At 42.3% G+C, this 114129-nt stretch overlaps 3 protein-coding genes across 4 annotated transcripts; 2 read left to right on the top strand and 1 right to left on the bottom strand.

Moving 5' to 3' along the window:
- Positions 1-39226: 39226 nt before the first annotated feature.
- FAM91A1 (family with sequence similarity 91 member A1) lies at positions 39227-64577 on the bottom strand. The gene is made up of 24 exons (XM_036406497.1): positions 64415-64577; positions 62606-62690; positions 61766-61917; positions 60904-60961; positions 59287-59354; positions 57966-58079; positions 56834-56924; positions 56219-56281; positions 55011-55117; positions 54210-54248; positions 53990-54102; positions 52979-53097; positions 52478-52590; positions 52185-52271; positions 51644-51776; positions 50849-50997; positions 50298-50432; positions 48020-48133; positions 47047-47119; positions 45700-45849; positions 45122-45229; positions 44744-44867; positions 43645-43714; positions 39227-42323 (listed from the first exon to the last, which is right to left on the bottom strand). Exons 1-24 carry the CDS (start codon positions 64484-64486, stop codon positions 42147-42149), a joined length of 2514 nt encoding a protein of 837 aa, XP_036262390.1. The 5' UTR covers positions 64487-64577; the 3' UTR covers positions 39227-42146.
- A 6812-nt stretch (positions 64578-71389) lies between these two features.
- ANXA13 (annexin A13) lies at positions 71390-95771 on the top strand. The gene is made up of 12 exons (XM_036406847.1): positions 71390-71404; positions 73080-73154; positions 84399-84477; positions 86822-86916; positions 88578-88748; positions 89756-89789; positions 89871-89950; positions 91110-91178; positions 91396-91497; positions 93443-93518; positions 94355-94467; positions 95652-95771. Exons 1-12 carry the CDS (start codon positions 71390-71392, stop codon positions 95769-95771), a joined length of 1029 nt encoding a protein of 342 aa, XP_036262740.1.
- A 6095-nt stretch (positions 95772-101866) lies between these two features.
- On the top strand, positions 101867-113824 carry KLHL38 (kelch like family member 38). 2 transcript variants are annotated; one of them, XM_036379177.1, is made up of 4 exons: positions 101867-101991; positions 102590-104019; positions 105377-105482; positions 113751-113824. In XM_036379177.1, the coding sequence occupies exons 2-4, from the start codon at positions 102670-102672 to the stop codon at positions 113810-113812; spliced, it is 1518 nt and encodes a 505-aa protein (XP_036235070.1). In that variant the 5' UTR covers positions 101867-101991; positions 102590-102669; the 3' UTR covers positions 113813-113824. The 2 variants fall into 2 exon arrangements, with proteins under 2 accessions (XP_036235070.1, XP_036235069.1); XM_036379176.2 differs by lacking the exon at positions 113751-113824 and adding an exon at positions 106986-109424.
- The last annotated feature ends 305 nt before the right edge of the window (positions 113825-114129 follow it).

The raw sequence follows: 114129 nt of genomic DNA, 5'->3' as shown, positions 1-114129 counted from the left end.
TGGTAAACACTGAACAAGAACAAAGATTTATCTCAGTGCAAACATTAACTCCTCTTGCTCTGCAGAGATCTGCAGGAGCCAGTCTGTTGTGAAAGCCGTGTCCTACTCTTGAACAACAGCTCCAGCTAAGAGGCCAGCAGGAATACCACACCCACCAAGACAGTCTTAGCAGCCACTCTCTGAAAAACAGGCCTATCTAAAGTATTCTTGCATTTGCATTCTTCTTTTTTAATAAGGACACAATTTCTTTTTCTCAATTTTCTTTTTCCACCTATAGCTTGCCTAACTTCTCTCTATAGCAGCTCAATGTACAAGACTCTGGATTGTGGTTCCCCCTTCTACTCCTCTAACCTCCCCAGTTCAAAGACTTGGTATCTGTTATTCTTGGTTAATAAACCCTCATATTAGTCACAGCTCTTGTCTCCAGTCTTGTAAGTACATCTGATTCCTTGACATTTCCTCTTGGACATACTTCAGTCCTTGCTGAGAACAAATTACAGAGGCACAAGACCACTTTTGTTCTGCACTTCCCAAAGACAGTTTTCACATTGTTCTTAACCTTGTCTGATGGGAGCTGGCCTTTAAAGAGGACACTGCATTACTGTGAGCTGAACATCTCTTTAAGGACACCTTTGGAATGAAACATTTGAACCCCAGAAGAAGGATTCATTAATCCCAAAATACATCATTAAGTATGTGATGAAGTGGTGAAGTGCAGTGATGAAGCACCCATAGCACATGAGGTTTCAGTAATTTTGCTGATGTGAAAAATGCAAAGAAATTAAACTACAATAGGCAGGTTAACCCAAGTGATCAACCAGGATGAAAATTCTCTATCTTTTTGTTTTTTCTCAGTGGAATGTGGGGAGATGGCTGCCTCTGAAGGTCAGGCTTATTTGCTCTTCTTCTGTTCAAGAAGATTCCAGCCTAGCTGTCCAGAAGCTGCCCTGCCCTTCACCAGCATCCATCCCACTCTTGTTTGACTGAAGTGATTTCTCTACTCAAAGAGAAATGGTAATTAATTCAGATATCTCATATGCTCCTGTATCTTTAAAAAGCATATGCAAAATTCCCTTTTCTCCACTGGAGCAGAAAATTAATGCTTTTCTTTTTCATTTATCCTTCGGAATTTTGCAATTAGCCCTGAGTTCTTGTGCTGGCTTTTACTGGGAATACTCTTCAGTTTCTTTTCTTACTTTTTCTTATCTATCTTGTCTTTCCCAGTTTTGGGTAATGGTGTGCCTATGCCACAGGCAGACACTGTTGCTTTACCCATCTACTTCCTTTAAAAGGCTCAATAAGTTTCTCATTAGAAAGCATGAGCTCCACTAAGGAAGGAATTAGAACATGGATAATAGCAGGAACATGGGTAATAGCAGATGACAGCACACCCAGTGCAGGCAGGCTGGGCTGACAGCAGAATGCTGTGGTCCCCTGGACACCCCACACAGCACAGCCATTCCAAAGCACTTTCACCAAAGTGAGGTTTTAAAGCACCCTGTTCCTAGATGGAATCCTAAACACCAGGAGAGATCAGGGAGCCCTTTCAGTGGAGGAGTTGCTCACAGTCTGCTAAAATCAAAAAAATAAAGAAATTCTCTTTTGCAGGGCTGAACTGAGAAATGATTTGTGACCTGCATAGAATGGTTTCCCTACCCTGTCCTAGGTTCTGCAGCCAAGTATGCAGAACTGGCAGCTCTGCAGGAGAAAGCTGTCAGGGAGAGTCCTGGGCACCCAATACACTCAGTGGATGATCAGTTTTGTTCACCAACATCCTGTCAGGCAGCCAAAATCAGCTTACCTCTGCAGAGAGCTTCTCTGGCAGACTGCAAGCCCCCTACACCATCCAGGTCTCAAACAGCTTCTTTTCTGACTGGGCAAAGCTTCCCAAAATCCCTGAAACAATCCAATAGCATCCCCTTTGCTAAGCTGGACATGGTGGCTCTGCATTGAGGACTTAATTAGCATTTGAGTGGCAAAAGCTGAGGAGACCATTCAGCAGCTGCCCTGACCTAATTCTTTTCTTTTTCTTTTTTTTTCTTTTCTCACACTTTGTTGAAGGAGAAAGTAGAGAGTAAGAATGTCTTCACTGCTTCATTTTCCATAGGAAATGTTTTCAGGCCTATGAAGTTTAACAGTTAAGATTCAGTGTGTAAAGAGGTGTAAATCAGCCTTCAGGCCATATGGGATGCCTGCCTTGAGCTGCCAACAGGGCTTTTTTGAGTGGCTGTAAACATGTACACTGCTCCTCAGTCTGTGTGCCTCCAGACTGGCAAGGCTGGCAAGAACTCTCACAGATTGTTTTATAACTGAGCACTGTAACAGCAAGGAAAGGCTGGGAGGGTGGTACCTCCTGTTCTTGTTGCTGTAAGGACCATGTTCCAGGTGCAACTTCAGCCCATGTTTTCTGAAGTTTATGTTTCCAGAACTGCTGTGCAACAAGTTCAGGCAGAAGCAGGCTCCATGTGTGTATCTGTACCCACTCTGAAATCAAGCCATGTTTGCAGAGAACATGGTGCAATGGAGATTCTTCTTCCAGAAACTACCCTTTCCATTTATTACTACTCACTAGAAAAGCCATGGGTGCCATGTAGAAGCTGGACATTAAATTAGAGAAATCAGACCATGTGATCCTTCCTATCTGTATGAGCACAATACTGAAAATTCCATTCCACATCCTTTGCTAGTGAAACTAAAAACTCTTCAAGGCATCCTCAGAGACTTTCAGAGACTCTGTGAGACTCTATGAGAGTTTCTGTGACCATTCCTTGACCCCAACACAGTGGGGTGCTGGTCTTTACCTGCCATTGTATCACAGACAGTGAAACTTGTCACCATAATAATCCTGGTGGTTGCTGTGGCACACAGGAAGTGCTGGATGAAGGGCACTGTCCCTGTGTTTGGGAGAACAGGCTTCAGGGTGGTGGTAGCCAAAAGTGAAATGTCACCAGGGGGTTAACAGCATCCTATTAAAATTGGTGGAAGATAAAGGGGGCAGTTTCCAGCTGTGGTGTTCATACAGGAAAGCAGCAGCAAAGAGCCCCACAGGAGCCCTGCCTTCACCAGCTGCCCATCCCAGATCACAAAGCACATCAGAATTCACTGCCTGAGGGGGAGCACTTTCCTGACTCTTGCATCTTTTCTCCCCTCCTTAGTAAATCCAACCTCAGCAATACTTGTTAAAATGATATTTTCCCCACCATGCTCAAAGTCCAGCTTTGCATCTCCCACTCTCACCCAGCAGGAACAGCCCTGCACCAGCTGTGAGCCTCAACTCACCAGCCAGGCGCCACAGGACAGCAGTCCCTGTGCCTGATGGATTGCTCTGTGCCACAGGAACAGAAGGACAGAAAGTTCTGGCATGTTCATTTTATGAATCTGAGGCTGAACAGAAACTCCCTTGTATTTACAGAGTGGGTGTTTCTCTGAGCTGCCTGATAATTCAAGGTGGGGGCTGTGCCCAGCACCAAGTTCTAGGATACTTGGCAAGTCAGGAGTGTCAAGAAATAGAAAGCTTACATAAGGGGAGGTTTTCAATAAGTCAATATGTTAAAAAACTGACTCAGCCCCTCTCCTGTCATAAAAAAAAAAGTAGACCAGACCTGGGCTAAGTCCAGCCTCCAGTGGAAGGCCAGGGATGAGAAGAAAGTCAAGATACAAAGTCTATTTCCAGCCTCATTCCTGCCATATCAATAATGCTGTGTAGCTTTGAGTGGTCTCTTTAGCTGATGGATTTAAAAGATTTACCTGTCCCATGGGAAGGGTGTCCGCCTTCAGTGGTTTGAAAAGTGCTCTGATCAAACCATGGCATTTCTAGAGATGGGCTGCTGCATCTGAGGACAAAGTGGTTCCTCCCAACTACCCTGGGCACTTAGTGATCCACATGTTTACATGTTTTGTGTTTGGTTGCAGAATATTGCTCTCAATCACCTTTGAGACCCTGAGGGACCTGGTGCCACCCTTTGTTCCACTGAGACAGGAGGTAGAGGCCCCATCTCTACATTCTCAGGCTGGAGAGGTGCCTGAGCAACCAGATCTAGCTGAAGGTGTCCCTGCTATGGCAGGACATGGGAGCAGATGACCATTAAAGATCTCTTTCAACCCAAACCATTCTATGGCTCCAGATGGGACCAAACTGTGCGTGTTGCTGCCAAATGCAAGCAGCTATAAACAGGGACTGCATCTTGTGGCAAGTCAGAGAACAAGAAGCACAAATTGTCTGCTGACAGGGAGTCCTCAAAGCATTGGAGCAACCTCTTTCGGAGGAAGTGATACTTGGTTAGAAAAAGACATTAAATAGGCTGTCCACTCAGCAGGTATAAATTGCTGTGTTCTCTCAGTGACTGGGTAGCCCTATAAATGGGATTTCTCTAATTTTTCAGGGAAGAATTCATATGTCAAAAACAATACAGAATCATCTAACTAATAATCCAGCTGAAAAGAAATAAAGAGGTTTAATAGAGCCAAGTATAAAGAGTAGAATTTGGCTTTTGTAAGTGATGCTGCAAAGCTGGCCAAGGGCCAGGAGTGCAGATATGGAAGAGGCTGTACAGGGCCACAGCATTTCCCCAATGCTTCCTACAGCTTTGGGGAGCAGGTTGCAAGGTGGCCACACAGGGATGGAGAGTCAGAACCTGCCAACCTCTGCAAGACCTGGCTGGTGTGGGACAATGCTCAGTGAATGTATTTCTTCCTGAATATTGAACAGATGGATGCTTTGATGTAAAGGAAAACATTTCAAATTTGAGAAATATAATTTGTCCTTGTGGAAGTGAAGTATCACATTCAGTGCCCTGCCCAGGGGGAGCTCAGTGTTCTGATACCATCCTCAACTCAATCTTTTAGCACTTGCTTTACTAAAAAAATTTATTTCAGGGAGATAAAGGCATACAAAAGGGTGGAGGGAGTGCTACTCAAGAGCCCTGAATTGTAATTCCAGCTTCACTCAAGGCAAGTGAGCAGCTGCCTGCAGGTTTCTGTGCCCCTGCTTCCCCTTCCACCTCCCTGCTTGTACAGCAGGTGTTGCAGTGTGGCTCAGGCAGCACAAAGTGGCTCAGACCCTGCTAATGCCCTTGGTTCTGCTCCTGCAGCCATAAAAACTTCTGCATCTGCAGAAGTAATGAAGCATCAGTGACAGAGTCAGGGCTGTGCTGGTCTGCAAAAGAAACCTGTTCAGCAGCCAAGTCCCAGAGCAGTCTCAGTGCCAGCTCAGCCAGGAGGGGTCTGTGATCTGCCCATAGTCAGTGTTGATACCTGATTTAGAGCCCTGTGAGTGTTAAACAAGCCTGGGGCAGGAACTGCTCCTGAGCAAGCCTTGTTCTGTGAAGCCTGGCAGACAAGCATCCCTTGCTGAGCCATTTCTCACAGGCACTGGCTCAACCCTTCCCAGGCCAGGCCAGATCTCAGTATTCAGCCCAGGCTTTGCAGCTCAGCTCTGCAATCTACCTCTCTCCAGAGGGCTTGTTATTTTACAGTACTCACGATATACCAAGTCTTTGACTTTCCAAAGTCCATTAGCAAGATTTGTCAGCAAATTATTGTGGAGCTAGAAAAGGAGAGGAATCATAAATCCCACCTGGGTGCACTTGGCCCACAATATTATGTATGCTTTGGATGTGGTTGTCAATCCCAAGTCAGAGGTCAGTCTCTTGTCAAGGTATGAGTTAAATCACAGGGGTTTGACTCCTCTCCCTCCCTTGCATTCCTGGTTATAGAAGGCTGCCTAGGCCATGGATATGAAACACACTTAGGGCTGCCCTATTTTGTACCAAACCCTGTCAGTGCTAGCAGCAGCTCTGTGAACTCTCACATGCTCTGATGGGGAAACAAGGCTCTGCCCTGTGCTCAGTACAGCTATCAGGACTCATGACCAAAAATACAGCCCACCAATACAGCCCCAAGACTTCTGTCTGGGTCATCACTCTCCAGTAATGACACAAGATATACTGAGAATGTCAATTAGACAGTGACATCTGCAAAGATGCTTCTGCTTTATCAGTAGATTGTCTGCACTAGAACATAACCACTGACTAGTGGGTGGGGAAGTATTAATCCCAAATAAATCCTTTTTGACACAGGAACAAAACCAAACTGCTGAGGGAAGTGCTCAGCATCCCAGTGTATCCCCCAGACTCAGTGGGATTCTCTACTAAGCAGACATGAAGTTCAAACACTGCTCAGGAAGACAAGCAGCTTGATTTCCATAAACAAAAAGCTGTGAGCACAAAGCAGCTCTGAAGTCACTGCACCTGGCACAGAGCAGCTCCTTTATTGCAGCCTCAGAAAGGTTACCTCAGTAAGGTAGCTCACCTTACCAAGTCCAGACACCCAGTAGCAGGGGTCCTGGTGGGCAAATGTGGAGGGTAAGGAATGTACATTGCCCTCCCAGAGTTTTACCAAAAGCTACTGACAATTCTGCACTTAATACAGTTCTCTATTTACAAATGCCTATGTGTGAGATTAAAGTTAGGATTTTTGCACTGCCCACAGCCTGACAGCACTTTTTCATTTCCTATGTCCCTGTGATCCCACACTGCCAGCATTAGATCTCTTCTTTGTAGATCTCTTCCATTATAAATCTATTCTTATTGTTCCTACTTCAGTTCCAGTCCAAATAAGTGAAAAGACCATCAGTGACCAATGTAAAAGATGCTCCTAGATAAAGAGGCAAGCAGCTTGTTATTCTGACATTTCTTGAAACAGGATGAGTATCTCACTTATCTTAAAATGCAAAGGACTCTTATTTCTGGCTCAGTGGAGCTGTAAAATGCAAGAGTTTACCAGTCACATATTCCAGAATAACCTCCTGTTCTGCAAAACTTTCAAATTAATCTTCAGCATGATTTTAGAGGATTATCTTCACAACAGACATATCTTTTGAAAACCAGAAGAGTGAATGCTGCCTTCAGCATTTCTATAGATATCAAATTTAAAGGGAGTATTTTATGGAATAGCTGCTGCAGTAATTGTGCTGTGGTACAGATAGCAATCATTGCAAGGTGACTTGATTTGCACTATGGACAGCCTGTGCCCTGCCAGGCCAATTAAACTCCTTTATTCTCCAGCCCTGAACCAGTCATAAGACAGACAGAAAAACAATAACACCTTGAACAATTACTTACAGAGTGTGAGGATAATTGCCTGTGGAAATCCCAGGGAGCCTCCAAAGGCTCTGAGTGGGACACAGGGCTGCTGCCACCCAGCAGCAACCTCTGGCAGTGCTGATCAGTGCCACACTACACTGGGGTCTGGGTCACCCTGGCAGGCAGCTGAGCAACACACAGCCATTCACTCACTGCCCCTCAGTGGAGTGGGGAGAGAACAGGGGAAAAAAGGGAAAATTCTTTTGTTGAGATAAAGAAGTTAAATAGGACAAAAATGAAGGGGAAGAAATAATAATAATAATAATAATAATAATAATAATAATAATAATAATAATAATAATAATAATAATAATAATAATAATATATTACTATTACATACAGAATGCAGTTTGCTCACCACTCACTGACTGCTGCCCAGCCAGTCCCTGAGCATCAGGTCACCACCTGCAGTCAATTCCCCCAGGCATGATGCCATATGCTATGGAATATCCCTTGGATACATATGGTATATGGAATATCCCTTGCATCAGCTGGGGTCAGCTGTCCCAGTGTGTCCATTCACAAGTTTTTGTGCACCTCCAGACTCTTCACTGGCAGGGCAGTGTGAGAAGCTGAAAAGTCCTTGACAGAGTGTAAATACTTCTGAAGAGCAACTAAATCAGTGTGTTACCATCATTATTCTCAATCCTAAATCCTAATCTTGCAACACTGTCCCAGCTACTAACTGTATCCCAGCTGAAACCAGGACTATGTGCCTTGCAGTGATGCTGCAAAATGCCTTTAAACTGGACTAGAAATGTGTCTCCTCTGGTGCTGCAGCAACTCAGGTTCCATTTGCTACCAGAAAATCCAAACTTGTAAAAAGAAAGTGTGTGACCAGTCCAAATTTTCTACAGAATCACCCTTTAATTCAAAGACAGGATTTTTTAATTCAAAAATTTATCTTCCAAAAGAGAGGTCCTGAAAGTTCTGGACAAATATCTTCTCTCTCACCTTTTAGCACAGCCATCAATATAACATTGTTTATCGGTATTACTCCTTTGTTTCTCTGTTGCTAGAGGGAAGCTGCTCAAATAAAGGCTGTATAAAATGTCTAGAACACTGCTAATGCCTACAGTAACATCCTTATGTCAATATTCCCATCTCATCAATGTCCTTGAGAGCATCCTCCCTTCACAGGGTGGAACTCAAAGGAGTTTGCTGTTTGGGGTATGAGTCACACCTTATCAAAAATAAGCACATTGGGTTGAACCAAGTTCTTTTGGTTACTGCAATATTTCTCAAGATGTTTGGAAGCAGCCAGGTTACTGCAATTGTCACAAGCCTTTTAGTGTCAGAGATGGAAATGGCTGGTCAAAAATACCTGTCCATGCAGTCCAGCAAGGAGCCTCTCTCCACATAAAAATTGATCCTCCTGTGAGGAATCAGGTCTGCATCAAATTTCATTCATATTTTACCAGGACTATTTAATAAAGAAGAAAAGCAAACAAACATGAAAGAAGATACAGATTATTATATGAAGAAAGATTGCTGGAGGAATTATTAATATGCCTCTTTGTATATAAACATACAGAGGAATAATTAATCTTCTATTCACAGAATCACAGAAGAGTAGATTGGTTTGGGTTGAAAGGGAACTTTGAATATTGTTCAGCCCAACTCCTCCACCACAGACAGGGACATTTTTCTCCCAACCAGGTTTCTCCAAGCCCTATCCAACCTGGTCTTGAGCACTTCCCAGGCTGGAGTATCCACAGCTCCTCTGGACAACCTGCTCCAGTGTATCACTGCCCTCATCCAAAGAATTCTTCCTTATGTCCAACTTAAACCTACTGACTTCCAGTTTAAAACCATTGCCCCTTGTCCAGCCACTACAGGCCCTGGTAAAAAGTCTTTCTCTGTTTTTCTGTAAATGCTCTCTGTATAATGAGAGGCTGCAATAAGGTCTGCCTTGACCTTTCTCTTCTGCAGGCTGAATAACCTCAACTCTCTCAGCTTTTCCTCACAGGGGAGGTGCTCCAGCCGCCATCCCTGTCATGGCCTCCTCTGGGCCCTCTCCAAGAGCCTTTCTTATGTTGAAGATTCAGAGCTGGGCACAGTGGGGGCAGGAGCTCCAGGTGGGCTCTCATGAGAGCACAGCAGAGGAGGGAATCACCTGCTGGCCATGTTTCCTTCGATGCAGCCCAGGACATGCTTGGCTTTCTGGACATTGCCAGCTCATGTCTCATATTTCACCAACCAGGATCTCTAAGTCTTTCTCCTCAAGGCTGCTCTCAACCCACTCATTCTGCAATTCTGATATTGGGGATTGCCCCAACCCATGCACAGGACCTTGCACTTGGCTTTGCTGAACTTCATGAAGCTCACACAGACCCACTCCCCAAGCCTGCCCCTCTGGATGACATCCCTCCCCTCAGGTGACACAGCTGCAGCTCTGTCTTGGCTGCAAACTTTCTGAGGGTATTTGTGTGACTCAAAGAGGAAAGCAATATACCCCTGAAGTAATTTTCCATATCCACTATTTCAAAACCTTTTCACGCCTAGCACAACTGCTTTGCTTTTCCTTGTGCTGCAGTCCCTAACAGAGCTGCTGAGCTGTAGTGAACAGAAATAAAGCTCCAAACTTGAAATAAAGGCCCCCACTATGTTCACCCTTGCTGGGAATGAGGGAGGGAGCCAGGGTTTGGTCCCACTGCATATTAGCAGGCAGGATCCTTCTAGCAGACCAGTGGAGACAGACAAGCTTTTCCAGAGAGCATTTAGCCACAAGGGTTTCTGTGGGGTTATGTGAATTGTTTTAAGGAGGAATACTTCCCTCAAAGACATCAAGCAACCTGCATAAAAAATAATACCTAAAATTAATCCCAATAATGCCACCCAGCCTCCTCTTGCCTTTCTTCTGTGACAAGCCCTTTTGTTAACTTTAAAGCTATTCCACAGTAATGCAGAAGAAATATCTATGTGATAATAAATAGAAATTCTTTCTTCTCTGATGGAGATATCCCTTTTCTGCAGGATCAGTCCTACAGAATATTAAATGACTTGGACTCCAAAATCACATATATACATCTCAGCAGAACAAATACATTTCAGCAGAAGAAATTGAAAAATTGATATAAATCTTACCAGAGCTAATGCTAGTTTAGTTTTAGGTAGATATTCTTATACTGTTTCAACAAAGGAAGCAAACCATTAAAGCAAAACATGACTTTCTCTTTACACAAAAAAAAACCCTTGTGTAGTTGTCTTAGAATTTAAGGTGAGGCACAAATTAAAGTTTGTCACTGTGTTAAATTTATTTAATCATTACCATTTATTTGCTATTTATATAAACTATATAAAATTCTAAGGCAAATTCTCTAAGAATTTTGGCCAAGATTGGTCTCAGTTCCACATCTCTGACTCCATAGAAATGCTAAAAAATCCATGAAAAATTCTGGGTTTGTTCTCCTACAGCCAAGGCAAAATTTGTTTTCTAGATCCACATTCAGCTCTACTGCAAAAGAATGTAGAAACAAGAATATATGCTACAAGCAGGATATCCTATTTAAATAATCTTACTGTTAACAGAAATATAGAAACATATGAATGAACATGGTAGATGCATATATATATTTGCATATTCTCAAAGACACAAACACCCACATATTCCTCTGTTCTCTCTCAGCAAAAAGCCAGTAACCTTTCCTCACGAAAAAGAAGGACTTAAAAACTAGAGCTAATCCCCAGCTCATGAATTAGATCAATTTCACTAAAGTAAGATTATTTCCAGCTGCTGCACCTGAGTATTGAAAGATTTAGGTGTCATATTTTGCCTTTAGATGCATCCTATTGCAATGAAAAGCAATGAAAAGTTTATCTCAATGGATAAACTGATGCATACATGTATCTACCTATATATCCACCTATGAAACACAGCAATGCTGTTTCTGAGTACTTCTTCAGTGCAGAATCCCAAAACTACAGGGGGAGATGCCAGCTATGTTAAGCCAGCTGATGCAGACACAGACACCACTCTTACACATTCAAGCCCCACATCCCTGGACCAGAGTGCTCCAAGGGATTTCTGTTCTTTTGCACTGCTGGTCAATGCACACCAAGTGTCACCCAGAGTGATCCTGAGGACACTAAAATTCTAGAAAACTGTGGACAAGAAATAAAAGACCTAAAGACGCAAGAAATTATGCTTGCCAGAGACATTCATCTCCCATCTCTAGTTCAGTAGAATTCATGATCTTCCCTTGAAGACTTTCAAACCAAAGAAATAATAATAAAAAACTTGCTGACTGAAATGAAACCCCCATGCAAGCACCTTAATGTTGAAATTCTAGGTCTCTAGGTATTCCTAAATCTTATTTTTTCTAACTGCAGATGTCTGACATTTTCACTGCCAAGAAAAGACATTACCTGGGCTTTTTTCCTTCCATCTCCTACACCTTCCTGTTGTCTGCTGTCAAGCTGACCTTCAGCAACTCATCCCACACATGCTAGACACTCCAGCCTTCATCCTTTGGCTGCCATAGGGATTCTGCCTGTGTTTATGATTAACCCACCCAGAGATCCGCCAGGGCAGGGTGAGGCTGTTTACACACTGAATTATACTCAGGATGGTTATTGTAGATAAGCTTTCCCAAAGCACTGAAGTGTAAAAGTGCTCTTAGCTGCTTACTGAAGCCTAGCAAAAGTCTGTGCTTTTGGCTCATAGTGCTCCTTTACAGAGACATTTTTTCCTCCTCCTACCGTGCTGCTGCCGTTGGGTGGGATCAGCTCCCGGCTCAGCCAGTGTTCAGGCTCATAAAACAACTCCAGAGGCACAACAGCCTGATGTTCTGGGGTGCAACAATGCCAAAATGGGGTTTTTTTGGGGGGTTATGAGGTATATATCCTTTCACAGGGCTCATGTGGTCCAGGTATTTGCTGCACTAACACAACTTCTGCTCCTTCTCTGCATGCAGAGACCCTCTCTCCAGATTTACTAGCCCAGACTTTTCTCCCCAGTGTACAAATATTCCAACAAAACCAACAGAATCTTGGGAGTTTTAACTCTGGATATCAGAGACTGGTAGAGTGTATAGGTACAAGAAATATTTTGTTTAGTTTAGGTCTTCACAGGGTTCAGATTTATTGCCCCCTGTATGTCTCAGACATTAAAAAAAAAAAAAATTTAAAAAATCTCAATTATGAGGACAGCCCAGCATTAGAACAACCTGCTCAGAGAGTCTGTGTGATCTCTGTCCTGGCAGATTTTCAAAGCCTGGCTAGACCAAGCCCTGAGCAACCTGGTCTGCACTCATGGATCATTCTCCTCTGAGCAGGAGGTTGAACTGGAGCCCACCCAGAGGCCCTTGCTCAGTTCTCCTGTGATCCCATCCTGTGATCCTGTATTCTGGGGATGGTGTGTGCAGGCATATCAGGATTTACAGCATGGATTGAGGACAAAATCTACACCCTGTAGAGATATTGGTCATACACCTTCTCTGAATTACAGTTTATGTAGCTGCTGTATGGGAATCATTCTGGTTTCCTATTTCCCTGGGGCATTTGCAGACATACTGTAACATTTTAAAATTATTCATATGGCAAATGATGTTCTACAGTCTCACAGCACTGCAACCAATGCAATATTTCCATTAGTCCTTGAAGTGATACAAGTGTAGACTTTGGGACAAAGCACAGACATAGTTTAGGCAATGTATTGCTTAACCTAATTAAACAAACTGAACATCAACCTGCTGCCCAAATACACAGGGTGTTACCTAGCTCATCATTTCACATCTCATATAAAAACATATATATACACACTGTGCTCCATGGTTCTGCAAAAGTAAACATCTCCCATGGATTTAAAAATGCATGAAAGGAATAAAGATAAAGAAACTGCTGTAATAAATAAAATTAGCAGAAAAAGAGATGACCAGTCTCACTGAGCAGTCCATTGCATGTGTAGTCATTTTGCTACTCAGTGCAGTAGCTTGGCAATTCATGTCTAAGTGTTGCCAAAGAGTGCTATTAAGGTAGATGAGGAAGAGAAGAAAAGCCTGATCATCTGGCAAGAGGAATGTCTTACACCATGAAGGTTAATTCATGTCTCTCCAAACAGGACCTCTTCTCTATCTCTTAGTTAAAAACAGATTATGATAGAGGGAAGCACTAAGTGTTTCAACCTTTGTTAATATTTTCTTAATTGATTTTTTTAGGGCTTATGGCTGTTTTAGCACTTGGCTATTCACAAAGATGCTCTGAGTGCTAAGGAAAACTCACAGGGACACATTCATACCCCCTGGTGTGGACATTTATCATTGATGGGTTTTCATATGGCAGTCTGAGTCAATTTAACAGCTCTTTGCTACTGGGATGGATGAGGGCAGTATTCCCATTTACCAGTCCCCTTTTTGCTCTCAACCATCTTTCTGATGCATATGTTACACCAACCATAGCAACACTCCCCCACCCAAGACAGTTTATCCACCAGAAAGGAGAGAAAGGAGTGGACAATTTGGAACTGTCTTCCAGGAGGAACCAGAGAGTCTGGAGCCAGGAGGAAAGGAGGGAGAGCCACCGTGCAGTTGGAAACAGGAGAAAGGACAGCAGGGAAGACAGAGCTGTCAGGGTGGCTCAGAACCAGATGAAACCACAGCTCAAGCACTTTTTCTCCACTCACATGTTCCCTTGTGTGGCCTGTGAAGGTGTCAGGTGAGCAGTTTCTTCATTTCTTTACCCAATTATTTGTTTATCCTGACAAAGTAGCTCCAGCAGCTTTCTGAGGAAGGCCCCAGGTATGTTTAGGTGGATGCTCATCAGGACAGTAACTGGAAACAGGTTGAAATGAGGATACAAAGGAAGCAGAGCAGCTCAACAGGGGGCAACCAGTGCCACCTGTGGTGCTTCAGGACATCCTGTTTGGTCTCCCTTCCCAGCTCCAGAAACAGGTAGGTGTCATGGATCCTGTGTTACACTAAGCAGCCCTGGAGGGTGGCTGCCCTCCATGGCATCTCTAATGCCTGTGCTTATAGAGTTCCAGTTTGGTTGTGATTCAGCACTTCAGGAGGACTGAGTGTGACCCACTAGTTTTTAGTAGGCAATGAATACTGCAGGGCTCAGTTCTGAAAACTGAATGAAATAAATCAAAAGATGGATTTCAAAATTTTTTTGAAAGTCGTTCCAAGCTAGTCTGGGTAATCTCAACCAGTCCAGCTCCCACCTTCAAGAAAATTTGTCTTTCATGGTGCAGAGCTCTCTCAAGCTCTCTCACTTCATAATTATTTTGGGAATTTTTCTGGCTCGCAGTTAGTTCAGTGGACATTACAGCTGCCACTGATCATTACCTTACAGAATTGATGTTGTTTCCTTCACATTTAGGATACTGACCTATCTTTAGGTGGGAGAATCATCTCTCATGTTGACAGACACCCATCAGGTATCAGCTGTCCCCAGTTCAGCACTCCAGCAGGCTTTCTAGCAGAGCTGTGCCTCATTGCTCAGCATGAACTGGAGAGGGCCTTTTTGAGGTTAAATGACCTTAATCTCACTCTAGGTATTTTTGTTTCTCTAATTTCCTGAAAGATGCTAGTCTCTTGGCTCTGTGAGAGATACTGATGGCTCTACTGCACAGGGGGCACAGGGGGAGTTACTCTGAATTAATATTTAAAGTGGACAAATTCTACTGCATTCATCTCTGTGTAGAGACCATGTTCAGAACTACCATGACAGTAATTTGATCTTGTTGCTTTATGTTTGGAAATTAAATAAATGAAAATGAAGTGAGGCACACTTCAGTGCCCTGGAGGGGGTCACACAGGGGCCCAGCGAGGTCTGTGTGATCTGCTTGGACACCATGTGGGCAGAGGAGGCTGAAGAACACAACTGTGACCTGAAAAGCAGTGGCTGTACTGAAGGTCTGTTGTCTGCAGGAAGAAAGAGAAAAATTGTGACAAAACCAGGCTTTTAGTCTGCTGATATCTTAGGGATAATACACCCTCACAGAAATAACAGGGAATCTTGCATCACAGTCTTTGCAATGAGAAATAATGATTGACACCATTGGAAATCCACAGTGGGGCTCCTGCTGTCCTCAGACAGTGGGATTTGGGTTGGGGTTAATGGACACTAATAACTCAATAAGAACACATTAACTTTTTTTCCCCCAACATCTCCCCAATGGTTAAACATGGAAAACTTTGCTGTGTTTCAGTAGTGGGGGAAAGATGAAAGCTGAAAGGAAGTCTGTCTGGATCCATCTCCAGCAATGCACAGCTCTTTGGAGGGACCTCCCTGGCTGAGGGATTACATAAAGCTGGGCACCTTCCTGCTTCCCAGGCAGCTGTCCTCCAGAAACACTGTGACTCAGAAATGTTTACCCACCAATAGCCCAAACCTCTGAGAAGGCAATTGGGTTGAGAGTTTAGCTGAGAGCAGCCACAAGGTGTGGCTGGTTCTCATGACATGGTTATCATGCTTAGTTTGAACAGTGCCATTATACCTGCAAGGGAGGGTTTGGCTAATGCAATGTAGTGCACTAAAATGCTGAGGAGAATAAGCCTGGGTAGAGCACAGGACAGAAATGGGAAAACAGGCAATGAGGAAAAGGGCTCCACCCAGGCAGATGAAAAGCTGGCAGAGTTTCTTCAGAAAGAAAGGGGAAAGAAAGAAAGAAAAATTAAGAGGTTCATTGAAAATATTCACTCAGGGATTTAATGACAAGGAAATTTTATTCATGAAGTGGCCATGTCCGAGAGTTGTTTTTTTTTTTTTTGTGGATGAAGCATCCATCATTTCTTCATTTTGTGACAAAAAGGATTATGCCACTCCAAGCACCTAGTTTTACACTCTGAGTCTAACATTCTGTGCAGTTTTCCCAAAAGAAGACTATAGAAATTGTCAGGGGACAGAGGAAAGTGACTGAGATCCCCAAGGGCATGGGGTGCCTACCAAGTTACAGCTTGGACACTGATGCTTGAAAAAGGCAAATGAGGGGGATACAGCCTTGGCCTCTAAAATCCTTAGTGGAATGGCAAAGATGAGCAGGAAACACTTGCTCACAGTTTCTCACTGAAGGAGTGTTTTGCATAAGACACACAGCTACAGTGTGGAACAGATGCAGCCATTCAGCTGCTGCTACTTAGCACATGACCATGTAACATTGAGATTCCAGAAGAAATTAAGGGCAAAGCAACCTCATTCAGAGCACAGAGCACAAGGTTCTCAAATAGTTGTTTTTTAAAGAACAGAGTTTTTTAAATTCACAATTAATAGATCATCTTTGGCTTCTCCAGCAGTTCATGCCTCTTGGAAAAATTTGCTGAGTTTTCATGAATAAATTCAGTCCTGAAAAGATGGTTATTGATGTAGAAGAATTGGAATAGACATCATGCACAGCTACTATAAAAACATTTTCCATGCTCTGAAATGGAAGAAGAGTTCTCATTTAAAACAACTACACCCTGCCATAAAAGTTTGATAGCCCCTTTTTCTCTGCTTTCAGAACAGGAACCCCCTGAGGCACACAGATAAAATGTTATGCTGCCTAACCAAAGCTGGTGTGAAGTCTGGAGCATACCAGGGAGGCTGCAGCCCATCCCTGGCCAGCCACAGCCTGGGCGAAGCATCAGCCTGTGACATCCTCTCCTGAAACTGTTTGTGCTGGAAGTCACTCAGGCATGAGATCTCCTGGAGATCCAAGCCTTCCCTGCTTTTCTCTGAATTAGTTAGTAGAGACAGCAGCAAGAGGAGTATCTGCTGGGAAATGGAGGCAGGGCACACTTCTGGGAAACCCTGACGAGGGGGCCACACCTCCCCAGAGATGGATTTTCTTTGTAGCAGCTGAATTGGGAGGAGGCTCTCTTTCATTTTACTTCATTTATCAACTTACCCCATTTTAAACAATCCATTTCCCTCTTCCCCACTAACCTAATAAAAAAGCTGCAAAGCTAAGACAGTCAGGCACAAGACAACTCTAACATAAAAGGAGGAACTTGAACCTGCTGTCAGATTCCTTACTTTTCTTCTGCTGCTTCCTCTCCTCTTTCCTCTGAAAAGGGAGTTGTGCTGGAAGTCACAGTTTTCTAGGTCATAATCCACCTGCTGTGGATGACAGAGATGAGATTCATCTCTCCTAACTCCATGTGTCTGCAGACCAAATGCTGATGTGTGAAATAGTCACCGAGAACCTCTTGATCAGTGTAAGTAAAGAAACATTTTGAGACTTAGCTGACCTAACACATTCTAGGGAGCTCATGCAGGTGTGGACATGGATACATCCCTGGAGAGCAAGGGAGCCCCCTGAGTTCTCCTGTCAGGTTCAGATTTAACATTTGCAGCCTTGGCCCAGCATGGAGGGTGGAATAAAAGACCCAAAAGTCCTTCCCAGTCATGTGGTACTAAGATTACACTCAAAGGCATAGAAGACATAGCTAATAATTAACATGAAAGGTGTAGCTCCTGTTCAATACCCTCCTCAAGCTCAAAACATCAGGCCACCCTTGTCTGACTACCAACGAGGTCCCCACACCACATTAGCTGGTCCCCACACCACTTCCCATCACACAAATCCACACCAGACTGGCCTGTCCTGCAGTGTGACCACTGACACCTTATCCTGCTGCACAGGCAAAGCTTCAGCCATGTCCTTCACTTAGTCTTACATAGCAAAATCAAAAGCAGCTTAAAAAGGCTGGTACCTGGATTCCCCAATGCTTTAAATGAGCACTTCCTACTGAAGGTAACATACAAAGAGAAATCTCTGCTTCATTTGCATCCATTTCTCACTTTTACATATAGTATGAAAAGACTGGAATTTCTTTTGCCCATGTGAATCCAATAAAATTCTCCTCGTTTATACACTTACAGCTTCCCCTGCAGCCAAGTTATAGATGTTTTGGGTTCCCTCTGTGAAACAGTTCTGTATAAACCATTCAAACTCTTGTGTGTTCATAACTGTAATTAAAAACATGGTAAAGCTGGTTTGCTTCCTTCCTCAGATATATTGCACTAGAAAAGGGAAAGAAAAAATTTTAATATGTGCACTTCTCAGTATTTCATACAGATATGCTCTGTTGGTTTATTTAATCCACAACCAGCTTATTCATTTAAATTGAATCTGAAATCCTGTGGGTGACATTTTCATGCCCATATGTCAGCAGAAGTCTGTTTGGGGTTTGTTTTTTTTTCACTTCAACAGAAACAACTTTATCCAGAATTTTTTCAGCAGTGTCCATAACTCAAATCCCACCTCTAGGCAAGCTTCCAAGCCTCAGTGGCTTGGTCATAGGCATGAGGATGTGTTCTGTGCTTTAAAACCTCACACAGCACTACCCACAGTAATCTTCCATTCCCCTTTCCAAAATTTATCATGTTTCTCTCCTCTGTTGATCCTGAACCTAATTTTCTACAAGTTACTTTAAAGCTAACGTTGTCCAATGTAATTATCTGTATACTTTCTCCCCTTCTCAAGACAAGGTAATTACTGCATCTGTAACATCACATGCTTCTTTATTTGTTTAGCTTAATTCTATGGCACAGGCTTGATAAGGCAAAGACAGCCATACCTTTGAAATGCTTTTCACTTGGGTGTGATTCAGACCAAGCCTCTGATAAAATCCCATGATTTCTTTTTTTATTTCCCAATTTATGCATTAAACAGATTTAATTTCTTCTACAGGCATTTGTGAGACATTCACTTCTCCTTGTCAAGTTAGATTAACATTAATTCTGATTTTACCAACTTTGTATTTTTTTGCTCTTTGTGTATAGCTATGGAGAATAGTTATTGCTGATGCCTTGCACAGCTTCCCCATTACTCTTCCAGCCTCAGCTTTGTGAGCATTGCTTAGAGAATGCACTTTTATCAATTTATGGACACCTGCCCACATATTTCCATAATAGGCATGGGGTTTCTAAGCACATCCACTGCTAATGGATTTGGAATTGCTCCGTGTATTTTATCTGCATTGCTTTGCCTTCAAAATACTAGTGGTATAATTTGTAAAGCAGTTCTCATATTATGTCCTTATTAAATTTTCTTCTGTGATGTCTCAAGCCAGGATAAGACCAGAATAGGTGATGTCTTCATGTGGCTCTAATTCAAAGCTGCCTGCAGGTCCTAAACAAGAGTTCACAGCAGCAGTAGGTATCAGTTCTCTCCTCCTGAATCCTTGCAGACCAGCTCCAGAACCCAAAATACAGCAGAGGGCCAGCTGCAGAGAGGGACTGTCTGAAGAGCAGCCTCAAGTACAAACACTACAGTCCCTAATATGCCCAGTCACCCAAACACTGTCATTTAGAACCCCAAAAATATTTCCCAATACTGTTGAGAAAGACTTTTCCTGTGTGGCCACACTTACCACTGTGTGCCACTGTCCCCCTCATTTGATTTTCTAAGGAGGCAAAGACCCCACCATGAAGAGCTCTGCCCAGGTACTGACTGTCCTGGGCCAGGAAACACCAACTTTGCCTCGAGCATCTCTCCAAACAAGCTTTCCAAATGATTGTGTTGTCTTTGGGGCATGGCAAACACCTTCACAAATAGCCACACTGGCACTTCTGAATATCTCATAACCTGGCCCTGATTTAGGTATCCCAGGTGGTGTTCAGCCCTCATTTGGTCTTGCAAACCACTTGGTCAATACTAGCATAATTCAGTTAAAGAGAATTATGAACAAATGTCACAGTTTATGATATCAAAGTTGGAAGCATTTTTTTACCTAGTGGGTAGGGTGCAAGGTCATTACATGGACAGGATCAATACTACCATTTTTCACAAGTATTTCCATAACTGGGTTTATCTTAACTTTGTAATTATTTTCTCATTGTAGTCTCCTTTTACACTTTCTGTTGGGTTTGGGTTTGGATTTGGGGTCTTTTTTACATAGCCTGAGCAGTTGGAATAATATCACCCAAGAATCTCAGCCTTTTCTTAAATATTCCTCTCCACCTCTAGTACAATTTGGCTGCAAAGCAAAACCCATCCACATGTCTAAATCACCAAAATCACCTACAGGCAATAGTAGGTGGTTCAAAATCAAATAAATCAAGTAATAACTCCAAATCTTATCCATTGGGGGACTCCATTCGAGGTGATCTGCAGTTCTCACATGTCATGCAAATCAGTCCTAAGACTGATCAGAGACTATGACACAATTATCATAAAATTTTCAGGCATAGTATGTATAAAAAGGTAGACCAGGTAGAAATATAAATTTAGGCTATAACATGGAATTCTGCCAAGTTTGGTGTGTCAACACCCCTGTACACTGTGTGTTGTGACACAGGTGAGTCAATATTGAACAAGAAGCTAAATTTGAGGAAGTATCTTGTTATTTCAGTGACATTGTTATGAGAATTTTCCTTGTACTTTTGTCAAATGTATATTTACACAGCCAGGATTTCAGCTGCAAATTCAGAATTGAATATGCAAAACCAGGATGGGGGTTTCTCTGACTCTGAGAATCCACTTTCTTTATCAGGGCACAGAGGAGATGGCAAGGCTGGCAAACACCACCCAGCAGAGTTATCCTTGTGGATCTCACCAGCCTTGCCCCTGGTGTGTAACTCCTGGCTCCATGTTTGCGCTTCATACCCTTTTCCTTGGTCATACAAACCTCTTTCTCAGAAAGATGCTGCTGTTGGCCAAACACAAGCATTTTAAATCTCCCTGAAAGTCTCAGCAACTGCTAAGTGCTTGAGTGTCTGAGTTTTAGCAAGAGTGACAACTCCTTAAAGACCCCACTCAAAATTTGGATGCCAGCATCGTAACACCAATTCAGACCTAAAGAGAGGAATAGTTCCTGCCCCAAAAAATCAAAAACCTGAGCAAACAGGGCCTGCTTCAGTAAGTGCACTGCCATATACAGTGCCCTAAGGCATGGCCTTCTCTTCATTGACTTTGCTTTTCATATCACTCAAGTATGAAACTGATGGACAAAATGACAACCTGGGAAAGAAATGACCTCAATAGAACAGGAGGTGGGTATGGTCACACAGATTGAGCTCTGAGCACCCAACTCCCCCTTTAGAGAACAAATGAGGCAGCCCAGAGCTCCATAGTGAGGTGCTGAAGAGAGCAGAAGCATTAGAAATGCCAGAAGCACCAGTGTGCCCCCAGGCAGGAACCTCAGCAGGGCCCTGCTGAAGCCCTTGAGGTGCCAGCAAGGGCCAGAGAACCCAGGCTGTGATCCATGGACAGTGGGACCAAAGGGACAGAGACTGCCCCTCTGCTTGGCATCACCCAAAACCCGCCCCAAGGGACCCTGAGCCTCTACAGGGATAATTGCAATAACCAGGCTCTGTTCATTCACACCCTGCACGGTTTTGTTCTCTCAGCTGGTGATGGTGATCTTTAATTGCCCGAACAGAGCTGGCTGAAATGTGGGCCCAAGTTCTCTTTGTGGCAGCATCTTCTCCCTACCGAGAGTTCAAAGAATGGACAGGAGCATTTTGGTCTTAGGACCTTAATTAAGAGTTTTAAAGTCCCAGGGCTTTAATTAAGAGTTTTAAACCCAAACCAAGGGTTAGAAGGAGCTTGACTATGGATACACGTCCCTCACCAAACACCACATAGACAATCTCACTGCAGGATGAGTGATCTCACAGTGCAAGTTTGGCATCTTCATTAAGATGCCAAACTTGCATTCACTGCCACATACTATATTAAAAATACAGTAAAAATAAAAAGTAAAGGTAAAAGTAGATTATGCTTTTTATACAAACCACTTCTATGCTCATTTTATATCACTCTATGAGATGTTCAAGCCAACATTTCACTGAGCTCCATCTGACAGAGACAGGAAAATGTGACTGCTGCCTCAAATCACCCATGACCCAGCAAAGAAAAAATTATATGAGAGATGAGGTATCTCCCTAAGCTGCCTGTGATTTGACTCATTGTTTTTTGGGAGGGTTTGATTTGTAAATGGGAGGAAATATGTCTCCATTAAATTGTCTTCCCACACCAAACACATGCTGCAAAAATTATAGCCCCGGTTAAACAAGGAGGCACACAAAAAGCTGCATTGCTTCATGACAGTTATTCTGCAGAAAATTCAGTTAGGGATAATATTTGATGTTCTGAAGTGCCATAAGTCATAGCAGAAATGCCCAGTTCCTGAACACAGTAACACTGCCAGGATCAACACAAAACCAGCCCAACCTCCTCACAGCACCAGCTCTGGTGAGTAAGGCACAAAAGCCAAATACTTATCTTTCTCATTTGGAAAAACATTTGTTTGCCTGTAAAGGGATAGCTCTATTTTAAACAGGAAAAATCCACTACACTGGGGACCTGAAGGCCAGATAAAATAAGCATCTAGGAATATAAATAAGAAAAACCAGAGAGAGAGAAGAGATAAGCTCTTTTGTCATTCATCTCAATAAATGTGAATTAAATTTTTTTTTCAAGATATTTAATTCAGTTTTGTGAAGGGTACTGTGTAGGCTGATAAACCACACTTTCCAATACGAATTTAAATATTATTATAATTAAAAGATAACAGAAATTTCAGATGTAATAAAATTTAATTAGTATAAAACAAATCCAAGCAGCACTGTGAAACTGTGAAAATTGGAAATGCAACTCTGTCACCTGCAATATAAATTACACCAGATTTGAGCACATACAGACTTTACTTTTTTGCAAAATCTCTGTAAAATACAGAGATGTATTGTTCTCATGCAGGGTTCTATATCCAGGAGTAGTTTATCAAACCACTTATACCCAGGAAATTGGAATATTTAAGAAATTTATAGCTGTACACAAAAGCCTGCTCCTTCTCTGTGTGGTTCTTTTTAAAATAACTTGCTGATCCTTCATAAAAAGAACTGTGTACCTAAAAATGTTTACATATACACAGACACAAAAAATCCGCATTTTTTAAAGATGGAGAAAATTTAACAAAATGAACTTCAGATGGAACTGGTTTGGGTGAAAATTACTGCAGATGGAATAGAGGAAAATTCAGGATCTGTGAGATTTCTCTGAAAAGAGCCACTTGCAGGAATTTCTGAGTGCAAAAATGAACAACTGCATTTCGGAGTTTTAGACTTGCAGACCTTGGTATCTGTAGGAGTCTCTGCAAGAAAGTCTGCAGGGAAAACACTGGAGTTTATTTTAACTCCTTTGCTTTCTCCACAGCTAGCATGGTTTATGAAAGATTTAGCAAAGCTCATTTAACTGCCACTACATTTTCACCCAAAACAGAACAGAAGTGGAGGGAAGAAAGCTTGATTTTTTTTTTTTTTTGCAAAGGATAACCAAAATCCTTTGTCACTTAATTTCTCTCTTTCCTGGTAAAGAACCCTTGGCAAGCAGAGCCCAAAGGCCTCCTGCTCTGCCCCTTTCCCCTCAAAAGCTGCAGCAGCAGAACTCCCATCCCATTTCTTAGAGATCCATTTCCACCACAGCTACAGAAACTCAGCTGCAGCATCAGGGACACACAGAGCTCTGACCACAAACTGCAAATCATGTCATATCTATATCTGTTCATTTTATATAGAGAGAGAGTCAGGAGCCAAATATTCACTTCTCAGAGGCTGGAAAGCCAGTTACCAGTTATAGAATTGTTTGGGTTGGAAGGGAACTTAGAGGTCATCTAGTCTCAGCTCCCTTCCATTGAGAGTGGTACCTTCCACTAGAGGAGGTGGCTCAAAGCCCCATCCAGCCTGGCCCTGAACACTTCCAGGGGTGGGGCAGCCACAATCTTTTCCAGAGCTTCACAGTAAACACTAAATATGAGTTTTGATCTCTCCTGACCTTGTTCTTCTGCATTTTATCAAGAATCTCCTGTCCTGCTGTGGCACAGGGAGAGGCTCTGTGAGCCAGGGCACCCATGGTAGAACCTGCAGCTGCTCCCTGCCCTCGGCTGAGCTGAGTCTGGGTGGGGTCTCGGGGCCAGCAGACAAACACCTTCTCCAAATGGACCAAAATATAAAATAAACAGATCCTGGATCTCTGCCAAACCCTTCCCTCAGGTGCTGGGCTGCCACAGGATCACCCCAGGGCCCAGGGAGGCACAATGGCAGCAGAGCACACGATGGCAGCCAGGGGCTGAGGGCAGAGCAAATCAGAGACTTTGAGGGATGGTGTCAGTTTTCTATTTTAGTTTCAAGTCAGCTATCCTCAAAACCAGTTTGCCTGTAAGAATGATAAAACCATCTTTACTTTTCCTGATAGCAGCTCCCACATTGCTGGAGCTTTTCCACTGCACAGTTCAATTCCCCCTTTACCAGCACAGTTCTGAAGATGTATTTAACTACAGGCTGTTCCCATAGAGCAAACTCCTGGCTTGGAAAACCTTGAGCCACTGCCTGCCCAGTTCTCTTTCCAGATTTACTTCAGCCTCTGTTACCTGCTCTCTTGTGGTTTTAAAAGCTCCAACAGATTTATAAGACAAATTCATGCTTGAATCTTGGCAGCAGATGCCTGAGTAACTCAGGACTACAAAAGTCCCTATAAATACAGGTCAGAGGAGCTGAAGCCAGACCTTGTATTTCTATTATCTATCTGGTTATACTGCAATGACTGCAGCAGCAAATGAAACAATATTTGTGGGGGGGCTTACCCTAATTCAAGAATACAGAGGGAATAAAATTCCTATTTTGGCTGACAGTGGGATAAAACTACTTCAGCCAGCACTACAGACAGGCATGTGGATCTTGTAGTGTCCCTACCTGTGGCAGAGGTCTGGAACTGGGTGATCTTTAAGGTCCCTTCCAACCCAAACCTCTCTGCGATCTGACAATTTCAAACCTTCCCATCATTTTGTCCTCTGACTTGCAATGACAAATCCTTAATGTCAACAACAGCAGTACAGGGCACATTCCCAAAAACATCCAATTTAACCAAATATTTGCCAGAAAGGCAGGACATTATGCATTTTGTGAGTGTGTTTAGAAATACTCTCTGCCAAAGAGCCATTCCAAGGCACACTAAGCCAGCTGTGTTGAAACTACCCAATGCAGGAATTTGTGTGGCATTTTCAGAACTAATCTGGTCCATTGAAAGCCAAGACAATTTGGACACTTCACCTCTTTTACTGTCACAGGTCAGATTAGGTGGGTTGCTCCTGGTGAACTATTGTGGTAACCATACTGGCTTTGGAGGAATTAGGAAATAACCAAGTTTACACTTAGCAATTGAACACTTAGCAATTAGGAAATAAACAAATTTTTCACTTCACTCCATTTTAATGGTATAGATCTCTGATGTTTTCCTCTGAACAAAAGGAACTTTTGGCCACCACAATGTCATCCATAATATGATGTGATGGTGAAGCTGATGACTCAGTCCCTGAGAGGCTCGTGGGGACCACTGTAATTAGGACATCCCTTCACTTCTGTCCTATTTTTATCCAGCTCTTCACTTCTTCTTCTGAAGCACTATTGTTTCAGGCATCAGCCACACAGACACAGCACTGCTGCTCAGCAAGCCAAGAAAACTGAGGCATTAAACAGAGTTAAAACCTCCTTGCCCTCTACATCTGTCCAACAGATAAACCTATTGACTTAGTTAAGCCTCAGTGCAGCACTTTGCCATCCCCAGGGTACACAAAGCAGCCTCCAGCTGTCTCCTCTTGTGCTGTTGACCAAAAGGAGAGGAGCAGTTTGGTTCTGCTGGTGAAGTGGAGAATATTACCTTGGTTAATTTGGAATTGAATCAAACACCTGTTTTAGCATGGTTTTGCTGGTTTTGGGTTTTTTCCCCCAAAATTTAAACATAGGCAAAATATCTCACAGTGGCATCCATTTAATCTGCAGATAGTTCAGCAAATGAAGCCTGTTTCATTTGATTTTTTTCAACAGGGAAATTATTTGTCAAATAAAGTCATTTAAATAGAGAGTCTCAGCTCTAGTCTGTAGTTTTAACTGGCTTGTTTGCATCAGGAAAGAAATGGGGTGACCCTTCAGCCTGAAGTTTTTAAAACTATGATGATTCTTTCAGGGATGATCATAAACCATAACATCCCTCTGTAAATACATACTTTGATATTAATGTAAGCTTTTTTTTTTTTTCCCTTTCTTAGATAAAAATTTTTCATCATTTTTCTGTTTACTTTTGGTTTATACCTGATGCAGGAAAAGATCAAATCCATTTCTCTAGAAAACACCACTTATCTCTATTCTTTGAAGCGAGTGATAAAAACAAATTAGAGCTTGGTGCAGGCATGAATCTCTCTGCCATCCTATTCCTTGCACAGAACTGCAGATTGGTTTGCAAATTTTTTAATCAAGTGAGTGTGAAATCTCAAGATAAATTTGAACAGCAGAACACAGACAATTAATTTTTTGTCCTACTGTCTCTGTTCATCCCAGGGAAGAGCTGCCAAAAGCCAGGCCTGTGGAGGACACCAGGGAGAGGTATGCAGCCCAGCAGAAAATATGTAGGGCATGGCTGCTGGATCTCTTCCTCAATATCTGGCCAAGAAGCTGCAAAAACTATTCCAGTCTTCAGAGTTTGAGATGACAGGCTGCAGAAGTAGAATTCTACCTATTTCCGAATAAATAAAATATGATCAAAGGAAGACCTTCAAGTGATTTTTGTTTCCCAGGGCTCACAGCACACACATTCAAAAATGAAACTTCTGACACTCCTAAGCACAAACTGTCTACTGAATTTTTCCTAACATTTTTTTTTCAGCCATAAATCCCAAGGCAGGGAGCTTTGCAGGGAGGAATCACAGTTAAGACATAAACCAGACAATGCATGTATGTGATGCTGTCCCCTCCACTGCTCTTTCTCACCTGAGGATGCTAAAAAACCCCAATGGCATCAAAGACAACACTAGCAAGAGGCCACAAATGTCTTGGCTAATAAAATATTTCTGTGTTTTGCTCCAAAACCCACCAAAGAAGTTGTTTCCCCCTTGGCTTTGCCCAAGGCAGGCTCACTGCAGATTTGCTGCTGTTTGTGGCAGGTGAGGGCTGAACTGAGCTCAGAGCAAGAGCCAGAAAACAGCACATGGCATCCCCCCGAGGGGAATACCCCAAACTGGACATTTTAGCTCACAGAGGAGCAGTCTCAGTCCCTGCCTGCACAGGGGAAGGGAAAGAGCAGCCCCATCCCAGCAGGAAATCCTCCTGGCTGCCTCCTGTGCTCCCTGCCAGACACCCCCTGCCATCCCCTCCCTGCTGATGGCACCTGAGCCCTGGAGAGCTGCGTGCTTTCCTCTCTGGCCATGGCATGAGACCCCCTGAACCAGCCTGGCAGCCCAGGAGGGGATGTTTTAGCTGCACTTTCCCAGGGCTGAGCTCTCAGTGACAGCCCAGCACAGCCTCAGCTCAGCAGCTTTAGCAGAGCCATCGTGGTGAATTTCCTTCCAACATCACCACTCAAAACACCACCTGCACGTAGTTAAATACACAGAGAAAACCTGGAAATGGCCTTTCTCACCTCAGCACTCAGGAGCAGCAAATATAAAAGTATCACTATTGCCAATAGACCATCGACTGCAACTCAGGTTCACAAACATATTTCTGGGTTTTCAACACTGAGTATCTGCTTCAAACACATAACAAAGCATAAGATAAGTTTGCAATCACAAATCAATAAATTTCTAAAGATTGAAAAATCTGTGTCTAACTTAAAGATATTATTTGGATTTTTTATATTTTAAATTATCTTTGTTCAAAATACAAAAACTGCATTATTCTCTTAATATTCATCTCAGGTACCTTCCTTTTTGGAAAAAGTGAGTGTCATGCTCAAATGATCTGCAAAACTAAGAACAGCTCTTCCAGAGTTTAATTCAGTGCCTTTTCAACCTCTTCAGAACAGATAACTGAAATCCATTTACAGAAATCCCAGCACCCTCTACAAATCTTGAATACTTTGTTGAGAACTACAACACCAGCATCAGGGCAGCAGGAGTTAGGCAGGGATTAAGTGCCAGGGAAGACAGTCACTTAAATAAAACTCTTTTAGCAGGCAGAGACTGAACCCTCCAGTCCTTTCTGCAGTGCCTTCTCAGAGGTGCAACTCCATCCAGAGCTGCTAAAACAACTAATACCAGTTAATGTTCCTGTGCATAAAATAAACATACAAGCCATACAAAGTCCCTGTCTACAACAGTCTAATAGGTTTTAAATATATAAATTGTTATAATATGACTATGCTTCATACATATTTGGGTGAGTTTTATTTCCCATTATTCTCTCACCGGGATGGTCTGATAAAAATATCAAGTTGAGTGCAGGGCAGCTGGTTCACAAAATCACACTAGGAAGTTTAAAAAATTATGGTAAAAAAGTAAATATTAAATATGACAGCAAAATGCCATGAAGCTCAGCTGACATCTGCAGACACTGTGGTAAACTTTCAAAATACGATGACAAAATTCACTGTCATTGTAGCCTCAGCTCATCAATGCAGCCTCAGTCCATGTTCAGACAAGTGCTCCAGACCTGCTCTGTGCTTCGAGCATTCACACAGCTCTTCACCCTGGAGAGCCCCAGGTCAGTTTTGGTAATCTCCTTGCTCCCTTCCTGAGTGCTTCCAACCAAATCCATTCAAAAGCTCAAAGGGTTAACCTGCTATTTTAGGAATATCAAACAGACATATTTGCAAATTTTCACTTGTTTCTTCCAAGCATAATGGCACATTTCATGCCATTACAGTCCCACTTGGTCAAATGCCCACTTGTGTTTTGCTGCTGAACCATAATAAATTGTTATAATAATAATAATTTTAATTGACTGTGCTAAGTATTTAAAGAATTTGTGAGAGAAAGTTCTGAGGGATGTGGGGAAGAAAAGGTTACCTTCAAAACTCAGTTCTCCTTTTCTTAAAATAATTTGTATCTTTGAAGTTAAGAAAAGAAGGATCTGGACTGTGAATTGGTGTTTTATAGTCTTTGCCATTTGTAATACAATTACCTGGTTTTTATTGCTGAAAATTTTAGAAAGTTGTCTTGCAGCATAATTGGTGCCACAGATAAAAAGGACTTTGGTGTTTCCTCCTGGAAACCATGTAACTATGCTTGATTCTCATCTTCGTGTTTTAGAAAACCTACTTGCTGCCCATGGTGTGAGCATATACTGGGCTGATTTTACAGTCAAAGACAAAAATCCCTTAACATCAAGAGGTTTTTTAATATTTTAAACTTTTTCCAGGTTGGGGAGGTTCATCTGGCTGGATATACAAATGCTGCATGTCTGATAACATGTGGAACAATGACAACTTTGGACAATTTTAGTCACTTCATGAGAATCATCTGCCTTGAAATGAGGCAGAACCTAGAACAGAAAGTTGTGCTTTTTCCACAGTGTTACCAGATTTAGATTTTAATTAGCTTCAACCAAATTTTAATTAGCTCTATTCATTAACACCTCTTTTTTCTTTGCATTTCAGTGTAGGAGTTTTAATCAGCTTATCAAGTGGGACAAAGATGATTTTTTGCTGTGAATTTACATACTTGAGATCTCTCTCTTAACAGCACCAGACAGAAAGAGACAATGTGGGTCCCTTGGGAGGGTCTCTGGCAGGGTGAGGAGGTCAGAGGCTTTTCTGCATTTTCACACACAGACTCACCTGGGAGCATTTCCTCCTGAGGCACATGGCAGGGGGACACATCAGGGAAGGGAAGAAGGCACAGAAGACAGGAACACATGTGTGGCACTGTACACACAGTGCACAGATACACACACAGCTTCCCTACCAGCTTTCCAGAACTATCCACTGGGCTGCCAGGCTTCAGTAGCAGCAGGCATCATTACATGGGACCTCTTCACACCAAAGACAAGGCTGTGTCTGCCCTGCAGGATGCAGAATAACCTTCCAGCAGCTTTCTGGACAATTAAAGTTAAAAGTTCAGCCAAGTCTGCAAATCTACAACAAATTCATTCCTTTGAGGCTTGGTGCTTTTTAGACACAGCCCAGCAGAGAGGCAGGGCAAAGCCTGAACAGCTCCTGACTCATCTCCCTCCATTCACCCACAGCTGACCTCCTGCTGACCCCAGCCCTGGCAAGAGCTCTGGCAGCAGCCCAGGGAAGGGGTAAGTCAAGGGGAAAAGGTCTCCATCAGTTCTAGAACAGCAACACACTTCTGCAGGTACCATGCAAACATCACACTATCAGCTGGAAGATCTCTCTGACCTTGTTATAACTCCTTAAAAATTCTACCTTTGTGGACGAAACTTTTTTTTTAATTATTAATACGAAGGTATATGTTGCTTATAGCAAAGTCATTGGTGGCCTAACTATTTTTATTTAAAAATAAAAAGGCACAATGCAGTCACAGTCATTGTCTTCTGTTCCACTTAGAGCAAAGATAAGCCTGCAGCAAAATTACTTGATACACAGCATTGTTCTGTAACTTTTAGAGCTAGGAGCTCTATTTCTAAATATTAATAAGATATCCCAAACCACAGAAGACCTTCATCCGTTTTCATTTGGTTTAAGTATCCTTTCCTTCCCTCCAAACTGTAATCCCTGTGCTGAGCCTGCTCCCCACATCACAGATTTACCACTTATCACTGGCCTTATCACTCAGCCCCACTGAGCCCTGAGGCCCCAAGCCCAGGTGTGACACACCAGTACAATGAGTGACCAGGGGATGTCTGTGCTGTTGCAATAACATAGCCCAGAACTGCTAACATGACTAAATACAGTGAAATTAATTCTTCCCAAGCCTGACCTGTGCCTCAGCAACACAGAGGAACTGTTGGCAGACAGGGACAACCTTTTCCCACAGCTGTAATTAGCATGATGGCTTCATAATTACATGGGAATTTAGATGTGTTTGGAGAAGGAGATAAAAAGCCTGCTGGGATCCTGGTGACTGTACTCATTACCTGCAGAAATGTTAGCATCCAGATCAGGGCTGGGCACAGACAGCTACAGGCAGTGCTGTGAAATTCCAGAGCATGCTTCCTGCTCTGTACATGTGAGACTGGGGGCATCCCAGGGACAGACAGTAACAAACTTCTCCAATTTCTAAATATCCAAAGCCAACTATTTGCTTCTTTTCTTTCATGCCACTGTAGCTCACCATTAACATGATAGAGATGCAGAAAAATGAGGGTAATGAATGGTGGCTGGAGCACCAAGGCTTCTGCATGCCCTCCCACAATCATAACTGGGTGTGCAGGACACTGGCAGAGCCCTGCAGCTCAGGGTGGCACAATGAGGCAGCACCTGCAAAGGGCTGTGCTTGCTTGTGCCCCAGAGTGTTGGGATGGTTTATCAGGCAGGCAGCACAGGAGCAGCTCAACAACAGGATACAAGGTCACTGCAGTCACAGGCTGGCTGTCCCCAGGGGAATCACTGGGCTGGAAGAAACCTTCAAGGTCATTGAGTCCAGCCCATGTCCTAACACCTCAACTAAACCATGGCACCAAGTGCCACATCCAGTCTTTTTAAACACATCCAGGAACGGTGACTCCACCACCTCCCCAGGCAGGCCATTCCAGAACTTTATCACTCCTGCTGTAAAAAACATTTTCCTAATATCCAACCTATATTTCCCTTGGTACAGCTTAAGACTGTGTCCTCTGGCTCTCTCAGTGCTACCTGGAGAAAAATACCAAACCTCACCTGACTACATCCACATTTCAGGAAATTGTAGAGAGTGATACAGTCACCTCTGAGTCTCCTTTTCTCCAGGCTAATGTTTCCAAAGGCAGCACCACAACCTCCCCCTACCCACTGCATGAAAAAGTAAATCCACTCTGGGGACAACATTTTCATTTTTCTGCAGAGCAATAAGTCAGTAAAGAAATCTAATTCACCCCCAGTATAAAACACCAGTGCCAGTCATCCACATCAGGGCAGATTAAAATTGCATAACATTCCCCAAATGCACATTTTGACCATTTTGTGAAGGTAAAATATGCTAAGGCTATAATTGCTTTATAGTGCCAGATAATTTAAGCACTTTCTGGGACTGACTTTTGAAGCCAGGAGACCATCAGGTATCTGGTTACAGGATCATGGCAAGGAGATGATAGATATGTATCCTCACAGTGAACATTTTAAATATATACCACAACCATGCTCAGAATGGGGGTACACAAATTCCTCTGGGAGTTCAATGAAACCCCAAAGGAAACCTTTCCATCTCCCTGCTGTGAGCATGTGTTGGGTGTCAGAGAGGTGAAGACATCAAACTGGCTCACTGGAGCTGCTAGAAAAAGCCAAAACCCTCAGGAAATATTCCCAAGCGGGACATGATCTCCAGTATTACTTCAGTGTCATGCACCATTCACTCTCTCCTCTATTAAACAATTTTAGGAGAAAAGACTATAAAAACTGAAGGAACAGGAACACAAAGATGCTACATCTCAATCTTTGCACATCTCAACCCCAAAAGTCACCTGTGACCATGCTATCCATGAAGCCCTTTCCTCCAAACTCTGGATGGTTTCCATTTCAGGCTCTCCATTGCTTTCACTCACAACCAGGTGAGCCCAGAAGCTGAAGCCTCTTTAGGGGATGATGATTATGATCATTATGATTTAGGGGATCATAATGATCCCCTAAATCAGGCTGAGTTCAGCTGAGCTGGGCCAGTCTCTGCATAGAGAGGGGTCTCCATGGAGCAGCTTTGCACAGTGAGCAAACTGCAGGGTGTCCAACCTCTGCAGAGCTCCCTGGGGCAGACATTTACTGGGGAACACAGGATGGGAGACAGGAAGAGGTGGTTGTATCCCATGTGTCAATACATTTCAATATGTTTACCTGCCAAAGTCCAAACTAGTTTGGAGGTATGAGCCTGGTTCTGCAAAATCTTTTTTCCTTTTTTTCCTAAGCCAAGCCTCACCCTGCAGGATAGCTACAGTCTTTACCAGACACGTAGGAGATTAAAAACACCCTTGGTAGGTAAGCTCATCTGATGACTTCTTTGAAGCACTTGAACGTTTTCTGTCATTTTTCCCTTCATTTGCATGTAAAGTTGGATAGGCAGTTTGACAAAGCAAAATTTAAGCATTTGAGACCTGTAAGAAGACAAGAGGACAGAGGAAGGGGCAAGCAGTGCTCCAGTAGAGTGACCACTGTCTCAGGTATGGCAGTGTAACACCCCATGGGGACACCTAATCCCAGGTTAAAAATAACCCTATTTCAGAATGATGTCTCCTCTTTCAGGAATAATTACCCTTTTCCTGAGATGCCACCCAACTCCCTGCTCCAGAAAAATTAAAACTTTGTAGTGATTATGATTGGAAAGATTTATTTCAGAGACACAAATACAACAATTAAAAAGGGTCCACAGAATTAAAAATAAGCTTGCTGCATTTTTTCCATGCATATAACCCCCCTTCTAATGCTTTGCAAAGCTTCTGACAGCATCAATCTTTTAATTTTTTAGTTCACAGAGCACTCTTTTGAAATGTAATGGCTACATAAGCTCTGCAGCTCTGAAAGCCTCTGCTCTCAGTGCACACCTTTAGGAGACACCACTTCTTACAGAGACACTGCAATTCTGTGAGTCCTCTCTGCTGGCTGTTGAACACCCAGGGACCAGCTGTCCCTTCCAGCCCTGGCTCCTGCACAGACCTTTCTGAGGTGCTCAGGAGCAGGCTGGGACACATTTCATCTCCTTCTCCTCCTGTCAAGCATGGTGAAGGTCCTGTGAGTGGGACAGGGAGGGGAGAAGTGAAGCACAGGCAGGAGCCTCAGCTGACAGACACAGCACAGCTCTGCTGTGGGGAAAAGCCCTTCCCAAAGAGCTGTTATGTGCTGGAACACCAGCACAGAGCAAGGCATGGGTTTGACAGCAGGGACAGATGAAATGGAGTGGAAAGATCTGCAAAAGCAGTGCTGTCCTACAGTCCCAGCACAGAATGCAGCAGCAGCAGCAGCAGCAATACAGTTCCTGTGGGTCTCCTCAGTTGCATTGTACCATCTATTTCTATGCTTCCTTTCCTGCAACCCTGCTAAGAGCCCAGAGGTACCCCAGGGTTAGGCTCCTTTTCTTGAATCATCTCACCAGTGCTGCTAATTGATCTCAGTACAGAATAATTGATCTCAGAAGGGGAGATTTTTTCCATCATGGCAAAGCTGCAGCAGATCACATAGCATTTAATCAAACTAGACTTATTGTCACAGACATGTTTTATGAAAAATCCTTTCCTTAGGATTTTTTCTCCTGAGAAGCTGAGAGGCCTCATGAACAAAATGTAAGCAATGATTATCTGCTGCTGGGGAATGCAACAGGTGCATCTGGGATTGGTCTCATGTGCTTGTTTCTAACTAATGGCCAATCACAGCCCAGCTGTCTGGACTGTCTCAGTCAGTCACAAGCCTTTGTTATCATTATTTCTTTTTCTATTCTTAGCCAGCCTTCTGATGAAATCCTTTCTTCTATTCTTTTAGTATAGTTTTAATATAATATATATCATAAAATAAACCAAGCCTTCTGAAACATGGAGCCAACATTCTCATCTCTTCCCTCATCCTGGGACCCCTGTGAACATCACCACAACTTATCATCTAAATATTTTAAGAAATCCACCTGAGCTGTTCTCTACTCAAGTAAATGGAAATCTCTGAGGAGCATCAAAAATTCTTGGGTTTTTTTTCCTAATAAGATCCATGCACTAAGAATCATTCCTTCCCATCTCTCTCCTTCCCTTCTCCCACAAAATACTACCTGACTGTTAGCCCACAAGAAAGCAAAGCATAACCAAGGGACACCTGTCTGCAAATTACTTCAGGCAATCCCTGAGGCTGTGGCCCCAGCTTGGGTCTGTGAGCCAGCCAAGCCCCACCCCACTGCCACAGGCAGCAGGGAAGCCAGCCCTGGGAATCCTGTTGTGGGATGGTCCAAAGGGGTGGGACACTGCCTACATGGTCCAGGGGTCCCTTTTAGCACGCAGGCAGTGATGGTGTCCCCCCGTGGGGGCACAGGCACACGCAGCTGCTGGCAGCAGGACTCTGAACACCATGGCCTTGCCATTGCTGACAGAGGGCATTTGGCCAGGGGGGGACCCAGCTCAGGCTGCCAGGCACAGCCCCCAGCCCCTGCCAGGGTCCTGGGGGCAGTGAGGGACCTCTGCTGCAGGCACACACCCAGCAGGGGCCACCTCAGCCCTGGGACACTTGTAAAAGTGAAGGAAAAGCAAGATGAATCAAAGCCAAGCCAGGAGCTGCAGTCAGAAGTTTCAACTTCCACACCAAGCTCATCCACTCTCTGCAGATGGAGATTCAGTCATGAATAGAGAGATAGGAAAGTAGAAGTTGCGTTTAGAGGAAAAAAAATATTTTTCTAAAAATCAGGAGCTCTGGATAGCTGCTCTTGACTTTTACCCTAGGAGAATCAGACACAACAACACTTCTCTAAAAGATTAGTCTTATTTTTTAAATGCAAGGGTGCTCTCTGTAGGACTGGAGAAGTCCTTCCTGCTGTTTGCAACCTTTTAAAGCCCTATCAGGCAGCAATTGGTGCTCTTCCAGTATCAGCAGCACACTTGTCCCACTTGCTGGGAGTTAAAAATCAGTTTATGAAAAAAGTAAGTTTGTTCTGCATCCTAAGAAAGTAGTAGCTAGATTTTCCCCTTGATAAACAAAGCAGCTGTTTTGCCCAACTCAGAGCCAGGACTATAATCAACCTCCTATGTGGCATGCTGATTTGTTTAATAATTTCTAGCTTCAGAGTTTTATTCCATAATATGCAACTATTTATATGAATTATAATAGTTACAGCAAAGAAGATGATATCACTTAAGAGTAATGGCACACCTGATTCAGAGCAGGGACTAAGTCTGATCATCTGTGGATGATCATCAATCAAAAGGATCCATTGCACACATCCAGGCATCTCAGGCCCAAATAGTTCTTCCCTTTTAGCAAATCAGCATTTTCTGTGCTGCACTGCTTGTAAAAGTTGGCTTGGGCACTTCATGTATTTATGTAGCCCCATGGGTTTATTTTGTAGCCAAGACCAAGCTCTCCCTGCTGCTGGCTTTGCAAAGGGCTGGTTGCCTTTGCCCAATTCACCTCACTGAAAACAGGTTTAGTGACCTCCTCAGGAGCTGCTGGCTTCACCAACTCAATCTGCAGGCTTGACACAGATAAATTAATTATTTCAATGCATAAGCTCAAGTAAAAAGATAATCTCCAGACCATCTTGTCCAGAGGAACTGGCTCTATTTTATCTGGCTTCACTCACACCTCATGGCACCTTCACCTCCTGTACAGGCATCCTGGAGACAAGGGCACTGAATGCTTGAATTACAGATCCTGCCATCTGTTCAGTGATTGATCTCAGATGCATCTGTGCTGAAGATTAGAGATGAAAATGCAGGATAATTCCCCCTTCTGAAATATTATCACATGTGCTACCATGGATAAACCTTCAATTTTGTCACTGACATCCCCTCAGTTCTCTCAGAACATATTCTGCATAGTTGTGACATCAGCTCTCCAGGAAGAGGACAAGTGTTGGTCTCATGAAGAATATGAGCCAACAAAATCACACTCCTTAGCCAAAGAAACCAGTATTTAGAAACACCCATATGGAAATTCAGCTATTAATACTCTCTTGGACTGCCTTGGAAACAAGTGTCAGTAAAAAGAGCTCTTTAGTAATTCATGAGGTCAGAAATACAGAGACAACCTAGACAAATTGCTAACCAGGCTCAAGTAGAGCAAGCATGGAATGCTACAAAACTGAACTTCAGCAGTCTTCTGAACACAAATCCCAAATCTCTTTCTGAATCAAATGGCTGTGCTAATATCACACTTGCCAGGCTGCTGAGAGTTCCAAGTCCAAGAGAGAGGGTGCTCCATGCCTATTTTCTTCCTATGCATTAAAAAGATGGTTTAAATTAACTCTTCCATCCTCCCAACCAAATCTTCTGTGAACAGCACTGGGCTAAACCATGTTTCTCCTCCTGCTTCCAAGGTGTCTCAGACCCCAGTTCCCCATGGTGCTCAGACACTTGAGTCACACACACTCACTCACTGCTGAGTCACCCTTCAGAGCTGGGCTCCAGTGCCCCTGGAAGGCTGGGTTGGTGCAAGCCTGCCCTTGTTGGATTTACAGCAGATGAACAAACATGAATGTGAACCAGCTGCATGTAAGTCCTGTGTCTCATTCCATGTTCATGACTGCTTCAGAAGTCAGAACTCTGCCAACCTGGAGCTAATGCTTAACCTCAGAGATGCTGTCACATATGGCAGAGCACATTACAACTGGTGAGTGTCATTTGTTTCAATATTTACCAAAGGCTTAGTCCTATTATTTAGACAGTTTTATAAACTATATCATAAGCTATATGACATTTTGCAAGTAGCATTTTAACCAAGTCAATTTTCTGAAGCTTCTTTATCCAGTAAGGAGAGCTCTGCCTGTTAGTTCCTGTTAATTGTATAAAACGTTGCTTCAATAGCGTTCACTAGCAAAGAATATCCACTTGAATACTTTTAATTTAAAAAAACCAACCAAACAAAAAAAATCAATCCACTGTTTTTTCCTGCTACTTCTGTTGCTGCAAATCAGTAAAATAGCAAGAGAAGTGCTGACACCTACAGGACATTTGTGTGTCTAGAAACCCGTTCTGGTTGTCCTACATCACTCACACTGCGCTACAGCTAAACAAGCAGATGGCTTCAGAGTACCACAGCTACTCAATCAGAATTAATTTACAAATGACTGGAGTAACACTTGATACACTTTTTCAACACTTTTTTTTAATACATCTCGTGAACATCCAATCCAGGCCTATTAATGCTGATTATTTGAAGCTCAGAAAGCTGAAAAAATAAGCTATCAAGAGTACTTTCCAGTCCCATTTTTACTCCCTACTTTCCACTCTGCTCACAACCTTGGCACTTCTCATTTCTGCCTCTAGCTTCTTTCCCTTCTTTTATTAGGCAGGGAAGGGTCCCTGAACACTGGTAATTAAGAGATGCACTTCCACCTCATTCTGTTAAGAGCAAGCTCTAGGACATAAATCAGAAAGATGTTTCCCCCTTCTCCCAACACTTTTTCTAGACTATTATTCTTTCCCCCTTATCACCATTAGTTTCTTCTCATTTCCATTTTTTCCCAGTTGAATATAATAATATATTAAATTGTCACAAACCAATGCCACCATGTATCAGGGTGATTTTTTGATTCACTTCTGTGCAGCTCTGCAGGATCAAGGACAAGGGTGTGCCCAGGAGGAGGGATGTGCTGCCCCAAGCCCTAACACCTGTGCAGCTGAGGGCAGAGACTCGGGCACAGCCCAGGGCCATTGTGCCACCTCACTCACTCAGCTCTGTGCGTACCTGGAAGAACCCTGAGCTCAGCACCTCACTGCAGACCCTCAAGGACTTCATGTCTCCAGGCCATTCCCACACCCTGCCCAGCCCCAGCCTGCTCTCACCAGGAGGACCATTTCCAAAAGGCATTTTTTGTACCAAGTAGCTCCTAAGAAAGCAATTTTGTTTATCAAAGTCCCCCAAAGCCATTTCCAAGAAACATTAAGAAGCTTGGCTTTGTTCCAGGGAATTGAGGGAAGGATTAACATTAGCTTCAAGTGCTGCACAATAAAACCAGATGCATTTCTTTGTGGTCCAAAAGGAGCCTTGAGGTCTATCACAAAGACAAAGCTAGAGACACACATTGGGAGTGATCAAGTGGAACAAATGGTGAAGAGGAAAAACATATAAAAAGGTAGTTACATACACATTCTCAAGAAAATCCAGGCTAGAATAAAGGAAGGTTTAAACACAGGAGGAGATTATTTGATTTCTTTCATCATCTATGTCTCTATTTTTCACACTGACATCAGATTCATTGCAGTTATACTGCTAAAATTAATCCTTGGCCTGCATTACCTCACATAAACAATTTTTGTCTCATTTTTTTCAAGTTCCTAGTCAAAAATGTCTTTAGCCAATGCAAACAGGCAAGGCACCACATGCACAAGTGCCTTCAAATACCCAAAAATCCAAAACTACAGGTTTAGGTGTGGCTGAGGGCAGCATGCACAATGCTCTCAGCCTCTGAAGAGAAGGGGAAGGACAAGTACCTGGCTGGGAAAGATGACACCAGAACAGAGACTTTGCACTGGGGAAACTGCATCTCTGCAGAACTGCAGGTGTACTGGGGAAAAATGCTAAATGACATTTGGTGGGCTTGAGCACTGCAGTGACAGAGGGACATGACTCTGTGCCCAAGAATAAAACTGCTGCATGAGAAGGATTCTGCACATGGTTTGACCTACACCACAGTTTATTTGTAAACATTTGTTACATGTGTCAATAATTTAATTGAACACAGACTTTGTACAATTCAATGTATAATATTAACAATGTCACACTAGAAAAGCACAACTGTATTCAGTTACAGTTGTACTTAAAACTTCCAAAATACAAACCATTTGAAACACTGAACAAGAAAGTAAGGGAAAATCTGAAAACAATGAAGGAAAAAAGTGCAATAAACCATGATCAAAAAAACCTGAAAACAAACGTAACACACTTCTTAGCTGGCTCCTGAACATCTTCAGGTATATCCATCTAGCTTCAATACTACTTGGGTTGTGCCAGAGCACAAAGCCAAACTGTCTTCAAGCTAAAAATCTTGCTGAAACAGAAACTTAAAACAGCTTTACAATGTGTAATGCATGTGATTTTTTCCCCCAGTCAATAAAACTACCTGAAGAAAAGAAATTGATTTAATTTGTCTTTATTTGCAATACAATATAAAATAGATTCTTTTGGTATGAAGATCTTTGAGACCTGTTGGGTTTTTACACCGTATTTAAAACAAAAGTCACATAAGTTTGAAGCCTCTTGACCATCCCAATCACTGTTGCTGTAATAGAGTTTCAGGAATTTCAATAGACTTCTTTGGTTACAATTTATTCAGTAAATTTCAGATATGCAGATTTGAATATTTAAGCTCCTAAACTAGTGTTGAAGCCCCTAAGTAAGAGTGGCTTGAGTTCTAACAAACTGCAACACATCTGGAATTCTCACCATTAACTGTAAGATTTATGGGTATTAACCAACTCTGAGGAGCAGACTACTTTTATTGAGAAACTTTACTTTAGACAACCTAGTAACAAAGGATAATATCCTTCACTTAGCAACACTGAAGAATATGCAGTGAGAACAGTAAGTTTTCATCTATTTTCAAACTTTCATACAACTTGCACTATCTTCACTTTACATACATGGATAGTGCATGGCAAAATTTAATACAATACAGCAAACTAGCTCACCTACTGCAGCTCACAGTAGCACTTAAAGTAACACCTATAGCCCTGGAAGTGTAAGCCATCACTACTGCTGAATTCCTCTACAGTGCCAGGTCTTGGCTTCATCTCCATGTAACAGTTCTCACAGTAAAGGTTTTCTCAGCCATTTATAGCAGATTGACATCCAATTCCTCTTCAATTTACTTTGGAGGAAATAAGGCAACTTAAAAACCGCTATAGAGAGTATGTATGTCCAGTACAAAAAGTCACAGTAGTGTAAATTATCAACTTCATATGGGTGATGTAACTGTGATATATGCAGAATGCTAAGTTCAGCTATTGCTGGTAAAATTCCAGAACAAAACTGATGTAAGAAAGCAGCACTGAGCAAACTGAAGCACTACAGATTTCCAGTTTCTTAGAGCACAAGTCCTATGCTTACACTTCAGGAATGTACACAAAGCCAGTGAAAAAGAATGGGATCTTCACAGTTGTAAATTAAGTCACTGCATTATCCTATACATTTGTACTTTTGTCCTCTTCAAGCTTTTGACATGCTTTTTTAATGCAGGACAAGATACAAACCCAAATGTTGCCCTTTTCACCTTGCTGCTGTTCAGCACCATCTGTGCCACAGATCCTTGACCCACTGTGTATTGCAGGACAGTAATGGCAGGATGATTAAGTCTCATTTTTAGTTATGACTATTTAAAACAAGGCAGTTCTAGTAAAGAAGGGAGCTAGCAGAGAAGTCTTCACAAACTACATTGCTTGTCCTCCTTGTGTGCTTGATGGAACAGAATTTTTTAAGCTGGCAAAAAGTTGTTAATACCTAATATAAACAAAGTCATGCTACATAAAGTCATCCCCTACAAACAGAGCCAGAACATGATTTTAGATGAAAAAGCTTACTGTTATTTTTTTTTCATGATCAACAGCTAATAGTTCAAGGAACACAGATTCACTGGATTTTCTGTCTTCACATCCTCTGCTCTTATCTTCCTTTGCTAACAACTGATGTGAAAAATCAAGAGCTCTGTTCTTTCAAACATTAATCAACAGGACAGAACTAGTTATCTACTTTAAACTCACTTTATGACAACAGGAATTTCCCACAGGAATCATCACCAGCTTCAAATTACAGCCAAAGTCTCCCAGTGGGATCAAATTTCAGACACTCCTGGTTTCACACCAAGAGGAGGATGAATCCATTATCTTTAAGAACTCTGCAAACAGAGATAACCACCTCAGATCTTCCACAATTCCATACCTCCACCAAATACTGACAGAGATGGAAGTGCACCACTCATCTTCAAAGTGGCCTTAGGTCATCAGCAGGACACTGAGTCTGCACTAACTCAGCCTCTTCCTTCCACTGTATGATTTGTCAAGGCCCCACCATTAAGCTGAACTACAGAATTCAACAATCCTTAATGCCCCATATCATCATGATATTTTTATTTAATCAGTTGGTATCACTGAGCTCTCAGAGGAAGAGCTAAATCTCTTACCTTTATACAGAAAAAATTTCAGTAATACAGTACAAAACTAAACAGAATTTATGTCTGAGTAACGAACATAGAAAACTACTATTGCAATTTTGTGGTGACAGCATAGAAATTTAACAATCATCAGAAAGCCTAGAAAGGGCATGTTTAGTTATAAAAGAAAGATTGTCTCAAGATAAAAATAGTGCTGACAGCTAAAAAGCTCTCTGTTGCAGCAAGATATGCAGTAATGAGTAACAAGTTCTAGACAGTTTAAGTACTTCTCCAGTACTGCAACACAACACATTTTGTAACACTATTTTTACACGGGTTATGCTGCAGCAGCAGCATACACTTCTTAGTGGTTGGCACTAGGAATTAACCATAATAGAAGAAAGGCATTTAGTGATCAATACACAAGAACCTCTATTTGACCTGTTCCTTAGGTGTGGTTGAAAAGAACTGAGGAAGGGGCCCATCCATTCCATTCAGATAAAACACCTTCTTTGAACATGAGATTCTTGGCAGGAAGAGGAACACCCATGTCTGCAGAAATTGGCTGCAGAAGTGAACTTGAAGAACCAGCATCATGGAGCTGATCCAGCGTTGAGATTCCTTCCTAAAAGCAAAACAAAAAACTGTGTCTTACAAACAAAGAATATGACAGGTTAATCTAATCTGCAAATACACTCTGAGTTTCCAAAGTGTGTTACTATAATTCAGTGAATACCAAATAATTATCAAAGTAAAAACAGAATAAACAAAATAAAGTAAGTATACAGATGCCTCAGCTGCATCTTTCCATGTAAGATTTGGTTTTCAAGAAACCTTCAGAGAAGCTTGAGACTTAAAACTGAAGACCTAGAAAAATGAATGGAAAGCTCTAAAATCTTCAGGACATCTATCAGACTGCTATTTACCATGCTAAGATGGATACACATATTGGGAGGAAATTACTTGAGCTTATGCTGAGGGGTATCATTTCCCAGAAGTTTGGTTTTCTCATCCTAAAACTCACAGCAGCACCTTTTTTTTCCCTTTCTATGGACATCATCTAGAAAGTGTATCTCAGAGATAACATCTAACACATTAGGACAGGAGCCACTTGAGACTGACAGTTGGTTTCAGGGCTTCAAACCTACTGGGAATCTCTAACATTCTCATCAGGAAACAGTTTCAGGATGACACCATCCATAACACTAACTGGTTCAGTAACCTGCAAATTCATTATCTTATTGAAAACAGAGTTTTAGAGAAAAAGTATCATAATACAGAGCACCTAAGCAGATTCCATGTTACACATGGCTTGCTTCCATGCAGAATTAGAGCAGGCTGCAGACCTGACATTCCTCTTTGCTTACTACAGAAGATCCCTCTTTCCTACCTACACTCCTAAAAAATCCTTCCACAGTCTGTAGTTTTACATATTTACACTCATTGAACACTAAGGTCTAGAGGATCTTAGGACAAGTACAAAAGTAACTGGCACGAAATCCATGTTAATATATTTTGTTTTTTAATATGGAAACATTGATTTGAGAGGCAGATACATTTAGCATCTCCCTGCTTTTCAGTAAATCTCTCCAACATATCCAAGCAGCCACCACATAACCACCAGAGTAGGCTCTGTTACAACAGAGGAGTGAAGGACAACTTTGCTGAGCAAGTGCCATAAAAAACAATTAAAATAATTATGCAGTGGAAGCAGCCACAGAGTTGAGTCAAGTTTTAAATGAGGCTAAAAAAGGGATAGGGAAGTACTTCCTTTGTCTTTCAAATAGTTCTTGAGTGCTTAATACAGTCACCATTTAAAGAAAAGGCAAATAAAACAAACCATGTATGTTTTCATACACCCATGAAAGGCAAGTAAGAGGGCAGAAAGGATGATAGGTCATACAGAACAGTTAACATAATCTAACATCTGGATTATTGCTCCTTACCTGGAATGAATGAACAAAATTAAGGACCTGAAGAGACAGCTTTCTACTGGAATGTAGGAGTTTTTGAAGGCTGTAAAAAACAAAAGAAAATAAGCCATGGTCAAGGTACACAATTTTTTACCAGTGAAATACCCCTGTAATAACTTGCTCACAAATAACTCCAGCAGTTTCTAACATCATGTGACAAAAGCTTTCTCACATAAAGCTTGATAATATTGTCATCACTGAATAGGTGCTTGACTCATCTGCTTTGAGTCTAGTCAGGTAAAAGCTATTTTCCATACCATTTACACTGAATAAAATGAAACTACTGCAATTGAAAAATATTATTTTATGTAAAATAAGTAATATACTAGACTCATTCTTATCCAGGACAGTCTGCTAACATGACTTTTAAGAAGTTTATTAGTGACACCCTGCTAAAAACAGGTCAACTACTATAATAATATCCTTAAGCCTTCTTTTCAAGCAACCTTACTTTTGATTTCCAGAACTGTGCCTTAGGGGAAAAAAAAAAACCACAAAAAAAATCCACAAAAAGCCCCACCAACCCCCTCACAAAACAAACAAAGCCCAAAATCCCATTGTTGAAAGAATAATCTTTCATAAAGAAAAGCTGCAGTAAAAAGCATTAGATAGCTGGATCCTAAGCAATGACTAAGCCATGATACCAACTGTAAAGAAAATTTCCCTAAGAGCTAAATGCATTTTATATCAAAGCATTACCAGCAAGCTCTCCTCCCCCATTCTAGAACAGTTAGGAGGAGGAAAAAAAGCCTGTGCTAGGCTAGGAGAGGAATATGAGTAGGAAGGCACCCCAATTTACTCTTTTCCTGATCTGCCTACAGACAGTTTGCAACAAAGAATTAATTTTTGCTTTACAGAAACTATAAAAAAAAGCCTAATCTTAGTCTTACCACAAGTGAAGACTAGTTGTACACATGTATGAGCCAAAAAAACCTCCCTTACACATCAGAATTAGCTACTCTATAAACACAGCTCAGTTCTGGTTTATAGTCATTGAGTTGTAGGTATCTCTTTTTGCAGAAGCTCCAGACACATCATCTGTTAAACCTGCAACCAATAAATTACAGCTCACCTTTCTTTTCTACATAACCCGTGAGTGGCAATTTTTCTGCAGACTTTCTGATTCAACTCAGAACTGAAAAGTGGAATGCCAAAGCATAATTCCAGGGGAACCCATTCCAGTTCAGTTGTGGGTACTACAGAAAGAACAGGAGATAACCAAAGTGTAAGAAAAAGAAAGCAAGAAAGCTCATTCTGGGGTCAAAAATGTTAGATTTGGTTCCCTAGACAGCTCATGCTTTTTAAAGACAGCTCATTTACTGAACTGCTCAAATATTTAAGGGAATCTGAGGAGAAATTTCACATTGGACTTGTCCCAGAGAATAAACAATGAATTCACATCCTTAAAAACAAGGTAATATTTAGTACAAGCCATTTGTCATGTTTTTACCTTCAAGGCTTTGCCTGACTGCAGAATCCATTGAGGGTTCTTCTATTACCATCTCAAATGATTCTGTGCTCCCATTTACATCTGATCCTGATGCCAGTTCAGTCTCTCCTAAAGGCAAAGTAATTCTTACATAAACATGCACATGAATAGAAGCTTAGTTACCTTTACCCAAGGCCTATAAAGCTATAAAACTGGAAGAAGGGATAGGGAGAAACATAGGGATGGACTCATTTTGGGACTGAAGAGTTATTTAGGGATCCTCAGCACTTATGAAAGTTTAAGCTCTGGCATATAAAAATGTTACAATTTATTTTTTTATAATTAAAAGAGTATTTCTTCCCTTTATTGACTGTTATAGTTCAGTTATTTATCAATCTCTATTTGGTATTTCTGAGCCAGTCTTAAAGAAGAATTAGGAAGTAAGCCTACTGCCAATAGATTTACACTCAAAATTAGTTCCTATCTGTGTTGGATAGTATACTGTAAAGTTACAAATCAAAGAATTTAATCCTTTGCTCAAGTGACTGTATGTGAAATTAAGGGGACACAGATAAAAAAGACAATTACTGGTAACCAACCTCTTCCATCAGAAGCATCACTCAGCTTTCTGTTAGCATGTTGACTGGAAGGATTCAACATTGTGACATAGCCACAAAAATGCTGCAAGTCCACTTTGTTTCTCAGTATTTTTAAAGCTGTATGAATGCCCATGTTCACACGAGAGAAGTCTAAGGAGGAAACAAAACATATTCCAGTGTACTTTAAAAGAGGCCTCCCCACAACCATGTGGTTCTTCTCTAGGCCAGGGTAAGTTTTTTATTTGGATTTTTCCTGCTTGTTTTCCTGCTTTTTCCTGCTCCATCTTAGTGATCACATTATTAGATATGGGATAACACCAAGCATGAGGTGGTATTTTATAGTATAGTAAGAGAGACAAGGAGAAAGAAAAATACAAACAAAGATAATCTCTCTCCTACACAGACAGCAGAAATGGCAAGGTTCAGCTAGGAATCAGGGGTCCAGCTCTTTCAGTGTCAGAGTCTTTTATGGCAGATGCAATGCAAGATACATGCCTCACATAGCTGGAATTCTGAAGAATCAGAATACAGCATTAGAGCTTAACAAGAAATTTCAACACCGAGTTGTTCATGTCAAAACTTGAGAGATTCTAACTTCAGGGTTTCTTCCAACTTCATACTAGATGAAAAACCAGACATATCAGAGACAGGAAATATAATAGTAACAAATTTTGAACCTAGTAAAAACTAAATTAGGAAGCTAGTTTTAGTTCTACTTGGCCCAGACTTTTCTAAGTGGTGGCCTAAATAATTTTAGATTTTGTACCTGGAAATTCATATTTTATGACTACTCTCACTTGGAGAGGTTATAGCCTCAACCTCAAAAAGCTTCTCTCCTTTTCACCAAGGAGTAATAAGAACTTATTAATTCCTGCCTTTCAAAATCAGTTGAGCTAGGCAGACTTTGAAGGAATAGATTTTGCTAGCAAAACTTTTCCTGAGGAAAAAACCATGATAGTAGGTTTCTGGTGCTAATAATCAAGGTAAGTTTGTTCAGTTTTGGCCTCACCTGTCTTACAGTTAAGAAATGCTCAATATAATATTACTTATAAAAGATTTACTTATGCAGTTAATAAATATGCTAGTTAATAATTCTTTACATCTGTGTTAGGAAATAAGTGAGGCCAGAAAACACATTCTAATGAGGTCAGAGAAGATAGAAAGGGGAAGGTCATATGTCTAAGATCAGAACAGACTTGTCAACCATTTAAAACTTTCCATTTTCTCATATGACTCATAAGATCAACAAAAATGTTTGAAAAGGATTATTGCAACCTTATTGAAAGAAGGTGATGTGCAACAGATGTACAATGTAATGCAGAAATTACACAGAAGATGATCCATTACCTCCCTGTTGCTCAGCTTCATCAAAAGGGAAAGGTATGTGCATTGTTTCTCCCATTCCATGCATGCCATGACCCTGAACATCAAGAAATTAAATTAGGAACAGAAAAATTACTCATCAGCTTAGCTCAGTCCTAATTGTGCTCCCTTTTAAGGAGTAGCACCCAAGCTGATGAAACAAACTAACAGAGGTATTTTTGCATTAAACATCTTGCTCAGCTGAAATAATTGAAGTACCCCACCTTTGCTCTTAAAATGCATGTGGTAAACACAGTGAGGTTAAGTTTCATTGAAGAGGAATAATTTTTCTCTCCAATTACTGGCTATAAAAATATTTTTGAAAGGCTGAGCACTTCTGGAGCAAAGGGGACTTCCCACTCCTGCATACAGAACATTTTTCAGCAGTCACAGGCTGCTTACAAGCTGGCCTTTGAGAACGTGTAATTTTATGTTTGCTACAATATTAAACATCTATTTATTTAAATTATTAATTCTGAGAGTTCAACTGAACCAAAGAAATTGATAAGGAAACAATTTTAATTCTTCCAAACAGAAAAACCCAACTTATTCTGCTTGTGATAAACAGCATGTTTTGTTCATAATTTACTGTAAGAGCCAAATACCAAGCAGTCTGAAAAGCTGTATTTGTTAAATAACAGTTCATAATACCAGTCACTGCTCTCTAAAACCCTTGTGGACCCTTCACTTTCATCCCAGTTTACTATCTCCCCTACTTTAGCTACCAAAACTCATTATGCTTGTCCATAATACAATAACACATACATAGTGTGAATTCAGTTCAAAACCTGTGTCTTAACCACCACTGAATCACAGCAGCACTGCCTACAAAGTTAAATGTATTTTTTGGCTCTTGGCAAAAGTGTAGCTCTTCTACATTGTTAATATCCTCTACCACAGAACAGATTAACTCAAAAAATTATGCAGGTTTTCATCATTTATACAGAGCACTCTGTACCTGAATTAGAACAGCAGAATGAGTTAAAGCATCATTCAACATTGTGAGCACATTTGAAGTAGGAACTACTCCTGGGTCGTGACCCCAAGACGTTACTAGTAAGCGATCATAACCCTGGAAGAGAGAAATTAAGAGTGTGTGTAGTAGCAATGAATTATCCAAGCATATAAAGTGAAATATGAGAGCTAGGCATTAGCATATCATTACAACTAGGAGGTTGTTATAGGTAATTACAGCTCTACAGTGCTCTACTTGTAACCAATAATCACTCATGTTTGTATTCTTGGTAAAGACCTTTGAGATCTTGAGGTTTTCCAACCTCAAAGTTAAAATCCTCTTTTGGACAGGAAGTATCTGTCACCAAATCCTGTAAAAGTATGTGGCCATTGCAGCAGCCTTCTAGCAAAGAGGAGATGAATATAATCCCACATAAATTTAAAGCAAAATATAAGCTGGATAAACTAACACTATCAGCAAAGAACAAAGATAAATCAATCCCCAAAATATCTATCAAGGACAGGGTGGGGAACAGGAAGACAAAACCACAAATAACTTCCTAGTTTCTCAGTTTTCAGGATTGAGTTCCACTGCATCTCCATAAAATTTCCAGAAATATCTTGACAATTCCCTAAGAAAATGAGGTTACAGAACAGCAGCAGGAGAGAAGCACTCATATTCCCATAGAGGAAAAAAATATCCAGACTGGGAGATCATTTAGATGAAGAAAATCTGTCCTGTCAGCACACTGAAATTCATGCAGTATTTTGAAGTTTTCCAAGGCTACCATGCTGAATGCTTCTTTACTAACAAAAGTGCACAGTCCATACATGTACAAGTGGTTTAAACTAATGACAAACCAGGGTTTGAATCAAGGTCATCACCAATGGCCTTAGAAAATGCTTTCTGCTCTAGAAGACTCGATTCACTTAATCCTATGTGATCCTACAGTAAATCTTAGAAATACAGGTAATCTACAAAACTTTTGAAATCATAAAGGGAAGGGACACATGAAAGGTTGGAGAGCAATCTACAAATCCTAATGCTAGAGAGGACTGCTGATATAGGTACACCAAAGAATGCACTCCCTCTCTGAATGTCTCCACACCTTTCTAAAACATTTAGTTCCTCACGTATCTACAGGATGAAAAAAGTGAGATGAAAACTTTAGAGGCCTCTCTGCACTTATAAAATTAAACAATACTATTTTACAAATTCCACTGTGAACAGCAATACCCAAACACTGCTAAATGCCCCCAGCATTCCAAAGCAAAGTCAATAGATGCAAAGATTTTTTGGTTCAGGCAAGATTAGAAGCTGTCATGGCCACTTCCACCAACATTTGTCTAGTATAGAGAACACCCAGCAGTGCTCCTTTGTGCTACATTTGTCTTTACTAGTATCTCAGAATGAGAGAAGGCAGCATCTGAGATCTTTCAGGCAGAAGTTGATCACCTGTGCTGTTTTGTGGGACTCCTTGCCAAAGCACTCTATGGATGATAAAAAGTTAGGCAGATTCCAGGCTGGAAGGAATTGAGGAAATCAACACATCAGTGCAGAGCCAACAATTCCAGTCACAATCTCTGTGTACAGAGAATCACATGCAGCCAGGGAGATCAAGACCAGAACATGCAGGAGAGTGGAAATGTCTTAAAAGGAAGTATTACATAATGTGCTGCTTCTCCCTGCTGCCAGACACTGCTACAAGTCAGGCTATGGGGCTAGGAAGACCTTTTTTCCAACCTAATGCAACCTTTATTAAATTATTCTGTCATTTAAATTGTAGGAACAATTACACCCAATAACTCCAAAGTCTCCAGCACAGATTTGGACAAACTGAAAGTGATCATGTTAGCCATCTTCTAAACCAGGAAGAATTGTATGTAGAAGTGATGTTTCTTGCACAATGCTAGGAAAAAAGCACAATATGCTAGGTCTCCATCTTTCCACACAGCTCTTCTACATTTATCTAACACCCTCTATGGATGGGCTAACAAACCTCAATTATTAAGACAGCAGTGCCACATTTTACACTTAACTTGAAAGGGGTGGCATTAAATATACTGGAGTCACATTCTGACAAAGGGAGAGATAGAAGCAGCATTCCTTTATCAGAACTTCAAAAGAAAACAAATCAAGATGCTGCACAAAACTTGCTTCTAGAAAAGGAACATCTACAATGAACTGTACCTCTGACTTCACCTGTTTTCTCTAAATAGCATACAGGATATCTTTGAAACACTTGGAGAAGGAAGGGAGAGTAAATCCACACACAGACTACCTGAAAAACGTCTGGGAGTTTTCGAAGACGTGTTCCTTTAGAGAGCAACAGGGAGGGTGGTCCTTGTCCAGTTATATGGTATATATACAGCTTGAACCAAACTGAACTGACTTCTGGTATTGCAGGCCCAATATGCTGAAGAGAGATCATTCAAGAAATTATAAATAACTTCAGATTGCAACCATCACTCATACAGATTTAATTTAAGAAGAAACAGTTTAAAAGAAATACAAATCTAGCTTTTGAGCACTGAAATACAAATGTATTACTCTCCACTAACTATATTCTAGGTTCAGTCAGTCCAGTGACACAAGAGTATTCACAGAAAGCTGACAGTAACGTATTTTCTGTAATTCTAAATTCAAGAACAAAATATCTGTCACTGACTCTAACTTGAACAGAAAAACTCTTACTAAGTTAAACAGAGTTAATTTACTAAATATTCACATTTTTCCTCAACTCAATTTTTCTTTTATTAGATTAATTACAGTGATATACTACATATTAATGATTTTGTCACTTTAAAAGGGACATCTGACAGATTTTTTCACCTGGGGTGTACAGCTGCTAATAGGTCGAATTTCATTGGTGAGTGGTGCCATGGAAACCAGCAGAGTGTAATTTTTGTTGAGAACTCTGCTGCAGGTAGCTGGATCCAAACCAAGCAAACTCTCACATCGTAGCAGGTCCAAGGGGAACCCTATGTTCAAAACACAAGATTCTTAAATTATAATTTAAAATGGAACACACAAACAGAAACTATGATTTCAGATTTTCTATTCTCTGCTAAGCCATGAATACAGCATTTCCCACAATGAAGTTTTAAACAATTGGGCTAATTTTAATAAATCTGTACAAAATTTTAGCAATTCTAGGTATGAGGGCTGACACTGAACTAATTCCTCACCAACTAACTGAACACAGGAAATAAACACAGAGATACTGAGAAAATTAACGTAGTTTTAAAAGAAAAACCTAAAAAATTGTTCCCATTAGAAGAATACATTCCTTTTCATGGCTTGAAAAATGTTTATTTGACAGAACACCTGACTCTTCTATATGGCTTTCAGAAGCATGTGATTTGAAACAATCTCTCTTTCAAGTTCAGCTTGTCTTGCCTTTATTATGCTTTAATCTGTAGCTCTCGATCTTCAGTGCAAGCCCTGGCAATCAAATCTGTCATTCAACAAGCAAACCCAGTAACACAGGCTCAAAGGATGATGAAAAATATTCCAAAATACTTAAACAAGTAGGATACTGACTGCTACAAGAGCAGCAAGGGCAGAAAGCTGTGTCCATAGCAGGTAAGTAAACCAATTTAGGATTTGCAGATGTGCTGACAGTACCATTGTTTGGCTGATCAGGCTGCACAGCCTGCGCGCCCAGGTCTTTATTGTGCCGCAGGAACAGGATCGTGTTCCTCAGTGTAAGGGCGTGGTCAAAGTATCGCTGTGCTTCCCCCTCCCCTGTGCTCTGAACCTGAACAAGAAACAAAACAAATGCAGCTGGCAGGTTGTTCACAAAAGAACCAATCACACGGAAGGAAAGATGAACAAATTAGCATTCTAAATTTTCGTAACTGAGTAATAACCCTGCAGGTTTTATGCAAAGGTGATCTACAGCAAGTATTAAATGAAAAGCAGGGTCTTGGCCATGCTAGTGGAATAGTCAAAAAGTAGACAAAGACAGATCAGAACCATGACTCACTCTTTAGGTAAAGGACAGAAGTATCCAGTCATCCTGACTAGTATGAAATGATACAGCAATTAATAGCACTTCTACATGATTCTACAGTTGTCCTTCTAGAATTATCTTTAGAAGGTGAAGTTGGCCCCTTTAACACTTTAAGTGCTGAAAAAGCATTTTGTCAAACATGTAACAATTTACCTTTTCTAGCTCCACCAAGAAGCTGTCAAGACTCTCATCTGATAGTTTCCCAACTTCAAACATAGTGACTGCATGACTTTTCAAGTTCTGAAACAACAAAACAAAACTGTCTTCTTTGAGAACAGAATGGGCAAGTAGAAGTTGTGCTAAACAAAATCACCCCTTAACAAATAATACAGAAGATTTTTTTAGTATTTATTTTTTAAAATAAAGCAGTATTATATTGATGTCAAAGTAATTTAAAGCTTTGCATATTTATTCTTGGCATAATACATCAAATAATTTGGACATACTGGTGAGAGATTTCCCATCATTAAAAAGGCAGTGAGAGTAGAATCAAACAGGAAGGCAATGCGCTTTGTGTGTCCACTGGACAGGTTCAGGCTGCTCACACTGGCTGTTTCAGCTAATAGAAAACAAAAAGGAAGTAGATTATCACACTTGTTTTATTTAAAAATAGCACCATTAAGGAAAAAAAAAGGAAAAATATACAAAGTAAACGAAAATTCCCTTATTACTACTAAACTACTGATTAGCTTAATTCAGAAGTTGGTATCTTTGTGTCAAGTTTATATCCACAATACAGATCAGTCTCATCTTCAAAAAGAAGTTATTTAGCTGAAAACTCTTAAACCAAGAAGTAGACACCACCTCCCCCACTGAGCAGTCCATGTGACAAAAGGATCTACATAATCTGTGTTTCTCTTGTTTCTAGACCTGTTTACAGCCTACACCACTCTATAAACACAAAAATAATTGATCCTAATGTATTAAAATTTACTGTTAGTGCTAACCTGGATCATCTTGACTGTTGGTATCTGTATCTGTGGCTGATGACCCAGCTTCCTGTATAGGACTTCTGTTTTCCCCACTGTCCCATGAAAGCAGCATCTTTTGAGGATCCAAAGTACTCCTATTAATGTGAATTAAAATCCACATCTATCGGTCACTGCAGCACCAGAGAAGTATCTCTGCCTTCCAGTGCTAGTAGTCCATGCACAGGCATACCCAACACATGCCTTTCCATGTCCAAGCCCTAAATCAGTCAAGTTTAGTATCCCTCAAGGTCCTGCTTTAGCTTCAGCACAAAGGTTTATTTGGGGAGCTGGAAATATCAGACTGTGAAAAAATCTTAAAAATCAAACCACCATCATTGAAAAATCCAATGGAAAAAAATCTAATCCACTCAGTTCTCACAGTCTGAAAAAGCATTAAAAACGGGCATAGCAGTAATTTCAAATGGCTTAGCAGATATTGAACTAAAAGCACCTAACAATTCTTAATGAATGCAACTTGGCATTTCAACTTGGAGAACTCTGTTGACTAGTACTAACAGCACTTTCCTGGGAAGTGATATAGATGCACACTTAGGTGAGAGTGTCACTGACAGAATTGCAATGGGTCCCTGACAGCAAACAAGCAAACTCTATGCACATATTTACTGCCAGCAGTGCCAAGAGCCACAGCCTCTATAATAGCACACTGACAGCTGTTATTTCTGGTCCCAGGAGTCTAAAACAAATACATTCTCTGCTGGCATCTGAGTAGCTAGGTACCTAACGGTCAAAAAGCCAGCACTAAGTAACAGCACCAAATGGAGCACTCTGAACTTACAGGCTGAACTGCCATTCCTCATCCTCAGATTAACATGAGGATCATGTATTCTTGTCTTTATACACATTAGAAAGCCAAGTGAGACTTGTTATTCCAGAAGTCTTAGAAAGCAACAAACAGCTTTAAAAACAGATGTTCTAAGTTTTCCCTTCAATGAGAAAATAAGCCTAAGAAAAAGTAAAGACACTTACTTCAGTCTGTTTACAGAAGGAACATTCTTCCATGATGGATGAAGATTATCCAGGTTTATTACTTGGCCTTTTTTATGAGCAAAGCCTAACCGACAATACATGGACACAGCATTCTGCAGAACACACACACACACAGAATAAGGAGCTGCTCTAGGAAACCAAGGCTGCAAGACAGTGAACTTTCTGTATCCAGTTAAACAAATGCATTGTACATACATACCTTTACTAAAGATAAGTCAATCTCTAACACGTTTGCCAACTTAAAAATATAAAAAGACAAGAAGACCAGTCAGCAATACAGTATTGACAGGGCAGGAAATCACTATTTGTCAGATTTAGCATCTTTTTATTGGTCTTACTTCTAAACCCAGCCTATACTGGTAGAAACAATTTTGTCTGCATCAAAGATTATAAAAAAAGAGCATGAAGCCTCATAACTGTCCCACTTGAAAGCATGCAGAAGAAATATGAGGCTATCTTCCACTTAGTAATTTCTAGGCTAACCTTGTATATATCATTTTAGGTTAGTCACGTATGTCAGAAGACAGGCAATGAGGAAAACAAATCCTGGATATATTTAATGGGTATTTTTCAGGTATGTATTCAGCAAGTTTTGAGAAGATCTTATGAAAACATATTTCTCATACTCAAACTATGCTTATGCAAAAGCTACATTCCTATTTTAAGCCAACACCCTGTGTGCTTTCACTGCCAAAGAAAAAATTACTTGAACTTTTCTCACATTAGGAAAACAGACTTTGTTCCAGTTCTAACTTACATAAAAGCCTACTTTAGTCAACTCTGAATAAATTCATTCCAGCTAATGCAATTGTTTCTCTGAACTGAAGGTACTCCTTCAAGATCAAAGCACTATAGAAGCTACAGGTTGCATCTTAAGCCTGGCAGTATGTGTAAATGCAATCACTGTATATCAACCAGTATCTCTCAGTATTTTTAGCAGCGTGTTTTGGGCCATTGTCAAGTATTCCTATCTCCCAGACACAGGTCAAGTTTTACTTACCTCTGCCACATTAGTATGTTCATCTATTGAAACAAATATCTTGTACAGTAGTGTTTCAAAGTAATCACCTTGCACTCTGTTCATCACAAAACCTTCAAGTGGTGGCACTGAAATAAGATTTATCATCAAAATTACAAACTCGTAACTCAGTTTATTGAACTGAAACTGTACTAAAACAGAAAAATTAGTTTACACTTTAGTTTTCATGGCATTTGCAATTTTGAGAATTTCTCAGGCACAAAGAATAAAAATCTGAAGACAGCATTGACGTATTTAAAATTCCCCCACTCCTTAAGAAAGTAATGCTTGTCAACATGTTTTCTTACAGAAACTAAGGCCACACTACCTTCCATCATAGCCTTGCACTTTCCAGCTCATCAACTACAGATAATTTCCAGTGTCCAGCCCATAAAATTATTTTATAATGTGGATGGAGATTAAATCACAACTGTGATTGGAGTAGGACAAAAAGTATGGGTGGTGTGGGTTTTTTTCTGAAAAATCCCACACCACCCACATACTCCAGAACTGAGACTTCCAGAGCAATTATTTAAGCAGCGAGTCTCTTGTATTTAGAGGACTTTCAGTTAAATGATCTCTATACAGCAATGTCAGGTACTTGTGCATGACCAAGCTCCAAACAACTTATGCCTTTGCAGATTATAGTGAATTCAGAAACCCCTGAGACCTCTCACAGCACAACAAGCTGCTCAAAGGGCAGCCCACATGCTGTGATAGTCTGAACTCCTACACAGTCCCCAGGCACAGTCTGTGACTAATTGAGGTGACAATACCCATGAATAATAGAACTGGTATCTCTTAAACCTTACATCTGTCTGGAAAGAAGTCAAAAACCCATGCATGTTTGGTAAGGTAACTACCATTCTCTATGCTATTCTTCCTTTTCATCACAAACTTATAGGAGGATACTTATTAATTCATTCCATGACTCCCATAAAAGAATCTCATCTTGCCTAAATATGCATTCAAGACAACCTAAGAATTCAAGTTGAAATAAATCCTATATACAATAAAAACAATGTTTTAATAGAATTGAAAACATTTAGTCAGTGAAGAGCTTCATAGCTCAAATGTTTTGTTTGGGCACAAACATGTATACAGACAAGCAGTTTCCAAGACAGAGAATTACAGAATGATTGAAAGGAACTGAGAAAACATAGGTATAATAACATGAAATATTTACTTACCTGCAATACAGCTGTCATCAGATATTGGTACATCAAGGTAAATAAATCCTTTGTTATACAAACCTTTTTAAATAAAAGGACAACATTTTAGAAAAAAAGAAAAAAGCATTTTTCAAAATACTGAAGATATAATGCAGACTTCCCCACCAGCCAATTCCAATTTTAAAGTAATTTTTCCTATTAGCCTCCCCAGTAGAATATTTATTTGCAATGCACAGATCAATAAACCACACCTAATACCAACCAGGTGTCACCCTAAACCAGAGTTCCTCACTTGCAGCCTGATGCAGCACACTTGGAACTCTGCAAGTACTGCCAGGACAGCACAGCAAAATGACCAGAGATTAAAGAAGTTCAATTTAAAAAACATAAGCAAATCTCTGCCTAAATGTTAACTTAGTTTTCACCATCATCACTGTATTGTCAAGAAGTGGGGTTTTTACATTCAATTAGTTTTGCCAGCTGAAGATGCTGGCTTTGTTTGGCTACTCAGACCAGAAGTCACACACCTGGTAGCAAGGATACAAATTAAAACACATCAATTCTCCTGTTTTCCAGACACTACTAGAATTTACTAAGCAAGATCTAAAATCAGAAATGTTCATTAAAACTTACTGTGAACAACATTGAAGTCTAAGGAACCAGCAAGTTGAGGACCTGAATCAATTATCTTATCAATAGCAGACTTCTCTGATGTAGTACAAATCTAGGTTAAAAAACATCATATTAGTTTCTTGTAGGAATGAGTCTATGCAACTTAATGCCACTCAAAATACTCCCAAACACTAAAGGCTCAAACCAGTCATAAGTAATGTAAGAGTACAGGGAGTAACCCACATTCCTAGCCAAAATATTTGCACTGAAGAATTTACTGCAGTTCCTGTTCAAAGTCTCTACATTTTTTAGCTTGTTCCCACACAAAATTATGTATGCTCTAGGAAAGGAAATTAATTGCACAAGAATTTGGCAAGTAAACTCCACAGTATAAAAGATTTGCTCTTTAAAACTTCCAAACAGTGTTCAGCCACACAATTGGAATCATTCTAGAAAGAGGCCCATTACAATATCAAAGTAATTGGCTTCAAAAACTACCCTGGGCTGCTGGGATGTCTGAATATGAGTAGCCTAAGATATTTCAAAAAAGAGATTCCATCAATGCTTTAAATAAGTTCTAATCTAAACAAAAAACTTCTAGAGAAGAGAATAAATCCAGATGAAATGGCTGTAAAAAAAACCACCTGTGAGAAATGAAAGCAGAATGAGGATGAAACAGTAACTCATCTCACAAGCTTTTTACGGGCAAACAATGAAAAACTAAGCAGACACAAAGAACAGAAACAAAGAAAATATGTATCAAATCCACTGCCATTCTGATAGTTAATATAGTGAAGCTGAAGATTCAGTCAAAGCTGACCTGTCAGGGCTTCAACATGAAATCTAAGAAAACATACTTTGTTGCTTGTTCCCTACAAATCATATGATCATGCACATAAGTTACAACAGACTGGTTGATACAAAATCACCTCTACACTGTACATAGTGCAGAAAGTACAAAGGGGAGAGACAGCAGAACATGTCAAAGGAAACATAACAATTTCCATTAGTTACAATCTCAAAGATACTCATAAGAGAGTTGCTGCAAATTTGTAACACGATCATTGTGTATTTCACATGAAGGCAAGCCCCTGCTTTCAGGGGGACTATCAGTATTCACCCAGATTTAGAGATGCAATCCATCCTACACTACCTTGATGTCATCCTCAGTGATGTACCCCGCCTGCACGACCCACCACGCTTCTATAGCGATCTCCACCGGCTTCACAGGCAACAGATCGTGGGCAGTTTTCCTTCTGAAAAATTTCTGCAGTGGTACAGTCCATTTGAGAGAGTAATAAAGAGCACTTCACATGCACAGACATTTATTTACCTTTATAACAATTGATCTGTATAAACATCCATTTTTAAGTACAATATATTCACAGACTGGAGACACACATGCTATTAGCGCTGTCACTTAGTAAAAGTTTCTCTCTTCTCTCAGATCACATGGAAATAGAAAGGAAAAAAAAAATTCCATCTGATACTGTTAAATCTTCCCATAAGCTCATCCATACTGTAGGTATTGCTAATTAAAATCCACATTATTCCATCGTAGTAGGATCAAGTACAAATTTAAACTCTTTGTGACATTTCTAATTTGAACAGGTAAGAGAGCACAAGTATAAAAACAGGTTATTTCAAAGAAGTTCAGTGATTCCAAAAAACACATTTTAGGAATATATTTAATTTACTTTAAGGAACAAAGCACAACATTCTTAATAAGCACAGAACTAAAAAAAATACAGTGAATGGCAATCCATGAAAGAAAAAAACTGCAGGATAGAGTTTATTTATAGAGCTAAATAGCTTCTCTTTCATTGCACAGTCATTACTTTTTGGTTCACTATCAGCTGCATATTTTGGTAAGCTCACTTTCAGTTAAAGGACTATGGAGCTACTGCAAGAGCACTTCTGAGTTCCCTGAAGAAAGGAAGGAACTGTTGCAAACTAAAGGCCCTACTTCTATCAACCATCAGAGTGCTTTCCACCTGTGCTGTTCACATCCAAGGATGTCTGTGCACTCATTACATTGCCTTAGAGAAAAACACACTGTAAGAATTCACACCTAGATGGATCACTGTTCCAAAATAAACTGGGATCTCAATGACACACATAGAAACATGGAATAATTCTTTCAGAACCAGTAGCTGTCCCTGCTTATAGTGGCCTGGAGACATTAGTTATCTGGTACTATAAAGTACAGCTCCAAAACTGTAAGATTAACAAAAATTGAAAAGTTGTAATTAATACCTTTTCCTTTACTGCACTTTAATTTTAAACAAAAAAGCTCTTTATTAACTCAAGGAAACATAATAAAATTAACAATACACTACATCACATTCAATTAGCCACACTATTAAACTGACCAGGGCCAGAAAATTATTCCATTCTTCATTTCCTATGAAATAATATGGGGTAGAGGGACAGAAGGGTAAAGAAAAGGGAGGGAAAATTAAAGACAAACTTACTTTTGAAGATCTGCATTGGTTCATTAGATCAATATACTGGTTTCTTCCTATGCCAAGAAGTCTTAGACCTGAAAAATAAGTAAGGTTTTATCTATCTTAAGACAGGTTTAAGCTGAAGATATATTAAACATTCTTCAAAGAATCAGACCTTCTTCTTAAATTACTTTTTTTATTTACTCTATCCAAAATAAAAGGACACTTATAGGAGCTAAATTCATTCCATAGTCCATCTCCATTCTTTCACTGTGTACAGGTTAAGGGGGAAAAAAAAAAGAGATACCCTACCACTCAAGTCACAGGGTAGCAGGTAACAACCCAACTCCTTTCCTCCTATACTCCCACCAACAACTTCAGATTAATAGCGATAGTTTTTCTTTCCTTTAACAAAGCCCATGCCATGCACTGAATTAGAACTCTAAGAACTAGAGACACAAAAGGCCACTTAATCTTCTAAGGAATATGATTAAGATATAGTTGAGTTAAACTGAATCAAAATTTAATTCCATAATCTCTAGCCTTCGATCATTAAGGAACCATGAACAGATAGAAAAAATCTATTCATTAGTTTTAAGCCATATTCTGTCTCAGCTTTGACTCCAACTTCTAGTTCAACACTAGCATTTATGAAAAAATCTAATTAAGGAAGTTTAAGTCAATTACACTGCAGTCACTAATCTGCAGCTGTGCTAAGATAATAGAATTGTTGGGGGGCAGCAGAAATCAAACAAAAACAGGAAAACCTCCTCTTTCTTCAAACTCCTGACTAACACTAGATTCCCAACAAGCAAAATGGTGCTGAGGAAAGTTCTTCATCTGTTTCCCTGCTGTGAACATTACACAAAGGCTAACCAGCAGTTAACTGAGAATATCCTTCTAAAACTAAAACTGTTTCCAAAATCTGCAGGCTACTCCTCATCTGACTACCTACTATCCTTAAAAAAAACTTGATGAATACATACCAAAGGCAAGGAATTATGTGTTAACTATAGAAAACATTTCAGTGGCAGGTTAATAACGTCCCTGTGCCATCAGTTTACATTTTGCTCTGTAAGACTTCTGAGTATGCTATTGATCTTACGCTGTTCTCCTCCAGAGGTTGAAGGTTTTTGCTTTCCTAAGCTACTCATCCCATACCCAGATGTAATAGATAAAATATCTGGCACATCCAGAGTGTCATAAAACACCAGATCCTCTTGCCTCTCTTTTCTGGTACATCATCCCTCAATCCACACTGATGCCAATTCACAGGAGCGTCACCTCTCAGTGTCCTGCTAAAGCCTTCAGCCCAACACATGCCAAGAAAAGCACACTAGGAAAGGACCAGCAGCTCAGTTTACCGATATACATCAACAGGAAATGCAGGCAAGTAGGAATGGACAAGCAAGGACACAGGCAAGGTTTTGCACCATGCCTATCTGCATTCAAACCAGCCCAATTCCAGTCCTGCCTGTACTGACAGATTTTATATGAAGGGCACACTTAATATCATTATTTAAATGTTTTTACACCTTCATTCACATGCTCATATTTAAGCAAACAGATGCCTGCAAATCCATCTTCAGAAGCTCCTTATTTCTAACTCACTGAAAGCAGTAATTCATCTGGGTTAATACTTACAGTCAGCAGCAGTGAAGTTGGGTAAAGAATCATAGCTTTTTTCACTGTTCATTATATCCTTAAAAAGAAAATAAAACATCTAACTTGCAAGAAGAAAGTCATCATTTCAGAGAAGTAGGTCCAAAATTCTGCCTGTCATTTTTACTTTAAGAATGAAATAAAATTTAAACAGATCTATTAAAGTCAGCTACCTTATCAAACTTGACAATTACTCGATTAATCATTACACAGTAAGTTGAATACATTAAATGTGAGATTCCTGTTTAATGTAAGCTTTGCAAAGAAAAATGTTGGCTTGAAAGACTAACAAACAAAATCCTGTATCTCTTTACACAAAAACAAACCAGCACACAGAATTGCCAACAGTAATAACAGAATAAACAAACAACTAATCCATTACGTCTGCAATCACTATATACAAAATAAAATAAAAGCACTTCAACTATCCAACAAAAATAAATGGTTGCCAGAGTGCTGACAGAAAACAGAACCATCCTTGTTCTCATAAAAACAGATCTGCTTCAGGCTTCTCAAAAAGTTTCCAATATGGTCGAAATGAGGTATTTTATTTCCAGTTTTAAGTGAAGACTCACAAATCTCAGACATCAAAAGAGAAAGTCTGGTCTCAGAATGAGTCCCACACCAGCTCAATATGACAAAAGTCCAGCTCTTGAAAGGCTAATGGGGCAGAAGGGAAAACACTGCAGGTAAAAGCAGTTCCCTACAAACTTTCCTTACTGTTTCTTTACTTCTTGGCAGACATAAACAAAACCAAAAAAACTACCTGACACTGCCTCGTATGCATTAGTGGGCCATTATCAACACCTTCAGAAGGAGAACAACACCCTCCCACTGCACTCACCTCCATTATCCCTGTGTAATAGGAAAACGGTGTTACCCTCAGACCTTTCACCATGATGTCAGACAAATGATACGGATACAACATGAGATGATCTCGACTGTATTTTAACAGATCTTCATAATATTTACGTTCATCTTTCTTGACATGCTTAACTACAGGGGGAGAAAAAGTTACAATGTTCTATGATGTTCAACTTTTTAAAGAAGTGTCACAACAAAGGGTTAAAAATAGCATAATGGCAATGGACAGAAAACTACAAGTAAAATAAAGTAGTGGTGCAAGGAATTCAGCATTCAAGGATTTCTACACATGATACAAGTAGCCTCAGAGACTTTAAGGAGCAGATTTATTTAAAAGGTCACCAGGAAGTGGCCCATTGAGATAAAACTCATGCAGCTTGTCAAAAATTATCTTTTAATTATTGAAATTATTATCTGCTTTGGGAAGAAAAATTGATTCAGTCAATGTGAACTAAATTGAAAGTCTGTAAACAAGTCATAGCCAAAAGCTCCTGTGAGTCAGGATAACTGTCTGCATCTAACCTAGTGACAGGCTTAACTAGACAAACCTTCTCTTAATTTCTAGGAAAATAGCAGCAGAACTACAGCAGGAATTCAGTTCCACCTGCCAACTCCGTAACCTTCAAGAGTGCTTAGCTAGAGAAGTTGTCAAATGGACTCAAAAGTCAGGATTTTTCATGCTTTTATTATTTAGAAGCATTTGTTTTCAGGGAAGGAAGGACCTTTGAACTGGATTTGCTCTTGCAGTTTTACAGCAGAGACAAGCTTCCACACAGAAGAGTGGGGCAGGACTCAGAAGTTACTTGACTTCTTTACTCACCTAAGTTATTCCGGTAGCGCAGCTGATTGCGGATGCTGTAGAGCACAACTTGCCTCTCATATTCCCTCTGGGAGTTCCCAAGACCCTTGAAAACATAAAGGCCTTTTAACTGACTTGCACAACCCCCACCTTGCAGTTAAACCACTGCAAAGTGTCTTATGAGGAAACATATGCAGGCAGTTGCCATTGCTCAGGGAGCCCCCCCAGTTCAACACGACAGTATGTTTAGTCTCTCTATGAGTTCAAAAACACCTTTAAATAAGTCTCTACACAGGATGCATATTTAAGCAATCATTTTTTCCTAGTACCACTCTGATAAAAAGCGAGCATCTGATTTTCATATCAGACATGATGCATCAAACATTTACCAAGCAGTCAGTGTCATTCAGCCTTGAGAAATTACCCAGAATTAGTGTAGCACAAACAAGCATGGTGAATGATGTGAAGCTTTATTTACTGCACCTAAGAAACTTTTAACACCAAAAAAAACCACACCGTGAAACAGCTCAAGTTGCAGCTTTGCGGAAGTTAAACTATCAAGTGATCCTGGGTCACGAGATTAAGGAACAAGCACAGCACGTTACTTGACTATCATGAAAGAAGATAAAAAGAGAACTTTGGTTCATGCTTCAGATGCCTTATTTCAAGAACTATCCCCTCAATATTCCCCAAATTACTCTTCTACTCTGCATCTTCAACAAGTGATCTGGGTTGTTTGGTTTTTTTCTTGCCTCTCCTGATTCCTTCATTGATGCTTATATTAAAAGAGATCCTTTAACAAAAAGGTACTTTACTGCACATGTGGGATAAACAAGAAAGCTGCACACAAACTGCAGAATCAGGTATTAGAAAAGCAACACCTGATATCAGAGACAAGGTCTGGAATTGATTAAATATCCAAAGAGGGAGCCAAGTGTTTCCTCAAAGGACAAAAATATTAAGGACTATACTAACAATAAAGCAGACAAAACAGTATTCCAGAAGGTACATTAAAGTAAATAATGTGATAAATACTAGTATATTTTCTATCCTGAATCACAAAGCCAACAATATGGCACTCAGCTGGACAGGTAAAGAAAATCATCATTTATTCTCCTCTTACGGCTCCTGGAATCTCAAACTCAAGAAATTGCATTACTCGTGGCCTGCAGCAACTACTCATCCTCTCCACCCTTCCTCTGTGCAAGAGCAGGGATTGTTCAACAGCATCTGCTTTAAAGCAGTGTAAGACTTCGGAACGAGAGCCTCCTCTCAACTCGAAACAGTACCTCCTCTTTGCTATCAGAGGCCCATTAAATCCAGGCCATCAAAATTTCATGAGGTTTTCTTTTCCATGAGCCACTTGCAGCAAACAATTCTCTGCCTACTGAAACGCGGGGCTGCACAAGGCTCCGAGGGCGCCTGTCCTGGTCCGGCTGCCCAACACGGGGGTGACATAAGGGACACCTGACCCGGCTGTTTGACACCTGCACAAGCCAAGCGAGGATCCCACATCTCCCTCTGGGAGGCCACGGCACCCCGATGTCCCCCTCTCCTCACTGAGGCCACACACACACACACACACAGACACACACTCCCCGCCTCTCATACACAGCACACACCGTTGTCTCACCCCCTTTTCCCCACAGACATCTCGCACACACTCAGAGCCCCCTTTCCCCACAGAGGGGCCGTGCACAGCCCAAACCCCCTGGCCCCATAGAGAGCTCCACACGCCCCGCGGGCCCGCCCGCCCTGTCCCGGGGCAGGCAGGGCCGAGTGCCCCGTGTCCCCCCGCCGCTCCCCGGGCCGGCAGCCGGGCACCCGCACCTGCCTGACGCTGGCGGGCAGCCGGGCCCAGGGGTAGTTGTGGCGGATGTGGAACTCCACGTCGATGTTCATGGCGAGCAGGCCGGGCCGTGGGCCCCGCCGCCGGGAGGCGCTCCGACCCGGGAAGGAGCCGCTCCCGGCCCGGGAAGGAGCCGCTACGGCCGGGGCCGCCCTGCGCTGCCCTGCCCTGCCCTCCGCCCGCCGCCTCCCGCCCGGCGCCGCTGCCCCGAACCGCCCCGGAAGCGCCGCGCACGCAGTTCCGCGGGCGGGGCGGGCGCTCCCCGCGGCCGGGACGGGAGCCTGGGGAAGGCGATCGCTCACCTTCTTGCGACCCCCGACCGCGGGCTGGCACTAACGGGGAACAGAGCCAAGCCCGAAATGCCTCTGCCGCCTGCTTGGTTGGGTTTAACAACAGCGTCCGCCTAGTGCCGCTCGGGATGCGCCCGGGCAGACGCGAGGGGCCGCTCAGTGCGGGGCGGCTGCAGCGGCACAAGCGAGCATTCATTCCCCGGCGGGGAATGACAGGATCAGCTCTGTTGGAAAAGACCGCCAGGATCATCGAGTCCAACCTGTCCGAACGCCACGATGTCAAATAGATCATGGCACTGAGTACCACATCCAGTCTTTCTTTAAACGCCTCCAGGGACGGTGACTCCACCACCTCCCTTGGGCAGACTGTCCCAGTATGGGATGGGATGGGATGGGATGGAATGCAGTGGAATGGATGATGGAGATTTCTACGTTGAGCCATGGCCCTGGGCTCCCGCAGCTGTGCACAGCAGGGACTGCAGCGTGCAGCCCTGAGTGCCCAGAGCATCCCATCCTGTGTGTGCCCGGGATGTGTACACAGTGTGCCCCTGTGCGGGACCCCGAGCAGGTGGAGTGTCACCAAAGACACTGCTTCAAATAAAGCAGCAGCAGGTGCCCCTCCTGATCTTAGGATCTGGGTGCTTCTGAGTCATTCAGAATTTTACCTGTGTCAAAATCAGTGCCAAGCATTTTCTTACTGTTGGAGAATTACTGATGTGGGAAGGGGTCTCTATTTTTAACACTATGCAACAATTTAGTGAATAATTATGTGTATAAGAAGAAAAAAAAAAAAGGCATGTGAGGCCCTGATCCCTGGTGCTGTTTATTTTTCAAGGCTGTTAGCTGCATTCTCAGTAATGACCTTGGAGCAGTGGTGACAGCTGAAAAGGGACCAGTAGCAGCAGAAGGAAACTCAGTTCTCTGTTATGTTTGAGTAAATTATGTTATGAGTATATTAAGTTAAGTTTGAGTAAATCCATAGAGAACTACAGACCCAGATCTCCTTCTTCAGCATCACTGGCAGCTTCAGGATCCCACTGGCATGTAACTGCTGAGACAAAAGGCCTCAGCCCATGGACGTGCCCCACGGTGCCAGCACAGGGTTCCCTGCAGTGAGGAGCAGCTCACACGACCTCCAGAATCTACAATAAGGCCTCCCTGCTCATGTCACTGATGGGATTCAGTCCAGGAACAGCCACAGCCTGCAAATCTGACCTCATCCCTCAATTCTTTGTAACGCCAGTTGTTGGGTTTCTTAAGAGCCCTTCTCTGTCACACCCCACAATGGTTTATAAATAAGCTGTGAAAAGACATTAATAAAAAACATGGTTTACCTTGCCCATTGCCACATAAACCAGATGGTACGAGTCCTTGGCTGGTACTGTCTGTTTGCTTTTGATACCAGCAGTTAAGATACACCTCTAAGTAGGGCAGGGCAATTTTTTTCTTGGATGGTTCTCAGGTAAATTTTCTTGTTAGAGACACCAGCACCTGAATAATATTTTCAGTAAGACACAGATGTGAGAATCCACAAGCTAAAAATTCAGATGCTCAAAATAACAGTAATTTAGGAAGTATTCCTAGTCTATTAATAGAATTAATATTATATAATAATATTGCTATCATCTGCCTCAGACTTTTCAGTTACAGGACTGGCAAAAGAGAAGAAAAAGCAAGACAATTACAAAGAAATTATTGATACAGAGTAGATCTTCAAAAGGGCAGCATAACTGAGCAGACCTGTGATTAGAAGTGAACAGTGAAAGTACTTGACTTTTAACAGGATTTTAATTTAGTACCAGAAAGGGTACCATACAGCAAAATTGTTCTGTGTTTATTAACGAGTTTGAGAATTTGCTGACCATTGATTCAAATTCACTTTATAAATGAAGGTCATAGATAAAAGTCTGAACTCCTGCAACTTCAGTGGAGGTCATCATAGTTATAATCACATTGGTGTAAATCATGTATGTAAAATAAAGTGAGCATTGAGGATCACACTGCTGATCATTTTTTTCAAACCTTAGCCTATATTGCAACCACATGCACTCCCTTCCAGCTCTGCTTCTCAGAATGGAGATAGATAGATAGATAGATAGATAGATAGATAGATAGATAGATAGATAGATAGATAGATAGATAAGATGTTGTGTTAGATAGTGTAGGATGTTTTGCAGTTTACAGTTTCTCCAGCTGACTCTTCAGGCAGTTCTGCTCATTGCAACAATGAGCAGATTTATCCTGGAACATGGGCACTATGTGTAGCCTTCTCCAGTTGTTTATGACCTATGTTTCCTTGACCTGAATTAGTGCTCGTATGAAATCAACCCTGGTTCAGAGATTTCTGCACCTAGTTTGATCTTAATAGACCTCTGTCACTGACTGTATATAACAACTATTCTCTTTTTTGTTTTTTTTAATCCTAGTCAGATTGGTGCACACAACTGCTTACTTAAAGGCATTCATTTCTGGTAGGAATAATCTTATTGATAAGCATTTTTCATACTACTTCTCTTTTCTTCCTATAGAGAAAATTTGCTTTTTGAGATTTAATACATTTGCTTCCAGTTATTGTCAGCAGCCTTCATTCTCAAGATTACCATCTCAAAAGACATTACCTTTTTGTTCACTGACTTTTCTAAAGTCTGCTTTTTTCCTCATTGCAAGTCTTTCATTCTTTTTTCTTGCAACAAGATAACTCCATTTCCCTTTCTGGATTTTCAACCAGTTCTTCCTTGTTTAAAAACAGAAGTAACATTTTGGCATCCTCTAGTCACTTCCTGTTTTTCCTGAGACAGAAATTGATTTCCAGTGTGCTCAGCAAACTTGATGGGCTGGTGGGGACCTGCCAGTAAAATGAGGGAGCTGAGCTGCATCAGTGCAGCTCCCTCTGAACTGAGCAGCTGCTCTGAGATCTCCTGCTCACATTCCTTCTGGTCCTGGTTGGCCTGACCAGCTCATGGTCAACATGTGAACCTTCACCAACATGTGAAGAACATTTGCTGTCCAAGATGATTTCTGTCTCTTTCTCATGAGTGATTTGTGCAGTACCCCTGATCCACTTACTCAAATTGGCAACTGTTGATCAGATCTTAAGATTAAATAGTTCCCAGGGAATTTTCCCTTGGAAATGTCTATCTAGTGACTTCCTTTAAGGACACTGGAGACAATTTCATTGGAAATGTCTAGTTTTAGCCAAATTTGTTGATTTGTCTGAATTTTTTATTTAGGACTTCGACTGCAGTTTTCAAGCCCTTAAATACCTCTTCAGAGGGAACATATGAAAGCATCCGTTCTCCCAGCAGCTTTTCCTTTTTACTGAATGTCTTGGTAAGCATTTGAGAATCTCTTTGTCCCTAATAGTGCATGATCAGTCTCTAGTCAACCCTGTGCCCATTTTGACTTACCTGAATAAATCTCTAAATACTGTTCCGAATTCTTGTGCATGTCTTTCTTTCTGAAAATTCTCAGTCTCACACAGGTTCCCCAGAGTTCTGCAGAGTTGAACAGGAGTGCCAGGCACCAGTACCACTGGTGAAAAGCCATTTCACAGCTCATACCAACACTGTGGTCAAGGCTAGTGATGGTTTCCATTCTGTTGGTGTAGTCCACAAGCTGTGTTTCTCTGTCACACAGAAATCCAGGTACCTTCTCCAGGGAAATTTCTGCATCTTCTTGCAGACAAAGCACCCACTGCCATCCATGAGGGCACACTGCTACCACAAATCCTCTACAAAAAGCTCAGCTTCACTTAGTTCTTACCTGTTACCACTTCAGTGCTTCACTATTTCACTTGCTTCAGTAGACTGAAGATTTTCATTGCCTCTTCCATTTAGCCTCAGTTAAGACCCATCAGCTGTAAACAGTTCTGTAGTTACCTTTAGAGCAAAGACTAGCTTGGGGGTCACCAGCAATGATCTCCAGAGTAGCAGTGTTACCAGTCCAGTTCCACACTGCAATGTGGTGTTTCCTGCCTGGAATAATATTTCATCTCCTGTTCACCTTTCTGAATTCTCAGTGCCCCTGTGTCATAGCCTGGGGTGTGTCACCCACAGGAGTATGGTCCTCTGGTCTTCTGCAGGGAGTCAGTCCTGTTACTAACAAAGCTAAGAAGTATCATACAATCCTTAATTCTTTTTAACTGCACAAACTTTTAAACCCCCATAACATAAGCTAAATCAACCAAATTGATCAGTGAGAGTAACATAGTTTTGCTACTGATAACCTATTTACATGTTCAGATAGAGCATTTGCCTGCACAGCATGGCATAGTAGGGCTCAAGCAGCTGCCTGTTCTAAATCCTTCATTAGTTGCACCTTCTGCACTGCATTTTACTCACAATCAGTGAAAGCAGTAGGAATGCCAGTCTGTATTTGAGCTTATGAGTGCCCCCTGACCTCATGCTCAGTTTCCAGACAAACTCTGCAGCTGCTTTCCCTCTAACTATAGTATTTTCTTTCCTATCAGTTGGGATGCCTTTATTCCCATAAATATTCTGAAAGAAGTGGGTAGTTCCCAAATCATTAAAGGCCTTGATGATGCATTTGAGATGGTATGTTACCATAAATCATTGAATTCTGGATAAATTTTTTCATACTCACATTTGATTTTTGCATTACTTGTGTTTGAGCACCATGATCAAAGCTGATTTTTTTCAGTGTGTTTGAATGGTAGTACAGTCTTTGCACTTATCAATCTACTTAAAGTCTAGAATCATTACTGCATTTTCAGTAACAATGATTTTCTTATGCCTTTTACAGAATGACATAGATTTTTTTCCCCCTTGAACGGCTATAAATCCAAATATATTTGGTTTGGTTTCTTATTTTTCTCTGAGTATCTTGCCTAAGGTATAAAGGATGACCTTGGCTAGCTGTCAGAGGTTCACCAAGCTACCCTCCCACTCCCCATCTCAAAAGAACAAGGGGAAAGAATAGGGCAAAAAAAGCTCGTGGGCTGAGATGAAGACAGTGGCATATCCACCAATTACTGTCATGGGCAAAACAGGCTTAAATTTGGGAAATTAGTTTACTTTATTGCCAATCTAAAATGGAGTAGGATAGTGAGAAGCAAACACAAAACTAAAAACATCTTCTTGACCCCACCCTTCTTCTTAGGCTCAACCTCACTCCTTCACTCCCCGCTGGTGAACTCCTTTCCCTGAGTGGTGCAGGGAATGAGCAGTGGTGGTTTCAGTCAGTCCATAATCCTTTGTCTCTGCTGCTCCTTCCTCCTCAGGATCTCAGGTCCTGCAGGAAACCTGTGTCTGCATGGGCTCCACTCCACAGGCTGTCATTCCTGCCAGGAGCCTGCTCCAGCTCCCTAACTGCAGCTTCCTCCAGGGCACATCCACCTGCTCCCATGTGGGGTCCCCCACGGGCTGCAGGAGCATCTCTGCTCCTCCATGGACCTCCATGGGCTGCAGGAGCATCTCTGCTCCTCCATGACCTCCATGGGCTGCAGGAGCATCTCTGCTCCTCCATGACCTCCATGGGCTGCAGGAGCATCTCTGCTCCTCCATGACCTCCACAGGCTGCAGGAGCATCTCTGCTCCCCCGTGGACCTCCATGGGCTGCAGGAACATCTCTGCTCCTCCATGACCTCCATGGGCTGCAGGAGCATCTCTGCTCCCCCATGGACCTCCATGGGCTGCAGGAGCATCTCTGCTCCTCCATGACCTCCATGGGCTGCAGGAGCATTTCTGCTCCTCCATGGACCTCCATGGGCTGCAGGAGCATCTCTGCTCCCCCATGGACCTCCATGGGCTGCAGGAGCATCTCTGCTCCCCCATGGACCTCCACAGGCTGCAGGAGCATCTCTGCTCCTCCATGACCTCCATGGGCTGCAGGAGCATCTCTGCTCCTCCATGACCTCTGTGCTCTCAGGGGCACAGCTGCCTCACCATGGGCTGCACCACGGGCTGCAGGGGAATCTCTGCAAGAGCACCTGGAGCACCTCCTGCTCCTCCTTCTCCTCTCACCTGGGTGTCTGCAGGGCTGTTTCCTTCTCAGTTTTCTCATTCCACTCTCACAGCTTCTGCCCAGTAATTTTTGCCATTTGTTAAATATTATCACAGAGGCACCACCAGCATCATTGGTGGGGCTCAATGTTGGTCTGGGGAAGGTTCATTTTAGAGTCAGCTGGCCCTGGCTCTGTCCAGCATGGGGCAACCCCTGGTCTCTTTTCACAAAGGACACTCCTGAAATCCCCTGACTACCAAAACCTGATCACATAAACCAAATTAAAGCAGTGAGATTCTGTTCAAAATGTTTTGTAGGAGCTGAGGGTGCTCAGTGGCATATTGAATACTATTAAATTCCATAAGATCTGATATAAACCCTTCAAAGGAGGCATCTTTCTCTCTGTTTGGAAAGTTCATGTTGGGTGCTCAGTATGTATAATATTGAGGCTTTCATTGTGAAATCCTGATTTTCCTTAGAGAAAGCAGTCAGCTCCATGACACAACAGGATGTGATATTAGATAGGAGGGATAATAAAGCCACCATGTAATGATGAATACACCCCACCTTGCAATGACTAGAATTTAAATAATGTCTGAAGTTATTGATTAACCCAGGTTTAAGTAGTATTTATCTTTTCCAACTGCATGCTTGTTTTATTGAAGAGCAGAAGAGTTGCACCTTCCACACTCAGGCTAAGCAAAAATGGGCAGTTCACATGTAAGTAGTTACTTAATTTGGATTGTCAAGAATGCAATGATTTCCTGGTTTTATTTTTGTCAATTTTCACTTTATATGCCATTAATACAGCTGCAAGTGAAGATTCAAACTCAAAATCTACTTTGTGGGGGAAACTTGTATGCAGCTGGTAACATTGCTTCATAACAGTACATGAATAATGAAATTATTACTGCCACACACAAGTCCTGAGTGCTTTAAAGCTCCTTGTGTCTTAAAAAGGGCAGCACTTTCATTTGAGAAAAAGAAATGATGCACAGGATGTCATGGAAAAACTAATTTTAGTTAGTTTAGCAAATTTGTGTTGGAACATTCTGAACACTAAAATAATTCCCTAAAGAAATATGAAAAACTTCCTGTCTCAAAGGCCAATACTTTCAAAATTTGGATGTTTCTCACAGAACAATAGGGACAGGAGTAGTCTTAAAGTGTAGTATTTACAGAAGGTCCCTATTAAAATCCAGGTGTCAGGCATCAAATTACTGTATGAGGTTTGACTGGGACAATTTTTGGTAACATTTGTCTGCATGAAGATATTTACCATCAAAATGACCTGATTGTCCAAAACTTCTGTGTGACAGCTCTGAATAATTAGTTCCTCTGCAAGTTAAGTAGCTTGTGCTGAGGAAGATGGGAGTCTTAGCTCCAATTTTGAAACTAGTGGATAAAAGCAATAATTATTCAGCAATGCATTTTCTCCTTGAATGCAGAATTCATGCAGTTTTGCAGTAGGTATCAATAGAAGGCAGCCTGCTTGCTGATACAGGCTAAAGTGAGTTTCTGTAAGGTTTATATTATCCTGTAACTATTTTTTAAATCCAAATCCAGCAAGGCCTGGAGACATGCCAAGGTTCTGATCCTTTTGGACCAGCTCCCCAGGACGTTTTCTTTGGCAGAGTGAGCGAGACACCCCATACCACCCATACACCCCATTTGCATAAAGCTCCAGCTACAGATCCAAGGAGCTTTTTGTCTCCCTGTGAGTGGGATGATGGTCCCATCTCCACACATCTTTTTGCAGTCCAGCTGTTTGCTAAGGGGAGAGGAGTGAGCAGATCAGCAGCACTGCCTGTGTCCTGCAGTTCCACCTGTGCCCAGGAGACACAGGCAAGGAGGCTCCTGCTGCCCAGGACACACACATGTCATAGGGCTGTCAGCAGGCATCTCCTGAGGGTCCTGGAGGGCCTTTCAGTGGACAGCACATGGAATGCAGTGCAGAGCAAACATATTCCATTCACGTTTAAACTGTCCAGAGGGGGTGTATCCATGGCAGGGGTGATCACAGCACTGCAGCTCAGGCAGCTTCAGCAGGTGTGTGAGCTCCATGCTGGATTAGGTGGTTTGGATGTGGGTGCAGGACACCACAGTTGTGCTGCAGGCTACAGTGGGAACAGGGGTGATCCCATGCTGGAAGAGAATCCTGTCATTCAGTCCAGACTCATCTGGGAATTGCATCTCTTTGTTGCTCCCAGAAAGTTACAAGTAATCTTGGAGAAATGGCTGCATCTGTGTCAGAGAACTGCTTCTGGAAGAGCAGAAAATAAAATAGAAGTTCTTGCCAGAGCTTTCCAGCTGCAGTTTGCTGTTTCTCCTAATGTCATGTTTTGTAACCAGAGGCTCATGAGTGTCTCATACATTGTGTTTTCTAAACCTCCAGAGCCAGACTTACAAACTCGCAGAGGATAGACGGAAACCAGCCGTAGGGGCTGCCAGTTTGTCAGCAGATGAGCCAGTAAGAACTTCTTTTGTGGAGGATGGAAGGGGCACTGTGGTGCTGCAGCACCCGTTGCTGTGGTTTATGGTGGCTTTGGGAGGCTCTGCAATGCACAGAGGCAGCTTCTCTTTTGTGGTCAATACTGGTGCTAGAAAGCTGGGTAAAAATGGCTTTTTTTCATTCTGTTGAATAATACAACAACAGAATTTTATCCACTTTGAAATTTCAGAAGTTAAATTTTTATTTAATAGCTTCTGCTGGGAGAAATATAAAATGAATCATCTGTGTCAAATGAGGTATTTTATTTGGCGAAATGAGTTTAGGTTTTAAAACTTTTTTTAAACTATCATTTTTAAATGGAGTTCTCATTGAAAGCTAACCATTCTTCAGTGAAAAGCTTCCATTATGTAGATGTTAAAATTGAACTTTTCAGCTCTGTCAGAATGTCTCATTTTAAAATGGAGCTTTCATCAAAATTCATGTCTTCCTGAACATGTTACTTTGAACAAAAGTATCAAATGTTATTGAAAAAAATGCTTTCAGAAAAATTTTCCAACTAACCCCAAAGTGTACCTTTCTCTCAGAAACTGAGCTGCACCTGATGAACATTACAGCTCCAAATCTGCATATTTTCATCTGCTTTTTGCTCTCTGAATTCGATCCAGAACTTTTTTCCTCCAATCAATTTTTTTTGCTGCACATCCTTTGCAATTTAAAGTCTCTTAATTATTTTCTGTGTTTGCAGTCTTATATCAAGCTTATCTGTGCATCTGATGTCCTTAATATTAACAAATAGAGTCAATCCACCTGGAAATCTAGATAGCTGCTCTGCTATAAGGAAGATGCTTTGGGGACAATTTGGGAATAGCAACAATGCTTTTCATTCTATGATTTGAGAAGTTTGATTGATTTTTACTTATGTTAAATTGTGTAAATTTTTTTAAATCTTCTGTCTCTCAAAAATCCATGAAGACTGCATATGCACAATTCCATGGTGTTTGTGAGTTTAATTAACCTTGGGGTTGGGTGAGTTCTTTGGTTTTAATTCAAATTTGTTGAGATTCTCTGCAACACCCTTGGCTTTCATCTTGTCATTGCAAAGCAGATGAAACCTTCTTCCAGGGAGGACTCTATAGTATCAGGGGATGGCAGGTTGTTGTGGGCCATATGGTTTGGCAACTTGAAGGTCAAAAAAAGTAAGTATTACCTGGAGAACATATCTGCCCCAGGAGCCCTCTGGGACATAAGCTCACAAAACTCACAAGGACTTCTCTGTTGCCTATAAACATTACTGTCCTTGTAGAAATGTTTCCCTTGTACAAGTATTACCATAGCATGATTTTATTATCTCATCACAAAGCTCCACAATTGCTCTTTGTTGCTTCCCCTGGCAGAGCAGTGCTCAGGGACAGGCGATTCTTGTTCAGCCCCTGGCCATTAGCCCACAGTCAGCAGAAGACAGAAATAACTTCTTGTTTAGCTACCCCCCACTGGGGGAGATCTGTGGCAGATTCTTTTCATTTCCATGGTCTCTTATCATCCAGGATATTTGCTGTTCCTTTTACATCTGAGACTGTCCTGTGAGTGCTGCTGTAGTAGATGTTAACAAGTGGCTATCCATGAAAAAATTACTATGCATTTGTGGCAAAAAAAATAAAACCCATCTGAAATATCAGAGTTGCTACATTTATGTTTTACATTATGTAAATAGGTCAAGCAGTTATGTTTTACAAAAACATTTAAAAAATCCAAAGTATCTGGACTCTAATTTTAGAGTTTAGAGTTTTAGAGTTTAGCTCTCTAGTTTTTATATACCCTACTAAGTTCTGTTGTTACTATTAAAGAAGTTTTTTTCACTAGGCTGTCATCTCCATTAGGTGGGGTATTGGCACAAATCAGTTATGATATCTGGTAGCTCAAGCTTAGGTGCCTCAAAAGAGGGGCCCTGAACAAAGAAACCCCTTGGCAACTAAACCCTCTCAATCCAAACTCCCCATTCCTCATGCAACACTCCAGACCAAGGATAATATTAGGGGTCTTCTCCCTCAGTATTGGTTCACTGTTTTGTTACCAGATGGTTGCTATGTGGTCATCTTCACATGCCCTGAGGTCAGTTTGGGGGGGTTTTGGCCAGTTCTGTATCCCACTTTGGAGTATGGTTGTCACAGTTCATTACTACCATCAATGGGCTGTTCACTCTAGCCACTAATTTTTAAGTAATATTTAAGCTGCTAACTTTGTCTATTCTATGTCTATTCTATTACTAATGTTCTGGTTGTTCACATTTCACTACAATCTATCTGTACTGTTCTTAATTATGAGATTATTAGCTCTGGATTTCTCTGTAATCCATCTTTGACTTACACAACATAGCCATATGGCTCAGATAAAGTTCAATTTGTAGCCCCACAACTCTAACTACTTATGTCAAGCAAGAAATTTGCTACTTTCAAATAATATAAAATTTTCAACAGTTGCTATCCAGAAAATGACTCTTTCTTTATTGTTGACTATGACTAGTGGCTGAAGCAATGGACAGCCCATTGATTGTGGTGTATGAACTGCTGCTTTAGGTGACTCAGCTGATCTGGGAGTATCTTGAAACTTCCTCCACCTCCTTCCTGTGAGGTAGAAAGGTGTTAGACACACAGACCTCCAAGTTCTGTAGGCACAGTTGGTTTGTTGGACACTAAACATGCATGTCTCTACAGTAACAGCACTTCTGTGTGTCTGTGAATGTACAGATGGTGTTTAGATAGAGTGTCTTTCCAGAGATGTATTTTAGAAGCAATGAAGGGGCCAAAGGGTGAAGCATGTCCTCTTGGGGCTTCCCTGCTGGGGTGCAACATCCTTCAAGTTCTTTTCCCTTTAAATAACTGAGCTTTAAAATACATGCAAGGGTGAGCATGATGTTCCCAAGGATTCTGTCCATGGATTTCAGGCTTGTGTAGATGTTCTTAAGTCATGTTCACTTTCATGCTGTTATACACAAGAATTTACTTCAGTTCCATCAAGGTTAGCTCATCATAAGTCATCATAAATGAGGTGTCAAATTTTTAATAAGACATAAGAACACTTGAGTTAAAAATCTGGTATCTCAGCTAAAAAAAGACGCAAAATATATTGTTATCCAGTCAGTAAAATATGGTCAATAAAATAAAAGGAGTCTGCCCCCATCATAACAAAGAATTTTTGCCAACTTGAAAAACTTGATTTATCTGTGGTGAATGAAGCCATTTGTTTGCATTTTGTATGGCTTCTATTTGCAAGATAAGTAATCAAGGGAAGTGATGTGAGGCATGACTCATGTCTAACCACAGGCATGGTGTCTGAAGATTTCCTGCATCCTTTCCTGCCTTGGCTTCAGCAGCCCCACCAGGTGAGTCAGGTCCTTGTCAGCCCCATGCCCCCTCTGCCAGCCCCATGCAGGTGCTGGGGCTCTCACACATCTCACAGGTGTCTCTATTTAAGCATCTGGATTGAGCCTTCTAAAAATAAAAGCTGCAGTTTTGCAGCTTTGGCATTCCCACTGCATGCTGCCCTGGTAGTTAACAGATTTTAAAAGTACTCTGTTAGCGTGTTCCATCAGCCACAAAAAGTTTTGAAAACATTAAAACTGGACAATATCAAATTCAGCCATGAGAGAACCACCCCAAACTTACATTTTTCTCTTAATTGTGGGTTTCTCTGTCATGGTGATGAGCATGAATAAATTGGATAAAAAAGCAATCATAGATGATATATTAACAGCTACTAGAAACAGTAGGGATTTTGTAGGAGAATGAGGGTTTTAATTTTGCAGTTTAAATAACTGTCAGGGAAATTATCTTCACTATTGCCACTTGTTTGTAATAGGAGAAAGTAACTGTGACTGTTTCTATTAGGATCTTGTTGTCACTGCAGGTTTAGTCCCAGATATAGAAAATAAGGTTTGCACCTCTCAGTTTGGAAAGAGTAACAGAGTCATGGCCAAGGCTGTTGACTAATTCATAAAAGTTACACATATTTTATTATCCAGTATAGAATTCATATAGAAATTGTTTTGATCCTGATAGCACCAAACCATCAGGAAGAAGCAAGCTGACAGTGTGTGTGGCTGTCATGCAGCTGTTAGACACAGAACAGCCACAAGGATTTGGGAGAATGACAGCCTGGCTGGCAGATAGCAGATGGCATTTGGAGACACTGATACCATTCTCTGAGCAGGCAAGGAGGCAGTTGGCAATTTTTCAGCTGCATATTGTGGTTGACAGAGAAAAAAATGCTAAACAAACAAAAATGAGAGGTACGTTTTACAAAATAGGTGAAGAAGGAACCTTGCAGACAAAAGGACACTTCTTAAGGTTGAACTTTGCCAATTCATTTGTCAAAAATGTGTTTGTCAACCCCACCTCTTTATTACCACAGCACAAACCCCAGTGCTTGCTGATACAGCCCTGCTGCCAACACACCATAGCTGTTTGCCTTTAGATGTTAGTGCCTGTTTTAGCCTTTACATTTCAGAGAAGTTTCTATCTGAATGATTGAGCCCCAGAACTTGAACTTTACCGAAGAAGAGCTTGCAGAAGAATTCCTTACTTTGGTGGAAGGATGATAGGAGATAGTGAACACATCATCTGCTAATGATGAGATATCTGAGTGACCTTTCCCAGTTAGATGAGACTTGACCTTGCCTACCAGTAATTGCTCTTTGTTTCTTTTGCTTAGCTATTATATTAAAGAGCTGTAATATTTGGAAGTTTTTCTCATGGGAGTACTCACACACTGCAGTGAAATGGGCTTTATCTGCTTTTTTGCCCTTTCTAATTGGTGGTCTTGAGCTTTCTCAGCAGGTCAACCTTTTGTGACTGGGAATGTTTGTTTTAGTAAATCAGACTATGGAAGAAGTACAAATGTAGCATCATGTTTTCAGTCTGTGGAAGTAGATCAGGATCAAAATGCAGCAGCCTACTTCTATGTTTGTTCTTGTGTTTTATTTTTCTCCAAGGATGGAAATGCTTGAGATGAGTGATGAGGCTTGGGTTGTCTTAAAGACTCCTCTGGGTGGGAGTTCAGAGTTTCTTCTGATAACAGGATGTTATCCTGATAACATGTGATGCACTAGAAGGGTTTAACCACAAGATCTAAGAACACATATCCTTTTCTTTTTTCCCTAGTCATTATTGTTAGTCTAGTTAAACCTGGATTCCAGTTGCATTATAGCTCATTAAAGACTTCTGCCAAGATAAATAATTAATCTTAAGTATATGTGTGTTTATAAAAAATTAATCATGTAGGTGCTGATTTGCCAAAAGCTGTCTTCTGTGACCCAAGTGTATTAGATACAGTTTAACCAATGAGATGCACACCCTGGTGTTTGTTACACTAACAGGGTGACTACATGGTTTGGAATATTTCCTTGTACATAGAGAAAATAAATTTCCTTCTCCACACAAAAGATAAAGACAGGAATCACAGAACTGGAAGGCACCTTGAGATGTCAACTCACTTAACCATTGCCTAGAGCAATAATTAAATGTCTGTGAAGAATAAGAAGCTCTGCCCAGAGCAGTCCTAGCAGCTCTCACAGCACTGAGCTGGAGAGATGGTTCATTAGCTGGAGACTCCCCAGAGCTCTTTGAACTGGTGGCTCGGTGTTTGTGCATGGTGAGAACTGAGAAACCTCCACAGTTTCTGTAGCTTCCAATCTAGGCTGGGTTTCCAATTGTTTTGACTTGTTTTTCTGGTATTCCTGTCCTCACCTTTAGGACATTATGGCTTGTTTGGGACTTGGCTTGCCAAAGAAACAGGATGGAAGAGGATCCAAGATGCTGCAATATGGATATATCTGTTACCCTAGCTAAAAACGTTGGAACTCACCAGACAACCTTAGATTAATTTACTAGCAAGGTGCTAATCTCAAAATTAGTAGTGCCTGTTATGTGTCTTGTAAATCTTAAGAACAGAGCAACTGTATTAGAAATCCCCTGAACAAAAGACTGAGGCATGAACTCAACCCTTCTAAGACACCAGAGAATCCACACAGTGTTGGGCCATTGTGCTTGTACCCATCACAGGAATTGTTTCAGCTGCAGTGAGCAGCTGAACCAAAATCAGGCAAACAGGAGCTCTAAGTCTCTGGGAAATCAGGCAGAGAGGTTGAGGGTGCTCACGTGCTTGATAGAAAGGAAAGCTCAGGTTGATGCACATGGAACTAGTTTATGCCATTCTTTCTAAAACCTCATTTTTCTCCAATGCATTTTTTGAACATAATTAAATATATTTGAAGAAGAAAAAATGGGTGGAAAAACTCTGGCATGTTTGTGTAGCCCACCCCCAGTGCCCACCGGTGACGCTCTCAGGTATGTGAGAAAATTCACACCAGGTTGATGGGTGCAGACCCATAGGAGGCCACTGATGTCTGACAGGCAGCAGGCAGCTTACCCTGGGACATCTCAAAAGCACCAGAGACCTATGTTTAGACAACTAAATACTGCCCTAAATTTTATTCCTGATCCCACTCAAGTGTATGAGTTAATGCTCTAAAGACCATGGCTGGGTCAATCTGCCCTTTCTGTCTGCTGCCACTTTTAGATTTAATTTTTATTTCTTTTAAATAGCAGCCAAAGAGAAGCTTGAAGTTAGACATCTCCTAAATAAAGCACATAAATTGTACCTGGCAAAAATGAAGACTGGGGCAGGCACTCAGCATAACTGCATCAATCCAGCTCTTTTTAGAGCTTTGTCTACAGCTACTGGAGCTGATCTCATCTGCTCTGGTCAGCAGCCATGCTCCTCCTGGTTCTTCCCAGTGATCTTCTTTAAGGGTCTGTGCCTGCATTTATCCATGAACATCATCAGCATCAATATCTTAGAGCTGCAGCAGGTGACCAGCACCCCGAGCAGCTGCTCCTTTCATTGTTCTGACAGAACTCCTCCCTAAACCTGTTCCTGAGCAGCCTTGTGGCATCTGCATGAGATCATGGAAATGGAAAAATAGCTGTGATTGCTCAAGCTGTATTATCAACTGTTTTCAGAGAGCTGTTTTTGCTCTCTTTTGCAATACAGGAAACTACCTGACATGTTCATGGCAGCACTTCTGTTCTTGTCTACTGACAGATGAGCACTTTGTACCTACTGCAAGCTTAATTGTCTGTAACCTGAGGAAAGCTCTAGATTTTAGGAGTGTCTGCAATGTATTGCAGCAACCTACCAGTGCCTCTCCTGATGCCTTGAATCCATCAGAGCTCTTGTTCCTCCACCCCCACCATGTCCTTTTGGGTTTGCTGACCTTTGCTAAACTGTTTATTTGTGCTCCATAAGGGCTCCACATGTTGAAACATCAAAGAAAAATCTACAAAGCCTCTCTAAGCATTGCAGATCATCTTCAACTATAAACTCATCTTACAGCTCCCTAAAGTCAGATGTAAATTATAGTAGCAAAAACTACTTGTTGTGCTTTAAAACAAGTTAGAACAAAGCAAGTTAGTTTTAGATCTTTTATAAACTGTCCAGTTTAATATAAATAAATCTGTGGCAATTGTAGCCAAAGCTGCAGGGAAACAGGTTATTGTCTAAAACATGCTTGAGTGAGACATAAAACTATTCAGGATAGAGAAAACAAGTTGACACAGGCCATAAATACAGCTATGCTGGAAGTGAAAAGAATATTTTTTTACCATCAGAACTCTGGTTACATTAATTAATATAGAACTATAGGAGAGGAATGAGAAGAAAATTAAATAAATGAGTGGATGGAGCTGGACCAGTTTGTGAAAGCAAGTTCCCTTACACCCTAGCTTCAAAGTTGTTTGCAGTCTGTCCACTTGAAATATCAGACTCCACATCATGCTCCCACCAAATTTGCTAGAATACTTCTAAATCAGTGACTAATCTAATCTAATCTAATCTAGTGTTCTAACTCTAAAAAATAACTGTGTTAAAGTGGTTCTGCCCATATTTTTAGAAGAAAAATTACTACAGGTTACAAATGGTATTAAACATCAATTGATTTTGCCATGTATCCCTTACAGGAAAATCCACCTGTGAAAATCCACAGGGTTAGGAGTACAGCTCTGAAACAGCTCTCCCTCTCCTGCATTGGGAAGCTGTGTCAGTGGGAAGGTCAAGGATGGGACTCAGCCAGTAGTGAATTTTAGCCAGTGCTTCTCAGCTGACCTTTGACAGTCACCACAGTGTCAGATTTCCCTCTATAAAGATGATGCTGGTATTTCACACAGTACTAACAGAATGCTGTCCCCCAGGTGCATCATTTAATGATTTGCAGTGACTTTTTTAAAGACAGAGGCTTTAGCAGACTCAATAAATTCCTCTGGTGCTTTAAAACAAACATGTCCTGAACATTGAAACAGGTCTTCCTTCCTGCATGATTTTTGCCTTGAAAAGAAATGTTTCTGTGTTTATGTCTTTATGAATAATCATAAACCTACAATGTTATTTCAGTTTCTGGTGGTGCCATTTTCCTGCCTGCTGCACCTGTGCTCCACACAAACACAACACCTACAGTACCAGTTGTACCTAGGAGTGAGGGGCTCACTAAAGCTGAGGATAAATGACCAGCCATCAAGGCACGAGAGAGCCAACCACTCTCTCCCAGTCCTGCCATGAGCTGGCCATGACCAGCTGCACCTGCAGTGGGTTAGGGCAGTGGGAGCTGCAGAGGCAGCGCCAGCACGAGAAGGGCAATTCCCACAGCCCAGCACTTCTGGTGGGCAAGGCAAGGCAAGGCACAGGACAAACAGCTCCTGCCTGTGTGTGGTTGTGCAGGTGTTTCTGTGCAGGCTCAATGTCTGAGAAGTGGGAGACAATCCCAAATGAAGCCTTTTTCTTCTCACCACTGCACCTTCTGTCCCAGGTCACAAGGCAGTGAATGTGAAGCAATAGTTCTCAACTCCTATTGTTGCAGGGAATCTGAGAGTCTATAAATTAGAATAGCACTTGGATAACTACAAAGTAGTAAAATATCTACATTTGATATGTTAGCACTTTTCTCTGTATTTTGTGCTACAGAAATTTCCCCTTTTTTCTGCATTTTCAGCTGCTTCTTTAGTCCTTTTGGTTTGCTTTGCAAACAACTCTAGAGCAACTTCAGTACTGGCTGCCTAACACAGACAGCAAGATCTACCATAAGCACACTAACACTACAGAGCCAAAGGGTATTTCCCTGGAGCCTTCTCTTCTCCATGCTGAACAAGCCCAGCTCTCTCAGCCCATCAGTCATTTCCTTTGTGCATGATGCCATTGAAGAAGCACCTACACTCTGCCAGAATAGAAAACTGTGACTGGAATTCATTTTGAATAGTTATCAGTGCATCTGCTTTCTAACTTAGTGGTTTTCCCTTTCCATTTTGACCCAAACTCCTGGGAAATTTGAAGACCATTAAATAAAATCTCCACTAGAAAATATTAGTTATGCATATGCAACTATTTCCATCTTGTTTGAAAGGTTTAGGAAAATTTGTGTGAGCATACAGTAGGATACATCTTTAAAAGCCACATTTGTCATAATGATGGGACAATCAAAGTGTTACCTTGTGCTGTAGGGATGAAATTATTACATTGTTATTGTACCTCACTAGTTGTTATAGTTGTAAAAATAACTTTGTGTTTCAGCTACCATTAGCAGTAGGTCCTATCCTAGCTGCTAACTGCATTGGAAATGCCAGGTACCTAAATGGCTTCAGTCAATCACAAAGGCACATTGGTAAAGCAGTGTAGGGACTGGATTTGAGCTTTCCTCCTTGAGAGCTGACTCTTTGCCTTTTGATAGAGGACCCCTTTAAGCCAGAGTGGTAGCTCTTTCACCAGAACTAGTAGATGACAGCCTGAAACTTTTGAAGCATACTAACAAACAGACTTCCAGACTGTATCTATACTTGTAAATAAAACTTGTTGTTCTCTGGCTTGATGGGCATGTGGCAGAGCATGGCCCACAGCCATGTGCCTAAATTATCTTTATTCCACAAGCAGAATGATGTTGTGCCAAATGTCTTTCAGGAATGGCCTCTGCCCTGTGCTATCCCCAGAGACAAGGAGGTTAATCAGCCATTTAACCTCTTCTGCTCCACAGCAGGCTGGTGGCATTTTCAGAAGGGCTTAAAAGCAGACTGCCATGCCCTGCAGTATCACAACTCTTAATTAACAGTGGTGTGCCAGTGGCTGGCAGCCCTGCAAAGCAAGCAGCCAGATCCACATGTTGCTCTTTAAATGGAAATGCCAAAGCACTGCCAGTGCCCACCTAGACCCTGAGTCTGTGGTGTGCATACTGGCTTGTGCTGCTTGACTTAGGGGCCCAGAACCTCTGTTCTACTACTGTTTCAGTTTGGGCATTTAAAATATTTGAGTAATCGTGTTAGAGGAGCTGAAATTGTTGTTGTCATTATAGTCTCAGATAATTCTACTCTTTACTGAGAAACAGCAGAGCTGAGGGTGTACCAGCATTGCAGCCCCTGTGACTCACAGCTTGGGAGATTAACAGCTAACTCAGATCACAAGGAGCAGGCATGGTTTTCTGTTTACATTGATATGTCAGGCTGTAAACTGCTGCAATGGCTGTGGACTTTGAGTTATTATCTGTCCCTGTAAATTTAGCTTGAGGTAGCCACATGTATTATTTTTCCAAAATAAAAAAAAAATAAACAAAAATCACTTTCTCAGCAACAACAAAAAACCCCAGCTTTATCACAGTATGTATCTCCAATTATCTTGTTGGCATGAATATATCAATACAAGAAAGGTTTTCGGGAGCAGTTTTTATCCAGATGGTTGGGAGTGTTCACAGTACTTAAAAATGTACTACAGAGATAGGTCCTGATTCTGCTATGGTGTTTGTATTGGCCTGCTGTTAAAGTGGTACAAACCAATAATATTTGATCTGGTATAAAGATGCTAGTATGAAGTTATTATCCTTAAATTCTTTGAATAAGACATAACTGGCAGAACAAAGTTCTATAGGTCATATGTGTCATATGGTGACATGTTATGTAGGGTACATACATATATATATATATATATATATATACTTATATTTATATATATTTATATTTATATGGTGACAAAGTTATATAGACCACTGTGGTTTTTATGTGGTGACAGCAATTTGTGGATCCATTCCAGGAACCTTAGGGATAGATACAGTATTTCAGCAAAGCCCAGCCTGAACTTCAAGGTTTTGATGGTATGAACAAAGATCAAGCAAGGACCTGGCCCCATGTTTTTCCCATGTGTTTCCCATGTTTCTGCTGTGTCTCTGTCTCTTCCCAGTCAGCCCACAAGCACCACCATCACAGCTCTGATGCAGAGAAAGATGCCAAGAAAATTCACAGTGCCTGCAAAGGAGCAGGTAAGAAAGACTTTTGTAGATTTTTGGACTTTGTGCCAAGGGCAGATCAATATTATAGAAAGCATATACATGAACTTAGGCAAACCAACTGTTCCAACCAGTTTTAGGTAATCTTTATGCTCTCTGTCAAATACTGACTCAAAGAGCATTCACACCCATGAAGATAAATGGGAAGGGAAGCCAGCCTGTTTCTCAAAGACTGGTAAGATCTAGCTTGATAATTGCATGTCTTCAGAGCATTAGGGTAAACATGGTATTTGTTCCCTGTGGCAGGAACATCAAGCTGCCAAGATTAATTTGATAGTCACAGGGTCCAGCTAGTCAGGTTAGATTAAGGTCATGGTTAGATATCCTTTCTCAGGCCTCCAGGGACCAGTAAAGGACATCATCACCTCCATATTTCATCAGAGCCCACTGCAGCTCCATCAGCTGAAAGGAATTTACAGTGATTTCAACCTTCACCAGTGATTTTTAACTGAAAATAACTGTCCCTCACAATCTTCTGAGGCAGTTTGAAGTAAGCCTGACTGCACTGATGTGAATGAGGAATGCATAGTGTTTCACAGGATCCTAAGGTCCATGGAGGTGACAATGTTCAGTAAAGGAAGAACATCCAGGCAGCACACAAGATCAATAAGTTATTAATTCACTCCAGTTATTTGCACAGTTAATATGTATTTAAGCATTTCTTCCTGGTATAGCACTGACATGCAGAATCAGCTAGTGAAGTGTTGAGTTTTAGGAACTGTTCCTGTCTTACAACTGAGCCCTCTCATGACAATTGCCAGAGGACTCTCCTGAGAGTTTAACCCAATGTTATCAAATAGGAATACAATTCCTTCTAAAATTGGACCATGCCTTCTGCCTTGGATCTAAGCAGGAAGAACTGGGCAAGATGCCCTAAAGTTGTCCTCCATGTACCTGGTGGTAATAGAGGCATGAAAACCTATCAGCTGTTGCTGAATACCAGTATAATTTGTGTCTTTATCCCTTGTGCTGGTTGCTACTCAGAAACCCTTGTTGGTTCCTGCTCCTAAGAGCCTGAGATGAGGCACAGCACAAAGCCCAGAGATGGCCACACAAAGGCATCAGATGGCAGAGCTCAAGGAGAGTGTGGGGCAGTGACCACCGGCAGGATGTGTGGGCATCAGCAGACCTGGCAAATGTCTTGATGCCTTTGGTCTGCCATCCTGTGGGCATCTGGGCAGTTCCCATCACAAGCTGGGTCATGTGTCTGTCCTGGCTCACATTCTCAATTTCTTGTCATGAAGAAATAAAGCCCAAGTCCATCTGCTGGTCCTCAGATGGAAGTGCAAAGGATCCCTGTGCTAGTGCCACAGCTGCCCTGTTGTGTCCTTTGTACATCCAGGTAACACCAGGATCCCTGTGCTAGTGCCACAGCTGCCCTGTTGTGTCCTTTGTACATCCAGGTAACACCAGGAGCCCTGTGCTAGTGCCACAGCTGCCCTGTTGTGTCCTTTGTACATCCAGGTATCATCACTGTGGTCCTGTCTCTTTTTAGCTGTAACAAATGCCTTCCAGCAGCTCTGTTTAGTGCAAACTTCTGTTTATATGGCAAGGGCAGCAGAAGTGCAAGAGCAAGGTTACTGCCTTTAGGAAGCTTTTTCAATCCATTGCATAAGTCAGAGCTCAAAGCTGAGTGAGGGCTTTTCCCCTGGAGGGTGGCTGCATGTCAGCTCCCCTCTGTGATGGGCAGCACAGCAGCTGCATCTCTTTGGGCATCCCACACTCCCACTTCACTCTGATTTTTGCCAAGCAAAACAGCATTGGCAGAGACTGAGACCATTCAGGCTGGTTTCAGGTCCTTTTTCCTGACTCCATTCAGCAAAATTAAAACCAATTTTTTACAGGCTGTACATCCAGGCTTCAGGTTAATGAGCTGATTCAAACACATCCTTGCCTGCCTGGCCTCTTGCCCCACTGCCCTCACTCTGTTGTGCCAGCACAGCATTCATGCCATAACAAACTGGATCTGTGGCTGATCCCTTGGGACTGCTCAAACAAGCATTGTCACCAAAAACGTGCATATCAGCCTGTGGGCACTGACATAACCCTGATTGTAGGAGCAGTGTCTGCCCTTCTCAAACAGAAGACTCAATTTCTTTGCTATTAACTACATGAGATGGTGAAATTTTATTTTATTGAACATCATAGCTGACTACAGTTTAAATTATCCTCAAAAGAATCTTAAATGCTACAAATCCTAAAGGTGGAACCACTGGGGATACATGTAGAGGATTTTTTTTCTCTTTAGAGGCCACATTTTCTTTCCTCTGTATTAGATTCCTGATTATAAAATCCCTATGCACAACTTCTTTTTCAGGAACCAATGAAAAAAAAATTATTGAAGTCTTATCAAGTCGAACATCGGAGCAGAGACAACAAATAAAGCAGAAGTACAAGGATTTGTATAGCAAGGTATTTTGAAATAAGTGGCCTTTCTGTTTGAAACCACTGCCTCTGAAAATACAGCCTACAGGCCTCTGCTTTTGAAAATATCAAGGGCATAGTGCATTTAAGGAGGACACCAGTTACTTTCTGATTCAGCAATTTATTTTATCTCCTCAAATACTGATTATACTTCTAATTTTAGGCCTCAGAATCTTCTTGAAGTCAGCCTTAACCAGATCAGAGCATTTTAATCAAAGCTGGGAGAGCTAGAAAATAATTCATAACTGAAATAGAAAATATTTCAGCTTGTGTTCATCTTCAGCACGTTCAGAAAAATAAGTTAATGTAAAAGGGAAATTATAAGTCAGAGTCCCACTTAGACCAGATGCAAATTCATACAAACTATTTGATTTCACACAACTTTATATTTATTGAGTTTAATAGAAGAATTTAATAGAAGTTTAATTGATTTCTTCCAGTCATGAAGTAGAACATGTTGCAAAACTAAGAAGTTTCATTGGGCACTTGATTTCTGCAGGAGGCATAAACTGCCTTAATGATTTTGTGTGTATGAAAAATAAAGCTTCTAAAATATTGTTTCAGTAAACACCTGAATCCTGCAGACTTTTTTATTAAACTGGTATTTTCTTAGTGTCTGCTTGCTCATTAATAATTGTCAATAAGAGAGTCAGCACAGAAGATGAATGAAAGCCTTCCATATGTAAAATTTACAGCAAGCATGATACAGATTTTGGTTACATAAATACTATAGATGTTGTTCTATAATGAGAGTTAATACATCTAGGCATTAGAAATTATCAAATGCCATGAAACATCACAGTGGCATCAGCTCATAGCAACCCTTCTGCTCTCCTGGGCAGCCTGAATCTCCTGGGAAGGAGGCACAAGTGGTACCATCTCCCTCCTGCTGCTCCAGGAACTTGCAGCATTTGTGGGGTGTGTGCTGAAAGTGCTCCAGCACAGATGGCAGCCTCTGACTTGAGCAGTTGAGTGTTCACATGCAGTTGTGCAAGCAGGAACTTGAGAATAATAGAGCTGGATTTCTCATTCAGTGTTCTGACCTTGTCAAGCTTCCCATAGTGCAGGAGATGTTAACTGCAGACAGGAGTTCCAATGCACCCTCAGCTGGCATCCTCAGCATGCACTAGCCAGCTCTCCTCCAGGGTCTTACTGAATTTTGATTTAAGGTTGGTGTGGGTATGTGTGTGTAAAAATGCTCTCGCTTGGCACAAAAGCACCTTGCAGAAACCTGCTGCTTTTTCCAGTAGGTCAGTTTTAACCAAAACTGACAGAAAGGTTTTTGGTTTGATCCCCTGTGTGGCAGCTCTTTCAAAGGAGGAAGCTTCTTATTTTATTTGAGAGTAAACTCCTGTAAAGTTTTTCAAAACACTATTTTGCATTTATTTACACAAGTAAGAGTCATAACTGGACTGATACTGACTGGTATTTGAAGATGGGACAATCATTTCAGTCAATCTGAAGCCAAAATTTTTAGGGATTTTATTTTGTAAAAAAAAAAAAAGTCTGTATTTTGAGGCCTTTAAAAATTGTTTTGTCCCTTTTTGGCAGAGAAGGAGCTTTTAAGTCATTAGATTCCCTGAAACAAATTAAGAAATCCTCTAATCTCACCTCAGCTTTTGCACTAACCCTCCTGACTGTCCCCACAGGAGATGGAAGAGGACCTGAAAGCAGACCTGAGTGGGAATTTTGAGAAGGCTGTGCTGGCTTTGCTGGACTTGCCCTGCGAGTACGAGGCCCGAGAGCTTCGGAGGGCGATGAAGGGAGCTGGGACAGACGAGTCGCTGCTGATTGAGATCCTCTGCACTCGGAGCAACAAGGTCAGGGCACCACCTTGTGGGACCTGCCTTGGGCAGCAGGGCAAGGAGCTCACCAACAGGATTCCTGCAAGGAGGAACGGGGATCAGTCCAGCTCCTGTGGCTGAAATGCCTCTTGCCAGTGTTTGCAGCAGTAAGATTGCCATACTAGAGCTGAAACTCCAACAGGAGTTAAGACCAATAAAATTCACATTCCTTCCTTTACCCTACTCCTACCTGCCTTGGATGGCACGGGGGCGGCACCGGTGAGAATAATCCCTGGATACATGTTAAAGGGCAGCCTTGGCACTGCTCTGGTGGTTCAGAGGCACAGGAACATGATCCTTGTGAAAAAAAGAAATAGTTAACTCTTGCCTAAATGCAGGGAAAACCAGAGGGACACCTGCATGAATCAGGCACCTCTCAAAGCACTGAAGCACTGTCCTCAACGGGAACTGGGAATTCACAGCTTCTCCCTCCCCCGTGGTTGCTGCACTTCACACTCTGGTATTTTCTGGGTCCCTTAGGGCAGGAAGGAAATGATGAATCTGACTCTATGTTCTTAGAAGGCTAATTTACTATATTATGATTTTATATCAAAGAATACTATATTAAAACTATACTAAAGAATAAAGATACAGACAGAAGGCTAAAAGATAATAATGAAAAACTTGTGACTCCTTCTAGAGTACTGACACAGCTTGACTGTGATTGGTCATTAAGTTAAAACAATTCACATACTGGATAAAGAATCTCCAACTACATTCCAAAGCAGCAAAACACAGGAGAAGCAAATGAGATAATATTGTTTTCCTTTTTCTGTGAGACTTCTCAGCTTCCCAGGAGAAGAGTCCTGGGTAAGGGGATTTTTCAGAAAATGTGACAGTGACATCACACACTACAGGCATGGTGCTGACTTGCTGGTGTTTTGTTTGCTCATTTACTTATTAATTAATAACACATTATTTATTTATTTATTTATTTATTTATTTATTTGATTTTTACTTTATTTATTTTTTTGTTTTCCTAGGAAATCATAAACATAAAGGAGGCCTACAAGCGTTGTAAGTAGTTTTATCTTTCAAATGCCTTCATTTAAATCCTTTCTCACTGGTTTAACTCTCATAGATTTTGTTTCTTCCCAGTGTTTGACAGGGATCTGGAGTCTGATGTTAAAAGTGACACCAGTGGCTCCCTACAGAAGATATTAGTCATGGTGCTAGAGGTGAGGCTGGGGACTTTCCTCTTATGCAGCTGCCTGACAGAGATATTTCCTTTTTTCCCTGAGTAACCATAAAAAGTATTGTCTGGCAGTTATAATAATGCAGTTATGATATGTAATATATTAATGAGGTAATTACAGTAAACAAAGGCATTCTTCAGTATAAGAGCCTTTCATATCTATGGCTTTTTAATATGTACCATTTTTGTTTATGAAACCACAGATAATTTTATCAATATTGATACTTTGAAAATAACAGGATTGTTTTACTGTTATTTATACCATGGTAAAGGCTAGAATACTCATTCGAGGTCATGGCCCCATTATTCTGAATTTTTGCCCTAAACCACTAAATCTTATTTCCATCTCATCTAAGGATTCCAGAATTCAGATACAGAACAACTAAGAAAGAGATTGCTGTTCTGTTAGTTTTTCATTCATCAAAAAAAAGCTTATTTTCCATTAGAATACATTTTATTTTAAACACTTTTCATGAAATAAAGCAAAAAATCAACACCTTCATAAAGACACATTATAACTAAGAAAAATAGGAGCACATTGAGAAATGCAATGTGGTGGTCAGTCTGATCCGACAGCCCTGGGAAATGAAAAGACTGAATAAATAAAAGAAGCTTTAAAGACATAACAGTCACATCACTAAATACACCACAGTTTAGATTCTCATTCTGGGAAGCATTGGTGTAGCTCTTTCCAACCTCCTGTATACTTTCAGGAGTGGCAAATACATTTATTGCTTTTTTTTTTCATCGATAATTTCTCCCAGGGATGGCAGTGCTGGTGAATGCTCAGAGTACATAGGTCAGTCAGGAAAACATTTCACAGTCACCAGGGCATATCCAGCCCTGTGAAAAGCATCAGCACTTCACTGCAGGTACTGGGCACCTTCCTGCTCCAGGGGCAGCAGCGTTGCCATCTCATCAGGGCTCAGCACACAGCACATAAAGCTGGGGACAAACCCTACACGAAGGGTTCAGCAAACCGGGGGGGTCCCACCGTGCCCATCCCCGGGCTCGTGTCAGCAGATGGCAGCAAAACCCCAACCCAAAAATCTGTCAGGGCCAGAGATACACAAATATCTGTGAGCTGAAAGGAAACCAGCGCTTGGTTGGGTGTTTTTTTACAGTTATCTCCTTTTCTGCAGGCAACCAGAGATGAGACCCAGCAGGTCAATGCAGAGCTTGCTGAGCAAGATGCCTCAGATCTGTACAAAGTAAGTGCAGTTGTGCAAAAATCCCTTTTTATCCCATCCTGCACAGCAAGGGCTACCTCAGGGGGACTGAACAAACCAAGCACACGGGCAATGGCAACACAAAGAGAGGAGCAAGGGGAGCATGGGCTGGAGCTGGATGGATCCAGGGTTGTGGCTGACTTCATGTCTCTACTGTGTGTGAACAAGTGCTTCCAGAAAATAACATGTGCTTTTGAAGGCAGGAGAAGGCCGCTGGGGAACAGAGGAGCTGGCTTTCAATGTGGTCCTAGCAAAGAGAAGCTATAGCCAGCTGAGAGCTACTTTTCAAGCCTATGAAAAGGTGAGTTTATCTTCTGCAATGGAGGTTGCATAGGGCCCTGACATATAGGTGCAGACCCTACAATGACATGTAAAGATCTGAAGAGCCTTTTCCAACCTAAATTATTCTATGTAGAGTGGACAATCCTTTATCTGCCATTTTATAACTTCTTGAATGCTTTAAGAATGTTGGAAAACATATTTATACAACTGTGTCCTGAGCATACAGAAATAGGTGATTTACAGGAGAAGCTTTATCTTCTGCCAGTGAAGATCCCATTCCCCTTCATACACAATACTCAGCCAAATAAATGTCACCAATGTCTGCTCCTTCCCACAGCTGCAGGACAGTGTACCCCCCCTCCTGCAGCAAAAGGACAGGTTCACAAACTCCTGCCCTGAAGGAAGGATTTGCTTTTCTGGTGTTTTCTTCTCCTTGTCCTAAACAGAGCCTGGCATGGTGTCTCCTCCTGTTCCACCACTTCAACACACTCATATTGGCTGAGGAGAAGTTTATCTCCAGCCTTTTCCTCTCTGCCCACACTGGACAGATGGCCTGTGCAGGTGCTTTGCTGTGCTTTCCCCTGTCTCCAAGCATAAGGCAAAGGAGGCAGCAGGATCCTGACTATTTAGTACTTTTCCCTGTGTCACCCAGCAGGAACATTTTACTCATGCCTGGGCCTGAACCTGACCTGATATGGAGATATCTTGCTAGGAAATTACCTCTGAAAGTCAAAGCAATGGGAGATCCAAGATCCTTCTCCTAGCAGCAAGGTGGAAGCTCAGTAGTGACATCTCAGGAAAGAGTCTCCCTCCAGCCTCTGGCTCACAGTCCTGAACTTCCCTGGGAAGACTCTGAGTTCATCAGAAAACTGTAGCCTCAGGCACTGAAGATGGAAAGAGCTCAAGTCAAAGCCATGTTTCAATGTCAACATAATAAGGAACCAATAGCTACAAAAACGTTTGCAGCTTAATCCAAGTTTGGGGCTGCTGCTGGCAGAAGAACAAACCCAGTCACAAACTGATACTCTCTCCCTTGGAGTGGCCCAAACCCTGGGGATTCAGTTAAATGCTCAATAGCCTAACTACCTTGGCCTTTGATTCCTAAAGCCAAGCAGATCTGTTTGCCCAAACCAATCCACCACATCCTGCCTGGCTGCACTCAAAGTAGGCCAAGATTAGAGCCAAAATCTTGCAAACATGCCCTTCTCTTCAGCTGGAGAGATACATAGGGTAAGATCTAAACCAGGTTGGTGCTTTGCAGAGCTTAAGCCCTAAAGCCTGATGTGGTGCCCTTGCTGCCTTGTACACACAGTCTCCCAGCTCTGACCTAAAAGTCAGAGTCTTGAAACTTGCAGGGACATCCTGACGCTCAAAGTAGAGCAAAGTAAAAGTCTTTGAGGTTCCTGAAGTTCACAAAAGTCAGGGTAAACTCTGTTTTGAAGAGACAGTCTGCTTCTCCAATTCCCTACAGAATAATACAAAAACTCTGAGACAACCGTGGTGCTTGTAAACTTAGCCTGGGAAGCCAAAGACAATAAGTAAGAGAACTTCAGAGAGTTGGTAAAGCTCCAAAAATTATCTTATTTATGTGGGAGCCATCCAGAGCCTTTGATAGAGAGTTTAGAGAAAGCTTGAACAGTTTCTGCTGACCAGGGGTCACTCAAGAAGACGCTGCAGCTTCTTTGTCCTAGAGGCTGTCAGATACCTGGGACTGCCTGATGGAGATTATCCATCCCTTAACCACTGGGCCTTACCTGGCTGCACAGACCTTCTCTTGTGGATCACAGTGGATCTGTGAGAACTTATGCCAGAGGAGAACTTCATTTACCTCGAATTACTCCTTTGGAAAGGCTCTAAAGGATCTGGAATGACCTTTTGCCATTGGGTCCTGAATCTGATGCTGTTTTGACAGTGGGAAGACATGTACAGAGAGAAGCTCTTATGGCTCCTTTTTCTTCTCATAGGTGTGTGGGAAGGACATAGAAGAATCCATTAAAAGTGAAACCTCTGGAGATCTGGAGAAGGCTTATCTGACTCTAGGTAAAAAGCAAGAGTTTCAAGACCTTTCTTTTCTAGTTCTTGCTGTCACCTGACATTGATTGTTGGGGGTCTGTGTACAGCCTGGCAACAGCCATTGAGCTACCCCTAAACTGAGCTAACATATCTGCCAGGGAAAAAGTAGACAATTTCCAGTAGTGATTGGGACTCCTTGGTTTTAAAACTAAAACTTGCCAGACACAGCTCCTTTCCACAGGAAAAGCTGAAGTTTTTTCCCTCTAACACAGGTAGCCACCTCCAAGCTGCCCCTGGGACAATGGCTGGTGATAACTTCCAGCAGATGCTTGGGCACCATGAGAAGTGCACTAGCCAGCCACCACAAAAATGTACAGGGTCCTAGACAGCAAGTTAGCACTAGGGTTGACCAGTATTTAAACCCGTGCCCTGTCCCACTGTATTGCTGTTACCCATCTGGATTTAGGCTCTCACAGATTTCCTCCTGTGATCTGCAGAGTGAGCAGCTGTAAATGGCTAAATAAACTATTTAGTGCAATACAACAGGCAGCTACCCCAAGAATGGGTGGGCAAGAGGAACCCCATGAGGGCATGGGGTTTCTCATTTATGTAATTTTCACTGTGGAATGGCTGAGTACTCAGTGCTGGTAATCTCTTGTGGAAAAATGGACATCCCCATTCATACTCCAAGATTTCTCCTTGCATACTGATAGGGGATCAGTCTCAGAATAAAAGCCCTGCCAGCTCATGTGTCTAAGCATAAACACTAGAGTTTCCTTTTCTTACTTATTTAATTCTGCTTGAAGTTGTATCACAAACTGTAAATGTACAAGTATAATGAGGCCTCTTACTGTTTTCTTTAGTCAGCTGTGCCAAAGACTGCCCAGGTTACTTTGCCACACTTTTGCACAAGTCGATGAAAGGAGCTGGGACTGATGAAGAGACCTTGATTCGCATCCTTGTGACCAGGGCTGAGGTAGGGTACCCTGTGTCCTGTAACTGCTCACATCAGCTCTAGGAGAACACAAATGTAGAGGGTATGGAGTGAGTCCTGGTAGATCATGTGCTCAGCAAACCCTTTTCAGCCCAGTGACATCAGTGGTCACACTCTGCTTCTGTACCCAGGCACCTCTAATTTTGATATTGCATCTATTTCTGTTTTCAAAGGAACTAAACCAGGAAGCATGTAGGCAATTTCAAGTGTAGTCAACTGTACCTGGTTAAAACCAGCCCATGGGGAGGTCTGGCCCCAGTAGGATGTGTAGAAGTAATTCCTAGTTAATTAATGATAAAGCAGCAGTTTCCAATTTGAGAATTGCTTATAAACATATGTTGCCAATTTTCTCTGATTCCAGCTGGGAAAAACAGATGGGGAGGAGGGAAGAGAAATAAAAAGCCAAAGGAGTTAACTGTCATTTTAAGAAGCACAAAACCTCATGAGACATTTGAGATATTTAAGCACAATCTTTAAGTATTCCTTGTAAGCTGTGTAGGTTGTAACCCCAGGGCTGTTTCAATCAACACAGAGGAGGAGCCTCTCACAGGCATGAGGAAAGCATATTTCTCAATGATCCACAGTGAGAAAAATTAGGCTCCAGCACATTGTCTCCATTAAGACACAGTCCAGTCGTTATAACATTTAAAACCCACTGGGATAAAGATCAGACCTGTGCTGTAGGTGCCTTTTTACAGGACAGCTCCAGATAAGGAGTTTGTTTCTCCCCCAGCAGTAACCAGAAAATTACTTCTCTGGGTGGAACAACACTCTTTTTTAGCCATACTCCTGGGACATCCCTCTTTCCCTGTTTGCCACCAGGGGATGACCTCAGGAGCTCACATCATTCCTGTGTGAGTTTCTCCAGTACCAAGGCTGTGCTGGCACAGCACCATTGGGCAGAGATTGTCCCAGCCTTGGCATAACTTTCCATGCAGGCCTTCTTCACAGTTAGCATCCCCTCACCACCATCTGACATGGACTTACCTTGAATTCAAATGTTAAGCTCGAAGTCCTCCAAGAGTTTTAGACCTCCTGCATTCTCCTCTCCTACTCCCACTCGGTGTGGTGGGCCTTGAATCAGACCCCAGGGGTGCTGGCAGGGGCAGGGCAGGTTACTCAAAGCATTCACCACTCTTCTAAAGAGGCTTTTGGTGTCTCCTCAGAGCGACCTGCCAGCAATAAAGGAGAAGTTCCAGCAGATGTACAAGAAGCCGTTAGCTGAAGCTGTCCACTCTGACACCTCTGGGGACTTCAGAAAGTTGCTGCTGGCAATTTTGCACTAAAAGCCCATCAAGAATGAAGAGGCATGCTGAGCAGCCATCTCTTGATTAGCTTCCAAAAAACCATCCAAAAATGTGGCATTAGCACAAAGAAAAAAATCCAATTTATTTTCTTCCCTGCTGGGAAATATGTTGCCAAGTAATGTTGGACGTGAAGTTTATGTTATGGCTGTCTTGCCAAATACCCTTGAGGAATAAAGACATGTTGAAAAAACTAGATATAAATTGACCTCTTTGTGTTTGCATATGTGGAGGAATCTCCTGTCATTGTTTCTTCTGGGTAGATTTTCTCTTTCTCTCATTCTGAAGATTATCTCTGCTCTTTCAATGAATGTCATGCCATGCCATTACAGTCCTGCCAAGAGACAATGAATAGTAATTTCTTCTCAGCTCATTATCACAGCTCTTTAAACAACCGGAGGGCTGTGAATTAATGATTTAAGTCAGACCCTGATTAAAATCCTGCTGTCAACAGGGAAGGCCAGAGTGATTTCCCTATCTGTGAGTTGCCCTCTCAGCAGTCACCCCCTAAATTATCCCATGAAGGAGAGAAAGGCTTGCAGTCCTCACCAGCACCACATTCTGGGATATGGTGCAGGAGCATCACAGGGGAAGAAGAGGGTCCTTTGTGAGGTAGATGTCAGGCAGGAAATGCTGTTCCCAAAGAGGAAGACATTGGCCTCTGGACAGCTGCACCGTCTTCATCCTGGGATATTTCCTGGTCTGATCTCATGGCTCACCCTGCTTTAAGCAAGAGCTTGAATTAGAGACCGCTGGAGTTCCCCTCCTCCCTGAGTTACCCTAAGATCTTATAATCATATGAGAGAAGATGTACATGAAAAAAAAATAGAACCTGAGGACTAAGAAGAAGAGAGTGAAGAATTTAGCTCAAGGAGATGGGTTCATGAGTGTTTCTCTTTGTCTGGCCCCTTCTGCCTCTGAAGTGTACCACCACTCTGCATGATGAAGGGTCTTTCAGGCCCTCTGAGGTGGGATGACTGCTGCCATCCTATTCCCATTGAAAACAGTATTTCTGAAGCACTGGGCCTGTTTCTCCCCTCTTGGATCAATGTCACAGCAGCAGCACCTGGCCATCTGGTTATAACATGGGGCAGTATAAATGAGATGGGAAAGATATGTGGCTTTTAAGAACAATGATTGGTGTCTCACACAGGTGTAATAGGATGTTGTGGCATTTTAAAGGCCTGATCCTTCTTTGGGAACATTTCTAGCTACCTAAAAATATCAAGGGCAGATCCTGAATACCTGAATGCCTTTATCACAGGCATTTTAATGTTCAGACCCAGCAAGAACAGAGCAATGTAGGATCTAAGTATCTTCTTGTTGCTGTTGCCATGGGTCTGTAACCAGAGACTATAGAAAAGATAGATGAAGATACTTTGGTGTCCAATGATAGGGTGATATTTTATCCTCCAGAACACTGTATGCTCACACCAAGATAAGGTACTCATTCTCAAATGATGTAGTTTGAAGAAAAAGCCAGTGGGTGTCTGAAATACACATGAAGTAGCTGGTTTAGGCAAAGGATTTGTTTTAAAATATTCCAACAAAAGTGCCCAAAGCTGTATGAGTGGTTTCTGTGAAACCTCTAGAAGCTCAGCACTCTTTAAACCAGCTACGTCCTTATTTAATGTGCAGCACATAACTTTGCAGCCAAATTTATTTTTGCCTGAAGACTGTTTTAATTAACACTAGTAGGTCATTCTGACTAAAGAAGAGTGCAATTGCTTTCATCTTAATCTTTCACTCTTTAATTAGAGATTGGCCTGAAACCAAGCCAGGAGCCCACACATCTTTACACCCACGTATACTGGGCCAAAGTCATTATTGAATTACATGCTGTATCTCTCTATCTGTACACATTGCAAACAGTGACTCTTGGGAAGTTGCTCTGTGACTCCAATGCTGTAAAACTTGTCCCCATGCCTTTATAAGTTTAGGTCAGGGGTTCAAGGCCAGTATCTATAGATGTAGCCTGTTGCCCTTGCCTACAAAATCAGAACCAAGCCCAGATTCTTCAAATAAGCCTTAATTCAGCATTAAGTATCATATCAATGTGAATGGCAGCTGTGGCAATAGGACTCATGGAAAACATGTTTGCTGAGCTGCTAAATAGAAAATTAATCACATAATAGTTACAGAAGAATAAGAGAGAAAGACCATAAGGATATCTGGACTTAAAAGAATAGGACGAAGATCAGATAGCTGGCAAGTAGCAGCAGCAGAAGAAAGTTAGCAGATTTTTCTGTGGGCAAGAGACAGCAAATTGCAAATTGCAAGCAAAAGAAGTTGCAGCAAAAGAAATTCCTATCAGACATATGGAAGCAGGTTGTCCAGAGAGGTTGTGAAATTTGCATCCTTCAAGATTTCAAAAGTTCATCTGAGCAAGTCCCTGAGCAATCTGGTGTTCTCCCAGCCTAGGCTGAGCTGTCACCCCAGCCAGCCACCACTGCTGCTTGAGGTATCTTCCCATCTTCTCCATGGCATCTGATTAATTATGATCCCTGTAACTGTCTCTTTATACAATGAGAAATGTTAATCCTGGGTTTTCTTCCCTCTCCCAGTTTTATTAAGACCATAATAAGGAATATTGTTGCTTGTCCCCTGTCAGTTTAGATGGAAAATTTGGGTAAAGGGATGCTCTGTCTCTTGATTACTGTGGGGGCTGTGGTCATTGAGACCCTGCACATAATGCTGAATAAGCTCAGTGAAGTCTCTGTCTTGAGCAGTCCTTTTTCTTTATCCATATTTGTTCATTTTCACCTGAATTGTAATAGGATCAGTATATGAGTTTTAGAAGTTGTCTGACATCACCAGTCTCTGTGCACCTGTCTGCTGGCTGGTCAGATTACAGCTTTTTTTCCGCTCTGTTGCTTAGTGCATGACATTTCATCATCCCATTGCATTAAAACATAAGAAGAGCTGCTCTGGGTCAGATCAAAGGTTCAATCACCACAATTCCAAAACTGAATGATGCCAAACACTTAAGGAGAAAGAGCAGAAGGAGCAGGATGAGTATACAGCATTACAACATGTTTGTTCTTTGGTAGACACTTCTATTTTCTAGAAATTGGCCACAGATGGAGTTTGTACAGCAGCAATTGTAGAGGGTCACAGTTTTTAACAGCCCCCAATAGCTTCAGCCCATCAAGGGCTATGGGGCACCTGAAGCATCACATCTCAAGGTGCTGCTGGGTCACACACCCTGTGAATGAGGCCACTTTCCCATTTGTGTTCAGACAAGACCATTATCTGTGCAAGATCTCACTCTCGTGGTAATGCACTAATTTTGTCTTCCCAAAAGAAAAACCACTCACTGGTTCACTCAATAGCATACCTGCCCAGAAAACTTGCCTCAAGAGCTCATTTAGAAACTGATTTTATCTGACAATTTAAACTGTCCCACAGCAGAAACAGCTCTACCCTCTCAGCAGGGCTCATAACCCACCTCCCTCCCACCCCACCATAGAATGGGGGGCATACAGGACATATTGTCTTTGGCATGAAAAGTGATTTCTAGTGTATTTATAAGAAAACTCTAACTAAGCAGTGCTGATGTGCCCACTTGGTTGTAGATGTGTCTGAAGCCATAATCTCCGGGAAAAAAAAATGAAGAGAGTTGTAAGGCAGGCAGCAGGAGCTTTATTGCTCAGAAGCCCTGGCTCTAAATTGGCAGGGACCTGTGTGGGGATTCAGCAAGGAGCATCACCACCCTCCCCAAAGCAATAATCTATTTAAACAGCACACTCTGTACTCTGGGCTAGCAGGAGTTTGTGTAACTGTGCAAAGCCATCGAGCCTGGGATCTTCTAAATAAATGTCACATTTATCAATGTCTGAAGCACAAGAACATCCCACCTAGCCTTCCCCAACCCCATAAACCAGTGTCATTAATGAAGTCAGAGAGCATTATTTTTTTCTTAAAGGGTTAAGAGAGTAATCCACAGCCACTGCCAGGAAGAGGCAGAACTAAACAGAGCAGCAAGGAGTTAGAGCCAGAAGAGAGATATAAAGCTACATCAATCATCAGAATGGACTGCAACAAGAGCAAATGCATACAGAGCAAGAAAGAAAGCGAGAGGGCGTTTTGTTTGGGTAGCTAATGTTCCCTGGACAAGGAGAGAGAAAAATTCTCCTTTGGGTTTTTAATGCCACTCTAAATATTTATAGCAAGATCATGTCCAGCTGGCGAGTTAGTGGCAGCAGGGAGTAGGGAGGAGGGTACATTTTCCCCAGCACCCCAACATCATTCTGAGGCCATTTCTTTACTTGAGAAGAGGGAAAAGGCTGTAGATTGCCATGTTTACCCTCAAAGTGACTCATCTGCAAGAGTCAAGTCCAGTGGCTCCTGCTCTTGCCCTCCCTCACCTCTCTGCAAACACACACCCAGACCATGTGGGCAGCCTCCAAAAATCTACACCAGCCTGACTCCACCCTGCCTTTAACATGGGGCTGGGCCTTCAGGGGTTTGATTGCCCTCAGGTATTTCACCAGTCAGAAGGGCCATGTACAGCATGCCCATGATGCAAAGCTGCCATTTTTAGAGCAAGAGGTTGCCCACATCTCTGTGATCTGCTGCACCATGGACACAGGGGCAGAAATATGTGGAGGACTGCAAACACCAGCCTGGCACAAGAATTGACATGAGGGCACTGTGACTCCCAAGGATTTTTGCTCATCTGCCTCGCTGTGACTAAATGCAGGCATGACTCATCCGTAAGCTTGAAAATATGAGAAGGACTTTTGCTTTAACCTTGTGTTTCCCTGTTGTAGGGATGCTTAGAAACTGCATTTTGGATTCAACCCCACCCTAGAACAAAGGGAGAAGTCTCAGCAGAGATGAGGAGCCCAATTCAGTTACCCAGGCAAGGGCAGCCAATTTGATTTCTCTTGAAGCACACAGGAATTTGGTATAGAGCTGGGACACATCACACTTGACCTGCTGAAGACCCTGACAGGGCACCAGCTGGGGTTCTGGAGGATCCTCCCCTGGCACAAGGCATTTGAATGATCCCAGTCCTGAGGATGGATTTAGGCTCATCATCATAGATGCCTACCATGGGAGTGTTAAATATGGGCACCTACATGTGACTGAGGCAGCTGAGCACCTGTGGACACCCAGCAGTGCCTGGAGAGCTGTTCCCCTGCCCAAGTACAGGTTGCATGTACTGGTGACCTGAATTACTTGGCAGATTCAGTTGAATTGGCTAGACCTCACTGCCTGCAAAAGGAGCTTAGCTTGTCCATGTGCAGCCATCTGCAGTGAGGGACCCTATCAAGGTGTGTGCCCTGGGGAGCCCTGTGCCACCCTGGGAATTGCCACTCTGGAATCTTGGTTTCCAGCTTGCTACTCACTGCAGCAACCTGCTCCAGTCCTCCCATCTGCAACACTGAGCTTCCTCAAGCCATCTGATTGAGAAGTTCTTTGCTAGGGGTTCCAGAGAGCTGAAGTCCTCAGACAAAAGGCCACAACCTGGTGTTTTCTATATGAAATATCAAGCAGCATCATAAACTTCTCCAAGAGTGAACTTCACTTTCTACTTGGTGAAGGTAGTTGGGCTTCCCCTGCCCACCTTGGAGCGGTGCTGGATGCCGGGGTCCCAGCGCATCAGCATCTCCCACCACACTGCAACAGGCTGATGCTCCCCAGATCTCTCCATAGGGTGGAGACACGGTCCATGCCACGGAGTCCCTGGAAGCCCTTCCCTCTCCGCCTTTCCCCGTGGAACGCTGGTGACAGCGTAGTGCGAGGCATTGCAGACTGTTTACAGGCTTCTCCAGTTCCCAGGCACTTCAGGACAGCGCCCTGCCACTGTTTCCAAACGGACAGCCAGGACTTTTATAAGTGAACTTTCCTCTCCGTGTCTATTTATTATATGTAAACATTTGCCAGAAAAACACCACCCGGGCATGCTCAGAAGCAGCCAGGTCATTGCAAAAGGCAGCGGCGGCGTCACATGCGATAAGAGCGCGGAGCGCTGCGCGCTATTCTTAGCGCAGGAATGTACACAATGCCCGCGCCCGCCGCTCCTGCGCACCGGCAGCGGCACAAACACGGCCAGAAACCACCCTCTATGAATCACCTACCTACCGAAAGAAACCTCCCGTGGGTTTGTAGGTTTTTGCCCAGGCTCTAGCTGTGGAAAAACTCAGCAGAGAATAAACTACAGAGAGTAAGTGCATGCAGTGAAGGACAGCAGAAGGTAAACATTTCTACCCTTCGGTTCCACTGCAGGTTGAGCAGTTAAGCCATGACCGTAGATATTCATCATATTGTTCTGCCTGGCACTTAATTTAGTCATTGTGTGTCTGATTAACATATAAAAAACCACAGCTAAGCAGAGTTAATAAATAACTTTTCATGCAGATTCCCAGCCTCTAGGGTTCTGTTCGTCCTGCTGCAGAGTTCAGCTCTGCCAGATTTGCATTCTTTGGGAGTGACTAACTCTAGAGGAAAGAGGCACAAGCTACTAAACTGCTAATACTTTAAAATCGTGAATAAATGTCTAAGTGCGTTTATTCAACATGATGGAAATGAACAAACCAATTGCTTCAGCCCTCCAGCTTTAATCCAAAATCAGTGAGATAACTTCAGTGCTTTTGCTTCTTGCCAACGACACAGGCAGTGCTGACCTCAGACTTGCAACCTATCTGATAGCTTTATGAAAGTTTTAAAGGGTCTTAGCGACATTTTGGCTTCTTTATTATTTTCCCACTGTGCTTAAACCATGTTCCATTTTTATGTGTAGTAGTGAACGGATATTTACAGCAACATCAAAGTCCTGATTTGTTCCCTTGCAGCTGGATTTTTCAATAAAAGCTGCTAAGAATTTGGGGTTTTTTTCTGCCAAGTCCAGAATTCATCTCTCTCATATTTTGGTATGGAAGAGGGATCCACTGAAGGGTTTCTCTTCAAAGACCAGGACTTCTCCTCTGAACTGCTGAGGCAGCTGAATGTTCTGCGGCAGAGCAGGATGCTGACCGATGTTACCCTCTGCTCCGGGGGCTTTGAAATCCCCTGTCACCGAAATGTGCTGGCTTCCAGCAGCCCATACTTCAAGGCAATGTTCTGTAACAACTTCAGGGAGAGTCACCAGCCTAAAGTAATTCTAAAGGGCATCGACGCTGATATTTTGGATCAGATTATCCTTTATGTTTACACTGGGAAGATTCTCATATCCACTGAGAATGTCTTGTGCCTCTTGGAGACTGCATCCATGCTGCAGTACACTAAGCTGTTTGAGGCCTGCTCTACCTACCTCCAAGACAAGCTGACCCCTGACAACTGTCTGAGCATGATCAGACTGGCAAAAATCTTGAACTGCCAAAGCCTGAATAAGAAAGCCAAGACTATGGCTTTGAAATGTTTTCCTCTGGTGGCCTCTTCTGAGGACCTGAAGGACCTCTGTCCCACAGAGCTCATTGATTACCTTGGGGATGATGAACTCTGTGGGGAGGAGGAGCAGGTCTTTGAGGCACTGATGGTCTGGATCCGGCACGACCTCCAGGCACGACAAGGCTACATCCAAGAGTTGTTCAAGAAGGTCCGACTTCAGTACGTCCATCCAACCTTCCTCTTCCATTTCATTGCTAACGACTCCCTCGTTCAGGCCTCACCCACTTGCAGGAGCATCCTGGAGTCAGCCCGGAGACAGATGTTCTCCTTGTACAGCACCAGCATGCCTGACATCAAACCCATGGTGCATGTTCCTCGCAGGTACTCCAATCAGGAGTTCCTCATCATCATCGGTGGCAGGAAGGACAGCCAGCAGACAACGAGGGATGTCCTGCTGTATGATGACAAGACAAACCAATGGCTGAGCCTGGCCAAACTTCCCATACGCCTCTACAAAGCCTCTGCAGTGAGTTTACACAGCAATGTTTTTGTGCTCGGAGGGATGCCTGTTAGCAATAAGAAAAGTCTGGTCAGTGGCAATATTTACATTTACTCCCTCAAACTCAATCAGTGGAGGTTGATCGAGCACATGCTAGTTCCACGTTACTCCCACAGAAGCCTGGCATATAAAAATTATATTTTGTCATTCGGTGGAATTGGTGAAAACCAGGAAATCCTGAATTCTGTGGAAAGATATGATAGTGTCTACAACACCTGTGAGAGCATGGCAAACATGCCTGTTGCCGTCCTTCACCCTGCTGTTGCTGCCAAAGATCAGAGGGTTTACCTCTTTGGGGGAGAAGATGTAATGCAAAACCCTGTTCGGCTTATCCAGGTAATGGTCAGTCCTGCTTGTTGTAGGCAACTTCTTCTAAGGTATTCAGCAGTCCATCACCTTCATGAGGAAATCAAAGCACTCAAAACACGTCACTGTGTGTTGCAGGAAGAGGCAGGATGGGTTGATCCATGGCCTCAAGGAGCATTGCAGCTCTTCCATTTTCCCCTTCTGAAAGTTTTCCCGGCAGCATCCCCAGAGGTGCTGCTTTGGGTGTCAGTCAGCCTTGCCATTGGTGGGCCCCAGGGCCAGGGCTGCCACAGGTGATGCCATGGCAGGCAGCAGCAGCTCCCCCTGCCTGGCTCCATGCCAATCTCACCAAAATCAGTGCTTTCACTTGGCACTGAGCGGGGTCTCAGCCTGCACCTGCTCTCGCAGCAAACGCAAACACTCGCGATCGTTAGAGCGATTAGATACTCACTCATCAAAGGGCCAGAACTTAAACTGACAGTCATTTGGGATAAACAGCTGTGTTAAAAATGGGGCTCCTGCCACATGTTGCTGGCTCTCTGCCTGCTTGCAGCCGTTACACTCTATCAGGAGGAAAAAATACATTACATTTTTACTTATCTGATTTGAAGCTTTAGCAACATTGAAATGTTTCTTTCCCATGAGTGTTTCTCACTGTTCAAGGTGCTTTAACTAAGAAGGATCATTAAGCTAAGATGGCAACAAGGGCATGAGTAATGCTTTATAACAGTACCTCATTATCAGAGGGAAGGAAATGTATTTATCAGTTAGTGGGGAGATGCCCTGGTGATATTTGCTATATTAAGAAGCAGATAACACTATATAAAAGTTTGTGTTGCCCAGATGCAGATGATTGAATGATCATCATCTGGCAACAGCTGTTTTTCTCACACAAATCAATGACTTAGATACCACTCTAAGTCCCTTTGCCAGTCTCAGTGCATACCAGTCACTAGCATATATATAGCAACTGGGCAAACACAGTGGCTGCCAGCAGAGCTAGCTGAAGCTGAGGTTTGTTTGCCCAGGAAATTGCTAAGGCTAATAAGGAATACACAGGATAACTGGAAAATGAAATGAATCAGCTTGCCCTTTGGGAGAACTAGTTACAGTGATTTAACAGCCATGCAAGAAGCTTTCATATGGCAGATACACTGCTTCAGTGCATGTGCTAACATCTCCTCAGCAGACAATCTTGGGGATCCGGAATGGTTTCCAAGGGGACATATTAGGAAAAAAAGTGGGTACATTCTCAGATTTCCAGCAGTTTGAGCCAGAGGATTGTATTTATTAGAGCAAAATAAAGCCCAGAAGTTCCTCTGTCATTACAGATGTTAGTTAAAATGAAACATAAACAGCTGTGTGAATATCTTTATTTTTTTGCCAGGTTTACCATGTCTCCAGGAATACATGGTTTCGTATGGAGACCAGAGTAGTGAAGAATGTCTGTGCACCAGCTGTTGTGATTGGAGACCAGATTATCATCGTAGGTGGTAAGGGCTCTGTTTCACCTTCCCTCTCCCTCCCCCTGTCCAGATCCTGTGGGTTTTTGCAGCTTTCCTGTTTGAGGTGCTCCCTCAAAAAGCACTTGGATTTTGGGAAGGAAAGGAGGAGTGTGCCCACCCTTCAAACACTTCTCCTCTGGAGCCTCATGGCAATTGAAATGGAGATAAGTTCTCCATGAGGCACTTTCTTACCCCAAGCAGCAGTATCTGGGTGGAGAAAACTGAGGAAAAGCCAATGGAAGTTACTGCTCTTGGGAGGAAGCCAGGAGCATGGGGGTGCTCACCCTCCCCTCCTGAATCACAGCCTGGTCCTCCCTGTCTGCTCCACTTGGAAGAATGGAAAGCAGGGTTACCACAAGGCCATGGATGGCTTGTCAGGATGGGTGGGCTGTAGGTCTATGAGGTGTTGGTTGGTCTTTTAGCTGCCTCCTGGGGGTAATTGTGAAATATCCCAAAAGGATTGTGAAACACTTGGAAAGAGGAAACTTCTCTGTGTCTTTTTCAACCTGAGGACCAGTCAGGTGGATCATGTCATTGATAACTGGGCCCTCTACAGTCCTTAATGCCTCTTCCCTGACCACAGACTGCCAGGACAAAGCATGTGTTGAATTATTTAAGGAAAAATGAGAGTATATCTCATTTTAGTATCTTTAGCAAAGCAGAGGATTGAACCCAAACTGCCCAGGACTTCAAGGTGGTGTCACCCCTCAGGGAGAGGCCACTGCTGTCCTTTGCAGTGAGAAGAGGGAAGGGCTGAGTCCAAAGGCCCAAGACTATCAGGATCCTATAAGGCAGACTGCCCTCACCTCAGACCACACTCATGTTTTTCTACATGGGCAAGGTCCTGCTGGGTACCAGGCTTCCACACCTCCACTGCTCCAAGGCAGTGGCCCTCTTACCAGCACGGGCCTCTCAGCTGATATGAGGTTATATCACCCCTCAGAGGAAGAGCTGTCCAGTGGGTCACTGGCATGGTGGCAGCACAGATGTGGTGCTGAGGGCATCAGGGGTGGAGTGAGCACTGGTAGCACCATGCTGTTACATACACAGCTCCAGTCAGCAGACAGCTACCACTCCAACACAACAAGGCTCATCCCATGTGCCACTAGTTTCTGTATTTCCAAGTGAAGCTCTAAGAGTCTGTTTGGTAAAAAGAAATGTTTTCAGATGTTTGAAGGCATGTGCAGGTAACTGCAAGCCCCAACTGTGTTTGACAAATTGGTTACCTGATGGATGGGCTCATGGTGCTCATCAAGCCTTGTCTGCCAAGGTGCTACGAGACAGGATGAGGACAGACAGAAAAGGAAGATAGCCAGGCATTCCTGGGACACATCATCACTTCTTAGTTTAGATATCTTAATTCTGCCAAATTATGTACTACTATAATATGTTTTATTGAAGACCAGCATGAAATATATCATTATTGTTCCTTCTTCTGGCCCTAAGTGCTTAATTCCCATCTGTCTCTTCCACCTCTGGCTTTGCATTCAGGGTACACCCGGAGAATAATTGCTTATGATACAAAAGGCAACAAGTTTGTTAAATGTGCAGACATGAAGGACAGACGAATGCATCATGGGGCCACTGTCATCAGGAACAAGCTGTATGTCACAGGAGGACGATGTCTCACCTCAGACAATGCTATCAAGGACCTGGATTCCTTGGACTGCTATGATCCAGAGACTGACACATGGACACCAAAGGGAAAACTGCCGCACAAACTCTTTGACCATGGGTGCCTGACACTCCAGTGTGTCCCCTGTTCTAACCTTCTCTAAACAACTCTTGGTACTTCCTTGATATTTTGTGCTTTTCTTCCCAGAAAGAACCCACCTCACTCTGCAGAGAGCACATGGGGAATCTTCATGGGGTCACAAAAGTCCTGACCTTGAAGGCACCAGTGGCGTTAGTCCTCCCAGACCCTGTGCCAGAAAGGCCATGAGCTTTTCTCACACTGTGTTCACCCGGCTGATATTGCATGTGGTGCTGCTGAGTCCAGTCTGGAGGCCTTACCAAGCATCTCAAGAGGAAATAGGAGAAAGATATTGGCTAAGAACCCAGTGTTGGATTTGTCCTTGTATGGGCTTCAGAAGTGAAGGGGGATGCTGCTATCTCCAGGGAAAGTAAGGTCTTTGCTGTCATGCAAACTCAGCTGCCTGCCACAGCCCTGTGCTGCTCATTGCTGACCAAGCTTTGCTTTCCAGTGGTGGCAGTGTTTAGAATAGGAAGCCCCAAGCTGCAGTCTTGTAGCCAGCCCAGGAGCAGATGCCTGAGTTTGCTGTGGTAGTCAGCTCATAAGAAATAAAATTTTAATGTTCCTATCAGCTAATTAGAAATTGGCAGAAGACTGATGCTTTGATCTGAACTCTCATATTGCAACAAGAAACAAATTTGACTTTTCTGAGCTAACACTCTTCCACAGTGCAGGGAAGAATTTGGTTCCATCTGCCTAGCCTCTGAAGAATCAGGAGAAGATGGGATAGAAATTAAAATTGTCTGCACCTTCTTTTTCAAGGGATCTTATTTTGCAGGGAACTTTCTTCTCCTTTGGCATGAGGAGTAGCAGTGGAGTTAGGATGACTTTGGCTGATGGAGTTCCTGAAACATAGAATAGCAGAGAGGACACATAGAGGAAAGGGGATGTAAAAGAGAAGAGGTATTTGGGAGGAACAATTCCTTTTTCCCTTTCTCTTCTCTCCAAACCACTGGAAAAAAGCCCATGAGACCAAGCCAGTGACAGGAAGCCAGCTTTCCAAGAAGAGCAAGTCTAAATCTGCCACTTGGCAAAACAGCTCTGCTCCACCAATATTTTCATGGGGTTCTGCCACTAAGTGCATACTTTGAAAGGGAGGGGATTAATCATCAGACACTGAACAGGCTGTGAACTGCTGTTAGGTCACCAGGCTTGGTAAGATTGCTGAGATAGCAAGGAGCTTTACAGATGACCACTATCCAGAGAAAGGCTGGCAGAAACAACACCCCTTTTTCTTCATATTTGTAAAAAAAGTGGAACTTTTCAAAGGCTACAGGATGGCATGAGGGAAACCATGCTCAATCTTCCTCTTCACAAAAGGCTGCACAGCCATGTGGTCACCACCACGTTGCAGAAAACCAGCTCCAGACACTAAGATCCCCTCCCATAAATTGAGCAGAATAGTGACAGAAATAGTTAACAAAGTAGGGGGCTGGAAGGAAGTATTTAGTATCAACTGCTGGTTTAACAATGAAAAATAAAAGGGCTATTATTATTTGCATGAGCTTTGTGTTCAGGAGTCCCCATTGTTCCCTCTCTTTGTTGATAAAGGGAATTGTTTTTGCACCAGTGGGTATTGCCAGGGTTTCCTTCTAAGGGCCTGAATAAACCTGTGAAAAATGAGTGGGAACTCAAACTCCTCTCCCAGCTCAGAAGCCTTTGGCTAGATTTCTCTTCTTGTCTTTCAGTCTATATCATCATCTCCTCCCTGTGCAGAGCAGAACGAAATCATGGCATTTGCCAAATTGAGCTGGAGCAGTGATTCATCCTGTTTCCTCACAGACCAGCTCCAGCTCTCTGGAGAAAGAGGCCTTGTCATGGCCAATTATGGAAAGTCTGCCCCAGGGAGATGTTTATTCCTAACCCTGCAGTGCTGCCTTCCCAAACTCCATCCTGTTGTGACCCCACTCAGCTCCAAACTCCAGGAGACGCCAGTTGCTGCCATGCATTTTAGCTGACACATATTCCTGCCAGGCTCGTGACTGTACCCAAAACTGAGGGAGAAAAAAGTTGACTTGGGGCCATAATTCCATGTTTGCAAACTATTGCCTCAGTCATAGGTTTATGCTTAGAAGCAAACAGATTTTTTTAAAATTCCCATATCATATAACTAGTGATTTTCTCTGGGTTCATGTGGGACGAAGCAGTACCTTGCAGAGCTGGGCAGGAAATGGGGAGTGCCAAAAAGATGCAGGGTTGTGTCAGGATTGAGCACAGCATCTTCCTCCCATCTCTTGGGGAGCCCCCACTTGACCCCCAGGTGCTTGGAGATGCCAAGGGATATGATCAGCTCTGCTCTGGCTGCAGCCTTGTGCTCCTTTTCTTCACAAACCTCTCACCTCATGCCCATAATTCAAGGAATTTGGGATTGCTGGGCATTAAATTCAAAACCTGGTTTCTAATAGGCTTTTGTCTTGTGGTGAGTTTTGATGCAAACTCTGACAAAACTTTTGGGGCCCTTTGAAGAAGAGGGGCTGAAATCAGAAAACATGTTGAGCTTTTCCAAGACAGATGAGGGACAGCAAAGTTGCTCAGTAATAGGTAGGGAACAGCACACACAGCTCCAGGATGGGATACTCACCTCTGAGTGGGCACAAGAGGGAGAAGGGATGCTGCCTTTCTAATCAGGTGCTGAGCACCACCTGGACCAGTACCTAATACCATCCTCACTGCTCTACAGTTGTAAAAGCACTCCTAGCAAGAGTTGGCCAAGGTGCCTCGTTCCCCATTGTCAGGAGGGGAATTTTTAGAGCAGGATCTGCAAGGCTGTCACCACCTGATGCACTTTTACATGCTTTTTCAGAGGTCTGATCATCTAAATATTCAAGCATTTGAGTACTCAGCTAGATGGGAATCCCCCATGGGAGAGCAGCAAGGTTCTTCACAATGCTATGATGGCCCTATGAAAAGGTGGGCATTTGTTGCTCTTCATTTAATAACCATGGAAGCCATGGAAAAGAGGCTTTTAAAAAACATTTCTTCTTGCAACTTCTATAAAGATTGAGCACCTGACACATTTTTTCAAATCAGGGAGTGCTCTAAAAGTTCATCACCTCCAAGGCCTTGTCCTCAGAAGCCCTGACACAGTCTTTAGATCAAGGAAACCATAGGACCACATGGCTGAAACCTGTCTGTTCCATGGGACAGTGATTTACCCAGTCCCTCATGGTACTTGTCCAAAACACTGAAAATCTGCCACAAGATGCTCTGATCACTCCCCAAGTAACATACCTGAGGTGTTTTGGCCTCAGAGCTTTTAATACTATCTTCTTTGTGAGGTACCCTCTGCCACAGAGATAAAGGGCAATCGATTACCCCTTTTAGATGCTGTATATTTTTTACATCTTTAGCGTTTATTGGGATTTTTCAAAGTCTGTAGACTAAACAAACCCAGCCCTTTCAATCTTTCCTCATAAGTCATGTTTTCTAGACCTCTGATCATTTTTGTTGCTCTCCTCTGGACAATTTTCAGTTTGTCTGTTGGTGGTTTTTATATTTATTTAAGTGCAGGGCCGTGGCTCAGCCTTGCAGCGCTGAGAAGGGCAATAAACCCTTTCTGCATCTTACCTACAGCATTCCTGGTCTCAGAGCCCAGGATTTTGCTTTTCACAGCAGCAGCACAATACTGATTGGGGTTCAGCTGTTAAGGAATGTTTGCAAGTTTGGGCAAGGTCACATGGAAAGACTGCAGGACGTCCAGAATCTCCCAGGGTTATTCCCTAACTTCATCTTTGCTTTGGCTCATCAGGATCCCAAGTCAGAACCTGTCGAAAACAATGTTTCTCCATGGCTTCAACAAGGGGCTTTGGACATGACCCTAGTTATTGTGTTCACAGCTGGGTTCTTCACTAATTCTATTAATTTTAACAGCAAATATTTAATGGTTGAGTCATTTTTATTCTTTTTTTTTTTTAACTAGGGGAAAAGTTTCAGGCAAAAAAGAAAAGGAAGGGAGGAGATTGCATTTTCTTTTCAACTTTCTTCCCCTTGCCTTGCTGCAAACCCAGAGCTGAGTCCCGCTGCACAGGGAGCCTGTGGCAGCAACTTTGCTTTGATCTCAGCAAAGAGGCGTAGGTTAAGCCTGTGTTTTTTCACTGTAACCATTTATCAAACAATGCAATCCTTTCCAAGGGCAGCCTTTTTCTTCTGCAGTAATATGTTTATAATTATAATGTATTTCCTGCTTCTTTCTGATTAAACACACCTGACAAAGTAGGAAAGATGTCAATGCATAAACAAATGGGCACACCAAGTTCATTGCTTTGTCAGTCCTCTTTTTCCAAATGCCAAGGAGTTCATTGTGAGGTGAATCCTCCAGTTGAGAAGGAAACAATTGGTAGAGCATATATGAATAGCATACAGGGTAATTTATCCCTGGCATTGTTCCTCAGCCTGACCTGAGAGCCATTAATAATTGACAGCAGCAAAAACAATCCCTTTTTAAAAACATAAACATCCATACTTTTTTCCAGCAGCTTGAATGCTCCCGCAGCAGAAGTTGAAGTCATATTCTCCATGGCACAATGAGCACGAATTCTCAGTGCAACGTTGCACCTGCAAAGGAGCTGAGATCTGCTAATTAGTGGACTGTTAATGATGTTTGCAGTGGCTAAATTCAATGAGTTTTCCCACAGCCCAAATGAAGCAGAGTTCCTATGGACAAGCTGATGTCTCAGGCTGCTGGTGCTACCAGTGTCCACAGGCCTCCTCAGGGTTCATGTTGGAGCCCTGAGAGATTGATCTGGCCTTTTCTGTTTATTGATGTTTCCAAAATAGTAGCAGGGTAGCGAGGAGCCCAACTGCTCTGTCACTCTGCAAGTCACCCACTGGCTCCAGCTGCTGCCTGTCACTTCTCTCCCCAGAGCTCTTTGTTTGCCTGCACTTCTTTCATGTAGCAAGAACCCTTTCCCAGAAAAGCAAGCAGCAGCACATCTCGAGCAGCCCTGGCCCAACAGGCACATGTCTCATGGCTGCTTTAAACACAAGGCATCTCCACAGCTGCTGGAGAATTCTCCCTTGAGAGTCAGGGGTGAGCCACAAGGTAAAACCCTGCTGCAGGTGGGAAAAGGCAGAATAATGTGGTCCACTTCTTCATCTGGTCAGGAAGATGCCTGTAACCCTCCTCCTATATCTAACCTTCCCATGTCCAGTTCTCTGACATTTGTTTCTTGACCAGGCTGTGCCTTCTGATGAATAAGCCATGTCCCACCACCCCTCCCTAAAGCAAGCATGCTGGGACAAGGACAAAGGCATGTCTGCCTCCTCAGATCCCCAGTGCCACATCTGTAATGACATGCCCTGAGTTTTGTCCCGGTCTTGGCACATTGTTGAGTTTTCTCTCTGTTCTTGGATGCCTTCCTAGGCTCTGCAGTTGCTCTGAACAAATATTTGGATGTGGCAATGACTGCCCAGAGCACCAGGAAGTGACACCAAGGACTCTCAAGTCCAAATTTTCAAACTGATGGGATGCTTCTGGTCTGGAAAATCAGCCCAAATCAATCTGAGCCTTAGAGCTGAACCCTGGCACTTCTCTGTAAGACCTGGGAGACTCTAGGGGGATGTGTTCAGCCCCAAGGAGCAGAGAACAAACTTAATACAGAATGCTGCAATGTGAAACTTGGCTACAAAGCTTCAGTGCTGGGAAAGGGCAGTGTTTTATCCAGATCAGCAGCAAGCCCTGGAATTAATAGGCTTGATTAAACTATTTTGATGTGCATGGTATGTGGAGATAAGGGCCCAGTTCCCTAGGGTTTCCAGTGAAAATCAGATGTTAACATAACAGTACGTGACATTCCCTGACAGGAGTAAGGAACACTGCTGGAAGACAAGAGACAAGTACAGACCAAGGGGCAAAAGAGGCACTTCAGAAAGCAAAGTTACCATGATCTTGCTGGATCTGTTTCAATGCTGAAATGACGTGGACCCTGGCACCAGGCAGATTGAAAGCAAGGGAACTATGCCTGCTTTGTGTTGTTATGACACATATATTTCCCTGAAAATGACATTAAAATGTACCAGAGGCTCAAACATTGTTCTGTTTATCTATTCCCTGGGTAGGATCTTAGAGACAGCCTGAGCACTGCAGAATATAGCCTCTGTGAAGTAAACTTGGCCGCTGGCAAGAGGACCATCAGTAAATGTGAAATGGGAAGTCAGCGTGTCAGGGCATACATGACTGTGTCCCACAGCCTGTCAGGGCTGTGTCCCTTGGAGACACACAGGGGGGTGAGCCATGGGAGGACACTCCCTGCCATGCACTGAGGTTTGCCAGAGAGGGAGCAGATGGCACAGAATGATTCCTCCCCATCCCACTGACCCTGGGTTCATCCTGTGCAGAAACACGGAAAGGCTCCTCATCACCCAGGCTGTGTCAACAATGCCTCAGTGTGCTTCAGGCCACATTTCAGCCCTGGCACTCCCTTGCAGTGGAACTTGCAGCTGAATTAATTCATTAACTAATGAATTAATTCACAGTGTGGACTAACCCATGTGTGTGCACGCAGGGCCATGGCATCCAACGGAGAAGACTCCCAGTGATTTAACTGAGTGCCAGCTCAAACCTTGATCAAGGAGGAAAGCAGAGGTCCTATGGATGTTCTTCAAGATGCTCTGATATTTAATGGCTAATTCAGACCTTTTTAAATGAAGGAAGTCTTTGGGCTTGGTAGGTTCTGACTGAAACCTCTGGCTGAGAGATGCTGTTTACAGCCTACAAGAGTTGTCTGCTCATAATAACTTGGAACAAATGTCAGTAAATAGAGCCTGTTTCTTTTTCCAGGGGCTCTGGAAATTTTTTCAGGGGTAAAGTAGCAACACACAATGAAAGAAGGGTTGCAGGCAAACTGAACTACAACTGGCAGAGAAGCCAAAAGCATGTTTGCC

Source organism: Molothrus ater, chromosome 1, assembly GCF_012460135.2.
Source record: "Molothrus ater isolate BHLD 08-10-18 breed brown headed cowbird chromosome 1, BPBGC_Mater_1.1, whole genome shotgun sequence".
Classification (NCBI taxonomy): domain Eukaryota; kingdom Metazoa; phylum Chordata; class Aves; order Passeriformes; family Icteridae; genus Molothrus; species Molothrus ater.
This window is presented reverse-complemented; position numbering and strand designations above follow the sequence as displayed.

What these genes read in the sequence shown, in the direction of transcription:
- KLHL38 (XM_036379176.2), top strand. Translation starts at nt 102,670, where the DNA reads ATGGAAGAGGGATCCACTGAAGGGTTTCTCTTCAAAGACCAGGACTTC. An exon ending in ACCCTGTTCGGCTTATCCAG is followed by an intron (nt 104,020 to 105,376) that starts GTAATGGTCAGT and finishes TTTTTTTGCCAG; the next exon opens with GTTTACCATGTCTCCAGGAA. An exon ending in CCAGATTATCATCGTAGGTG is followed by an intron (nt 105,483 to 106,985) that starts GTAAGGGCTCTG and finishes CTTTGCATTCAG; the next exon opens with GGTACACCCGGAGAATAATT.
- FAM91A1 (XM_036406497.1), bottom strand. Translation starts at nt 64,486, where the DNA reads ATGAACATCGACGTGGAGTTCCACATCCGCCACAACTACCCCTGGGCC. An exon ending in TCTTGGTGGAGCTAGAAAAG is followed by an intron (nt 51,777 to 52,184) that starts GTAAATTGTTAC and finishes TTTCTTGTTCAG; the next exon opens with GTTCAGAGCACAGGGGAGGG. An exon ending in GCCTGATCAGCCAAACAATG is followed by an intron (nt 50,998 to 51,643) that starts GTACTGTCAGCA and finishes TTTTGAACATAG; the next exon opens with GGTTCCCCTTGGACCTGCTA.
- ANXA13 (XM_036406847.1), top strand. An exon ending in AAAGGAGGCCTACAAGCGTT is followed by an intron (nt 89,790 to 89,870) that starts GTAAGTAGTTTT and finishes GTTTCTTCCCAG; the next exon opens with TGTTTGACAGGGATCTGGAG. An exon ending in ATGCCTCAGATCTGTACAAA is followed by an intron (nt 91,179 to 91,395) that starts GTAAGTGCAGTT and finishes GTGCTTTTGAAG; the next exon opens with GCAGGAGAAGGCCGCTGGGG.